Source organism: Eleginops maclovinus, chromosome 19 (genome assembly GCF_036324505.1).
Source record: "Eleginops maclovinus isolate JMC-PN-2008 ecotype Puerto Natales chromosome 19, JC_Emac_rtc_rv5, whole genome shotgun sequence".
NCBI classification, from domain to species: Eukaryota; Metazoa; Chordata; class Actinopteri; order Perciformes; family Eleginopidae; genus Eleginops; species Eleginops maclovinus.
The window spans coordinates 10,724,849-10,843,970 of record NC_086367.1 but is presented as its reverse complement, the minus strand read 5'-3'; the positions used below and the strand labels follow the sequence as shown (position 1 = coordinate 10,843,970).

Genomic DNA, 119,122 nt, shown 5'->3' with positions numbered 1-119,122 from the left:
CAACAACAATAAAGGCTAAACAGAGAAGTCCCTGTTTTGAGGTGGTGGGGCTCTTTGCATAAATGCCAGGGGGCCTACTGTCTCATTGTCTGCCCTTGTCCGTGATATATGACAGTTGAGTAGGCTGTAACTTCACTTTCTCCTCTAAATAGTGAAAGCTTGCTCAATAGGAGCCGATTTTTGTTTATCTAAACCTCACTGTGATGGCACCCTACAGATAAAACGCAGCTAAGTGTTTGAGACAAATGTTCCAGCAGCACACGGCGGCTCTGACTGTGTCTTGGCCGTGTTCTCTGCTCTGCAGGACTGCTCAGGTCCACGTCTGGGGCTCTGCAGCTGGTCTGAGATGGGAGAGAGGCTCCCCGCGGGGCCCGGGGCAGATGGTACAGTCTCTGGAGCAGATGTTGACAGCCAGAGCTCACAGTCTGTCTTTTGGCCAGCTGCAAAGCACAGCGCCACACAGTGAGACCGAGGCTTGGCCCAGTGTGGCGCTCACCTGACAACCATCCCTCACCTGACTCGAGGCTGCACTGCCCAGAAACACAGCGCAGAGCAGGGGCCGCGGCTCCGCCACAGGCCTCCCCTGGGTGATATAGTGTTGTGCTGTGTGAGGAAAGTGTCACTCACCCATGGAAGAGCTGCTCTTTTCTTTGTACCAAAAGACAAAACAAATGTCCTCGTATATGTCCAAATATAGGGGAGGTGGAGTCTGGCTTTGATATTCAATTTTGGCAATGGGATTTTTTATTAGGAAAACAGTCATAAAGTGAATCCAGGAGAAATACCCCATCCCATAATGATTTTTGCATAAAAATCTTCAAAAATGATGAATAAGAAATCGTAGTGAAGCAGGCGAATGTGAGGATTTGAAGATTTGAGACACATGAGCGATAAAAAGCAGTTGCAACTCAAAATCAAGAGGATGTCATTTTTTACTTATGATATAATAGCCTAAAGCATTTTGCCAATTTGTGCATACTTCACTTGGAAACAATTTAATAATTTATATAGAAATATTCTTTCTCTAACTTAATGTCTCAATCTGCATAATGGCAGGCTGAAAATGTCCTTCTCCTTACTGAATGCAATATGCCTCTACAAACAAAACACATAAAACACTGAAGGAGAAAGTGAAAGCAGGAGCAGATAGGACATTTGTTTATGTAGTCCAGTATCACATCACAAATTTGCATTAAGGGGTTTCTTTAGAATCTGTACTGCATAGTACACCCTCTATCCTTTGCATGAGGACAACAACGTTAATCGTTAATAGGGGAAAATTGAAGAGATATGTGGATGTGCAAAAGCAGAAGCAGCTATCATTCAGCCATCAGTAATTGTATCCTTTTAATGTGCTTTTCCTACAATGGAAATCAAAAGTCTTATTTCTGTTTCATGAGGCTTGGTGGAAGAGTGGAGAGTCAGGGTCTTTTCAAATGTGTGACAGAGGTCAGGGCCCTTTAGAAACCGGTTCAACCTGCTGACTTCAAGCCCCTTCAAAACTCTCGGGAGGGGAAAACACACCCAAACTAAGTAAACAGGCCTATTTTAAAGAATGTATTTTACTGCAGGTTATTGTTTTAAAGATATAAGACATAAAGAACATTGTGATTAATGAACATAAAGTCTATAAAATCCTTGTTATATGTAGAAAGATTAGTTTACCTCAAAGGAGAGATGTCTTTGTGACATGATCTTACTGACTTGATGTTAAAATTCACCCTTTTTAGTTACTACCAACATGCTGACAGCAATGTAATGATGGTTTATAAATTATATTAACACAGGGAAACATTCAGACTTTATGGCCCCAGAGGAATTCCAAAAACATCCTGAAACAATCTTCTAACAAAAGTTTTGCCAGAGATCACTACGCCAAAATTGGAATTATAGCGCCATCTAGCGGCTACTGGTTTTATGTAAAAAGCATTTCAGGTAGATTAATATTCCATATCCACACACACAACCACCAAATGTTTTTGTTTGATTTGAATTGAATCAAATTATTATATATACTGCGTAATGCATGTTGACTTTAATTTGGGCTATGATATTTTAATTTAATATTGGCATTACTGGTGCTCTAGGCTCTCACACAATTTTGAAGAACAATAAATAACCACTGTTTGAATAGAATCCAGCCTATTCCCTGATGATGCAATAGCAACAGCTGTTTTAGTTTGTTGCTACATAAAAGCATTAGATTTCTATATATTTTAGCTGGTATATTAACCGTCCTGTTGACGAGCCAGCGTGAGGCACAAGATAAACAAAGTCCTGTGTCCGTACACAGAGACAAAGATCGTCTATACACAAGATGACTCGATGTTTACAAATTCGAGCCCGCAATAATGATCCTTAATCCATACGCATTCGCTCTTCACTTGCAATTTTATTTTTCCAAGTAATTGCATACATTTCCATTTGAGCCCAAACAAGGAGGCTTTACTTGCAAATATTTAGAAGTTATTACTACATAAAAAGGTATGATGTTATAATGATTAATTTCGTCAGTTTAATTACATTTTTTGAAATGTCCTATTTAAAATAATAAATTATTTGAATACAGGACTTACGTGTAACATACTGTAATGTAGAATTGTGGGGTTTTGCTGATTTAACTTCAGTAAAGGTCAAGGATATAATATACTCATTCCATAGCCATAAACATAAACCACAAATGACCAAAACAAACTAAATTAAACTAAACAACTAAAGTTTGGATGTATTTCCATTGTCACACAGCAATTCATAAGATATTAAGTGATATGTTGTTCTGTTTTAATTATACTATATGAAATATAATTCAAACAACTGTAGTTCCAAACAATACTGATATCCAATGAATGCTATAATGCTACTAATGTTATGACTATGTTTTCTAACACGTTTTATAATATTTTCATAGTTTCTACATTTTATTTTTGCACCTGGAAAACCATCAGAGTGAGAGCTCTTACCTCTCTCACCTCTCAGCTCAAACTGGTAAAGCGTTTGATGGATTTGTCACGTGACGTCAGCCTGTGGGCAGGAGAGGCGTTGGAGAGTTTCGCCCGGTTGTCATTCCCAGAGCAAGAAGAGGGTGTGATCGACATTTACCTGTTCAGACTTACCTGGTGCTCTTGCTGTATATGTCGGTCGTCGAGTTTCCTCTGCTGTACGACTTTAAACACTGGCTTCACTTAGGAGTAAAACAGAGAAGGCATTAAAGGTACGTTGTTTGAACGAAATCATTGGAAAAACGCTTGTTTCGTTGTAGCGGACTCTTACTAACGTTAGCTTAACCGCCTCACTGTCACCGACAGCTTCAAACAATCTGCGGTGTAATTTGAAAGAAAATAGTGCTGCCATTACGAGACAATACATACCTTTTCACTTCAAATATGAATACCATGTTGGCTAATATTTCCCAGGCAGTAATGTTTAGTCAGCCAAGGTTACAGGAAGTAAAAACCTGAGCACTGTTAAGTTGTGAGCTACGTTTCCCACTGGCGCCACTTTGCAACAGGTTTCCCAGCATGCTTCATGAGACACACAACAGGAGTTTATAATGTCTGCTGTGTCTTTAATTTACTGCATTTGTGAGTTGTGTAAACGTGCTAAATACCCTCCATTGTCCCATTGAAACCTGCCTGTCTCTAATATGTCTCTGACTCACGAACGTACAAAATATGTTCAGAGTTGTTATTTAATTGCATTGTTTCAATAGTAATACAGCCAGACTGGAATTCAATGGATAAACAGGTCTTACTCAGGTGAGGTGTTCACTTCCCCTCAGTAATCCCTACACAAAAGCAGCAGTTATTTTGGTAGGACATTGTTCAGGGACACAGGTACTGAATTATAATCATGCTTTCTGAATGTCACTCCTTCAGTCCTCAGGTTGTCTTTTGAATAATTGTATTGCTGTCTTTTCCCAGGATGCTAAGAGGGTCCTGACGCGTGGCCCCAACATGAGTGTGACGTCATGGTTCCTGGTCAGCAGCTCTGGCACACGCCACCGGTTGCCACGGGAGATGATCTTCGTTGGCAGGGATGACTGCGAGCTAATGCTGCAGGTGGGTGAATTTGTATGTTTAAAAAAAGGTATCATGTTTGATCGCTTTAGTGATGACATTGTAGAGAAGTTAGGCAAACACCAGCAGAGTGTCACATAAACTATAACTGGTCTTCACTGTAGCCTGTCAGAAAGGATGTCTGACAGGACAGCTAGTCACAGAAACATGTGAAACACCACTGGGAGGCTCCCTACATGCTTCGTGTGTGTGCATGTGTAACCTGGTGACACCGCCTCCACACAAAGTTGCCCCTGACGGTCTTTCAAACAATGACTTAAAAACGCAGCTAAAGCATTCCACTGTGTTGTTTTTCCATGCAGCGTCTGTGATAAACACAATTTCTTTTGTGGGTTTCGTATAATACTCTCCCTCTCATTTTCTCCACTCTCTGCATTTAGCCCCGCGAAAGAGGAATGTTGCCTCAGAAACAGTTGTTTATACTTTACTTACTAAGAGCTTTATGCTCAGAAAAAAAACCTCCCAACCACAGATGTGGGTTGGATTGAGAAGTTGCTCATGTCAACAGTTAGGCGTCGCCGGATCCAAGAAAAAACCTCAGCTTCTCCCAGTCTGAGATGATGCAGACTTTTCTGTTGCTCCATTTAGCTGCTTAGGACTGCTCCCTGACTTGGCTCACAGTCAGTTTCTGCGCCACATTTTCTTTAACCCCTTCAATGTTTTTCTTCCCTTGGCTAATTGCATACCCCTTTTCAAACAACTGTTGAATATCTGTAACATGAGAATCCTGTTTGGCTTGAAAAGCAGAGATTGAGTTGAAGTCCTATCACATAGCATCGCCAAGGGCCTTGACTTGAATGTTTGGACTTTGCATGACAACTGGTCTCTGATCATTGTCTCCATAACCAGCAATCAGACCCTAAGCCTCCTAAAATGTGTAGTACACTTTATTGTTTCCCAGTGGCAGTGCACACATTTCCTCTGTGATAAGTAGGGCAAGATGAAGCTAAGGGTCACCAAATTAGGAATGTTGGACGAAGTCTTAGTGCTGCCGCACTTGGCAGTACAGTACTTCAGTTATTTGGAAGTCCTCTTAGTGAAAAGGCAAACACAGACATTACACTCTGTTTATCCCAGTTAGTAGATGCGTGGGAGAGTTTAGTGTCCTCTGCTACAAATGTTCCATTGAAGCCACTTTGCAGTCATCTCAATCTTTGATTTCTGTGACGAGGAGGCCCACGGTGCATAATGAGCAGAGAGGACAGCATGAGTCAGGCTGAGTCCCGGGTACAGTTTGTTGAAATGAGTACATTTCCGATCTGGTGAAAAGCAGGTAGACCATGGGCAGAGGGACTAGAGCTACTAGAGCTGGCAGAGTTTGGTAGGGGAGGGCTTTTTACAAGTGTAATCTACGGATCTTAGGATAGTTGGCGTGTATGAACGGGGTCTGACTGCTCAAATGTTAATTTTCATGCCCTCTCAAGTCTTAAATTCAGATCATAGAAAAGTAATGATGAATAGCATTGACTTTATTTAAGGTGAACCTAACAATTACTCTCTTGATAAATTGAGTTCATGGAAAGTAGAAAACATGCTAATACAGTTTCCAAGAACTCAAGCTGAGACCTTCAGGTAGTTGCTTCTTACGTTGGAGAAACAGAGATTGCTTGAAAAATGACTTAAATGATTAAACATTGATCAACCAATAGTTTGATCTCTGATGACCTTTCGCTTTACTTTCGTTCCAGTCCCGCAGTGTGGATAAACAGCACGCCGTAATCAATTACGACGAGAACTCGGACGAGCACATGGTGAAGGACCTGGGCAGCCTGAACGGGGTGAGTGAGTCCATCTTTAGTGTCAGAATACCTGTGACAGAGGAGCCAGCCACTGGGCTCCCAGGAGACTCCTAATCACGTCCACATCAGTATCCCACAGCACAGACTGCCTCTCTGTGTGCTCCAGAGACGGTCAGTGGTGGTAATCAGGAGACTGGGTTTTCCTGCTGGCCTGGAACCCCTTCTTTCTTTTCCTCCCATTCTTTCTATCTCACTCGCTAACCCCCACCTCTCTCCCTTCAGCGATTTGTTGCCACTTCACTGCACCATTATCCCTCTGAAATCCAGAGTTGAGCAGTGGGAGAAACCCTCCATTGTTCTCAGAGAGTGTTCCTTTTGGCCTGGGTGACTGCAGCCAGACTAATCAGAGCAGAACAGCACCAGGAGCAGAAATCCAGCATTGCTGAGTTTTCCTCCAGTTATCTGAGTCTAGTGACAGGATAACATTTACTCCCCCATTCTTCTGATGATCATTTCTAGAATCCCTGTCTCACCAGATAGCATAATTGATCAACACATTCAAGCACAGTTGCATTTATTTATCTCCACCTAGCCATTGAGCATCGTACAAAAGCCGAGACAGTCGTTGCATAACAGCATAATCTCTTCAGAGTTTTAACGTGCGTGTGGATTAAATTTCAATGGAAAAAAGGGCCGATTGCAAAGCACCTTACAGTATATCTAGGTGCACACCAGTAGTAGTTACCTGTGACTCAAAACATTCCCTTCATTAGCGACCAGGGAAAGAAAGTTGATGTTTTTCTTGTCTTTCTTTTGCAGACATTTGTGAATGACCTAAGAATCCCAGACCAGACGTACATCACTCTCAAGCTCTCTGATGTCATCCGTTTTGGCTATGATATCCTTTTTCTGTATTATTCATTATAATTATAGACAAATGTTCCGCGTAACTGTGTGATTTTATGTAATCCCGAGTACCAGCCGCTTCAGTTAGTGATTAGCAGCCCGCAGTGAAATAAGCCGAAGTTTGGCAGCTGTTGGAGGCACACATATTTTACATTTTATTTTCCCTCTGTGGTCCTTCGCTGCATTGGCATGTTAAGCCCCTGTGGTTTTTCAGTCAGGGGGTTTAGATTATGGTCAACTGTGCACCGAAAATCTCCTGCCCCCTTCTGACCCCAGGGCAAACAACTCATGAACGTTGAGTCTTAAATATCACGGGTGGGAACGCTGTGAAGAGAACAGAGACATCAAGCAATGTTCAACCCGTCATTTAAATTGCAACAGGTCTGTACTTCTTATCGGCTTTCTTCTTCTTGGAAGCAGCAGAAGAAAGTACTTTTGAACTCTTCAGGGGTAAATGTTAAAACCAAGCATTCTATCATACTCAGTAAAACTGCATGACAGTAGCTGTTCATTAACCATACTTTAGGTAACAGATTTGTACGTTTTTTTTCCTTTAAGTCGCTTTCCCAACAAACCTCTTACTGGTAAGACTCCAAACTGTGAACATATATTATTAGCAGACATATCCTCACATTGTTTTACAAAATTGTAGGTATGTTGCGTTCTTTAACTCTCCCTGCACATGCTCATGTATATATCCTGGAGAGGAGTCAACACAAGGTCCCAGAGGAAGCTCTTAAAGTAAGTAATACCAACAGCATGTTCCTGTTTTGAGTCAGCAGTGAAGCGCCCTTATATAGTTGTCAGTATGAATGATTCTGCCTTTCTCTAATTTCACAAGGATTACAAATAATTAGACTTAACCTATTACACAATGTGCAGCTTTTCCATTGGAGGTGTAAATGTGATGTAATGTGTCTGTGACCTTAGTTTTCTCACGTTCCCGTGCCAACAGTTGTCAGCCTCCTTGACAAGCTGTGTGGTTTGAAACAAATTGGATAACTGGTGTTTGGAAAGACTTAGTTAAATTCCAAATTACAAGAAAGATCAGCATTGTAGTTTAAAGTGTTACCACACATTTTTACCAGTTCAAAATGGCAATTTTTTCAAAATGTGATTGTATTATTCATTGTTAACAATCAGAAATATGAGCAGGGTTGATGGCGGATACTCTTCCTTATACCCTGGGTGTCTGAGGGCAGGAACATCTGGACTGATTGTTGGCAGAAGGCTTCTAACATCCTGTTTCCTCTCCTGTCTCTCTGTGCAGCACGAGAAGTACACCAGCCAGTTGCAGCTTAGTATTAAAGCCCTGCAGGCCAAAGCGAAGGAAAAGCAGCAGCTCCAGAGCTCGGAGAAGAGCAACAACTCTGTGTCCAAACTTCAAGACAGGGCCGAGAGAAAAGCCCAGTCTCTTACAGGTACACAAACCTCATCATATCAGATATGAGCAGGAAGTCGGCAGCTTTTATGGATACAGAAGCAGGGTAAACGATATTGTGGCCTGAGGGGAACATGTTCTAACTTAAGTGGATTTGAATACCATGTTCACGCACGCAAGGAAGAGGAAGTGTCTGCGCCTCCATGTGCCACAAGGCTTTGGCGGCGTATCACTCGGTGAGGCGGCTGTGGCATCTCTTATTAACAGCTTCCCTGCTGTGAGATTAGGCTGCCATGTGAGCGGCGAGGCTGCAATCCACTGGTGTCAGTAGAGGAGTAGATCTTGACATCCCAGAGTTGGCAGAATGAGATCTTTCCAGACTTGCACTGGGGTGAGGAGTTAAGGACAAGCAGTCTTATCTACGTCATCCCCTCCCGACTGCAGACGAGAGGCGGCAAACATGGCACTGAGGGTTCAAGGCGAGCAAGAATTAGAGATGTGTGAAGGTTCTTGGTGCCAAGTTGGCACTTCTGTCCAGGGATCTGGTGTTGGGTTTGTTGCTGCTTGCACTCCCAGTGGCTGCTATGGCCTTCTGCCCTGAGCCGTACAGAGTGAATCCTGCTGTACAGAACAGGCAGCAGCGTAACAGTCCAAGAATTGTTATTTCAAGCGAAGCACTTTGTGAATGAAGCTCATTCATCGAGACAAAACCTATTCAAGCTGCTGTTGATTGTGCAATTCTCGTGCTTTCTGCTCCATAATCGCCCCTGTGAGCTCAGAGGGAGGACTACAACTGCTGCTTAAAATAGGACTTTTCCAACATTAGGCTCAGAGTGCCGTACAAATAAATCTTTGACCTTGGAAAACATTCAGTAAGAGGGGAGAGCGGTTGTATCTCGTGCAGCTAAAGCTCACCACAGTGCTCCTGTAAACCTGTGACTGCAGACTCTTCGTTGAACACGCTGTGTTTACTAGGGTCCCTGCACTCACCCCTGCAGTGTGATAGGAGCCCTGCCCTTTGAGATAACACACTAGCATCCTCTGTCTCGCTCGATGTACAGTCACAAGAAGATAAGGATAGCATTTCATAGTAGGCTACAGAAAACAATGCTGCACTTGTGTAAACACGTACACATGTGGATAATTCGGCTGCTCTTTCCATCACTGTAATAAATTGAAAGTGTGGCGCACCAGAGTGAGCGTGTATATCTAATGACTTCATGCAAATACATTGCCTTGGGCTGGACTTGTTCGACTGGAAACCTTTTATAGAATGTTAAATTTCATTCGCTTACAGCATAAAGTGCTGCGAGAGCCGTGTTTGTCTCTTAGTTGTTTTCCCCTGCAGCTGTGCAGGATGTGGAGTGTGTCCAATCCCTGAGCTGTCTTCAGGGCAGGACGCTACAGTACAGTGTGTGACTCAGGCCTCCTTTACTCTGCCAGGTCCCAAGGCTACTTAGTATTTACAGGGCACAAAATGGATATTTCACATCTGATACTGTACACCTCAGCACTGCATGATCTAAACCGTCCTAATGCTTAAAGCCTTTTCAACAGGTCAATCATCTAGTGATTTACCATTTTGTTCATGTTTCCATACTAAGATGACCCTAAAAATTAGCTATCCTGACAAATCCTAAATCTAAATGTGACTAATATGAAAGTGTTCGACTAAAAAAAGTAATTGTATAAAAATTAAAACTTTTCATGAAGCCACATATTCAGGACACACACTAAAAAGGATTTTTGCAAATTTGCCTCACTCTTATCTTTTTATGTAAATCTGGATCTGCTTTCAAATCTTGTTCTGACTGTCCATAAAAGCTGAGCAGAGCTCAGTCTGTTTGAGTTGTGACACCCACTCATGCTTTCTTTGGCTAAAAAGGGAGTCTTGGATAAGGGGAAAGGAATGAGTAACATGCCCCTCTGCATCTCTCAGCGCTGTGTTGATGTCTTATTGTGAGTGTCCAAGGCAACAGTGAAGTGCTGTTGATGCTTAGAATTGTGAAACCTCCACATCAAAATCCAGAAATCGTGTTGAGTCTGTGTCGCAGGCCAACAAGCAGCTTGTAGATGATCTGATTAGTGCCGTATGGGCTCGCTGGCATGTTTGAGCCAAGCCAGCGGCTCAACTCCAGTTACGGAACAGCGTCAGAGAGAAGACCGGCGTAGGAAGCTGAGGTCAAAGTGCAATCAGTGTGTCGCTGTCTACAACCAGCCTCCCTTTGCACGCAGTTGTTCTGCTGTTTTATATTGATTCTTTCTTTAAAGATTAGGATTAGTTTTGTCCTGATTTTCACTAGATGGATTATGTTTTGGTGGTTTGTGTGATACAGTTTGTATCACAGTTAGACCCTCAATTCTCTGTGTAATGGCAAAGGGGGTTTATAAAGCCCAAAGGCTGCCCTATTTAATGTCCTGCTGAGCTCCAATGTGTCACAGAACCAAAATTAGACACAGTTTTTATATTCAACTAACATATTGCCCTGTAAATGCAATTTAAATGTAAAGTTGACTATGGTGGCCAAATTCCCATTTTATTTGGCTCGCCAAGAGGCTAAAGCAAGCTTCGTGCTGTGACGCGTCCTGTAAATAATGTCCATACAGTTTTGTTTGTTTGATCATGTTTAATATATAAGTCAAGTTAAACTGAAGCGGGAACAAAACGGTCAACAGAAAAAAAATCTTGGCACTAGCTGACCCTCTGTCATTTAGACCCAGCATGCAACAGGTGACCTATATACACACACCACACCCATGTGCAAATAACAGGAAGTGCTCAACAAATACAAATAAAAGTGATGCAAACAAATAATAATAAAAATGAACTCAGGCTAAATAGCATTTTGGTTCCTACGTCAGCTCTGTGTTTGACTCCAGTTTATCCACGGGCCTAATAGTGTGTTTTTGTCTGTTAGCTTCCACAGATTCTCCCATATCCAAGCCCACTCCTCTCTATGGCCAACCATCCTGGTGGGGGGAGGATGAGGAAGCAGCCAACAAATCCAAGAACAGAGGTGGGAAATCTCCAGAACAGGAGTATCCAGGTTAGTGTCTTGAAACGGTTCTAATGTGTACAAACCAGAGACGTAATCCTAGTATTTATACAGAAGCGTCATTAAAGCAGAATTTATACTAGAAAGTTCTCTGATTGGATCTTCCGACAGCTGTCAGTAAGACCCTGAATTGTAACGACATGTTTTTCTATCCTGCGATCCACTGCCCTTTGTGGGTCACTGAGAGATGGATGGTGTGAGGCGCAGAGCCGGTCCCTGGTTGCTAGTTGTGGAGTGTAAGCCAGGCTGCACGGTGCCAGGCCGGTGGGCAGTGCCTGTCAGCCTTGTGATGGATTATGACCCGCTAAGCCTCTGGAGGGGGGGGTAATTGTTTGCCTCATGGTGCCCAAGCTGAAACAGATTATTCCCGCTCAGCTACCCTCCGCTGGACTCTGAGCTCCTAAAGTGATATTTGGCCACATCGAACTGGCACCCAACACACACTGGCACATTTGTTTTCTCACTCTAACTGCTGGAGGATTGGGGCTTTTGTGGCTCCCACTTTCAGGGATTTTGTAACATTCCATCATCCCATCAGCTCAATTAGTTGCTTTGTGTACATCTGAAATTTAGATTTACTTAGCTTTCATTGTGAGCGAAAAGCGGAAATTGTAACAAAACACATACATATATTTCTATTATTAACACCCACATATTGTTTCTGTAGTCTTCTCACTTAGTGCATGGGAGTAACAATCACTTTTCCTCCTTCCGCACAGAGCCTGCTAAAGACGTGTCCAGATATGAGCTCAACGGTTCTCTGTCCGACAGTAACGCCAAGTCCATCCTGTCGTACCGCCGGGAGCCCAGCTACTTTGAGATCCCAACAAAAGAATTACAGCAGCGAGCTGCCAAGAAACCTGAGTCACAGGTCAACGAGGTTCCCACCAAAGACACTTCAGATCCCGCTGATGTGGTCTCCTCTACCCCCACGCCCCCCGTGGTCCAAAGCCACGCCTCCTTCACCATCGAATTTGATGAATGCACGCCAGGGAAAATGATGATCAAGGACCACGTGACAAAGTTCTCTTTCCGCCAGCAGCACAAGCCACCTTCCACAGAGCACGTCACCACGCCCTCTGAGGTGATCTCAGCAGAAAGCAAAGTTGCTGATTGGCTGGTCCAAAGCAATGCTAGCATGATGAGGCGGAAGTCCATGGCTGAAGACATGTATGGCACAAACGGTGACTCATCACTTCTGAGGATCACCAAAGGTAAGTCCAACATACAACGTTATTTTACCAATACTAACTTTAATTGCAGCAATGTGCTAACTTTTGTCTTCCATCATCAGCTAACTACGGAGAAGATGGTACTGATGTTGAATCAAGAGATCCTGCTATCAATGGGAGTGATTTCCTCCAATCAGATCCTGTGATTGGGTCCCATGTGTCCCCACAGCCCCTGAGAGCCTCCCCACCACAGCGCCTCGCCTCCCCTGACTCTGAGGAGGAGTTGTCCCGCTCTCCACCAGAGCTTCAGTCCCTATCCAGTCTCGGCAAGGCTGAGCCTCACCAGGCCTTCGTCATTGAATTCTTTGATGAAAGCCCCAGAAAGAAGCGCTCCCAGTCCTTCACCAACAACACCTCTCCCCCTGAGTCCTCCTGCCTCAGGGTCCCTTTGGATAAGGTGAAGAAAAGCACAAGCCCAGCGGTGGAGAGACGAGGCCAAACTCCAGCCTCCGCCACCCCCCCAACCAAACGATACACTGTCCCTCTAAAGGGCCCGGCTCCCACAGGCTTCCAGAGAGCAGGCTCTCTACGCAGGGAAAAGACAGAGGACCGGATGAGCATCGGCTATTCCTCTCGCTCTTCTTCCTCGGTTTCTGTAAGGCCCTTCAGCAGTGTGGGCCGGAGGTCTAAACTCGCCCAGGAATTTACTACTGAATTTCTCAAACAAGCCAAGCAATCCTCGTGTGCTAGCTGGGAGGAAAATGCATCTGGCCCCCCCACAGCAGCTAAAACAGAGACAGTGCCCATATCCCAGACCAGTCCTGCTCCTTCTAAAGCTCCATACCAGCCCCAGACTTCCTCTCCTATCGGCCAGCCTGTCGCCCTCAAAGCCCCTGTGAAGCCCCCGGTATCTCAGAGTGTGGAGGTCAAAAGCCCCGCTGTCGATCCCAGACCTGAGGAGGAGGACAGCTTGAGTGACGCAGGAACCTACACCATTGAAGCCGATGATAAAGATCTAGGAGAGGCCCGGACCAAGATTGACCAGGCAAGTTTATTTTGCATTTGATTTGTATAAATGTCTTAACAATAACAGCACGTTGCTTAAAGGAAACAATGTTTGCATTTCATCAGTGTCCTCCTAGTGTCTCTAGGGAGAAAGTTCCCCTCAGAAGGAGCCATGTACTTTGTCCGTCCCGCTTATCAACCTGCACTGCTTTGTTCCTGACAGGTGTTTGGTGTTTTTCAGAGCCCAGAGCGAACCAACCACACTGAAGCAGATTCCTCCTCAGAGTTTAGTCCTGTTCTAGTAGAGAGCAGGGAGCAGCATAGGCAGAGTAGCTGTGGGGAGGTGAGGCCAGCTGCAGAGCAGGGACAGAGTCTGGTGACGGTAAACCTTCCTGCTCAGGGTGTGATCCATGTTGGAGTGGAATAATCAATATGTTATCTCTAATCCAATGTCTGTATGTGCCTTCTTGGGGTTTCCTCAGTTATTTTGGTGTATCTCTTTATTGATTTCTAGATTTGCCTCATCTTTCCTCACAGGTTCTTGGTATTTCTTTGCTTTCTAACCTGATATAAGTGAAAAAAATCCATGTCTTTACAACATGTATACTTAGGGATGCACCAATAGTGAACATCTGGCCGATACTAACATTGAAATAGCTGGATCGGGTATTCAATTTAATAATCATATATCATATACTTGTATTTCAGGACCAATTTAAGCAATGTGTTGCTGAAATTAAAAGGTGTATGCTTACATTTAAATCCCTGTTAACTTTAAAGAAATAGAATGGAATGGATTCTTGGTATATACCCAAAGTCAAGGCTTGAAGAAGTCCTATCGGTGCATTCCTAATACTTACTCATGAAACAGATGACGTATGGAATTGTCTGTGTGTCATATTAACGTTGTGTTCTAAGGAAATCACATAAATAATTCTTGCTTTCTTTTAAGTGTTTAATCTACTATCTTTCCTGTATTGAATAAGTTGTGATCTGCTGCAGGTCCAGGCAGCAGGTGCAGTGTTGCAGGGGGCTCCTAAGTGGATGTCTTGCTGGGCCAGCCTGGCAGACAGCTACACAGACCCTGGCCCTTCGTCTGGCCTCTTTGACATCTCCTCCCAGATGGAGCTGTCAGCGGGGGGTAAGCAACCTGACGAGACACGAGACCATTTGAAATGATAATGAGACGCCCTGATGAATATGAATGATTCCGGGTTGGTACGTGTCGTTAATATGCATTTAAACCGTTTCTCTTCAGCTCGAGGGTCCATCACCAGCAAGCTACACAACGACAGCGGCGACTCCGACAGTTCAAGAACTCGCCGCATCCTGCCCCAGGTGCCGCAGTGGGAGAAGAGTGACATTACAACTCCCAGCATTCATGTTCATTATGACCCGCATTCCACATTTGATGTAGAGAGGGGCTCGGCGACCCCCAGGTTTCAGGAGGGCCTTCACAGGTTATCGGTGCAGGACGACGTAGAGCCCGACAGCCTGAGCGATGCCAGCAGGTCAGATGACGGATCCATCGTTGAGCAAAGGAGGAGACAGCCGGCTGACACAGAAGAGAAGAAGAATGAACTCTCAACCAAGGCTACGTCATTCTACATCGGGTCTGAGGAGTCACAACCTGATTGTGGGGGATCAAACTCAAGCACTGAAAAAAAACATGGTACCAAAACTTTCTCAACAGCTACCCTCACGAAACCCAAAGGAAGCCCGGACTCGGGAAAAGTCAAGCCCACTATGTCGGCTCCTGTCCTACGTCAGAGTCCAGAGTCCACTGAGGGCAGCGTCTCTCCGTTAATCAGACAAGAGAGCTACACTAAGGAGCGGCCGAGCAGCGCCAGATTACCCAACGTCCCGTCTTTTCAGAGAGACTCTGAATCTTTCCAGGGAGCCGTCAATCAGGACACACATTCCTTCCTCAAGGAGACGGAGGATGTCCTGGCTTCCCTGGAGGCCAAACTCCAAGCAGGACAATCAGAGAAAACTCCATCTCCTGTGATGGACTGTGTGTCTACGGAGTCTGACGTGGATACCTCCAGCACTGTGAGCCAGCATAGCAATAACACCAGGTCAAACATACAGACGAGTAGAAGCTCTGCCAGTGGCCTCAATAGGGAGCGCTCTTCAGCCAGTATAGCTAGTCAGGACTCAAATTACCAGTCCACTGCATCGGAGAAGCGGCGCAATCTGGGAGTGGATAGCAACAATCAGACCGGGTTTTTAAGGAGGCCAGTTGGACTCAGGCGTAGCGTCGGGAAACACGGCTCCACAGATCTGAGTGACGACCCGCAGAGCTTACCTTACTCTGATCAGGAGTCCAACAGCTACCAAACCCGCAAAAAATACACAGTGCCCCTTCAGAAGGAGGACTCCAAGAACTCCAGAGCGTCCATGGCCTTGAGTCGGGCAAACAGCTTGACAGCCCCGAGACCCACCAGGGCGTCCATGCTCCGCCGGGCTCGCCTGGGAGAGGCTTCAGACAACGAGGGCACCGAGACGGACAGGATGTCCCAGGAGGTCGGCAACGCCCCGGCTAAGCACCCCCAGGAAACCAAGAAGCTGTCCAGGCTGGATATGCTGGCGATGCCTCGTAAGCGGGCGGGCTCGTTCAACACCCCCAGCGACACCGAGTCCGCCTCAGCCCCACAGTGGACCGGCAGGGGCTCGGGATTCTCCAACCGCAGCACGGAGTCTGGCGGCAGCTCGGCCCGGAGGGCCTCCACTCCGGGGCCGAAGCCTGCAGAGAGGCAGCAGAAAGCCCCACCCAACAAGGCTCCTATCACCCGGGGACGCTCAAGCAGTGCCAAGTACACCGGCAGCACCACCAGTGAGTATAACAGAGGTTTCACTGGGGTTCAGATATTGTGACTGGTGTAACCACTTACTGCTGTCTGAGTCAGATCTAGTGTCGCTGAAAAAGAATTCAAAGGATTTCCTGATGGAAGTGGTGAGTTGGTTTGATGCGTCCATAGTCCTCTGTTCATATAGTGTCCTTCAGAAAATAACACCGGGTCTCTTTACTTCAGCTGCTTTTTTTTTCCTTATAAAAGAGGGTAACGAATCACACTAACATTACATTTTAAGAAGCGCTCTGACAGTTTGGTATTTTCCTGACCTTGAAATTCAGTTTGTTGGTCTTCATGGTATTTTGGAGCCAGCGCAGAGGTGTGAGGAGAGGAGCAAACGGGAGCATCAAAAGTTCCCTTCATAACTGATCTTCCTTCATCCGCACAACGCTCTCTGTGAGGATTATGGGACCTGAGGAATATTATAAATCTAGCCATACCAGAGTACCATCTACTTCATGGTACTCTGCTGGTACTCAGATGCTGTTCTGTGGAATTAAGAACACATTTCAGTTTGTAAATGAAATGAAATGAAACGATAATCTGAGAGATTTCAGATAAATCTCCCCTGCAGAAATGAGAACTTCCACAGCAGCCTGTCTGTCTCTTGTGCTGGGAGGATGTTGGTGTGATATGCTTGGTGGTGTTCTTCTTGCACATATTCTTTGATGGTATCTCTCCTTCTCTCCCGTTTTCCAAACTTCCTCTATCCTCTTCCTCTGTTACTCAAACCAATTCACGACACCAAGGCTCCAGGAGACGTCAGAAAGGCTCTGACTACGCCTCTACCTCAGATGAGGAGTATGACTCAAACCAGAGCACTCCCAAACACAAACGCTCCCAACCTTCCTCAGCTTCCACAGCCCTCGTCATCAGCCTCGGCCTCAGCCCGTGGTCGCGCTGCGTCCGAAACCCCGCAGCAGAGACTCCGAGGACGAGAACAATGAAGGAGAGGCCTATAGTAATTGGTCCAATCACAGTTCTGAGATTGCAAGGTAAGGTTTTTAAAGTGTAAGACTGATTACAGCCTTCAGCATTTATCTACTCCATTTTCCATTCAAGGGAGTAAAGAAATGAAGGAAAATTGAAATACAGTAGAAAAATGTTAACCATAAAGACACTTCCTTTTCAGCCATCTTTCTAACACATGATCCTTGCCTGATAGGTTGAGTCAGGACCTGGCTAAAGACCTAGCTATCTTGGCGAGAGAGATTCATGACGTGGCGGGTGATGGTGATCCAGCGAACCCCGGAGAAGAGATCAGTGCGCCTGTCTCCACAGTAACCACTCATGAACAGGTACGTCCGTTGTTTTCTTCAGGCTGTTGCTCCCCAATCTAACTTAACGAAGCATTAAACCTCTATTTGATTCGAGTGACCAAAACGAAAGATAATTCTATATATTTGTCGTCCTCTTTATCATAAACTACCCTAGCTAGATATTTTACTGTTATGTTAAAGGACATTTTAAGGTCTAAAACATTAAAACTAAAGTAAGATTGTGTTGCAGCTGGTTCATCTTATTCCTGAGGCTGGACTAAACTCCCAGAGAGTGCCACCAAATTCTAAACCTGCAAGGGAACCGGAGCAGAGTGACCATGAAGTGAGCTCCAGGCAGCGAGCCCGGAGCAGAGACGAGGTCGGACTGAATATTCTGCGTCGCCTTGTTTTTGAGCAAACCTCTGTGATGTCAAAACTTGGGGATAATTATTTTGTTTTTCTCCAGGTCATTGTGGACAATCTGATGCTGAATCCAGTGTCTCAGATCACCATGGCTATCAGAGAAAACACTGAGCAACTCGCTGACAAAATCAAGTAAGATGTTTGTCATACATGCTTTATTCCCATGCTCAGACTGCACTCAGTCAATAATCTTATTAAAGCAGTGTAAGTGAGTCAGTCAGCACAGAGATTTATAGCCTAACAGACAATATGGGGCTGAGAGGACTGGGCTGTAATCTGCTAAACAGATTAGAAGCAGATAAAACTGTTCCTGTTTAAACGTTACTCCCTGAGACATGTAGCCGCAAGTTTGAGTTTTTGTATTAAATATAAACCCACAGTCCATCAACAACATGTATTTTAGTATTTTTCCTTGAGTGGATTTAGTTGCACTTAGTCACCAGAATTGGGAAGCTATACGTGTTTTGAGCTTTCTTTCTTCTTGACAAATCAACAATATGTTGGACACTTATTAGGATGTCCCTTCTTAAAGACCGCAGTAAGAAGTCTGCTTTCTCTTAACTGAATCTCATTCTGCACACAGGGTACTGTTCCAGGACAGGATGGATATCTGGGAAGAAATTGATGCAAAGGTTAATTCTGACAATGAGGTTCCTGTGGTCCAAACGTCCAACAAGGTAAGGGACTCATTCTGTCAACATACAAGTTTAATGTAACCAATTGCTGCTAATTGAACGAGCTGAATTGGACATTTGTACTGCAGGAAATCACATCCATCTTGATAGAACTCAGGAGAGTACAGCGACAACTTGAGGGTGAGTCAACGACATTAATACAAACAATATCATTTTTATAATAATGTGAAGCAAAACATTCAGCTACAAACTACATGTTATCTTTCCCCCCCAGTCATAAACACAGTCATGGAGCCCAGTGGGCAGATTGAATCATCCAGGGCCTCGGCGTCTTCTTCATCCGGAGTTCGGCCCTCCAGACCCCCCGCCTCACGAGACTGGAGGACGGTCCACTCTGCCTCCAGACGTGGCGGCGGCCCGAGGCCCAGCGAGAGTGTGAGGAGAGCAGCTGTGACACCAGACGATGTCAGAGCGGGATATCTGGTGTGAGACCGACCCGCAGTTTCCACCAGATCTGCTGCTGTAACTCCACACACAGGTGTCGGACCGTTACACACAATATGAAACCGGGGGGGGAAGTGAGACTGTAAACACAGAAGTGTCTCCTCCTGTACCTCCACACTACTGCACTATAAGCACTACACACCCACACGGAGGTGTAATTGACCTAAACACCCTTGGAGTACACTCAGTGCGAGGCCTACTTATGAGCTGAAGGTTTGAGAAAGTACCAAATATTTTCATAACCCTCACCTCGACAAGGCCTTCAAACTATACTTGATTCTCTGGTAAAGGTCTTTATTTACCAGAGATATTATGAGCAACATTGCTGATTTTAAAGATTTTCTATTTATCGTCCTGAGCATAATCGTCTCAGGGAAATCTATGAGTATATAAGATGTCTATGTTTAGTGACAAATCGCATTTATGAGGAAATATTGATATTTCTTTCGGGTAGAGAGAACTGCAGAATTGAGCGTACTGTGTACTCCAAACCCTTTGATTCTCCTTTTTGTTTCCTTCCAATGTTTTTGTCTTTCTCTGCATCGTCTCTCTTTGTGGATCAGATTTATCAACAGATGTAAAAGGTATTTATTAGGGAGCTCTTTTGTGTGACATAGTATCTCAGACAACAAGATAATTAGTGCCAGGACAATTTATGTTATATAACACTGTTGCTACCAGACTGAGTCTTTATCCAGTGTAGCGACTCGGTCCTGGCCCTCCTCAGTGGACGGACACTATATTTTGTCCAGCTGGAGATTAAAAAGGAATGTGTGGTCCAGCTGGTAGGAGGGACTCGGTATTGTCACCTGGCAACCACACACTCAAGCGGCTATAAATCCAGGGTTTCCCAGCGTTCCTGGCCTCTTTACCTTCTTTAAAAGAGAGGGTTTTTTATTTGTGTTAAACACAGTTGGGGGATTAAAGCTAGTTTTTGTTTTCCATGCCTGAAGTGCTGAGTCGGCTCAGAGGTTTGGCCAAAGACAATCATAGAAAGACTGACAGGAATTAGTGTCCTTTATGTGTTTACACTGAGCTAATTACATCACAGCTACAGTAAATACTCTGTACTCCCAAGAGCTATCAGAGCCGGGGGTAAGATCTGTGGTTACAAGGTCACTTCTGATAGGTCCTCACATGACAGAAGTAATGTAAATGTAGCATTTAAGTGACAGTCAGCTTAAATCTGAAAGTATAAATCTAATGAGTAGTTTGTGACATTGTGTTCTATATGTAAATATCTAAAGATATATGTACGTTATAGAAATTACCTCTCAATCATGTCTTTTGCACATTATCCCCCTCGACTTTATAAAGCTGCAAACTGGATCCCTCTCTGTCCTGACTGAATGTAAACAGTTGATGCTGTGGGAGTCGAATCAGGTTATGACGATGAACCAGTGCACCAGCACAAGTCTGTCCCCCCCCCTCCCAGAGTCCAGATTGTACATGTGATTTTAATTGGGAAGTACCTTCAGTGCCACAGAGCTGTGGGACAGTGGTTGTTTACAAACTCAAGCTAGTGTTGAATGTTTGTCCTTTTGAGCTCACTTGCTCAAAGTGTTGCTGCTATTCTTATCTCCTTTGCTTTACTCCATCTTAGTCTAAGCTACAGCAGGTTTGAGAGCTGAAATGTAATTCTTGTTTGTCAAATTTGTAACTTCTTTTTTGATATTCAATTTATTTTTCCCCTCATTTTACCCAGAATGATTTTTGCTGTAATCTTGCTGTCTTGTAAACTGGTATTTATGTTTTGTGTAATCGGTTAGAGAATGATTGTAGGTTTTTCAAATAAAGTTAAACATTAAAGTTCTTTGTCGTGACTGTTTTCACTCACTAGATTTAATTTTAATGTTGTTATTAAGCAAAACCTGAAATGAAAGTGAAAACAGGAACTGCGCTGTTATATTCGGTAGCAGAGCTATCACTTCAGATTCATTTCTAGTGAAAGCACGAGGGGGAAGAAGCAAGGTTCCTCTGACATTTGCTACATCTGCTTTGTGTAAGTAACCGTTGCTTTCAATACTTTGCAAACCAAACTTTATCTCAGATTTAAACAGCTAAATGATGAGTTTAGTGGTTTGTAGTCTGTTTATTTTCTGTCTCTGAAATGTCTTCCTTTTAACAGACGAGGAGCACTTTAAAAGAAAATGACTTCTATGTATAGCAGCCTCCCTGACAGTTATGTTCCAAACAAAAGGGTAGGATGAAATCAAACACTCACCAAATTATTCACTCTGATTGAGTATGACTCATATTTCTCTTTTCCCGGACTTCATTTTCTATCCAACGTGTTGTTAGAGAACGACCAGCTGTGTGGTATTAGCTGTGATTCTGGGCTGTCTGACCGTCCTGGGGGTCCTGCTCGCCATCGCTGTGCTGGAAAGACCACCCGCCCCAAAAGATCACAAGACACTTCCTCACGAAGCAGCTGGTAGTGTTTTATCTACGGACCAGTGCAGGTAAAAATCCCACTGAGATAGTTATATATAGTACATCATCTACTCAGTTGACTCAACTTTATGACAACATAATGGTATGCTGATGTACTGTACAGCCTTTCCTTTTAATTCAGATCTATTGTACATATTTGTATATATTTATTTTCTTATTTTCTTCTATTTTTTATTAATGCTCGTTGGCTTTCCCAATACTTGCTTTTATTAAACACCATATGCTCCAATGTTTTATTATCATCTCCAAGAAATTTGAAACTTAACTAAACACTGACTTTACTAATAGTTATTATTCAAATGTCTAGACCTATTGTATGTAACATATTACAAATAGATTGCTACTATACGTCTGTTTTTAATGCTAAATAAAGTGTATTCAGTGTTCTAAAATATTAAATGACCTATTTCTTTTTAACTTTATCTTTATTACCAAACAACTCTCTTCAAGTCTTTCTCTGAATTATATTTGTCTCCAGTTCTGTTTCCATAAAATCCCTTCAGCAGATCTCTGTGTATCTCTTAGCATGGCCCTAGTGGAGAGCATCCCTCAGCACATGAAGTACAAACCCAATGTAACGTTTGGCATCCCTCTGGAAAAAGTGTGGAAAGATCTTATCTCCATGGCAACGGACCAAGTGGACATAGCCTCTTTCTACTGGACTCTAACGGGGGAAGACATCAACGTTAACTCTTCCTCTGACGCACCTGTGAGTTATCAACTAAGACACAAAGAAACACCAAGCCTCCATATTACATCTGTGTTAAATATGTTGGTGGGAAAGGTCTACACTACCGTGTGTCTGTCCTCTGCAGGGGAGAGACATCCTGAAAGAACTGGAAGAGTTGCCCTCCAGGAACGTATCTGTCCGAGTGGTGACCAGTGTTCCCACTGTTAGAACAAACTCCACAGATTTAGAGATCTTAAAACAGAGTGGTAAGGAAAAGGTACTGCTGTTGTTGTACCCTCACTGTGGTGGGATTTGTTCTTCATTATGTGTAGCTTAACTGCAGCCTCCTCTTCTGTGGTCTGCAGGGGTTCAGGTGAGGAAGGTGAACTTTGGGCGCCTGACAGGAGGCGTCCTCCACAGCAAGCTCTGGATCGTTGACAGAAAACATGTGTTTATTGGAAGTGCCAACATGGACTGGAGGGCCCTGACACAGGTAACACCGAACATCTACAACTACACATGTTTAGTTCATGACTTCATGACTGTCTTCTGTCTGTAGGTGAAGGAACTGGGAGTGGTGGTCTATAACTGCTCCAGTCTAGCAAATGACCTCCATAAAATCTTCAAGTCCTACTGGGAGATGGGACATTCCCACAGCTCTATACCACAGCCCTGGCCTGCAGAGTATGACACTGCCTTCAACAAACAGCACCCCCTACTGGTGAAAAGCGATAATATATCCAGCAGGCTGTACCTCACTGTGAGTTCCCCATAGCTTTCACTTCCTTTTTACAGGACACTGATACTCAGTTGGACAAAGGGCTGATTGTGTGTGGGGTTTTTTTTTGGGGGGGGGGCGTCTTACACATATTTAACACTTATATATATAAAGACCCCCTAACCCTAAGATCTATCCCTTTTAAAATGGCCTTGTATAAATACTAAAGGTACTAAAAGTAAATGGCTTAAAAGTAAATAAATATAAATTAATAAAGAGTAAACTGCAGTCAATAATGAGAGGGTCAAAAAGAAATAAAGAAAAGAAACATAAAAAAGAAACATAATATCACATTATGTTTTAAATGCAAAAACATGATATGACATTTTTACTCAAAATGTTCTTTTGTTCCCTCTCCTAGACAGTGTAAAATGGTCTGGAAAAACATGCATGAAAATGTGAATGTATTACAATATCAGCCCTCTGACAATCTCAAAATGCTTCCACTTTGGTCAGGTTTTATGAATAAAAGGTTTTGGTAGCATTTGTTGGGGATATTATTAAATATTTGTTTTTCACCCAAGGGCTCTCCACCATCCTTCTGCCCTCCTTCGAGGACTCAGGACCTGGAGGCTATTCTGTCCATCATCTCAGAGGCCCAACACTATGTGGATGTAGCCGTCATGGAGTATTTCCCCACCACACGATTTGAAAGGCCTCATAGGTGACCCACAAACCATTTGTTTCTGTCGATCTATATGCCGCTTTTTATTAATTTTCTTACAGTGTATTGTTTATTTTGACAGATACTGGCCTTTCATTGATGATGCCATCAAAACGGCTGCATTTGAGAGGAGGGTTAGTATCCGGATGCTAATCAGCTGCGGACGGGACTCTGATCCAGCCATGCTGCCATTCCTCCAGTCTCTGGCATCGATGGACAGCCCTCAACACAATATCAGCATCCAAATAGTCAGTTACTTAACCTGATATATGCATCTGCTAGGAGTTACCAGATCTTAGCCTCTGAATTGTCTTCTTCTTTTTCAGAAACTGTACATTGTGCCTGTGGGAAACCAGTCTGATATTCCGTATACCCGAGTCAACCACAATAAATACATGGTGACTGATAAAGGAGCCTATATTGGTAAGTTCTTGTGCATTACCTTTGGATAAGCTGCATGTGAATTGGTTAATAATTGACCAGATAACGTTGTTCTTCCTCAGGTACCTCCAATTGGTCAGCAGACTACTTTCTGACCACAGCTGGACTGGGACTGGCGATTTCCCAGCATTGTCCTCACGATGTATGGAAGACCAAGGCCCTCCAGTGCCAGCTGAAGTCGGTTTTTGCAAGAGACTGGCACTCTGAGTTTGCTGTGCACCTCGCAGACCTAGGCCACCATCCAGACTGTGCACTTTCAAGAAAATAACCCCCTTTATAAAAGTTGCCCATAAGTATATTTCTTTAATGTGCGCTGAAAGTGAGTTGACGTTTTTGTAAATAGAGCGCTGACATTAATATGCAAGCTTTAATGTAACACAATGTAATGCAATGAAATAGACCTCTAACTATAAGCTGTCATTGTTTTGAGCTATCATTTGTATGTTTTGTTTTAACCTGAGTGTTGAATGTATGATTAATAAACATATTGTATAATGATTAATTATACATTGTTGATACACTTTATAAAGAATAAATGTAAGTGGACAGCTATGAGATTTTGTAAACAACCAAAATTATGTCTATGTCCAGAGCCACAGCCTCCACAAAAATAATGACAGAAGGGCATATGGTGCCAACGTCAGAATGAATTCCCAGGCGGTCTCCCAGCCAAGTATATACTGTATATGCTGTACTGTATAGTATAACCAAAAGGAGATCATTAAAGTATTAAGTATTTTGGTAGCACTTCACTATATTACAGTGGAGTTATTGAATATTTGCAAAAATAAAAACCACCTAAATGATCATTTATAAGGATGTATACCTTGAAAATAATTGTAATATTGTCGACAGAAGGAGAACATTTTTTAATGAAGTGATTTGGTTAAACTTTTCTTCATGACAGGGAAGTGATTGAATATTTTTGTATTATGTCTTTTCAGCATGGCACTTTGTAGAAGATCCAGCTGCAGATAGAGAGTTGTCCAGCCAGAGGACAGCACATATTGGACTGTTTAAATATAAATGTAGTAGTTTGTTGTCTGTTTCAATTTTAAAAAACACCAACAAATCACTCCTACAACCACATCCCTCTGACACACATGACCCAGCATTGTCAGGTTACATGATCATTTAATTTAATTTAACCAAATCATTGGAAAACATCGTTGTAGCCTTTAAACTAAATGTTCCGTGTGTGTTTGACCCAGAATGACCGAATGGCGGGAGACATGTGTTATTCCCCTCCCTGCCAGTACGTGGCGCTGTCATTAAGCGCGTTTCCCCGGAGTGGGGGCGCAGGGCGGGGCTCCGGCTGTGTAGTACGTGTGCTTCACTCACAGCAGCTAGCTTCAGTAAGCCGACGCTAAAGCTGAAGTCAGAGACATGGTGCTGCTTGAGAATGATTCGGTAAGAAAACAAACCATTTTATGATCATTTCATCCCTCGACGTTTTTGATTGTAAACTAGAAACGTACAATGTTTGCTCCTACTGTCTTACAGATACTCAACGTTAGAGAAGCTAGTCGTGAAACTGACTTATTAGCCAACATGCTAACCTTTGGTTGAAGCTAACACTGGTTAAACGTTAACCTGGCAAATGTGTATATCAGCTAAGGTGCCTTCAAACATGTTTGTCAAAACTCTTAAACTATCTTTTGTAACAGTTCTGTAGAACTGGTTATCATTTCATACAAAGTCATCCATATCGTCCAACAGCCTGTAAGTTAGCCCTCAGTAACGAATGATCTCAAGACACTATCGGCAAACAACGAACATTTTCCTACATACTTACCATAATCATAACCATAATGTAAACATTTAACAACCAGGTACTTATTGGCAAGCAATGCTCACCTTCCAGATTATTAGACGGTGTTAAAGTACATTTAGCAAGTCGAAACTAATGCAGTTTAATCAAATAGGCCGAATGAATGCAGGCAAAGATTGGTAAACCCTTACAGTGCGACGCAGTATAATTTCAGACCACCACAAACGTGTTTTTAACTTTCAAACACTTCTTGCAGAAAACCTGTTAGCATAACGATTAAAGTAGTTATAAGTTTCAGCTATCCTGAAAATAAAACGTTATTATATCAATAATAACCTTTCATTGTGCAGGGGTTTCTTATGAGACTGCTAAACTGACAATGTATGGTCAGCCCATATCCGACGGGAGCATTTTTGACGGGTCCAGTCCTCTGGCTGTGATCAATTAGAACTCTTCTCATCTGAAATGAATGTTACTCATATTTGTTTTTGCCTCATTATCCAGTTTCTCACAGAGCTCACACGACTGTTCCAGAAGTGCAGGTCATCTGGCAGTGTTGTCATCACACTAAAGAAATGTAAGCTGACATGTAGCTTTACATTTTTATCAGGAGGTCAAACTGTGTATTTCCCATTTCAACATCTAAGCATTTGAAATTGATTTGTTTCTGGTTTCCAGATGACGGGAGGACCAAGCCAACACCCAGAAAAGGCAACCCTGAGACATTTGAACCAGCAGACAACAAATGTCTCATCAGAGCATCAGAGGGCAAGAAAAAAATTAGCACAGTGGTGAGCTCACGGTGTTACTTGTACTTGATTTATTGGATCCCTGATATTATGCTTTTAATAATTTCTACAGGCTATTAATGCTCAATTGTCATTTCTTGCCATTTCAGGTCAGCACCAAAGAAGTAATCAAGTTTCAAATGGTAGGTTTAGTTTATCATTTTTGTGTCTCTGTTGGTTAGATCTTGTTGATGTTACAATTATCTTTAGTCTAATAGTGGTTTATGTTTTATAAATGAGCTATGAGAGCTTAGTGATTTGCTTAGCTTAGCGACTAAAGATTTTGCTCTTGGTTGATTTGACAAAAAGCACTTTTGGTGGCAAAACAAACTTTTCTGTATTTAATGAAAAGGTCAAGTAAAAGGTGCCTTTTGCTGTCAGTCTGTGAGAAACTGGGATCCGATTTAATGCAGATTCACATGTGAAGTCGTTTCATCCCTCGCTGAGAAGTGCAGAATATTACACTCGTCAGACATCATTTTAAAAGGGAATACTCTAATCGTATTTCATTCTTTACAGGCATACTCCAACCTCCTAAGAGCTCACATGGATGGACTTAAGAAGAAAGATAAGAAGAGCAAAAGCAAGAAAACTAAAGCCACCTAATGAGCAACAGACTCTTTAACAAAACCATAAACTGGCCTGTTCGGTCTGAGGGAACGGGAGAGGCCTCCACCCGGTCTGTCGCCCCACACGGCCTCTTCCCATTCACCCAATGCCTCAGCATCACTATTCATCCACCAAGTGACCGCCTTGATATGATGCCATTGTTTGCATGGTAATGTCTCATCCCCGGCTGCTGAGGACAGAAACCCTGAGGATTCCTCATAACTCACGCAGGACGTCAAGCTTTTTGAATCTCCACCCTTACTGCTTCAGAACCAGGTCATCATCAACAGCTGTGTCACATCTGGAGCCAAATCCATGGAGCCCAACACATACCTGCCTTTCATACTAATTGAATTGTTTAGAGTCCATATTTATGTCCTATTTTCAGCTGACCTGTGAGCTCTGCTGCCATGTTTCAATTTGATTGCATCTCAAGAAGAATTAATTTGAACCATTTTGTTTAGTTTTGAAATAATGATGGAACACAGAAGTCAATCAGATCAGATTTGATATATTTGATATTCAGTTTTGCAGCATTAAGCTCGATATTGGAGATGGGAATGTTTTTATTTTACCCCCTTAAGTATAATGAATATTATTTCCAGAGGCTGTGGCTCTGGCGGTCTCAAATTGTTTAACACCAATAAAATGTGTAGCTTATGTTAATGTAGGTATTTGAACAGTGAATCGGATTTCTGAATGATGACGTGACAGGAAAAATGTTAAAAGTTATATTTTACTGAAAGGCATTTTTGAGTTATGAATACAGAGACAAAGTATTGGCTGGTTATTTTCATAATGTCATTTCAGTTAATCAAAATTACAAGGCAGGTGTAAACTATGGCTGTTATATTTTCTCAGTCATTTGTATTGTCTCTCTGTGCTCCAGGTCCTCATTGGAGAGGGCAGCAGCAGAATCTAAGTTCAGAAATAAAGTGCGTTGTTGAAAGCCACTGCAAGTTCCTTTTCTTTTGTCCAGTGATAAAATAGCAAACAACGATCACGGTTAACATGAGCGTTGTAGAAAAGACACCGTAAATACACTATATACATGAAGACAGCTCTGTATGGGTGTAAAGTCTCATATGGCCGTGTTCCTCTTGTCTGGTCGTTCCTTCGGAGAGGCTGCTAGCTCGCGCTGCCGGTTACTCTCCTCCTCGTACCCCCGCTTCATAAGGCCAGTCACAAACTGGAACAAAGTCTGGAGAACAACACATTGAACAGGGTCTCCATAGGGGACATTCATCGTAACAGTTTTGAATGCAGACATAGTGTTCTATCACCATGCTGTATATTTGTTTTTATTCAGCCAGTGCTTTACAAAACACATTTTGTCCGTGCCAAACAGTGGAGGATACTGCTGGAGCGGAGGTTGAATAATAGCGGTCTGCTGGAAGGTATATGGAGCTCAGTTATGTGTTATTTATCAAAAGGAGGTGGCTGTTCACATGTGAATTTTTTACGTTAAGCTATTAATTGAACAAAGTGTGGCGGGAGGAAGAGGAGGGAAAAAAACGTAAAGAAATGTATCATGTAAACAGAAAAACACATCATTTTATTCGGTTAGTTGAAAGCAACAATATGAAGTTTAAATAAAAAACAATAGGATAAACTTAATACTATTGCTTTCAACTTACCTAATGCAATTATGTGGAACCTGTTGACATACATTTAATTTAAGTCCCTGTTTAATCAGTGTAATGATTATTTGGAAGTTCTCCTACATACAACTTTTTAGAAATTGTCCCTCAGAATGTAATTTTAAAGTATACAGAACTTAACATCATGCTATAAATTGGTGATTTGCATATGCAATATGTTTTTTAAATATTTGCTAAATATTGGTATTTTTAATCCTTAATGGGATGAGCCATGAGCCGTTTGGCGTGACAGAAATAACTAACTGCAACCACTAGAGGGAAGTAGAGGTCATTAATTAGAGAAGAACTATTTACAGAATTATAAACTTAACGGATGTCAAATGTAATTATTTTAGTATAACTTTAGGCTTCAAACAGAACGTTTTTCTTGAAAGTGCACCTAATTGCACATACATAGTTTTTATTTTATTTTTCCAAGGCTTTTTTTCATGGCAACATCTCTGTATTAATTACACAAGGAATGTTGAAGTGACATAACATGATGTGACAGGGCCATGTCCCATTTTCTCAATATGCTCATGTATGGTTCAGTAGTGACATGTAAAGTCCTCATCAGTCAGGCTTGTGTTGCACTGGTTTCCATCTTGACATGTTACATGGTGCATTAAAGAGAAACCTGAAGCTTATGGGAGCGGGACACAAGCTGTCAGGGTGGCTGACATGCTGATTGCACACATGACGCCTTTTTCACGAAGCATTTACCCAGAATTGGTCTCTGCAAATGGCCTCACCTTCCATGACTCTTCCAGCTCAGATGTCCACTTCTCCTTCAGGATGGGCTGCACGGCACAGATAAATTCAGCTCCGACGTACTGAAAAATAATTATGGCAGATACTTACAAACGTGCTTAGGGTTTGGTAACGATACCCATTTAGCGTGTTACTCCAAGAGTGGTGTTTCCATTAAGCACTTGTCTGATTAACATCTACATTATCAGTTAAAATAAAAATATGTGAAGCCCTCTTAAAAAATCAGCATCACTGTGTTAGGTAATCACTGTTTGGGGTCTCTTACACTGTAGTACTTGGGTGGGGCGTTGTAGTGATAATGGCTTTTTCCCAGCTCCAGAGCCAGAGCTTCCAGTCTCTCCAGCTGGTCCAGTCTCGCCACACTTTTCTCGATAAAAGACATCACTCTGAAAGAGATGGAGAAAAGAAAAGAGCCTGATCGATCCACCAGTAAGTGGTGAATTAGTAACTATCTCTGGATACCTCTCCACTGTGGATATGTGTCACACTCTTTTCTTCAAAAGCTGCATAGTGACATACTGTTTCACAAAATCAAAATACTCAAAAAGATGAACACAATTGAATTTATATCTTATCAGTCTAACTCACACTGATGAAGCATTGCATACTTTTTTATTCCCAAAAAATCCTCCCCATAGAAAAAACCCCACAGAATCGATTCCCTTTGTTGCTCTTCAGGTGGGTATGACATACAGTTTGTGTGCGTGACAGTTTTGAAAATGAATATGGAACAAAGGTTTGGAGTTGTTATCGCTCTCTCTTCCCTCCGCATTTGTTTTGTAATCTGTATTCCCCTCTAATTTGTTCTAATGTCCCTGTGTTCGGTTGAAGAGCCATTCGGCCTTATCCCCGAATTAGAGAGCTGCCGGTTCAAACAGGGATGCGTAACACATTGTGCTATATTGCCGCGCTCGCCTCTGTACCTTCAGGTCCTCAGGCAGTAATTGGCTGCTTTGACCTCGTGCATAAAGGAACACAGAGAGGCCTGATGCACCCTGGAAACAGCAGAGTGGTTACAAACTGTGTCTGCAGCAGAGGAAAGCTCTGTGATAATGATACGACTACCTGAGGCGTGTTGCTTTGCTGCTTATATTACTGCACTTTGCCGTTTGCAACATGGTTTTATTATCATGTATCACTAAAAACATGAGTATTGTGAAATTCTATGTTTTTCCTATAAAAGACTAAAACAACTACTGTGTGTTCCATTAACCTGTACTTCCTGCAGTCAAAGCCTGCATTTCCTTGGTGCGATGTAGCCGCATTGTTGTCCAATCACTATTTGACACATCCATGAGACACACTGCTCTTGCTGTTGTAGTTTTACATTTGGGTCAGTGGCACAAGTGATACCCAACCAGGGGAACTTGTTTTCAGGGGTTTCTAACATATTCAGGAATGTGTGTGTTTGGGAAAAAAATATCCATGTGTTTGTATCTAGGAGGAAAACACAATTAGTATACTTTGATTTATGATGACTATGGCCTTATACCTTGATGTTTTTATGACGGGTTGATTCTGACATGTTTTTCTTCTTCTAATAACATACTGTAATTCAACGTTTTTTATGGCATATGGTATTCATTGTATAGTATACAGTAATGTTTAACATGACATCTTATTGTAAATTTGTATGGCAAATGTGTAGGCCATACGCTTTATTATTACTATAGTGTAGCATGCAATGCTAAGGGACGATGATTATGATAATTCATATTATAATTCATAAATCGAGATAACTAAATAGATAATCATAAGAAAACGCTTACCCAAAATCTGTTATATTTGTCAGGGAATATCCTTTAAAGATTGCAGTTTAGGCTTTAGATCACTCGTCTGAGATTGAAAACCTAAAACGGGCTTATTTAATAACCAGAAAACTTGCTGGATCCTGATTATTATTAATATTTAGGAATATGAAATGCTCCAGGAGATTTTGGTCAGATCACCCTGACCTTGTGCTTTCCTCTGGATCGGCTGGAGTGTTCAGTTCTGCCCTGCTGATGTGTTTCAGAGTTGGTCACTAACCTCAGGCCGTGAGCCCTCAGCTCTCGGCTGGTCCGCAGCCTCTCCAGGTCCTCCACGTCTCGGAACAGGAAGAAGACATCCTTGCATTCGGGATGGGTCTCAAACAACCTGTTGCCAAGACAACAACTGTGCACTGTCATAATCATTTCCAAACCTCCCTGTTGTGTTTCCCAGCTAATGTGACATAACCACAAGAGTCTCACAACTGTGAAGTCCAGCTCATCAACGACTAGAGGCGTCTCTCCCATCCTTCAGCCATCCTGTCACTCTGAATTCATGTCTAACTGGGCCTTTCTGTTACTATTCTGCTTCTTCTTATTATCACTGCCCTACACTTCAGTGCTTTATCATCCAACAAATGCAATCAGCGACAGGCTATGGTGGATCTTTAAACCAGGTAATGCATACTGTCATTTCCACATGAAGCTCAGTGATGAGCCCCCCTGCCCTTTCAGAGCTGGGGCGTGGTACCGGTTAAATTAAGACACTGATCCTGATAGAGTTCTGTTCTTCTGATTAACCCTCAATCATTTTCTTTAACCAGACAGTTTAATCATGCTGCGTCCAATCAGAGCGACTTCTAGTCTCCAGCTGAGCTACCTGCGATTAGTCATGCTGCCAGAATACACAGTTCCCTCGTCTCCTTGTAAGGTCGTGTTGTGCTTGCGATGAGAAGCAGGGAGATATGTAACTTCTCTCTCAGTATGACGGAGGTGCAAAGAACTGGAAGAATAGAAAAAATACATTTCTGTTGGATTATGGTACACATTTTCTATTAATATTCGTTTATAAAAATGTGCCTGTATTTAATATACAATATTACTGTTTTTTTAATAACCATTATGTTATGTGACCAGGTGACCCAAAATCCATACAACTTTGTATACTACACTAGAAAAGTGGGAAACAACTCCTTATATAGAATTGTTGTGTTTGTTATTTAGTCTTTTGTCTTTGTCTATACAGTGCTGCATTGATGTGGACTCATTAGGTCACATGACTTAGAAGCTATTGAAAATAAATGAGACTTTTTTTATAAATACACTTTGATATTCATGCCAATATTCATATAAAATACATATAAATCTTATGCAAAGATTGTACTACGTGTCCAGAGTGGAGTCATAATGTCACAAAAAGCTATGGATTAATTTCAAGGGTTTTCAATTTAATAAATGTTGACTTTTTTGCGAAGATATTCGTATGATTAGAAGAAGAAACATTAAAAAAAGTGTATCCTTCTTGTCTCGTGTAGTTATACTGAACAATGCAGCATTAAGTTAGAGTCCCTGAGTCATAGGACATGGAAACTTGTCCTATGCTTATTCTGTGTTCTGTTAACCCATGGCCATCAAGCACGGCTACAGGGGGAAAATAACATGTTTCTAAACCTGGCAAACAGAATACAGTCCTCATGAATAAATACATTAGATGTCTGAATCATCACTCCTTTGATCATTTGATTGATGAATAGAGTGAGAGGGAGATGTGCTGAAAGGTGACGGTCTCTCTAATGGCTGCTGTGGAAAGCAGGAGTTTTTATTTTTTATTTATACAGACAGGTCGATTGAAATGCAATACAAGACAAGACAAAACAGCATATGATGGATTGTCCAGGCCCTCTTGACATCTTTACGTTTTTTTCTACGCACTGCCATGTTCTCATGTCTGCCTGTTTTCATTTTGAGTCATCCCATAGCTTAACTCAATATAATAATGCAGCTCTGGAAAAAACATGAGTTGATAAGTTGAGAAATGTTCCTAAGTTAAAATATTTATATTGGGTTTAAAATGATCTTATTTTCTTGCCTTATTTTGAGGTTTGAAAACGCTGCATCTGTTTTTTGTTATTTCGCCCAGTTATCATTTTCCATTGTCAATGAATACTTGTAAATAAATCAGCCATTTTGAATTTGTAAGACATGTTGTCATCATGAAGCAAACATTTTTATGTAATCAATAAAACACCAGAGAAATTCTACATTTTTGCAGTAGTCTCTTCATTTCTTCCAGAGCTGTATACAAATGATAGTGCAGACAATTTAGGTTTTTTAATTTTTTTAAACGAGAAATGCTCAGTTTTTATTGTTATTTTGAGTGATTGTGAATGTACACTTTATTGAATCCATGTGATACAATGTTTGCACTCTGGTGAAAGAGGCTGTGAATTTATTTGGAAAGAAAGCAGAAATTGGCTCTCCTTTATAATCACTGTTAGCAATGTGTTTTGTCTGGAGGCAAACATGCAGTGAACACACAGACAATGTAGCCCTATAAAGCTCAAGTGGAATGTTAATTGCCACTCTTTGAGGTTGTATAACTATTCATGAATAGATCTAGGCCTTTAGAGTATCTTATTTTGTATACATTGGACATCCAATTGCCATATAATAAGGTCAGTTAAATGACAGCAAGAGCAGAATGAAAAACAGGTTGATATACAAGCCCTGATAACCCTGGGTAGGGCCCGACCCACGAAAGGCCCCTGAATTTCCCAGCTTTTACATGCTAAGGTCAAGCTATTCAACGGTTGAGGTCGCTCAGGGGACACAGGGCATTCATTGGGCTTCCAGCATTTGCCTGCTAGTCTCTTAGATGCTACTGCCTGAATGTCCGGCACTCTTTATCGCCATACACTTTCATTAATTTTGCTTCCCTGCCAAAGGCCAAATATGTTTTTCCGGGATGCTAGTCATCATCCTAATTGATAAAATGCATTTTCCTGATGGCTAATACCTTTAATTGTATAGCACTATTGCAGGCTGTTGGCGGGGTATTATGATGTAATGTTGTTAAGATGTGATAGGAAGTGATAAGGGTTGGAGGAGGAGTATTCTGCTCTGAGCTCTAAATGAAAAGCTGTGTGGGTCAGAGGGCAGAGGGGTGGGATGTTGGATGTTGGATGTTTACTTTACAGCTTTTATAAAAGGTCAGGCATCGTGTCATCATCACAGCAGATCAGTAAACCCTTTGCACACCTCCTTTTTTTTCTTGAGTCAGAACACAGTCTGGAGGTTTCACTGAGCTGTCTAATAATAGGGTCACATTGAAAAGTGTGTTATTTAAACACACATATTATGGGAACATGCAAAATCCATAATTTTCAGGCCGCATTTAACAAACTATTATAATCCCATCTTGTAAAATTAAAGGAATTTAACCGCATTATAACCAAATACTACTGATCTACTGATACTGAATGGCACAAATTTACTTTCCTCTGAAATACATTTATATGTACCATATTTTCCCTATATAATGTGTCTGTGTTTATTATTTGACCTATTTTCAACAACTGTTTGGACAGAGGAAATAAATATTTCAGACCATATAGATAGGCCATAGGTTAGAGCATTTTACAGGGTTTCTGGTTATTGTGGGGTATGTGTTTTGGTCGTAATGTTTCTGAATAATAAATTATCTCCCTCAATTCCAGATGTATTAATATTATGTAATGTAAAGGTAATGGGTCATTCTCTTGAATGCAGCTCAAGGCCTGACCCCCGTCATCAGAGCAGAATATAAAACGCACCTGGTGGCCCTTTGTTCTTTCCTTTGGCTCTGTTGTCATGGTCGGTGGTACAGGTAGGCTGCATAACTTATTATATGGAAACATTTGTCTCAGTTATCCTACAATCGATGCTAAACGCTGCTTCCTTACATATTCTCCTGATGCTCAGTAGTGCTCCAAAACCCGTTCCTGTGGTGAGTAGGGCAGAACCTGAATTGTTTGTATGCCACATGGTGAGCCATTTTTTACTTTCATTTAACCATTGCTTTTAGGTTCACTTGCAACTGTTTTCAGTGGTTTCTTTGGACTTTTAGTAGAGCTGAGTGCCGGTCATTGGGGGGGCTTGCCACCCTCATCCTACTCTTTGTTGTGGTGAAGAGCACCGGGGAGCACGAGTGACTGTGACTGCACCTGATGAGTATTTGGTTGCACCCCAGTGTCACATGAAGAAGCCTGCCACCCCATGAACTGGCCTCAGCCCGCCTTAGTTTTGGTTTATTTTCTTATACAGACTTTTAACGTTACATTTTAGATAGAGATTTTTAACACATTCTTTAATAACTGATTTTTTTTCTTTTTTTCTAACCAACGATTTTATCTTACAGCAACATTTCCTGAGTTTCCTTTTCTTTTGTTTACATTTAATTGTTTTACTTTGAAACGCGTCTCTGCCGCTCAGTTATTTCCTGTGTCCTGATCACTTTGTCTTTGTGTGTCTAGTTCCTCGTGTGCAAGTCCCCAAGTGGCGTTGTCAGTCCTTTATCCGCTTTTAAACCCCCAATGTTAGTATAATGAACACTTAAACAACCACCCCGCCACATAAACATTGTCCCATTTCATGACCCCCATGTCTCCATTATGTCTTATGATTGTAGCTACTTGTAATTTTATTTATTTATTAAATGTATGAGTAAATCCAATGAAATGAAAAAAAGGAAATACGCAGCCAATTGAACCAATCATAATATATATATTTTAAATAGTTAGACATGGAAAAGAACCAACGAAGCTAAAGCATCTTACCTGACGAACATGATAATCCCAACTTTGGCTATATCGTCCTGGATCACTTTCCACGACTCCTTGATGATCTGAATCTGATGCTCGCTTGGAGACGCAGCACCAGCAGCACCAGCAGCAGCATCCTCTGTAGTCCTCTCTCCAAACTCTCCTTTAGCTGCCAGACCCGATATTGCGCAGCCCATTCTTCATAAAAAAATGTATGTTTAATGATTTTACGCCAACCAGTAATACAAAAACTAAAGTTAATATTTATTGCCAGAGGAAGTCTGATAATGATGGCACCGGGTTTATACGCGCAACTCAAGACTCTTCTTTAACTATACGCCTTTTGTATGTATCGCGGATTGGTAGCAAGTCAGTAAACAGACACAGTGCACGTTCAACTGAATGGTGCAAAATAAAACACCCGTTAATGGGAACACATTGCTGTGAGTACTGAGCAGTACTTGCGCTTTTATTTTGAAGGATGGCGGTGTTAATTTCCGGTGAAAGTCCGTCTTTTAGTGGTGGACTTGATGCAGCTTTTGAACGCACATATGATTCAACCATAACCGAGGCGCAAAGGCTGGACTTAAAGTAATTAACCATTTTAGGCCATGTCATGTCATTGGCATCACCTCTTCATTTTAAAATTCCTGTAGGGTTAGATTATAACGATAAAATTAAGAGACATAAGGTTAAAAATCATATTTAAAAAGCAGATATAAACGATGTTCCTTTTTTATTAGGACACACAAACTCAAAGCATTGGTTAAATCTTATTTTGGTCACAAATGCAAGAAAGCTTTTTAAACCTTCAAGTGAGTTCAGTTTAGTTTTGCGGCTTGGAATGTAATTCAAAATACAAAATCTTGTCAATAAGACACATAAGTTACACTTGTTGTCCACACAGTACACTGGCCTTTCCTCTCTTTCAATCCTGTATTTTAAAAAAGGAGTTCTGTCTGAGTCTTATACGAGTATGAAAGCACTCTTCATCTCTTTTAACCAGTTGATTAGGGATGTTGTAGATTTAACAAGGCTCGGCAAAGCATTTCAAAATAAATGAATAAAACGGCAACATTTGTGGACACTTACCATTTCTGTTTTTATTGAAAATATGGGAAACTTCAAGTATGAAACAATATATTTTCTGGAATGGAAAAGTAAAAAGGGTTGCTACAGGTCAGTATTTACATACAGCTAATCTCTCAAAAATGTACAGTTTCATAAATAATATTAAAGAGGAAATATACAAGTTATTGAGAAAAATAAAAGCTCCAGTGATACATTAAGTGAAAACGGTTTAAGAAGCAGCTTCAGTTAACGTAGAAGCAAGTTAACGAGTCAACAAGTGTTTAAAAAAAAAATAACCTCTTTGGTGTGCGCTCAAACTCTTTTGCTTCCCCTCAAACTCCAGCTTTATGTTATCTGAAAATAATGCTATGGTGCTTTAATCAACAATCACCAACAGTGGGAGGTATCCAAATAGATGCATATCATAATAATAAGAGTAAAGTAGAACCTAATCTTCAATTGATAATAGGGACTATATACACATTTTACATAAACGTGTGTTGTACAGTGCAAACATATCCAATGTACAAATATTGCAATACTCCTTTTTAAACACAATTTGCATGCACCTTATTGCCTTCACCAAAGACCAATTACATCCCTTTGAGCTTCACTGGTGCAAACATCATCACCGTGTCCTATAGTGAAAACAATGTGCAGACAAGTTGCATTCTTTTGGGGCTAAAAAAAAGAAACAGGGATGTTGACAAGCAAGTGTCAGGCAGATAATGTTTTCACATGATATTCCCTGATAATAAAAATGTTCATAAATCATATCTCATATCTCATGAGCTTGTGGTCAAGCTCTGGAACTTCTCTCGTAAGCTTTTCACCAGATTACTTTCTGTATTTTTCCCTGAACCAGTTGCAGCAGACTTAATGGTACAGTCCAGCTCCTCGTGGAGAACGTTGTCCCCATCTTTGCCTGTTTCTCTTTTTGTCAGAGACACCTGACTGACTGACAGGCAGGTCCTCACAGGTTCATTAAGGTTATGTACTTCATTGAGTGGAAGAGACCCTAACATGTGGTCTAAGGAGCTCCACCTGCACAGCAGGGGCTGGGCCCAATCCTCCGCCATGGCACAGCTTTCTTTGTTCCCCGATTCAGACTGTGAGCTGGGAGAGTCTGTCAGAGCTCTGTGAAGGTCAGAGGAGCTATTGTACTTGTGTGAGCAGCCATTACATCCGCCAGTACTGCACTCTAGCAGCCCGTTTGGGGCAGAGCAGCTATGGGTTACTTTTGAGGTGAGTGAGGGGTCTGTGTATTTGGTGCGCAGCTCCTGTACGTGAGGCCAATGGAAGGCCTTGGTCTCCAGGGTCGGGCTCTGTGGGCTGGCTGCAGAGTTGGGGGTCTTCACCGGACTTGGAGAATGCTCCTCAGTGATGACCGCTTGATTGCAAATGTTCAAGGGCAATCTCAGGTTGGGGTTACCTGCACAAAAAACAGACACAAAATGCTGTTCAGTTTTCTCCATACATGGGCTAAAGAAGTAGGTTACTGCGAAAGGGAGCAACATGGCAATCATTTGCATCAAATTTACCCTTTTTCTTCAATTGCATTATTTCTTCTTCAACTGCAGGCAAAGTCTTGAAGGCCTGTTGGTGCACTTTCTCTCGGTTCCTCTGCCAGACCAATGGTCTGTTGTTTTTGATGCGCTGACTGTACTGACGTGCGAGCTGGAACACCTTGTTTTTCATCTTTCCCATGTCCTGTAGGATCTGGTCCTCGTCCAGACTTGCCCGTAAGCTAGTGATCCTGGGTTGTTGGGCATGGTCGGCATGGCATGACGTAGAGTCCTGACTGGATCCACCCTCCACTGCTGGAAAGGTTGTTGTAGGAGATGAGATGGGGGAGCGGTCTGAGGTGCTGCTTATTTCATACTCTTCTAAAATCAGAGATGGTTGCCTATTGATTTTAACTTCTGAAAGGTCTGCGCTGGTATCCTGCGCCACATCTAAGCTTGAGTCGTTAGGCGTCTCCTCTGCACTCTGCAGGACGCGCTCATTCTCCTCCGCCATCTCCATTTCTTGCCAAACCTTGTGCATTTCTGATGAAGGTCGGAACTCTTCTTCTGTGGTTGAGGCATCAGAGATGCTCTGAGATCTAGCCTTGGCTCCCACTGCCCTCTGTGTTTCAGTCTTTTGAGGAATGCCAGCGCTCTGATTTTTTTCCAAGCCAGGAAGGTCAAACACTGACCAGGAAGTAGGGCGGTTGCGAGAGAGGCCTTTCCTCTGGACCGGGGTGGCTTGCTCCTGAGGAACGCTGTTGAGCTGTCGGCTCAGATGCCGGACCAGACCTGCTGGTATATACGAGAGACTCTCTCTGCGCTTGATGCTGAAGTTAGCGTCTTGGTGCTCAGCGTGCTCGTAGTATTTTCTGATCTTGCGGATGAGGAGGCGGTCTCGATTGGAGAGAGTGGACCGGAGTTCCTCTTCAACCAGATTGTTCAGTTCAGGATCGTTTGTAGGCGTTGACAGACCAACCTCTGAGGTCACCTGTTGCTCTGGGGACGCCTGAGCGAACATCTGGGCGTGTTGCTCTAAGTCCATGCAAGCTGAGGGGCTTTTGAAGACTTCATTTTCTACCGGGGGCGAGGGGCAGGCGATGGAACCCAAGTCCTCTGAAACCAGGCTGCTCCTCCTGGACAGGCTGCTGATGAAGCGCTCTGCTATCACGCTTGCCTGGTCCAACACAGAGGAAGGTAGGATGCTTTTATCGTCTGAGAGCACCTCCTCTTCCTCCTCAGAAAGCTCCCCATTCGTCAGTACGCTCGTTTCCTCCACTTGGAGAAAGGAGGAGTCACTCTCTCCTTCTTCTTCTACAGTTTCTCTTGAGGTATCCTGAGGTTCTTGGGTGTCGTCATCTTGTTGTAGAAGGGAGCTGGGAGATTCTGGGCGCTGGGGGTAATGTACCTCTTGTTGATCACTCTTCCTCACTTGAGGGACACGATCTGAAGGGCACAGCTTCTCCACATTGGCCTGAAACATGATAGGAGTGTTTACAATGGGTAAATGAGACATTATGATGGCAAGCACTCTGTTAGCCATTAATGTAATGGAGTGAGGCAATTTAATCTAAAGCATCCACAATTTATGATGCATGTATTTAATCTTTTGAGGCCCACTTGAGCTTAATAACAATGTTTTATGTATAATATGAAACTGTGGCTGAAAATTAAGCCAACATTGGGAATGTATTTACGGCTTGGTTAGTAATGCCCTTCTTTTGGACCATTTCTGTTTCCTGTTGCAAGTTTAGTGGGGAATATTTCTGTCTCTGTGGCTTCAACCGTGTCTATATTGCTGATGTCGCCTCTGTCGGCCATTTATCTAAATTACTTTGCAGGTGTTGTGTGGCTCTTTTGGAGTGTGGGCAATTGCAAGGAAGTGCAGCTTGGAGCTGTGTGGTGGAGATAAGGTTAGGAAGAGTAATGAGCAACACTTTCCTCAGACACAGGGGCTGTTTAGTAAAGTAACCTTGAAAGTCAGGTGGTAACTGCCCCAAAATATAATGTTGCCTTTCTCAGTGATCACAGAATAGCAATGTGTGTGTGTGCCATTTAAATTTTGCAGACTACAGGTAAGCATCAGCACTAATATAACATGAGGATGGACAGGAAAATTGAATGAATGTCACACCTGGCCTGAGAGACACCTGTGGAAATGAATGGCTTTAAAATCTCTAAAGGATTTAGTAAGTACCTGAGGGGCCGGCGTTTCTTTGGCAGCCACATGCACATGTTTTTCCTCCTGGCTTTGAGTTTCTACAACCTCTGTCCGTGTGGTTTTCAGTTCAGCCAGATCTTCTGATCTATTCTGATCCTCCTGAAGAGCAAAATACAAGACATTAAACTGCCAATTTGTATTCTAAATCATCCTAGAGATCACACAACGACGCACCACAAATTTGTCACAGTGGAAACATTTCCTAGAGATTCATGTGTTTATTCTTCAAGGTTAGTCTTGATAACCTTTGCAAAAGTATTTTACTTCACATTGCAAGTCTTTTTTTAATGTTCAGAAACAAACTGGTGGTGTAACAATTATCCTAAACAAAGACTTTCGAGGAATTAATATTCAGAGGGGAAATGGGGGGATGAAATATCAAAGAGCAAAGCTTTTATAGTGATAATTCAATTAGATTTCTACAATAATCCTTGAAGTATAACAACATTTAACAGGTTGCATTAATCCACTGGATGGAATGGAAATGCAGGCAATAGCATTAGCTTCAACATCAATCACGAAGCACAGCACATTGTAACGACACGCATGAGAAGACAACACAGGAGAACAGAGCATGCACAGCGGGATGACCTCCAACCCCAAAACAAAGCAATAAAATCAAAAGGCATGCACCAAGTCTGACTTTAAAGTTGCCCCCGTCTGTTTTAGAGTTAACACTCAGTGGTGTTGGAGAACTTCAGTACATGCACTTCAACAGGAGGAATTCAACCCGAAGCATTCAATGTGCACAGTGCAAATGGTAGCAGGCGTTAGTTGGTTTCTATTTATGAAAGAGGCAAAAAAAAGAGGGAGAGAGCTAGCGTGGGAGAAAGAGTGGCGCTGAGTATTGGTTAGCCAGTGGAAGGGAGCAGGAAATAGGAAACCCGTGGGTGGCAGAAACCCTCACCGTTGTGAAGTGAGTAGAAAGCAAAGCCCTCGCCCTATAGTGCCAGCAGGAGATGGCCGCCAGCACTGAGCTGGCAAAGTCGGCTACCTGGTCGTCTCCCATCAGTATATCCTCCTTGTAACTCTCCTCCTCCTCCTGCTCCTCTGCCTTCTCCAGCTCCAGATCACTGTTAGTAGGACTTAGCGGTTCCAGAGAGTGCCTTCTGGGAATTAGACTCTCCACACATGACCTCTCCTCGCCTACACTGGGGGCCAGTGAACTGACACTAGTGTCGGGCTGAAGGGAGCCCCTCTCACCCAGCAGTGTACCCTCACTGTCTGCATGCTGTAGCGTGAAGTCATAGAGATGTGGTTTGTTACTGCAAGGACAGTGCTAAGTCGTGGTGTGATTGCAAAGACTGTAAAATGGGATGGAATCTTCACAAAGCTGCTTAAAGATTAGGTGAGATATGATTTTTGTAATCCAGGCCAAGTCCAAGTATGTTCTGTGAAGACAGGGTTTGTTCTTTCTCATTTTTAGTTTTGAGATATTTAGCAATTAGGAAATAAAAATGGGACTGCAGAGTCTAACATGGATAAATCATATCTCACCGCAGCAGACTGACATTTAGAAAGTCAAGAATGAAAAAAATGTATCAATTTGGATTTCAGCACTTACCTTTAAAACGGCTGCACGAACAACAGAGAAAAAGAAGAGATAGATGTAAGAGGATGGTCAATAGCTTTGGGGTTACAATCTCAACATGACAAAATAACCTGAGTATCATTGAATCTTTATAATTATGGTCATGACACATTGTGTGCCTCCGCTAGCAGAGACTGAGCGAGGCCCAGACTTTAGGGAGGCCTTGTGATTAGATAAATACAAATTAGAAAACATGTTCCTCTCAGAGGCTCAAACTGGACATGATGCAATTAGCCAGGAAGTGATGACTTACTCCTTCACAAGGATACGTGGGGGTGGGTGAGGGGTGACATGAAAATTGCTTCTTCATTACATTGGTTTGAAAACTGGATGTGGACTGAGAGCAAAGGGAGCGCTGAGGGCAAAAACACTGAGGTTTCCTCTTCTATAACGGCCAATTAGAATAGATGCGAGTGGGGAGATGAAGTCTAAGATTGACTATTGAAAAGAGCTTGTGTATGACAAAGCCTTCCATATGGCATATTCAGTAATTGACTTCATTAGGGGTGAGGCGAGTGGAGTGGGAGTGTGTCTTTTGATCTGTTTTCCAGGCGTCTTTGAGGGAGAACAAAGCAAAAGGGATATGGACAATTCCTATTAGACACACAAATAACATTAGGCGGAGCGGAGCGGCATCCAGAATGTGGAGCAAACTTCCCCCCTTTAAAGGCTAAAAAACTAAACAGGTACAAACCTTCTGTGTTTCTCATGATTTGTTTTGCAGGCTCTAAAAAGACAGAACATGTTGTGTAAGGGACATTCAAAAAAAATCGCAAAATCAATTCTATTTATATAATGCACAAATAGACGGATGAAGAAGTGTATTTATACCCGATCTCCGTCTCCCATTTCTCCCTCCATCATTGAAGTCATCAGAATTGCAGGACTCTGTTTTCTTCATCCTCTCAGGACTATAGTGGTACTTCCCGGGATCTGAGCAGCGAGGGGGGGATGAAATGTCACACTCAGAGTCGCAATTACAAAAACAATTTTCTCTACATTGATAGACTGTTTATGGGATACGCCTTCCTGTTCAGATTCAGTGGCTCATTTTCCATTGATAATAAAACACCCTGGTCTTCAGTGAGACGCATCTTTGGTTGCTATGGAAACAGTTGAATTGTCGTAAGCCTATCAAAAGTTGTGACACTTACAGTTGGAGTTGTCCAGGATGGCTTCTTTTGCCTTTAAGAGAAACAGACGGCGTGTTTAAATGCAAGGCGTACCCTTCAGTTATAGCTAAGCAGAATATAATTGTTTGTGTTGCTGTTGTTGTTGTTGTTATTTACCTTCTGTGGGATGATGGTGTTGTGGTTCTCCAGAATAAGCCTCTTAATGTGATGGGCCCAGACACGCTTCTCTTCTACAGACTTGGCCTTTAACAACAAGCACTTATCATTTAGAAAAGAGACTGCAGTGGGAAATCACTTGCGCTCAGAAAAAGGTTTGGTCAACACAGATGTTAATATTATATACGTTCAAGTATTTAAAATTGCTATTTCTATAGTGCTGCAGAAGGAAAAAGGCTTTACCTGTACAGTATGGGGTTGCTTGGGATGCTTGAAATGGATGACACTGAAGAGCAGGGGATCCTTCGCACTGTCGAGGAGCATCAGGGTGGCGCACTGCAACCATAATCAATGTAGAGATGTTTCTACCAACAGAAGATATGACCTTTCTCCTACATCTATAGAACTGTTAAATCAATGAAAATAATGTCAAAAATCCTACTGAGATGTGGATCTTGTAGACATAGTGTTCCCCTCTTTTCTTGGTAATGAGGAGCATCCTTTCGAAGAGGAAGAGCGTACGGGTGTTCTTCGCCCGCAGGACATGAAAGGTTCCCTCCAGCACCAGCTCTCCGTAGGTGGTCAGGTCGGGACCCTTCCAGTTTATCAGAAGAGACTGTATCTCCTGCACATGAAAGCACACACACCCCCGCACACTGTCAGCCGTGTTCCTCCGGCATGAAAGGAAACGCATGCAAGCCTTTTATTTGTGTTCCTTATAACACAAAGAAAGGAAGGTGACGCAGACACTGTCAATGACTCAAACCAAAGAAATAATTTAAAAGCTCTGGCACTCGGAAATGTGTCTAGGTCAATAACAAACTGTGAAGACAATTTGTGCTCAGCAATACTTAATGATTTGGAGGTTAAAACTACACCTGAATGCAGGAAATGAAAGCTAAGAAGGTGAAATAAACCGCAAAAGAGGAGAGAGTGACAGTAGTACTGGATAACAGAGGAACATCGACAAAATCAGGGTGTGAAAAAAGACAGCAGGGCGTGACAGAGCGGCTTGCAAATGCACCTTGACAGAGCACATCTTGTACTGTGTGAGAGTGCTGCATGGCATTGACATGAAAACACATTTTCCAGAGGATGTTGGTATGCATGCATGTGTGGTGTTTCCGTCTGACCTGCACTCTGACAGCATGTTCGTGTTTCCTCTTCATGTCGTTGATGTACCAGGCCACTCCTGTCATGGTGTCTATGGCTTCCTGAATAACCTCATAGCCCTCCTCGACTGGGTCAAAGTGCCTCGCTATTTCCTTTGAAAAGAGAGCAGGGACCATTACAATCTCTGACAAGATAATTCAACAGGGAACTAGTCAAATCTTTCCTCAAACAAAGAGATGCGTGTCCAAATAAGTAACACTAAATGCCTTTAATATCTAGGCACATCAAAGAACCAGAATAGAAGAATATCACTCTTTGAACTGGTAACCAGTCACAGGCAAGTCCATGTGAAACTTGCAGTCTGCAGTTTGACCGCTGTGGACATTGTGTACCTGAAGCAGCAGGTGGTACTTCAGGATCCTCTGGACCGGCTTCAGCAGATAGGAGCCCAGAGGGAGGGAGCGCCTCAGAGCAGCCTGTCGCTCCCTGAAGAACTTGGCCAAAGTTGTACTACTCATGCAGTCGGTCAGTGCTGCCACTGAGCTGAGGGACAGCAGAGAATAACATTATATTTGACTGCAATCAAAGAAAATACCTCAGAAAAAACTGAATTAACAGAAATGTTCTCTAGCTACTTACTTGGGATAGTTGGTGCAATACTGAGTGTATATTTCAAAGTATTCACTCTGAGGAAACACAAGTCAGTTTTTCAAATTAGTATTTATTTCCGTGAAGATACCAATGTAAATCAGCATGAGCAAAACGGTTCCTCTCACCTTATCTACAAAGCAGCGGGCGATAGCCACAGGGTCGTTCTCACACATGTCTAAGGACTGCAGCAGTTCACTGAAAACAAAACAGCAGTGAGAAAGTTAAAGTGTTGATGTTTCTAACTGAATTGATATTTCTAGAAAGGGTTACAAAAACAGGGACTTATGATGAGTGTCAAAGTAAACCCATGCTGGTTCTCAGAGATTTGACCTTTGTTGAAAATCTCCACTAGATGGCGGCGTTCACTGTTAAACATTAACCTTACTGCATGATCAGACTGATAAGAAAAAGCCTTTGATTTAATTCTCTATGCCCTCAGTCGCATGAAAAACACTCTTTATTCAGAGCATGGGAAACCACAACATGAGAGCTGTACAGCATTTGAAAGCTTTGTAAGGTGTGACATCACTTCAATAATAACATGTGCATGACTGAAGGAGGAGGATACATGAGGGGAGGGTCAGTGTGGAAAAAACCAGCCGCACAGAAAACCTGAACATGATCATGAGGGCTCTGCACGAAAGCTGCTCCATTAACATAGCACTTGAAAATATGTGAATCAAACACAATTCATCACACAGCGCTCCGTAACTCGGATCAAAGAGTGCGTGGCTTTACTGGAACTGAATAATGTCAACATATTCACGGTACAATGAGAAAAATCTCTCGAACACAATGTCAATATTTGCTCATACCGCATGATTACTCTGTCAATATTTGGAGGTGGGAAAAGGGTTTAGAGTAGGGATGAAAATAAATTGGATTTTGTTGGTTTTTTATGGCAAAATGGACTGGTGCAACCTCGCAGGAGAAGGCCTGCCATGCAAATGATATTTAATTTGTACAGATCTCTGAAAATACATATTTTTCAATGTAAAGGAAAATAAACATATGCAATAATGATCATTCCCTCCACTCCCAATTATATGCAGATCAAAAAAAACTAAACACAGCTTCCCAGAGCAGTGGGACAAGAAAAATATGCCACTTTAGATCCTAAATCTGACTTGTACAGCTGGTTAGAATTTCATCACAAAGTAATAAGAAATCAAATCATCCCCGGTGTGGTTCAGAGCTGTACGATAACCTTGACATTACCGGGGAGGCTCCTTGCTGTGAGAGGAGAGAGGAATGTTAATGTGTGTTTTGGCAAGCAGTGTGGTCAGCAATGAGTACGCGCTGACATAAATGTGAAGCATGCACTCTGTGATATCTGCAGGAGTGCGTTTGGTGCAAAGTGTGTCGTTCCTTCCATCCGTTTCGTGTCAGTGTAAGAAATAGCAGCGACAAGTCAAATAAAGGCATTCCTAACATTCTTTCATTATCTTACGATAGAATATCATATTACATACATACAGTATGTGCGACTGAGCGGACTTTGAGAGCTTTGCCTGGCTCCCATGAAAGTCAAACTTAATCATTAAACAAATTAGATGGAGATGTGGTATGGTTAGAATGCTCTTTGTGTTTGTATTCGTGTGTGTGACTTACCTGTTGAACTCATAGATGTCCTCTATGTTTCCAAACAGGCCACACACTTGATCTGGCCGTATAGGGAGGTTACTCATATCGATAATGTGAGCCAAGTAGTCCTGGAAACACAGCAGAAATGAAGTTATATATTATCTGTTGACATATTTAGTAATGCAGGAATTCCTAATTCTTACCAGTAGAGGGAGCATGCATGTTGAAAAACAGTACTCTTCTTGTGTTCCTGTTATATCCTCTCTGATGTTTTCCTCTGACATCTGGTCTGATCAAGTGACTCCTACATGTGTAGGGCTGAATGACATGTGATCTAACGTAAACTAAATAGGGAAGGATCACATCAGGCTTTTCGGTTTAAGAAAAGCAGGACCATTTCAGATTTTCACATACAACTCACTATGTGATCTTTAAAGGATCCTTTTAAGGATTTGTTCCGTTGGCTAGAAGCCAGTGTGACTGTCTGGAAGAGGCTCAGTGGTACCCAGACCGTATACATCAGAACAGCCTGTCCTCCCCCCCCCCCCCCCCCCCCGGATCCCAGGAGCATTCAGAAGTAGATAAAAATATCTAAATAAAAACACAGGAAATAGATTTGCCGGCATCTGGATGATTATCCTCCCCTGTGGGTCAATTACACGCTCATGTGGCATACAAACAACTCCAAACAAGACAGAGGAGTAAGTTGACGATAGACAAACGCACACACACGCAGCGCTATATAAAGAGCATACCAGTAAACAGCCTCTACACACACAGCCTCCCAGACGATGTGGTGCAAATTCACACGCAAACACACACTGACACACACTTAAAAGGCATGCCGGTCAGCCCAGATTAGGGGTAGAGTCATCACTGAATGAACTGCTGTCCGTCATGGATGGAGAATTCCGGTGCAGTGAGAGCAATGCTGACTTGCAGTCAGCAGGGCGTCTCATAGTCTCCTATAGAAAGCTCGCCGCCAGTGTTAATACCATAAACATGTGACCTTTAGCGTAGCGTCACAGGTTTGATGCTATGTATGTAGCTCACAGTGCTGTTGAGCTCTTTAAAGAATAAGAAAGGCTGTTTTTGTCCTTTGTTAATGCAGTTATGTCAAATAAAAAAAGCACTGACCACATTCTTGATCAACAATGTTGATTTTTCAGGGTGTGTTTGGCCAGGTGTTGGGATGTATTTGGACATGCAAGACCAGCTGGGATAAACAGCTGTTCTTAAAACTTTCTTTCATGGATAGACAGATGAAAGTGAGATTTAAAATTTGTTAGTGACAAGATCTAAAGGCAAAGAAGACAACAGCTGCCGAGAGCTCAGTGTCAATATCAAGTGGAAGCTTTTGATTAGTTTGCTAAAGGGACAATGCCAAAATGAGGGAAAAATTTCACATGTCTCCGTCAGATTCAAGACTCAGTGTGAAATTAAATTGAGCTGCATGGGATCATTTTGAATGAAGCCATACCGTAATCATAAAAGGATAAAGGATACATTTGTACTAGACTGTGTTCCCACACTGTAGACTATAGAAAAAAGAGTTTCTCTCCTTTCATCTGTCTTATTTCTCCAGTTGGCGTATAGATGGAGGTGTTTGTGTTGGCTTGGAGGGTCTGAGAGTCTGAAGCTCTGTGCAGGCTGCGGCCTGAGTGACCAGGGCCAACGCAGGCTGCTTGATGGGCTGCTGCTCCTGTCAATTGAAATACTTAGAAGTCCTGGAAGTGTTTGTCAGGAGCAAGTCGTTACTCAAGCTGTGACGGGGGCAGCCATCCCTCCCACGGCAACTGCCAGACGCCAGCACGGACAAAGTGAGGAGAGGTGCTCGTTGGCTTACTGCCAGTCACTCTGAGAAATACCTCACATGTTAAAGACATTACCCATAGTGCAGGGGAGATTGTTTAACAGCAGGGCGCTCCTGTTTCTATCCAGGAAAGATTGAGAGCTACAGAGGCCTCTCGGTCTGGAAGTTGTTCCCAGATTACACCAGGTTGAAGATGTGATAAAAATGTAAGTGGTCTGTTGAGTGGGGGAATCTTCCCTGGCATTTCTGAGGTGAAGTTTCTGCTATCTTTGGCTGAGATCACAAAGCCCATGGTTTCTGTCATGAAAGACCTGCACTGTGTCCCAGTTCTGACTCTGTGATTGAACTCCAGATATGAGCGCAGTCCATAATCCCAGGCTACAAGCTGTACACTTTCCCTGCACTGTAAATATACAGAATGGTTTATATACAACACCATGAACAGATCATAAAGTGCTCTGCAGCCTTCGTCTACATGAACTAGGAATCTATAAACAAAGAACACAATTGCCAGATGTGTCAGGCATGCATTTTTCTCAACTGAGCGATTTGTTTACAAAGCAGAGGAAATCTGAAGGGATCATGGTAATGAAAATGAAAGAAAAAAATCCACTGGTTGTTGTGGCCACAAACGGTTGCTTGGAACACAGCAGACATTAATGGTGCTCAACAGCCATTGAGCCCCTTTCCCCTATTTTGGCTCCTAGCTGGCATAATTCAGTAATCACCTCCAAAGAGTGCTGCAGACGTGAAGTCATAGCAGCGCAACAATCCAAGTCAAACATGTGCTTTAAATACACAGAACCCTGATGATTTACTCTCTCTAACTCAGATGGTTGGCTCACGCTGAATACTCGGCTGAAAACGCCAACTTTGACGGAAAATTAAAATACAGTAGTCAGCACAACCCTGACATCCCCTCACCTCCACGATGCTCCGCAGGTCCTGGACGTACATGCGCTCTGTCTCAATGATCTCCATGACAACACGGTCCACATAGGTCAGCTTTGGGTTGGGCGCCATGGCGTGGGTGACGACAGGCGAGGCGTGGATGTGAGGTACGTCGCCGCTTGTCTTCCTGTTGGAGGTGGCGTTGTTGTTGTTCCACTGATTGCTGATCACCCGTGGCTCCAGCCGCTCCTGCCAGCGGCCCCTGGAGCTTCTGAGGGTCGGAGTCCGGTCTCTTGTCTGCTCTCCGGTGCTTTCTGCGGGGCTCAGCTCCAAGTCTATGTCCTCCTCGCTCTGTATGGGTGGGGTGGTGGAGGAAGGAATAGCTACAGTGCTCCCGAAAGTGCTGCGACTGTCGTGGGATGAACCAGAGGACAGGGTGGACACGAGGCTCACTGGACGGTCACCCTCTCCGTCCAGTGGCTCCACACAAAGCCGGCGGAAGCATTCTGGGCCCAAGTCAATGTTTGCCTGGACATGTTCACCGGTGGAGAGGGGCGAGGACAGCTGAGGAGATTCTGGGAGAGGTAAGAGGAAGACAGAAGAAAGGTGTCAGGGTTTGAGAGGCAGATCTTAAAACTGTATTTCAAAGACGTAATGGTCAGCAATCTTGGCAATGTCACCATAAAATGCTGAGGGTCTTAAATATCGGAAAAACACATTTTGCTTTGAGTAGCACTTTGGAACACCTGCTGTTTTATGGGTTTTATTTCAGCTTTAGTTTATGGTAGGAAACTCACTTCGCCTGCTTTTTTGCAGAGATGTAATTAATCAAATATCTACCTTTTCATACCGGGCAGCCGCCCTGTAAGAGAGCTTCTGTGCAGCTGCTCTTCAAGTTAAGGGACTGACTTAACTTGAAGAGCCAAGACGACAAGGCCATTAGTAAACCGTGCAGATAGACATTTACATTGCTCATTTAGTATCTTGTAAAAAAACACAATGCCTCTAAAATACAATCAGTTTTTATTTTTTATGTATTCCATCCTTGGTATTATAATTCTATGGATAAAAAATATATAATAATGGTCTTTAGTGATGATGTACCTGATTGATAAATAACAGCAAGGCTAAAACTGCATTAAAACACTGTCTGGATACAACTCGAGATAAATAGTGTTCAAGTTACATTGAGCAGACTACTAACTACAAATCAATAAGAGACAGCTCAGAGCTCTGTGTGTTCACTCTCACGCTGTGACCCAGAGGACTGCTTTACAGTAAAGGGACTCGCTCAAATCATTACTGACATGTTCTAACTTAAACACTGCATATTCTCTGGAAAACCGAGTCATTTCCTCTTGTTCTCTCGACTGCTGAAGGCTGAGCCTTGGAAAAATAGAGGGAGGGAAAACTGACGGGACAAAAAGGAAAAAAAAGGGAAGGGTACCAGCAGGTTTGTTTATGTGTCCTTAATGCCCTAGGTTTGAATTTAAGAGAAATGGAATCCATATTCAATTTCACATCCTTCCTGGCTGAGTTGGGAATTTTCCTCACAGCGTTTCCTATATGAAGTCATGAGGGGAGAATGGAGCACTGATTGGCCACTATGGCAAAGAGCTCCATTTCCTTAAATATTTGCAGTGCCAAGGGGTCAAAACCATTTTGCGAAGCTAAAGAAATAAAGCTTTGTCGCATAATTTGATTTTAGGCTAATAAATGGAAATCTATGAGGAGCAAACATTAACATTAACAGGTAACGCCAAGTGGGGATGGAGAGCATTATTTGGTTTTTAATAGCTCACAGATGTCAGGAGTCTGAAATACACTCTCATTCACCAGTGTTCACAAGCTTGTAACATGTTCATCATTACATGTGCATCGTTGGACACGGCCCACAGATGATAACACAAACCTGATGTGGCAGCAGATCTGTATTTCACCAATCTGTAAGAAGCTGCAAGTAAACGGATTCACGATTTATAAGCGTACTAACTTGAATAATCTCCAATATGCAGTTTGAAGAGAGGAAATGCAACCTTTTACAGCTCTCAATGGAATGGATTATTTTAAACAAGACAAATATTTAACATGAGAGCATGGGAACTGAAAGTGCTCAAAGTAAGTGATTTAAGAAGTCTTGAAAAGGGTATCTGATATGCAGCTGGATGAACAGCTTCACATGAGGAATTAAAACAGCTTTTCAGTTCATTCACACACACAAGCACACACACACCTTCTGGCAGCCTCAAACTTTCCATGAGTCAGTCCTGAGCTCATGAGAGTCTTGTTCACGCCGCACAACTTGCTCCACACCGAGCCCTCCCAAAAACTCAGTTCCCATGCACAACCTCTCTGGGAGAAAAGGATGAGCTGGCAAGCAGTAGCCGACCACTAGAGAAAATCTGTTTACGCTCCATGACAAATCACAGGCTTGATGGTGCAAAGGGAGCGTAGAAGTGGTGAGCCATTACACTCACTAAGCCACTACGAATTAGAGTAAGGCATCTGCTTCCTTTGCAGCCTCAGCCTTTCTACATTCTGTTTGAGCTTTGCAGAGTCTGCTGTGTGAAACACCCTTCCTCCTTTTCCACACATCAAATCTCCTCCTATAATAACGCCGTTGTACTGCAGTCAATGTCAAGTTAAAAGGGAGGGGAAAGAACAGAACATCAGCACCGTGTTTGCATAGAATCAACACGAGAATAGATAGTATTTCAAAAGTGCCTAAACAAGACAGGTCGTACTGAACCGTAAAAAGTAGACCGTGGTTTGTGACATATCCTCAGACTTTAACACTTGACTCCAGCACTAGACACAAAATATACATGCAGGCATTATCTGTGTGGGTGCTACCGCACACCACAAGTTGACCACTCTTTGACTCTGTAGAAACAGGCTGTGTGAAGGAATGCAAATGATCTGGACAGCATACAGGTCTATGATAAGTGGAGTGTGTGTTCCCGGGCCTCCATTCGGCCTGGACAGAGGAGACTCATATCTGCAATGCGGTCCGCAGCCTACCTCTGAAATATATCATGTGTATGGACCGAGAAGTATATGCATCTATGTTGTTTTTCCCTAGTTAAGATACAGTTATTCTCAATATACAAAAAAACAATCAACTATTGTACAGACGGTGTAAAGAGTTTGATCTTGCTTGGCGAGTCTCTTCAGCATCTGGAGACATTTCTTACACATTTCTGATGGATCTGTTTCCACGTTTTGCCACCCTGTTGTCAGATTCTGAGGAATTTTTAGCTGTTAAGTATCACATTTAGCTGCTTAAAAACATACACGTTTTCACTTAAAGATGGCATGATCAGGCTGGGTTACATTTTTATATTGCTAGTGGGTGTTTTGTGTGTCAGCTTTGTCACATGTGTTCGCATTTGTTGACTGAACAATTATGGATGCCTTTGCAGTGCTAATGAACATTGCCTTGATGGGAAACCATGGTTACATTTGAATAAACTGTTCTTACTGAACTAAACGTCCTGTCACATTTAAGCTATTTTCCCATCAGCAACCGAGAGTGATTGAAGATAAGCACAGCTCTCTGACTGATTTAGGACCCCATTTTTTAACATTAACTTTAATAGTAGGAAAAATAGTTCTTGGAATGCGTCCTTAAAAGCCGGAATGCCAAAGATGTTTTGGCAATAACTGTAGTGAAAGGTCTATAAAAAAGTAACCACCGTAACAAGGGCAGCGATCAGCGCACACTGCTTCAAACCATCTGTTTCCTACAGAACTACCACTTCGATGAGGCAGTAAAATAAAACATCTGCACACAAACATACATATTCAAACACACTTTGACTATTCACCTGTCAGTGTTGAATTATTATGCTGTTCCTTCTAGGTGAAAATTGTTTAAATACACAGCAGCAGCAATATTAAAATAAGGACACAGGGAATTATAGAGATGTAACAGCTCAGTGGACAGACCTGTTAAATCGTTACTTAAACATAATGGTTGCATACTTAAGTAAATGATCCAGCACCAAATTTCCATTTCAGTCAAGCCATATATTTCACATTCACACACCACAATTTCACAAAATGCACCACCTCAACGGAACAAAACACTCTCCTTTGTTTCAGTGCTGCATCAACACTCTCACAGACATAACCATTAACCAAGCCAAGGCTAGAGATAGTGTAGTATTTGGCTTACATTTCAGGCAGCCTGTTAACCTGATAACTCACAGCACAGTTTCAAGCCCATTTGTTCCCAACAACACAAAGACTGTTAACTAAGTGTTTTGAGACTGTTATCCTTAAGGGGTTACAGTATATCAGCGGCCCGTGTGTGAACATAGCTAAAAAGGGAAAATGGTTGGAATTCCAGATAAAAAAAACCCTCCCAACCCCTCATTGTAATTCTTTGAATTCCAGTTTCCTGTCTGTTAAGCCGAGGTTAACACCTACAGACAAAGGTGTGTTGAGGCTACAAGCATGACCTTGCCTTCTCTTTTGTTGCTTCCCTCAATCCCCTGGACAGGACAGTGGCTCGTTTTGATGCCGTGCTGGCGTATACTAATAAAACATGTAACCTTAAAGAGTAGTGGTGAATGTTTCTGGATGTTATAAAAGGGTCAAATAAAAAAGCTTACCAGTCCGGGGCGCCTTGGTTGATGTTAAAACCATTCAGTGCGAGGGATGCAAATGATAAAGAAATGTGCGTTTGGGATGGGACATGGATTTAGGGTAAATACTTCGGTTTCGTTGCTGAAAGCAGACATTTACTCAGAGGGGCTCGATGACTAATCAGTCTAGAACAAAAAAATGCAAAGTCTACGTTTCAGTCTGAGCTTATCAAGCAGCTAACAAAGCACACAATTCATAGACTTGTCCGCCTCTGACATCACGGCAAAATGAATGACATGCAGAGCCAAATAAGGTGGTGAAGAAGGTGAATGGAAACTCTGAATTAAACCCCCGCACCTGGTCGTTAACATTTCTGAAAGTCAACATGTAAGGCGGAGATGATCTGTATCTGTCTGAAATGCTGGTGTATGGGACACAAAGCATTTCTTTATAGCAGAAGCTCTCTGGTTTGTGTAGAAACAATCCAAGCATGTTTGGATAATGGCAGACATATCCAAGAAACAGACCTCTAATGTTCCTACGTAGACACATTTTCCAGATGAATGTTACCTCCTCTAGGAACATGATAAGCCACGGCATGCAGCGGTGTTGTTAGTGGTTGTTTGCAGAATCATGTGATGATGTGACTCAGTTTCAAGAGTCCATGCAAACTAGCGTCCATGCAAATACTACCCGGAAAAGTTTTTGTTTCCTTCAAAGCCTAAAACTGCCCATGAAGTTGCATTATTCAACTTCTTTTCTGCACTCAAAACAGGATGGAAGTCAAAATATGTTCCATACAGTACATTGCATAATACAATGACTACTTGGTTCATAGTATAAGGAAACAAACTAGAGACAAACAAGTTAATAACAAGTTCAGTCTGAAGATTATAGTGTACAATGGAACATGTAAAACTTCAACAACAGATAACAAGAATTCCTGTCAAGTTGAATTATTATGCATCTAAATATTTCTACATCACACATCTATAAATAAAGACACTCACTATTCTTCCTGGAGTGTTGGTATTCACTCACCAAGGAGGGACACCTGAAAGACCAAGGCGTTAAAAGTCCTGGAAGCTTTCTGATTTGCCTCTTCAGTCCCTCACACTCCTGTGACCAGACTCAAAATATGATGAACGATGAGTGTGCACTGCATAGTTAAAGAGGATCTCATGGAAGACACACCTTTATGACTATTTCCGATTAAACGTACTGGGACGCCGAGTCAAAACTTTGAATGAAACCAGAAATGACCTACAGTTGTTGTTAATGTTCTTCCTTAGCTATTCTGACTGGCTCGCGTCATTTTGTTTTTTAACCAAATCAGGGGCAAAGAAACAGGAACAACAATGACTATATCTAATCAGCATGCAAATGCTTATCCTCAAGCTGCAGGAGCACTTTCAGTTAAGGACTTTCTCTCACTCTCTCTCCTCTGGAAAACTGTTGGCAGATTACACTAGCCATGCGTTGATTGCCTCAGTGTTACGCTGAGCTGTGTGTTCCCGGACCGTGGCAATAAGAGAGTGAGATCACTGTGAACAGAGACAAGCCCCTGCCTGCTCTGTGAGTAATACCTCTCACAGCCCCTCCTGCTTGATTCACTTTGAATCATGTATCAATACGTGATGAATTTAAACCCAGCGGACATTGATTCACTTTTTGATACATCTTGCATAATTCCTCCAGACACTAGCCTGATCGTACCTGCCGCTGCCTGATCAGTGCTGATAGAACTGTGAAATATTGGTTCAGTTTCATCACATTGAGTCATTCAGGAAAAGCATTCCCTGTTTCCTGGGTGCCTGGCACTGTCTTGACAGCTTCATACATTACTTCAATACCCATAGGAAAAACAGTTTTTGATGACTGCTGGTAATGTACCTCACTTACTTAACAACCTTTCTTGCAACATACCCTCATCATCCTTGAGAAAAACATAGTTTAAAGATGCTGTCTTTTCACTTACTTTATTTTTAATGTGCTAGCATAGAGTAGATCCTTTCTTGATATTCCCACTGGCTGAAAGAGATCGTTCACCCCCCCCCCCCCCCCCCCACATTACAGCCTGTAACAAGGTGGACAATCCTAGTTCCTAATTGGCTGATGAGTGTGTTCACTAACAAGTGAAGAAAAAAAAACAACAACTTCAAAACGGCTCTTGAGGTGACCGCTAATCTGCAAACTCCTTCAGAGCCAAGTGCACAGTGTGTGTGACCCTGATTCTCCTCGGGGGGGATGAAGGGGGTCATGTTTTGAAATACATCTTAATACAAAATAAAATACTTCCGCCCCTCAAGATCCACTCTGAACTTCCTTCTTCAACACCCCCCCAAATCCTCCGGCACTCCCCCGGTGGCTGTAGGGAGATGGGGAGGTAGTCTTCACTGATCCCCTAGGGAAAAACTCCTCCCCACCTGGCAACGTTGAATGGCGGCCCCTCAGGAGGGCAGGAGGCACACTGGGTTCCTCTGAGGATTAGGCCCCTAGTCTTCACAGACAATTATCAAACAGCATGAGTCAGAACGCTTGTGATTACACATCGAGACTGCGGGGAAGGACTGATTTCTTATCCCTTCATGGAGTGGAAGAATTTGAGTCACTTCAGGGGCTTTCTGTAGGGATTATACGTACAGCAGGGTTTGATTTACACCTGCCTTTGACCTCAGAAGGAGCTTTAATGCTCAGTTAATAATTAGCCTGAAGGTTGGTAAATAAACGGCAGTGGACAACAGAGCCTGAGCACACACACGCAAACTGAACCTGCATTCCACTAAGACAGTCAAGGTCGGAGCCTTATGCTGGGAAGTTTTGGGGAATTCTGGTGTGTAAAAGTGAAACTAACTAGGATTTTTAATCTAAAATGCTTGTTTTTTAAGACAGTACTCTTGGATCAGACAATCAAAAGTGAACTTCAGCATAATAGTCAGAAAGGTTGATACAAAATGAAAGAATCAACTACTATTTGTTTGTGTATTTAACCTTATAACATACACTTAAATAAAGCAGGATGGTATGAACAGGAACATTAACTTCCCCAGCATTAGAGAGCAACATGTTTCAGAGGCTGGATTCTCAAAGAACCGAAAGGACAAAAGCTAAACTGTAATCCTATAAAGCTGGCATGCGCTGGACCCTGGCTCTTAAAGCATCCAGCTGTGCCAGCTACCCTCAGTGCATAGGCATGTGATCATCCACTTAGGAGACTCCTCCATCAACAAACCCCCCCTTTAAGAGCCCTTCAGGTATTAGGACACAGCCAGCTTTGGATCCATTCAAAAACTTGCATCTCATCTGGACGACATACACCATCTGGGCCCTGAGGTGTGAGTCCTTTGTTAACTTTACCACCACAATCTACTACAACCGGACTGCTGTCATGTCAGCGGCACTATGCAGAATCCACACAGGCTGGTGGCGGGACATCTGTGCGAAGTGCGTGTGTGTGTGTGTGTGTGTGTGTGTGTGTGTGTGTGTGTGTGTGTGTGTGTGTGTGTGTGTGTGTGTGTGTGTGTGTGTGTAGGGGCAGGGATGGACACTTAATTGACTTCCCATCAGTCCATTTTATCACATGCAGGGTAATAAAGAGTGTGATGCTGTTTGTCCTCTAGCTTAGAGCTTGACTGACACAGCGATATTAGGAACTGTTACTTCCTTGTCTGTCGTGTGCGTTACCTAACAGATATTTGTTATGCTTTAATTCATATCAAGAGAATTACCAAAAACATCACTGAACTATTTTTTTTTGTCTACTTCTGCGGTGTAACTCAAATATTCTAACGCACTGTATGCCTTACAAATCGAACTGAATGTAAAGTGACCTAAAGGAAGGTGATGGAGAATTTCATTGATAAACACCCGAGGCAGAGAGCCAGTCACTAATGTGGGTAATCTACCAGAATAAACTCTATAGGAGGAATGCCATTGTAGGAGGCTGTAAAATCATTTAGATTGAATTACATTCCTTTGATAGGACTACGGGAGTCTGTGCCAAACAAGATTGGATGTGGAAGTGTATTACAATAGTAGCTGTATTACATAATGATTAACTTGCGCAACAGTTTTTGTGGACGTAGAGTATAAGGGGGAGTTTCAGCGAGTGTCGGTGCATGACTTCAAAACTCAGCAGGAGTTGCTTCTGGCTAACCTGAGCCCGCCTGAGATTGAAGCTACAGGCAGTTAAACAGAGCTCGAGTTCCAGTCCAGGAGCTCCATTGATAATCCCACTCAGACGCAGCCATCCCTGCCATCATACATCTATATCCACCACCCTATGCCCACTGGTCTGGAAAAGCTGCAGTGAATGGAGATGATCCGCCCGTCCCCCAGAATCCCTTTAAAGCAGTACATTCTGCACACACAGCTACATTCCTGCCAGAGGTTAAGTAGGTCAGAGGGAACCCTTATCTTTGAAAGAGATGCTTCTTGCTGCCTCAGGTCTCTTGATGCCTGGCTGAGCCACTTTCATTAGACTGACAGGGTGAGACTTTAAGTAGTAAAAGTTTAGCCTAGGTGGGAAGTAAGCGTGGTGAAGTAGGCTCCATCCAAAGCCTGCTGCTAGTGCGGAATATGATAAACAGCTTCTTTTATCATCAAAACTCTTTGACCATGGGGAGGAATTGAAGATTGATAGGCACCACAACCTTTTTATTGTTTACCTTGACCAGACGGGGGGGGGGCATCCTTTAACCTTGTGCATTCCTCCTGCCTGTTAACCACATCCATGTCAGCCCACAGAGATTACCAGCAGCCTCGCCCCTCAATTACCATCCATCCATCCACGGCGGGGGCCGGTAGATCAGTCACACTTCAACTCGCACAAAATCTGAAAATGTCTCACCTGCAAGTGGGTGTTCTCTGTGATGCCAAAGTGATTTCGCACAGGATATCTGAGCTGCACAATGAGCTATGAAAACGTGTAGTCGGTGTAGAGTGGTCTTTTGCTGGAAATACAGACACTAATTTCCATGAGGGCGGCACACGTCTCCACCAGCCAAAAGCCTTCTCTGGCAAAAAGCAGAACCAAAGGGACAAGCGCCGAGGAAAAAGGGAACCATTGACACAGTGCTATTATTCAGCCAAAGTAGAAGTCCAGCACCAAATGTGTTCAGTAGAAAAGAGCGGAGGCGGGGGGGGGAGACACAGCAGACAAACAGATACAAAGAGGCCCTGTGTCAATGCCGTAGCTCTCTGAGACTGCTGATAAAGAACGCTAAAATAATATGCAATTTGAGATGTCCCCAGCATACAAGGTCAGCACGGCTGGCCAGACCAACTTCTTGGCTGTCAGTGTTTCTGACACGTTCTGGTTTGATGTGCGAGTGTTCGGGGGTTTCAGCTGTAAGGAGAGGTTGGCTGAGCTCCACAGGCCAACAAAGAGCCTCTCTGCCAGTCCCTACTGTAGGAGGGGATTCATTGCTCTCCCAGTTTATGCCTCTACATTTCCTCTTTTCCAGTATTTATTTCCATTTACCTCTGCTGTATTTCTGTTATGTTAGTACACTGTCCTGGGTAACAAGATACACCATTAGGAATAACTCGACTTATAAAAACTCCATGCTATAAGGCTGGCTGATTCATGGGCAGCAATTAACAGAGCATGGGTCTCACTCTTATTTTGTTTGCATTGATCTTACCTTCCCCCATTGGGCCCTGGTGGAGAGCAGAATGGGACCCCTCTGGCATGGCACTCAGGCCTCTGGAGCTGGCAAAACAAAACGTGAAGGGTCAAACCAAACAGGCACTTCATATGAGGATGTAGAAGTGTATTGCCATGTCTTACATGGCAATGCGTATCATACTTGGTGGGTTCTCACAAAAAACAGGTAATGGTTCTTTACTTTATGTCAAAATATTTTATTCTTTTGTCAGTCAGTCATGGTTTCTCCCTGAATGCAAACCAGCCACAGTCTATTCAGGGGTTATATAAGAAGAAATTCTTCCCATTCCCGGGTCCCTGCTCTGCAGTTGCTCATGCAAGCCAATTGCTAATATATAGTGAAGCTGGGGCTGAGGTATGCACAGCGGGGGCTAGCAACTGTGACATGAGCTCATGCTGATCAGTCGGGAAAAGCCAGGAGGTTAGACAGTCTTATTTAACATGAAATCAAGAGACTTAGCACTACAAAATAAATGTTATTCATTAAAGTACCTCTGTTACTGCTACTTGAGTATGATTAATATTACGTATGCATCTTTAATTGAGGTTTAACTCCGAAAAAGCATTTGAACTAAATGTTAATATGATTATTAGTCAATATAAACCTGAAGTATTTGTAAACAACTGTTACAAATGAAGCTGTTGCATCAAAACAGGTCTCTCATTATTCCTGTAACTGTCCAGGGAGATTACAGGTTCACCCTGGTGGCGTGTACTTCTCTAATCCCTCATGCCAGGCTGAGGCAGCGGTGGTTCTCCTCAGAAACACTGCGCTGCCAGTTTTTCACATCACTGCCTCTCCGGCTCCTTACGACAAATGAACATGGAAGACTGTGCATGAGAACTCGTCTCCCTGTGATTCCTGGTGAGCCTCCGGCCTTTCAAACATCACATTCTTGGGCCAGCTAGATCAGAGGAGCAGGAATTCTTCAGGGATTAGGATGAGCATTGTTCATAGTGCGTTTGCTGGCCACTGTGCCGAGCTGACAGCCTGGCCAGCCGAGGCCAAACCGAGACCACATCCAGGAGCTGCGCCAATTAAGATGTGCAGGAATGCATGGAGGAAAGTCACAGAGCTGGATCCACACATTAAGATCACTGCTTCACTGTAGGCTCCCTGCAGCTACAGCACGCCCTCAAGTAGAGCTTGTTTACTGGACAATAAAGAAAGCAACGTGTAAACTAGCATGATTTTATGTTTGGTTCATCCTACAGCAAAGCAAAGGTTTATATTTTAAAAAATCCTTATCCACCCTATCTAAATGAAAGGTGGTTTCTTTTTGAGTTTTGGGTTAGTTTCCAGTTAGTAGCACTATCAAGCACTGTTCCAGTGCGTCCCCATTTGTCTGCATGTCATGCAATTGGATGGGGTGCTCACGGGATGACAATTCATTTTGATGGTTTCATGATGTCCCACTCCCACAGTTTTGAAAAAATATTGTCCAATCCCGCTCACATTACCATTTGCATTTATTGTGCCTTCAGCAAGGATCTGACTGTCAATAATCTTATCTGGGGAAGTGGAAAGATTGTAGAGAAGTTCAACTAATATGAAAGAAAAAGAAAAAAGAATTTGATTAAAGGAATATCTAATTTGCACGTTTTGATACCTGCCCATCATCAGTAACAATCTGGGATAGCTAGCTAAAATCACAGATTAAACATTCAAATAAGTAGCTCAAAGTAATGTGGAAAATTCAAAAAATAGACCTAGTCATGCGAAAGTAATAGGTAAACATTTGGAATATTAAGCTGAGTAGTAGGAGTACGATTACTGATCCCTGACCTTAATTTTGACAGCTCAATTGCATTAAAGAAAATTCCTATTTAATATAAGATTTATTTTTCATTGAGACATATATTGGAAATCCAAAAAGTTGTATATGTCATGTTTCGCCTTTGAGTTCCTCGGACTTAACAGTTTGGGATTTGAGGCTGCAAAACACGCCGAGTTTCGCTCAGTCAAAGCAGTGCAGCTACAATCACGTTCTTCAAGAATAGAGCGCCCTCAAACAGCCTTTGAGCAATTGATTTTCAAGAGGAAGGTTAGTTTGTGTAACCTGCAGGAGTAGTATTCATGTCAAGGGTCAGGCTTTGCACTTGTCTTAGTTATTAGTGAACTAATAAAATCCTGTTAATCCGGTCTACTATGACCTCTGATCCAACCCGCTCGATGACCAGAGCAAAACTATGCTAATCTGTCTTTGGTCAATGAGAGGCTAGACTAAGGCTCAAACCTAGGCTGTAGACGTCTGGGTCTTAAATGTGTTTTTCTAACGTGTTAACAAAGACTGTTGGTAGATGTAGAAAAATGGTTTGGGTGGACAAAGTAAAAATGTCTAACAGGAAATGTTACCACCCATCTGAACACATCTGGACAGAATCCAAAAATCGTAACTCATTATCTTTCACCTCCTGTTTGCTGACATATGGCAATTCCAAATCCTTGTTTTCCTAGGGAGGGGGCACGTCCACATTTCAAATCCTAAAGAAAACACTACCTACAGGCTAACATTCATGCCAAGCTGGCCACCTGTGCTTGAACTAGATGCCATTTCAACCAAATGGAGAGCATTTGGTTCCCACAGCTGATGGCTGCATTACCCGCAGCATGAACCTCCCACATAGGAATCTGCAAGTTGCCCCTTAATTGAAGACAGATGCTAAAGGAGCCAATCTGATGGTTATTAAAAGAAGGACCTTCAATGGATCACTTTTTCAGACGTGCTTGTTCCTTTAATCGTCAGGCTTGACATTGATCCCTACATTCAAAGCCTGAATTCCTCTCTTCAAAAACACAGCAAACAGATAATAAGGACGACAGATGCTGGCCAAGATTCAGCACCCATGCAAATAAAGAGAAAACATAGTCAAAAACATGCACCTTGAACCAAGACCTTAGTCCTGACATGTTAAAGGAAAAGGGTCCCCGGGGTGTGATGACTATCTGGAGCATTTCTCACAATTGACAGCCTGCCAAGGTTAGGAGAGAAGTGAAACCCCTGAACGTGTCTACAGCGGAAGCCAAAGGAAAACTAGACTTCTGCTCTAGGGAGACATGCCACTTTCTCTGTCTCTTCAGGAAGAAATATAGGGGGCACAGACATGTCAGTGAGGAAGTGACATCTTATTTAACTGAAGAAAAAGCTTTAATAGTTGCCAAGATTGCTGCCAATTATTGGACTGTTTGAATCTCCAAAGAAAACTCCCATCCACCAGCTGCTCTCTTTCCAACTAATGATACTCACAACTGATTAAAGCATCCAGCATCTGAATCCAAAAAGACTAATCAGCTATTTGTGCAACAATTAACAGCTCAAATTGATTTCTCTTCATGCGGAGCAAATGGATGGCAGGAAAAGCTAAAAATAGTACCAGAGAATTCTGGCTGCACTTCTCTTTCCCAGTCGGAGACCTGCTGGATCATGTTACACCGTCTGCCTCAACTAGGCCCACGAGAATTTGGACGTATGACATAAGCCCCCCTGGGATGTGTCCAGTCAGACAAGGTGGTGCGGGTTTCATTAAGACACCATCAGTCATGACAGATGTTTATGCTCAGAACAAATGGAACTGGAACCCGGCATGGCAGGCAAGGTCCAGGGTCCTATACGGGCTAACTGAGACAGAGAGTCTTTATTATTTCAGTATTGGTGCCATGTTTATCTTACAAGACCTTTTTCTCACCCTCTAACCCCGTCTACCCCGGCAGAAAATATCCCCTGACAAACAGCCTTTCTGTTGGTGCCCTCTTTCCCACATTACTCCAGCACGTTGTCCCCCGACACACAGGCCTTAAGAGACGAACAGCTATGCATTCACAGCGGGAAACAATAAAACCCTCATGGTCTCTCTTCACCTCAATCAAATCCACAGCTTCAACAAAAGCGCTGCCCTAACGCGTGACTTCCCACAGACACACAGCACATGAGCCTCCTATTTTAGAGCGCTGCATTTTTGAGCATGCTGCTAAGATGTGTTTCTAAGTGATCCATCCAAATGAACACCCACAGGGCACAAGTTGTGAGGAGTTTCGCCCATATGGTGCACGTACAAACCGGCTGAAATAGCTCTTAATGGGAGAATAATCATTCCCTGCTGTGCTGAAGAAGGAGTACAACAATTTTCACCTCCCCATCGATGACCTATTACCGCAGAATGCATACCTGGCAAGTGATGCTGGCAAGTGCCATCTTATTGACTTCCAGTTCTTTAAAGTTATAAATGTTGGACAAGTACAGGGTAAGTAGTCCTCCATAACGTCCTGCAGTTTGGAGGGGAGACTCGGAGACTGCAGGGTAAAATAGGATGGCAAGTCTTCAAATAGAATTAGAGTGTACCCATTTAAAGGTGCATTACACCATATGTGCAGGCAAACAGCTCCCTTGTGCCTTCGTGCAGACTTGTCCACTTAGTAATAACAAAAACAGTGTCCGGTCTCCCTGGGGTGTCTGGAATGCTAAATCACTTATGGCACACACTTTCAAACAAAAACAAAGTTGTCAAGTCTTGTTTAAAGTCGACCTTTAACGCATGCAATGTAATCCTAGCTTTAACTTGCAAAAGCTAGAACTTTATGGTCTCCTAAGATCAAGGTCTTTGCTAAACAGCATCAAAGAAGTGCTAATCCACTAAATAACAAAAGAAAGGGACATATAAAAAGTTACCAAGCAGGTTTTTTAAAGTTAAAAGGCCAACATATATGAAACCACCCCGACATTCTGTAGATTTTGTGATTTTATCACAGCTGCAGCATACCAAGAATAGCGAAGAAGGAATAATGTGCCAGCTCTGAGATCCAAGATACACTTGGGCCGTTTCCTGTTCAGACCACCTAGAAGAGAGCACTGTTCATCGCATAGAGGAAACATTAATCTGAAATAATGATAAGACGTTATTGTCTGAAAGGTCAAGTGAGGTCAAAAAGAGGTGGAAGATGGAACTTTTCACTGGCAACTGATTGATTTTGTCCCATTCTTCTCTAACAGCTGGTGAGGAAAGTCATTGACCTATGGAAAGCCTGCATTTGAAACCTCACTCAGGTCCTCATTAGAAAACACAATTAGGATTGCAGGGCCCAAGTATGGGCACCACAGGGGGGAATGGAATGCATGGAAAGAGGAAATGACAAATGATTCAACTGCAGTGAGGATGTTAGTTTGTCGCAGTTAAATATGAAGTGGAAAAAGATCAACCTCCATAAAAAGTACATACAAAAAAAAAAGAAGAGAGAATACAGTCTCCAGCAGCTGAACAAAGTTCACTCAATTGAAAGTATTTTTTTCCCAAAGACAAACACAACTTATCTGACCGAAACTCAAGCTCCTCTCCAGAGCTTACAGTATATCATGCAAGTTGTGACATTTTATAAAGCAAAACAACACCTAAAGCTGTATGCAATCTGCAAATAATGGACTACAAATGCGTAGGAGTTAATCACCAGGAATTTGTTGAATTTGTTAAGTTACATAACCCCAAAACGGTATCTAGGCTGAATACTCTATGCACAAATACACTCGTGCAGCTCTTTGGTCATTTCCACACTAACTTTGTTTCCCTAAAATGTATCTATGTTAAACTGGTTAACTCAATTCCTTGGTCCTGACTTAAAACAAACAACTTGAGACTCGCCTGAAAAAACTAAAATGTCCTGTTTTTTAAAATCCCGCACAAACACACTGTCAGTATCGACAGAATCCCCTCAGAAGAAGAATCCTCTTGACATGTGAACTAGCCTCACTGGCATCTTAGGTAAAACTGAGTTTACGTCAGCTAAGATTTGGTAAAGTGGTCAAAAGCAGTTCACTTACCGAATTATCTAACGTCTTTCCTCGCGACGACTTCTGTCCTCAGTAAAACTTTTCTCTGAACTTTCTTGATAAAAACCTTGAAGTTACTCCGGTGTTTTGTTTTTTTTCCACATGTTAAAAGCCCCTCAGACATGCACGTCCCAGCAGCACGCGTCAGCCGCCTGCACTGCATCAAACTAACTTAGCAAACACTGCTGCATCTCTGAAGAACAGCTTAGCACTGACGCTGCGTTCAGGAGCCCTGGGAAATATATCAAACCCCTGATTGGATAGTACCACAAAAACATTGTAAGTCTCATCTGGTTCTAGCTCATTCCAACGACTGGAGATGGTAAGATATATTTTATACTGCTCCTTGTTACAGCTTGACCCTCTAAATGAATGAATAATATTAGTCACGGAATTACTGCTGTTGCTACAGGACGTATTTTGTTGTTTAGTTTACAATTGTCACTTCCCAGGACAAATACATGAACACGTACATAAAATAAATCAACATTAAGTACTTTAAAGTTTTTTTGTTAACGTTTATTTTTTTGAGAAAATCACAACAAAAAAGTCCACGGGGTTTAAAAACTTCTAATACTCGACGAGTCCTTGAATGTGACAACGGACCGCCTGTTTTTGACATGCCAGTGTCTGCTGGGTGAGAGTCAGATGTGTTTCTACATCTAAACATCTGGACTGCATAGTTTAGTTATTCATTTCAGTGTGAGAGAATGCTAAAAAAAAAAAAATGTATCTTTACTGCCATTCCTAGAAGAAAATGTGTCCAACCCAAAAACAAGCTTGTGAAAACACATGATAAATTGTAACCCTGCCACATTACATTTATGACGCTCAGGTCAGTGGACTGGGGGCTCACAAAGCAGGCAAGCTTCAGTGAATCACTTGGGTGAATGCTAATTTAAGTGTTGCTGATTAAATAGAGAGGGGCACTTGCACTACCCCCTCTCTGCCCCCGTATAGGCTGTGAAGAAAACAATATGCGGGATGTCTTTATTTAAAGAGTCAACTCAATGTGAAAATGTACCTGCTCCCGAGCATGTGTAGCTTTGGTGCATTTGTACAATTGTACTAGTCTAATGATTCCAAATAAGACAGAAATGTCCAAACAAAATATTTAAAAAATTGAGTTTGTGAAGCCCATTTTATTCTTTATTTAGCTATGCTGCTGAGTTGAACATATTTTGAACCAATGTCGCCATCTTCTGGTAAGAAAGAGTAACTTCTCTGTCCAATGTTTGGTAATACTGCATTATAAATCTCGAGGACAATGTTATTACATTTATCGGAAACATATTTGGAAAATTTAACTTCCTCGTCAAAACTCTAAAAAAGCATTGTTGTATTTCTAATTAAGATATAAGGAATCTATATAAAAGGTATAGGCTTATTATTTAGTATTGTTAAAAAAAAATCAAACCTGATTTGTATATTGTGTTGATTATTGAGATGGCCGCACCTTGTACAAAAAAGCTTTTTATTGTAGCGACAAAAAATGATGTACATTTGATGTAAATTAACTAAAGTATATAGACTCACAAGATCTGAGCAAATAAACCACAATAGAACATGCAGAGTCTACTGTTCCTATAAACTGGCTCAGTCGTATTTATAAATTATTCTCTAACATGTCGTGATTTGGTGATTTGATACCTAAACAGAACCTTTTTTTATTGGTTATTCACACCATTATACGTTTGTATTGGGTTAGTCAGAAAAAAATTATATTACAAAAGCCACACCTGAAATTCCGGGAATATAGCCTAAAGTTAAACAACAACCTGTTTTATATGGCGTATGAGGAGCTTGGACAGTATGCGTTGCTTTTTAAAAGTGAATCATACGTCAAAGGGAGGTTTCCAGAAAGTCAAGACAAAGAACACTCACCAACCACATTTTGAGTTAAAACATTTATTTAGTATAAACATCATGTTACTGCTAAAGTTACAGAAAGATCATATGTACAAAGAATTGAAGTTCAATATGCTGAATATTCAACAGCAAGGCAACTTTATGGAAAGTATCAATAAAGCATTTTTAAATGTATACATTATGCTTGTTCTAAACATTTCAAAAACATAAGTGAAAAATAAGTTTTCTCTGGTAAAATGTTATTCTCAAAATGATTAGTCTATATACAACATTACGCAAGTATGTGTAATCCGATGTAACAATGGGTTTTTAAACAGAATAAAATAAGTCTATGTTACGAAGCTGGAGGTGCAGGAAGCTGAAGGGATCACCATATAACATTTCGTTTATCCTAACATGTTCAAGAGCTCAGTTTTGAGAACACAATCCAAACTCTTCCGTTTAAGTAGTGGCTCAAAAAAGGCCAGGTGATGTCTCCTCCTTTTCTTATGACTTTATTTTTGAAAGCTGTACAGTAAGAGTTATGAGATAGTTAATTGAATCAAATACAACAGAAGAAAATATGTCAGTACAAACTGACATACAACAATTCCTTTAAAAAAGCCACTGCATTAAAACAAGCTAAAAGTTCAAATATAACACATCACATTTTATCCTTTAAGAGGTTCCTTCCTTCCTTGTGTATCCCCCTTACAAACCAAATCCATATATGAACGAAATACAAACAGATCACCTCCAGTATTCTAAATTAATCAGTGGACACCGTCTATTCTTTCATCAATCTGGGTCAAAGGTCAGGACTGAGGGGTCACATGGGCTTTGTGGTGCTGTTGTAGACGAAACGGTCTCTGTCCTTCGAGGTGGCTGGGACGGTGTTGACGGGCACCCGGTGGTGTTGTGCTGTCTTCTTCCTTCCCTTACAGAGGCAGTACAGCAGGACGCATAGTAAGACGAAGATCGCTACACCCAGGAGGGCAGCTATCGCTATAATACCTGTTGAATATATAAAAATAAACTTTAAAAAGGTGGTTGAAAGAGCATAGGAAAGGCTGAGAACCTGAAAAGGCATATCCCAAAATCAAATGCTCTCTCTATATAACAAGAAATTAGTGAACGGTAAGAAACAGGAAGTAAAAGCTGATGGAGCTGCATAGTTTTTTTAAAGATAAGTATAATTTGAACTTCCTTTTCTGGTCAAGATGGAAAAAAATAAGGGGAACACACCTGTTTGGCTTTCAGAAATCCTCCTTTCAAATGCAGTATTTCTTGCAAAAAGGTCCTTCTCTGAAATAATGAAAAACACAGGATATTGTATTAGACTGAACAAACACAGTGATCTGCTATGAGAAGGAATGAAACCAGCAACAAAAGACTTCTTTGGCAACTTGAGCGCGGCACATATAATCTATTAACACAACACTGGAATGACCTTCAAGAGAACTCCAATGATTTAGCATTACTTAAGAATTCAAGACAGAGTTTAAAAAAAAGAAAAAGGATCTCCAATACTTTTTTTTACTACACATATTAACCACTAACTAGTTTCTTATTAGCATGCTTACTAGTAGCTTGTTAGCTCATTATAAAAAACGTATTAATGCCTTATTTGCGTAACCCTTTCTGCAACACTTTCTATTCCAATGCAACAAATGCAAAACTACCAATGATAATTTTGTCCAAGTTATTCAAAATGATGTCTTTCAGCCTCAGAATTTGTTTCCCCAACTAAAGTGAATTCTGGGATGGCAAACATAGTTGCTCACTATACTATACTCATGCAATACCCACAATGTTTGTTTTTTCAGCTAAATGTGTCAATATTTTTAAAAGCTAAAATGCTTGCCTCAGAGCTCACATGTTTCCCTGTTCCCTTTTTTTTGTTTTAAAGATGTCAAATGTTTATAGGGCCTAGGCCACTGTATTTAAAAACACATTGGAGAAAAAAGGCTGAGGAAGTTGAAATTGCTGCAGTGGAAGAGAATGACACCCAAAGAAAAAACATCGACTTGTAAGAGAATGAGTGTCGGGAGAATTATACCATCTTATGTGCCTTTACATAGCATGGTAATTTACATGTGGGCAAATAACAAATTACCTGTTACTCCTTTGCAAATTCTCTTACAGGTCTCCTTAGTGTCAAATCTGTTGTCATTTCCTTGGCAGCCACCGTAGTTAAAGCGGAAGCACTCCTGGTGGATGGGGTTGTAGTACCACTTGGTGAGACTGTCTCTGCAGTTCCCTGTGTCGGGAAGCTCTGTGCAGCGCACTGTGAACAACATAACGGAGCAAGTAAGGTTAGAGTGAAGGTAATTGAATATTCATAGATGGCCAAACCCAAAGCTTTTTAAAGCACCAAAAACGACCCAGAAATATAAGACTTTAACAAATAACCAACCTTTGCGTTCATTCACTGGGATGGCCAGCAGAATCTTAAAGTTTTTGTTGTCTAATAAGCACACAGAACATAATTCAAGTTAGCAAGTCTTTAATAGGAAGCATCAGTATCAGTGGTATTTAGATTTCCATTAGCTTTATGAAAATGAGAAGTGGTTTGCATAGCAACTTCTCACATTCTGCGCAATGTTGCTCATCTGAGTTGTCGGTACATTGTTTGGTTAAGTCACACTCCAGACCCTTATCCAAACAGCAGCCGTTTGCACATGTGAACTCCTCTGCTGAACACGGAGCACCACATCTTTCTCCTGCGGCACACAAACACAGGGGGAATTGTCACTTTAAATATCAACTGCTTATAGGAGTAGAGGAAATGGTTTCAGAAGGGAAAATGCAGAGCAGGATTCACTTACCTCTAGGTGTGGGAATTGGCAAAAGTCTACCAGATTTTCCACCTCCACCTGGAAAGAAAATGCAAAAAAGTTGGATTAAAATAATAATAATAATAATAATAACAATAATAATAATAATAATAATAACAATAATAATAATGTTAACTGGGCATTTTATAGAGACTCCATGAAGTTATTGGTTCATATGTGAACTATTTACATGATTTAAAGGTCTCCTATTATGGCATATATTATAGGTCTCAAATATATAAAAAAACATGTCTCTGATGTGTTTTGCTCAAAATACCAAACCCGTTTTCGAAAGTGCTGATTCTGTGACTGTTGCTTTAAATTTGAGCTGACCTGAAGCTGGCCACGCCCCGTTGGAGTCATGATCTCTCTGTCTGAGGAGAGAAGTTTCCAAAGGAGAAACTCAGCTAAATGCTGCCGTGATTAAACGCCATATTATGTTCAAAACTACATCAACCATTATTTCTGAAACACTTCTCTGCAGACTTCCTGCACAGAGACACAGGACGTGCTGCAGAGATTCAGCTCGCGACTGTAAATTGCGGACGATAGGTTGAGGACGTTGCCAAGGGTTCAATGTAAAGCCAGCCCACATTTCTGATATGACGTCATATCGGCAGCAAATCTAGATAGCCTCGTTTGTATCCCCATTTTTAGAGATGTGGGTAAGGAGGAAAAGAGAGAGGGTTGTGTTTTCTGACACTTTGTGAGACTCCTGTCACACCGGGGACACATTTATGTATAAAAGAAGACAGAAAAAAGTGCATTTTGCATAATAGGGGACCTTTAAATATTTAAATGTTTAAATATTATAGTAAATCTCAATACCAATATATCATGACACCATTAGTTTGAAATGTTCTGTCATTAGCAACCCACAGTAGTCAAACAAATAAAGTCCTGCACAAATATTTACCATGATTGTATGACTTCCTACATATAAAACCCTAGACAATTTAAAGGGGCCCTATCATGCTTTAGGGGTTTTCCCTTTCCTGTAGTGTGTTATCTAGGTTTTTGTGCATGTAAATGGTCTGCAAAGGCTAAAATCCCTGTGCTCCCTCCAGAGGGAGTTTCTCTCCCACAGACCCATGCCTGAAACACCTCCATTGGACTCTTTGTTTACTTGCTTAATATGATTAAATCACTATGTAACACTTGCGATTCTTTTAGCAAGTGCTCCAGCACATGGTATATGATATGCCAATGGCGGGACATCTCTAAGCGATTATCAAATCACAACAGAGCCAGTCAGCTATCCAATCAGAACAGACTGGGCTCTGGTTTCAGACAGGGTGAAAAGAGGTGCTGTAGCACAGGCACTATGAGAAAAATAAAGACCTTTGTGAACATTAAAGCAAGGAAACGCAGTAGAGGCACAACATACAAATATGAACCTGAAAATGAGCAGAATAAGAAGTGTAGAAAGCAGAGCACATAATACCTGAGCCGGTACAGGCGTTCGTGCACTCCTCCTTGGAGAGATAATTGTTACGATTTTCCCTGCAGCCCCCAAAGTTGAATTCCTCACACTGCTCTGAGGCAGCGTTGTAATGCCAGCGAGGGAAGGACCCGCGACAAGGCCCCGTCTTCTTTGGAGCCATGCAGTGGTCTGGTGAGAAACAATATTAGGGTTAGGTTTTTCAGTTTTACATATGGTTAGTACAACGTGCATTCAAGAATATCTAAGGTTGCAGGTTAATGATTTAAATGTGCCCCAGTGTGTGGCATGTTCATGATTTAGGTAGCAACAAATAGTGTTAAATGAAGTTAGAAAAGCACTCTCACCAAGGTTTGGTAAAATAGGGTTATTAATGATTAAAGTTGTCTTACTTACTCATCAGTCCAAAGGCTGGAGAATACTGACTTATTGGGTATAAGATGGCTTCACTTAACAATGTAACACTTGTCAATGTAGTTTCAAAACCATAAACCAGTTGGACAAATCATTAAAAGTTGTGTGTCAACATTTTGTGAGATTGTTTTTTGTGGTCTCATCTAACTTCCTGCTTTCGTGTCTGGCCCAGAAGTAGACACATAATTACACATGAAACTGAGTAAATGCAACTCGGACAAAAGAGGTGATGTATTTCCAGTCACAGTGAGGTTAAAGAACGTGAGGTAGATAGTCTGCATGTGGTCAATGATACATGTTCTAAATGGCAGCTTATGAACAGTCACTTCAATACATTACATGCTGACAAAGGACAGTAAGGTACGCTTTCATTACCAAGTTCTTATGTTAACAAGTCTGATTTACTTTCATGAATGGTTTAAGTTTCTTTTCAATGCATTTATTGTTATGTAAATGTAGCGACGTTGAAATGTAGTCGCTGCCATGCCCAAGCATTTTCCACTAAAGCACATTCCTCTCACTATCCAGGACACAAGCAGTTAATCAGTAACTGAGCCACTCAACGGTTAAACATATTTTCTTGTCCTCCAGTCAACAATCTACCAACAACCTGCTTATCTAGCCCTGGGTTTAAAGTATGTTTAAATGATAGAAATTTTAATCAATACATGAGAGGATTACGGTAGTGGCTGTAACCGAAGCTGAAACCAGACTGACAGGTTTCTTTGAGTCGGGGGTGGAGAGAGTGTGATAGTACCAGGGAAAAGGCTGCATTTCCGTTTTCTGGAGAAACAAATGTGCCAAGAGATTGACTGCGGGAACGACACTGATACACCACATGACAAAAAAAGGACTAACAATTCTCCAAACTGCTGCCTTTTTTCTAACAGTATTGCCATGACAAGAGCCAAATCTGGTTTAATCTCACCTAAAACATGAGCTTTTATCTATTGCTGTTTCGTCATTCAGTCCGCAGGAAATAGCGAGCGTGTCATGACATGTTTGATAAGCAAATACCACAGAGGAGCTCATGCTTGTGAGAAACAATGGATTGAGTTACTTAGAAAAAATGTAATGAAAGAAAATGCAGAAATGAAATACCGGTCACAAGCTGTTCAGAAATTGAGAATAATGTGGGTAAAAAAATATCACCATATCAGTGATTTAATTGAAAGGGAAGGAATTATAGATTTTTGTAAAGTAGTTAAGGAGACCCGAAGGGCATTATCCTCCTGTTCCCAACCTTAAACACAGGCAGGGTGAATCCAAAGGAACAGTAAACAAATACAGGGGAAACGCATGATTCATGTTTACAGGTGAAGCCAAACGTAAAGTCCTTGAATCTATATTTGCAGAGAAATGAACAAACTGAAAGCAGCCAAATCTGATATTAGATTTGATTTACAAGATCAGACTTGATCTTAATGGTTAAGCAAGTTTTCTTCTATGCACTCTAAGAAAACAAAATGAATTAGATATGAATGAATATGTTCAGATGATGCTGAAGCAGAATCTCACGCTCAGACTGCTCTTCAGTGAGGACCAGGACAGTGACCTTGGTGGAGTCTGATTGGCCAATGGTATCTGTGACGGTCAGCTGGAATTGGTACACCCCAGATGTCAGATTGGACACAATAAGCTGGTCCTCAAAGTTGGTTTTCTATAAGACACAGAAAGGCAAAAAAGGGGACAGAATAGTTTTCAATTAAGTGATGGTCATAAAATAACATTGTAGTAGACATTTAAAAGGAATAGTTTCCTTTTTTATGGTTGTTTTTTGTATTTCCCTTTATCTCTGCCTAGGTGGTCTGCTCTGTGGACCTGCTGTAGCTATGTTTCTAACAAAAGTTGTTTTAAACGTGCTACAGAAATCTATTTGAATTGAATGTAAGACACACAGACCCAGGATTAATAATAGTTCAAGAATATTTTAAATTCCAAGAAAGAACCAATCAGGTTTGCATTGCATTCTCTTTACTCACCATAAAGACAGCATAAGGATATACGGTGAGCATTTGCCAATGGTAGGTCAAAGTCCCCTGGTCGTCTTTGCTCTGCATGCCATTCAGTGTCACACTTTCCTGAGGCTGGACCACAAGGTCCTGACCTCCGTTGGCTGTCGGTGGCTGATCACCGGTATCTGGAGAGAAACCATGGGATAGATATAGATGAGCAGAAACAACAGATCCAAATACAGTTGGAGTCACACCTGAAGAGACAGCAGAGGAATCCTGAATATGTAATAGGGGTCATAACAACCTGGCGTGCGTGAACATGCAAATGTAATGTAAGGTTTCTGCCCTAAACCTGTTGTAGCCTCAGATCTTTTTAACATTTTTTACAAACTAGTGTTTTCAAATAAAACCATTTTAAAATAATCTGCTTTTCCAGAGTAACAACCATAGATATTTATCTAACTTTCACAGACATCATTGGGTTTCAACTTGAGCTTTACATTTATTAATAGGCTACTGGTATATGTAGGCACAAAGGAATAATGTAGGTTATTTTAACACAACATAACCATTACAAAAGTATAACTACATGGGTCCTAAAAATAATAAATGGACTCCAGTGATACTCTTATCAAAAAAATGTGATATGTATTTCTACATAGGGTGTTTTGATCTATAGAAAACTGCCAATTTACGCAATTATACGGTGAGTATGTGTTTTATAAGATTGTGGACTTACTGGTGGGGACATCCAATTCCAGGTAACTATCATAAACGGAGTCCAGGATGTAACTGCTGTATCCTTTCTCCCTGACAAAGCGGCAGGCGTATTTCTTCTTGTACACACAGTTAAAGAGAAAGCAGGAGTCGATCAAACCTTCCTCGGCTCCTCTCTTCATGAAGGCGACATTGCACTCCGATTCTTTGCAGCACGCGCTCACGCAGTCCCTTTTTCGAGTTAACTGGGGCGACGAAATGAATATGGCTCCGTCTTTCACAGAATCGTCGACATCGAGGACAAAATCCTCCTTGCCTTTCTTGAATTGGGCTACACATTGCTCGCCGGTCCCCTGGCCAGAAGTGGAGTCCAGGTGAAACACAAGCAGCAGTAGCGCACACACTGCCAGGTGTCCTTTAATGAGGGAATTCATTTTAGTCCTTTAAGGACTCCCAAACGAATTATCCACTTGTCGCCTGTTACGAAAGTAAAAACACCGCCTATTATTAAAGTAGACGATTCCTCCAAGGTGTGTATAGGCCTCAATGGGGCGAAACACTTCTAATAAACCTTCAGCTTCTGCTTTGCACCCAGAACTAGTCCAGGACTTCTCCGAACGCTCTCGAGGGGAATCTTTACAACACTGAAACTCTCACCAGAGAATAGCCCACTTGATGTCGACATAAAACCGAGCGATCGACGACATTTGCCCAGATGACTCACCTGAGACACAGGAAGTGAAATTCCACTCCTGTGATGCCACTCCCTTCTGACTGTGAGCTCCAAACACAACAGGGATAGAGCTGTGTGTTTGTGTTTGTGTGTGTGTGTGTGTGTGTGTGTGTGTGTGTGTGTGTGTGTGCGTGTGCGTGTGTGTGTGCGTGTGTGTGTGGCATTATTGTTAATACATGTAATCAAAGTATTGAATATTTTTCATATTGTAAGAGTGAACATGGCCCTGAAATAGAGAAAATTACACCCGTTTTGTTATTATACTTTGATTTTTGTCCTTTTTTGCACTGACAAGAATTCAGAAAATGTAAGACATAGCATGCATGCTTTTTTAAAATTCTGGTTTCTTTCTGGTATGCACTTACATTACTTTCATGTGTAACTGTGAAGAACTTAGGTTCACTGGTTTCAGTGCAATGTAAATAATTCTTATAATAATTCTTACTCTTTGTTGGTGGGGGTTTAATTTGTGCAAACTTTGTATATGCGTGTCCCTTAAATTTGGTCACCTTCAACTGTTTTTGTTTATTTAAACTGAGGTTATTTACAAACTTAAACAATGAGTCTTATTTCTGATTTGGTCATACTGGATTTAAAAGTAATCCTTCAAAGTTCTAAGGAAATAGGATTTTAAAAGACAATGAGCAGGACAATAAAACATTTGACTCACTACTAAGCAATAAAAACACTTAAATACAATGTAACAATCATAGTGGCACAATACAGTGTAAATTACATGTATAGCACACTTTAGTATTCTTGGTTATTCAGAATAAATGTTAAAATATCATCACCCCATTTTTAATATTTAAGAATCAGCGCAAAATGCTTTTGTGTAAAATGTTACAGTTAAAAAATGTATATAAAGCCTTAAACTAACAAAAAGGTTAAAAAATATCAAATACTAATGAACAGAAATCAAGCACATACGCAAAACAAAAGTAAAAAGAGTAAAAACACTAGTAAGTGTCTGGTTAAGTGTTTTAGATTTATTTTGTCTTCTTTCAAATTCAAAAGCTTTAATCCAGAAGGTGGCAGTACAATCATATCTACAGCTGAATGAGCAACTGAGGGGGAACACTTTTTAATTCTCTTAAAGTAGTTTAAACACAATTTATGGTAAATTTTCTCACATCTAGTATAATCCTAACAACAATTTATCTGTTGATCTCACAGATCCCCCCCCCCCCTCCCAATCGTCTTCTTGCAAATATAGTGATAATGATGATTTCTCTATGGAGTCAGCCTACTACAGTAAGCAATGAGTCATCAAGTCACCCTTGAACTTATCAACAACTTAGAGTATAGAGGAAGCAGGAGGTGGTTTCTTAAATTATAAAATCGAAATGAGATTGTTTACAGGTTTAGTGGGAATCATATTTCAGGACAGATTTTCTTGAAAAAAAAAGGTTGAATCCATAAAATAGATGTTATAGCTTCATCCAGTGGTAAAGATAAAACAGAATAGGTTGAGCTCATTTTCTCCCCCCCGCCTTCGTTTTGTCCCTAGAATGCTTCGCCTTGCCGGGTCCGAGGTGGGAAGGCCTTACACAGGTCTTCGCTTCCCGTCCCCCCTTTTTTTTTTAGACAACCCAGTGGTGCAGAACCAAGTACCAAAAGACAAGATGAATGAATTTATTTGCGCAGAAAGGTGAGCTGCTAGAGGCCCTCAATAATTCAGTGTTTGTAACAGACGGTGCATCAGTGGGTGAACACACGCAGGCAGCTATGGCTGATTGATAGTTCCTGCCAAAACAAAAAACTGAACCCCATTATTCATATCGTAATAGGATCTGTGGAAACTCTGCAGCCCGTTGTCTCTGTTGTCTCAACTGCAATAATTTGGCACCACAAGGTACAACTGTGAATGTTTGACCTTGGGTTTGTGTGCTGCTGTTGGTGTCTGACTTTATATTGATGGTTTCCAGACTTTTATTTGACATTTGACTTCTAAATATCCATAAATAGTGCTCTGCTGGTCATCCATTATTCACACGTGCGTAACTGAGGATGCCAATTTGACTTCAAGGCTTATTAAACGTACACCTGATAATGCCTCTTATAAAGAGCAAGGCAGCTATCACACTAGAGGAACCCTGGCTCACCTGTCAGGGGGACCCGGCTATTGTTGGCCTTTGTGGGCAGACAACTACTGCACTCTTATAAATGAATATTAGAAGATATGTTGTGTGTTGGTATGATGTTTCTGATTATAGGCATGTCTACAAATAAAATGATCAGAGATTAAAATGCTTACTTTTGATAGAAATCCTTGGTATATGTTGGCACACTTGTTGATTCATAATGTGTTGGTTATGAGAAAAGTATTTGTGTGCCATTTTTTACACTACAAAACAATACTAAGGACTTCCCTCAAAGGAACATTCATTGTATTTTTTTACACATTTCTATATTTTGTTATTCTACTAACACAGTTTTTGAGCGAGTGCTATTTCTAACTGAACCATAGTTGCTCTCTCACCCTTTCTCCGCTTTTATAGCTGCAATTGACCTATGCTCTTACACCTGATATAAAACAGAGAAAGAAGCAGAGCAAAAAGCAAACACACACCCTTTGAGCTGCATGTGCACACACACAAATGCATGCACAGACTCACACACACATATCTCATTACCATCCTCCTGATAGTGCAGCCAGTGGGTGTTGCAAAAGGAGGAGCAAGGGAGAGCAAGAGAGGGGAAGAGAGGGAGGACAGGCAGGGAACCAGCATTATAGAGAGGGAGAGCACGAACAAGACAACAGGAGATACGCTTGGGAACAGCAGCCCACTAAATAGAGACAGAGCAGTGTTTGCAAAACGACATAACCTGTGTGTCTGTCTTTCTGTGTGTGTGTGTGTGAGTGTGTGAGCTGAGTTTGTTTCCACGGTTCTCCTGAGGCCGTGGCAGCCATGGCATCAGAGCCTAACACCCAGTCCAGGGTGATGTTCCAGGCGGCGGACAAAACCGAGGAGCCGGCGCACCGCAAGCTGGGCAAGTTGACAGTTAAATACAACCGTAAGGACCTGCAGAGGAGGCTGGATATCGAGGAGTGGATCGATGGTCAGCTGCACCTGCTGTTTGACTGCGAGGTAGGGCAGGGCTGGCTCACACAGACACACACACACAGGGCTGGGTGAGGACGAGGTGAGGGAAAAGAGCGAAGGAGGTGGTGAGTTGCTCATAAGTGTCTGTGCTATCAATCACATATGAGAGATTACAGCGACATAAAAGAGGAGTGGGAGGCAAGTAGCTTTGCTTCATGGCTGCAATTATTGGCACATGAGCCCTTATGTGTCATCAACCTGACTGCAGTATCATAGTGATAAGATGATTTCTTTAAGATATAATGACTGATTCCAGTCAGGAAGAAGCAATTGGAAGCAGGGTGTAAACCTGACAACCCTTAAAAAATGGTTGTGATTCAATGTTACTGTAGGTTGAATAGATTCTAGGATCAGTATCATTAGATAATAACATTAGAGCATTCAATACACAACAACAATATCCCTGTAACTCTGGTAAAGTAGTGAAAAAGTGCCAGAGAAAGTTATAAAAATGCCATGAAAGAGAGGGTATTTTATTTTGAAATGCACTGCTGTTATGGTGGCATCCAGGACATTATGTCATCTTTATAGTGTCTGTGTGTTTGCAGACACATTCTCGTGGACACAGTCAATCAATATCTATGCCAGATAGAGACTGAATAGGTTGTTCCTATATGAATGATGATTCATCATAACAGTGGTTAGACATTAGAGAAACCTGTTCTTTCCCAAAACCATTCAAGTTGTACAAACTATGACATTTTAGACTTATTTCAAAAAGATGTAATGTGGAACTTAGTGCCCATTTTTCTGCATTCCTAATTAATAGCCTCAGTACATAGATTGTGCTGTTTAATGTGTGCAGGGGATTATGTTGATACAGTTTACATGAGCAGCAACACAACCCCCATAACTCGGCTCTTGTATGGTGGGATAAAATCCAATTATGTCAGAGGCTCCATATTGATTCGCTTGGCGTTCTCTGAGGGGAAACCATGGCAACAGATGTCTCAGCGCCCACATGAGGCAGCATGGCACGGTGGAATTAGGGGAGTCTGTTAAGTAGCATGAGCTTCCCAATGACGGTGCAAGATCGGATGACAACACCGCCTCCGTTTCATGCTGGAGACGACAGAGACAACTGTTCCTCATTTCATTCTTGAACGACACAGAGACTCTTTTGGCTGCAGACGGCATACAGCCACCTCTCTGTCTGGTTTCCCTGTACTCTGCACATCCATCTGTGGCTAGTTGACATGAAAGTTTACCACTAGCCGAGTAGATTATACAGGTTTAGCCTGCTTGGGTTAATTTGAACACACTTTAGTGGCAGCTGAGTGCTGGGAATTTTTAATACAGTGCTACTATATTCCTCATGTCAGTAGTTTAACATCCAAAGCCTTCTTCCCTATGGTAATATAAGATAATATGCTTGCAAAGCTAGCTGAAGGCGGAATAAATTACATTAGGGAAACCAGGACATGTGGAAACAGATCTGAAGTCTTTTTTTTGTTTATCCTTTTGATGTTGTCCCAGAAACAGACTTTAATAATTTGCAGGACTTGGACTGAAGCAGAACGGGTCTCGGTATGATTGAGATGATGGAATAAAAGTAGAAATGCAGTTGATTCAATCATGAGAGCATATGACGTAATTAATTCAAGTCAACAGGAGTGTCCTGTAAGAGCCAATTAAGCACACAGTCATATTTGGGGAAAATGTTTATGTTGGCTTGACATATTACATGGTGCTAAATTTCATTTATACTATTATTTTTTGTATAGTTTTGTATATAGTGATATAGGTGGATTATGCTAAGGTTATGTTTCTGTTTACTACTTTTTGATGTAAAATGCTAGGTTTGAATTTTGCATGGGCTCAGGGGAAGGTTACTCTGTTGGTTCTCAGAGTCTTCCGCGTGGAAGCATTTACCATCAGTCCCCTGTGTCACCACCTGAATTATTTAGCATCATCTCTAATTCATACAAGTGCTGCCTTGGTCTGGAGGGGCCGCCTCCGTTGCAAACTTCACACCTTTTTAAGAATGTTAAAAAAAAGTTAGGACAAACATCTCTCGGACAGACTGTTGAATGTTGAGCAATGTTTATGCCAGTGTGTGTATGTGTATTAACCCAGGTCAGTGTTTTCCCTACTCATACTAGACTATAAAAAAGACGCCAGGACAATCGAAAGTATTTTAGAACACACCTATTGTAGACTTGGAGTAACTACATGTTTTTATTATTTTGAAATTGTCCCGCTCTTATACAACTGAACAACAGGATTTGTCCCTCTTCGCTAAAGTTAAAAACTATTTTGATCTCAATGCAGCTCGTGCTTTCAGCAGGAAATGGGAAGGGTCTGATAAGTAAAAACACACACTGGCATCTTCTCCAAACAGCTATATTTCCTGGGCATGGCTTCCTCTACATTATCATATAAACACATAGTGTCTGTGTGTGTGTGTGTGTGTGTGTGTGTGTGTGTGTGTGTGTGTGTGTGTGTGTAATGGACCCACAAATGTTTTGTTGTTCTATTCACAGTTCAGTGAAAACTATTATTTAACACAAACATACAGATAACTACAGGATTCTAGCTGTAAAAAAAAAACATTTAACAGTTACACATTTCGGGAAGTTCACTAATCTATGGATGAGCTAGATGAGGAAAATGACTTTTCTCTCAGTTCAATATAAGGCTACAACCAGAAGCTGCTGAGCTTACGTTAGCAACAAAACAGGGGGAACAGTGAGCCTGGATCATTGATTGTTGAGCTTGGGTGTAGCTTCATCTTAAGTGTCCGGATACATCCAAATGTCATAATTTTGCCTTAAATACTAAACTAGCCTTACACATCGGGGCTAGAGGAAAAAGTTATACAATTAGTACTGTAAATGGAGCATGAGCTGTTCAGTAAACTCCCTGATTATCTGTCCGTTATCAGTTTTAAATATGATATGAACTATACAAGGAAACTGAGGACTGCTGGAGAGGATATAATGAAGGTCAATGTGTCTGCACAATCACTACAGGCTAGCAGTTTAATCATGCTGAGTAAATATTATGATTACCTGCTCGATAGAATTTGTTCTGAAATTCGCACTCCACATTTTCCTGGTGTTGGTCATCAACCAGTATTTCATCAAATCTCATGGAAATTCTGGCTTTTAAAGTTATAACAACCATTCACTGGGGCTGTGAATATCAATACTCATCAATATCATGACAGTCGTGCTGGTGCTGGTCCATTGCTTTTAAACTTCAAAATGTGCTGCTGAGACATTTCTGCCAGGAGGCCTCATACAAATACGTTTTTCCTCTGACAATGAAAGCAACTCTCAACATAAGTGCGTCGCGTACATTATAAAATACTAGGGTATTATATAACATATATTAAAGGGTCATCCTAGTTCTACAATGTTCCTCTCATTGAACAAATATTGACTATTTTCTATACACTAAACAGTTTTTAGCTAACATGATGGTGCTTTACTTCAATACATTTGTATTATTCAATATTACTTCGATGTATTTACTTTTGAAGGATTCTTATTTTAGTTTTTTATTTCTCTTGAGTATAATTGATGATAATCTAATAAAGAAAGTGTAAAAATGTGTATTCGGTGTAACCAATTGAATAACAAAACACAGACCCAAGCATCCACAGCCCGAGAAAGTAGAACTGGAACCGAAACGTACAGCATGGATTAACAAAGAAGGAAAACAAGCGCTCCCTGCATGTGTCTTGCAGGCATCAGCAGAATCTCACAGGCTCCAGCCGGCAGCATGTATCAATTAGAGAGAGGGGCACAGGGGATGCTGAAGGTGGGCCCATCTATTCTACCACTCAGCACTTCCACATTGATTGGCTCTTCTCATCCAGAAAGCTATGCAAGTCCCATCCTCACCAGCCATGAAAACTCCCCAACCGGAAAAAATCCTCTTAAAAATCAGCCCCACTTGTCAAAAATTAGAGTTCACCTGCTGACTCTCGATATCAGCGCCGTTCATCCCTCTGAAGGATGTAGTTAAAAGGTTATTTCTTTGCTATATTTGCTTTTTATAGCAGGAGATTGTGTCGTTTGTGTACAATAACCTTTGGCATTTTGATAATGGCATTAATCTTCAGTGTGCTGCCAGCCAATGTTTTAGTTGAGGCTAACGTGTTTTATAAAGTAAGACATGCTCTTCATATACTACAGTTGCTGCTGCCCTTGGGATTGTATCTTAAGTCACAATGTAGGACAACCAAGCAGAGATGAATATTCTTTTGAGAACATTCAAACTGGAAATAATCTCTCAGTAATGGCTGAACTGCATGCTAGCTGGGTAAATCATCCATGAAATCTGATTGTGTCATGTGGCAGGGCTGGCCCCCAAGAGCATTTTTGCCTTTATGCCTCAGTGCTCTTACTTATTTAGCTAGCACTTCATCCATCATATGATTGTTATGAGAGATTATAAAAGAAGAATAGAAGGGTTTACACTTTTAACTACATTACAGCAAAGACTATTTACTCGGGTGATCACTTATAGATAAAAGCAGGGTGCCAACTCTTTCTAACGTCACGATCAAACTGCTTATATAGAACTCTGCTGCAGTGAAATCCTTGTCATGTTGCATCACCATCTTACACTTTCTCTTCCTTTCCAATGCTCAGTAGAGTTAAAAGTCTAACCCCTGTTAGTGAAAGGAGGGCAGGAAGCCCACATTATTCAGCATTTGCAAGAGCTTTTGTAGCATGCAGAAGTGCAAGTGAGTGAAATACAAAATAAGAATTTTGTGGTTATGTTTGTTTCTTGTTGCTTTTACAGGAGGAGGAGATTCCAGAGTTAGAGATTGACATAGATGAGCTCCTGGAGCTGACAGACGAAGGGCAGAGAACCCGTCTGCAGGTAAGTGTGCAAATAAACTTAGAAACAATAACTTATTAAGCCAATACTGTCGTTGAACTTTAGGCCTTTATATTTGTTCAGTAGAGGTTTTGCTTCGTGAAACTGGAACCAAGGACTTTAAGTCTCTAACCAAAGACAGAAACATTTCAACCTCTTGAAAGCTGGGTACATAACTTACTACGAGCAATGCTGGTTAATAACTTAACAAGCACTTGACCCTTGCTGGAATCCAATGTTGCAATGTTTGCACTGAAAAAAGCAATGCCCAATGTTGTTAGTGAGCCCTTTCGTGTTCTTCTTTGTTAGGAGCTGTTGCAGGAATGTGGAAAGCCAAAAGAGGTGAGAAACATATATGACACCATTTCCATATTTAACAGAGAAAAAAATACAACTTGTTTGGAGTTGTTATGGCTAGTCTGCTGAAGTTATTTGCAGGAATATATCTATTTATTCTGTGTCTCCTTTAGGACTTTATCAACGGGCTGCTCTACAGGATAAAGGGTCTACGCAAAATGTCAGGTCCCTTGAAGAAATAATTATAGGTCAACTAAAGAATTGAGACAATGTGGAGCCTCCGATCTTCCCCTCTCCCACATGTCAACTGCAACATGTCAGTGGGACTCTCTTCCTGCCCTTCGCCCCCCCTCCTGGGTCAGCATCAATCTTAACACCAGAGGAGTTTTGAATGGATTTTTTTTATTCTTTCACTTAAATTCATGGGCTGCTATAACATTTTTTCTCCCATAAACAAACCAATTATGCACATGTGATCAAAGATGTACTGACTTTTTTTTTTTTTGCGTAAGACTGTACATTTTTCGTTTGCATATTTATGTACATAAATATTTTTTGTTCTAATAACAGTGTTGTATGTGGAAATAAAATTGAACATTTTCAAGACAAGGCTGTTGATATTGACATGTCCATTACACCCATCAATTTAAAGTACAACTAAAACTATGCACAGTTGCTCTTTATTACTGCTCTAAAAACACTCATTTGCCTTTAAGTTCACAGAATACAAGCTTCTGTTTTCTGGCACAAATCTTTCAACAGACCGATGGAAACAAAAGAGACGTTGACATGTCAAGTCTAGGAGTAAACACAGTGGAATCAGCAGCAGGGAATTGCCATTAAGTATGCATCCATTATCTTCATCCATTTCCTGTCTGTGGTGCGTGTATGACATGGCCAGATGAGGCCAACACAGTAACGGCCTCCATGCAAACCTTAATGGAACAGGCCCCCCAGAGGAAAAGTGTAATTATGGTTTCTCTAGCTTGACAGTAATGCACACAGATGAAACTACACTCTGGCCTTCTCTCTGTCCTACACACAGGGTCTCTCTCCATTTTAGTAATTCGCTCAGCTCCCCCACCCCCAAACTTCCACTCTCTGACACAGAGGCCATCCATACTGTAAGCATACACTTCCGACAAAGGCCTGGCAGCGGGACGTTTTGTGTCAAGTGATGATATCAGTGATTGCTTCAGTGTTATAAAATAAAACTGAAAAGATGTGACATGCTGTAGCACCTCACTCTCCTGCATTCTTTATAACGGAATTACACACAAGGACAAGGAAGGCAAGGCTCATGTCACACTTGCAGCCAAACATAGATTACAAGAGTGACTGCAGTGCCTGCCAAAATAAAACAAAGCCCTCAGTAATCCCTTTATACTGACTCCTCCGTGTACAGCATCCCGTATGAGCTTGTAATGTGACTGCTTTCTGTCTGTGCTGTTGTTTTTTTTTTTTCTTCTCAATAATCAATGGTGCAAAGTGCTTCTTAGGATGAGCCTTTGGGAAGAAGAACAAGTGTCATAAGTTAAAAAATCGAAGCTTCTTTTTAATGTTTGTATTTTCTTGTGTGCAGTCGCCTGTGCAGCTTTGCTAAAGTACTATTACAGAAAAATAAGAGCTATGTTTTCTATATTATACACAACTTTATTGTGTTTTTCATATATCTAGGACTTGCTTTGCCATGTCTGTTTCGTATTGTTTTTGATTTGCTCATTTAGATCCCTGCTAGCAGTTACAGAATGAAGATGCTGCTCTTTCCGTGGTCAATACAGACGCATGTTTACAGCCATTACAAACAGATTGGATGAGATATGTTGGGGTTAAATTAAGGGGTTTTGGCTTCTTTTAGTAAATAGGTAGTGTTTAAATATTCTTAGTTTTACAAACAAGAATAGGTCACTTAAATCTAAAGCACAAGTCTAACAGTAATGACTGACCAGAGCCTGACAGGGCCAACATCTACAGAACAGTCTCACTATCATGTCTTCCTCTTCCTCTTTGGCCCAGTGTAGTTAGTGGTGCGATGCTCCATCCTGTCATATTTATCATGGCCTTCCCTGGGGAGATAATGGAGAGTGGATTGATTATTCATCACAATAAATACTTTATATTCATGCTGCTTAACAGTATGGCAACAGCCTGGCTACAATCTATCTGGGTCATGGTATGCATTCCAAATCACAACCTTCTTTCTTTGGCATCAGAGCAAAGATTTCCATGCAAAACTCGACTAAGATATTTATTATTACGCTTATTATTATTATTGATGTACAGTATGTTGTGTTACCTAAAGCAGCGGTTGCAGTATAGGTCTCCATCACAGGTGTGACAGCGAACACTGGCGTCATGGTTACAGATGCAGCACCATGGCAGCTCCTCCTCATCACTGTCTGATGGCTGATGTGCAACAGCAGCCGGAGAAATCCTGCTCTTGGGTGCTGGTGTCTGTGTGTAAAAAAACAACATATCAGATTAAAAAGGAATGAAATCAAGAATTCCTTTTCATAAACTAACTGTAGCATGATTCATTAAATCAGGATATTTTATAAAACAACACTAGCTTTATGGACCTTACCTAGACTGATTTAGGATAATAAATAAATGAAGAAATCCGATTTCTAACTCTTCAAATGTTATTCTCTCTAAGAGCTTGAAAATTGTAATGGATTTGTATTGTGTTTGTTGTGTAGTACCAGTTTCTTAGCCGTGGTTTTATTCTCCGTGTTCTTTGGTCCACTGTGTTCTAAAGGTATGTTGTAGCCACTGGCCTCGTCTAACGCAGCCTCTTCAGACAGCTGGAAAAAAATACAGGAATTTAAAAAACGAGTCTAATTTCCGTTATAAATTCTTTAAATTGCAAAATAGCAGCCCCTTGTGGCCATGCAAACCGGTCCCCTTTAGTTTCATCTTTAAGGGTGTGATATGCACCCAGTAGTAACAGGTTAATCATCAGAATCAGAAATACTTTATTTATCCCAGACTGGGAAATGTTTTCCGTGGCAGCAGCGAAATACGAAAAGAAGCAAAACAAATAACAAATAATTACGACTAAAAAAAAAGTCATGTTAATGTAATGCAAACCACCTTACATTGAACTTTGTTTCAAAAAAAGGTCCCAAACCTGTTTTAAAACTCTCCTCACGGCTTCTTCCTCAGTCTCATCCTCACTGTCAGGATGCTGAAAGTCCTCCATAGTAACTAGAGATGACATGAAAAATACAAAAATGACATTAACAATTTTGTTTACAGCACAATGTTTACAGTTAAAAGTCTTCATATTATCTGACATTTTGGTGTGGAAGTAAGGACCGTCAGTAAGGTAAAGAAAGTGATAAACCAAGAGCTTTATATGTGATTTCGTACCTTTGTCTGGGTCCTGCCCCTTCAGCTGCGCCATCCTCTTGGCCATGTTGAGGATCTGATCCTGGGAGTGGCGCTCTTTCCTGAGCTCCTCCATGGCCTCCTCCAGGACACGGGCTTTCTCAGTCTCCAGCTGCTTGTCCGACTCCTGGTTCTCCTCCAAATTCTCATCCAACGTCCCTCCCTCCCCCTTGTTGAGATCGTTCATACGGCCATCTAAACCTGCAGAGAGATTGATGAGCATATTTGCAGCTGAAGTCAGCTCTAGGTGGCAGAATGCAGTTGATATAATTGGTATAACCTCTAAAAGACTGTGATTATGGCTGCATCTTTAAATATTAATTAAATATTGGAGTAATTACTGCATTCAGGATTTGATTGCTGGTCATCAATGGCAGCTTCCTCTGTCATCTGATTAATCAGATCATTGGCTTGTTCAGTTTGAGTCCTTTTATCTGGAGGGCGATGCACCTGTAAAGATCAGCACAACAGGACATATAATACAAGTGAGCAATTATAGCAAAATTGGAATGCAGGTCCTTCTAAAAAGCCTTAACTACGTGAGCTTATCATACTATGAGGGCCAATTTGTTAGAAATAAGTGGGTAGAGTTTCAGCTTACAGGTGGAGGAGCTTGAGAGGGTGGAGTCTGACCACGTAGAGTAGCCAGGCGGTCCTCCATTTCTACTGTAGAAGGCACTGGCCGGCTGGGAGCTTTCAGAGCAGCAAGGCGGGCCTCAAGTTCTTTCTCAGAGGGGATGGACTCTGAAGAAGAGATAAAAAACTTTAAATGGCTTTTGCCAAAGAGAAAATATACTATTTCTATAATCCTTAATTTATTGATAAAGATCTATCTAGTTTCATTACTTGGTGCAGTGTCTTCTTTCAGTTTTTGAAGCCTTTCAGCAATAGCTTGGTCTTCTTTACTCAGGCCTTTGGTTGGTAGATGCCCAGTTTTATTGTTTCTATTGCCACCTTGTGTAAGAGCATGTGTCGACTGTGCCTGCTGTTTGGCCTCAAGTGCAGCGACCCGCCTATGGAAGAAACAGGAACTTTAGATATCAGGCAACTGCAGTGTTGACAAAGTGCCATTTTCTCAATTTAATTATATACTGACTTCTTGTAATTTTCAGGAGGAGACCATTTTGCAGCACTTTTTGGAGATTCTCCACTTAAAAGGAAAGAAATAGGTATGAGCAACAATGCTTAATTAATACTAATTAATCATCACATCATATTGTCTTGCATGCTTTGACATTTACCTTGTCAGATTCCCATTGCACTGTTTGCAGACTTTCTGCTGGGTGTTGCCACAGCGAGGCACCACAGCACTGAAAGTCAAACAGCCAGAGCAGAAGGAGCGGCCACAGCTCTTACAGCCCAGCTGTGAGGATATTCAACGCAATTTACTGAGATGATGTTCCCCCAGAACGGTAAATGCGTATAGCTATGTCATTAATATTAGCCAGCAAGGTCTTACCTCCTTCTTGAAGAGACTGAACTTGGATGCACAACAATAACAACGGTTGTCCATGCCGACACGTGTAGAGAGTCATGAAACATCCAATTAATACTTGACTGATATGGCTCGAGCGGGTAAATATATGAATTCAACTGACTCAATGAAATGTTATTTCGCAGCTAGCTATCCATTTTCAACCTTTCATCGCTGCTGGAATCAAAACAGGAAGCATTCCGGAAAATGTGACCTGACGTCATTCTTTTTCCTGTTTGTGGTTCCTCCAATCACTTCTCTCCAAATTCTCTCGCGGTCCTTGTTCAAAAGACAGAGGCGACCGCTGGACTGAGTTTCTGTAACAACGGCAAAGCTGTAATAATCTGCAAAAGAGACAAACGAGTCATATAGACGGTATGATATCACAAAAATGTGCAGATTATCACTTTTGTTTTTGTATGTGACTTGTACATTTCGCTCATATTGCGAACAACATCAATAACATTCAAGCTAAAGCTAATGTTAGCTAGCGTGTTAGCCTATGGTTAGCTCCCCACGTCAGTTAGTAGATATTGGAAACACTAGTTGTCCTTCAGACCTGGATGTAAGCATGCATGCAATATGATAGATACTGCAAATGTGTTTTACTGTTGGATGATTCATAAGATAATACAATCTGTACTCATAGTTTAGTTGATCTCGCTCATTTGCAACTATTACAACACAGATACACAAGTGTTGTGGTTTAATAATATTGGAATGACAAATCACAATACCTAAAAGATGGAGGCTTAGCTTATTACACCTACACTTCATGAAGTTGTTTAATTTTACTGTTTTTCGATGTCACTTGTGATTGCCATTATTAAATGTTCTTGATCTTGAAAATGAAATCTCTTGTTCATAGCTTGATATGATTATGCGACATTATTACATAGCCTATGTCATTGCATGATCCCTATGATTGAACTTGTTTTCATTTTGAAGATTCAAGCCCCAAGCCTTAATGGAAATAATAGTTATTATTTGAGAGTAATAATCTATTTTTATATTGGACAGTTGTCAAGTAATCCAAAATCTATCTTTTATATTAAAATGAAAAGTAATTATTGCTATAATATTTCTCACACTCAAACATTTTCAAAATTTCGAGTGTCAGATGGTGTAAAATTATTTTTTTAAAGAAAGGAACAAGAGCACTCACAAAATGTTCTCCTGTACTTTACTGATATGATAGTGTGTATCTGTGTGTGTCTGTTGGTTTCTAGGTATTGGTTTTAATTTCTACAATGGCAGAAGGAGGAGATGTTGAATGGGAGCTCAGCAAAGAAAACATCCAGCCACTGAGGCGGGGCAGAGCCATATCAGCCTTAAATCAGGCGCTCAGTCAACAACAGGATGGACTCAGCTCTACCATCAACCAGCAGAGGCAGTATGGATGATATTTTAAACATTGCACCAAGATTGGGTGACAGAAACCTTTCTTAAACACTCTTTTCAGAATTTTTGAACTTGATGACAGAAGTTTTGTGGCTTTTTGTTCCTCCAGGGCCTTTGAGTCTGAACTGCGAATGTATGACGGAGATGATCCACTTGATGTTTGGGACCGGTACGTTTCAAATGTGTATTCATAACCGCTGCTTTTAAACCTGGGACTTTTAATGTCTAACCACACATGGTTCTGTCTTTTAAAGGTATGTCAAGTGGACAGAGCAAACCTTCCCTCAGGGAGGAAAGGAGAGCAACCTCGCAACAATATTGGAGCGAGCCGTGACCAGATTCACAGAAGAAAATAGATATTTTGACAACCCTCGCTATGTTGAACTCTGGATCAAATTTGTATGTGTAATATTTTAAACTTGGTAGATTTTGCAACTTTGAGAAACAAATGTAGCTTTAATAACTTCATATGTGTGTTTTATGTGTCATTAGGCAGAGAACTGTACGGAACCCTTGGACATTTACAGGTACATCCAAGCACAGGGAATAGGAGTGAAACAGGCATCCTTCTACATCGCTTGGTCTGAAGAATATGAGAATCAGGGCAACTGTCGCAAAGCAGACCAGGTCTACCAAGAAGGATTCAAGATGGGTGCAGAGCCACATGATAAACTCCAGCAGTTTCACAAGTAAGGATTGATCCCGCCAAGTTTGAGATAATGTTTGAAAATACTAAATATTGACATAATCTAAAACTTCTATACTGTTATTTGTAGGGCTTTGCAGGCACGTGTTTCCCGACAAGTGTTGATGAATCTGGAGGAGGACGATAGTGATGATGAGCATAAACAATCCGATAGAGTTTCTCTAGCTGAACTCAAATCCAGAGGGAAGAAAAGGGCCATCACCCCTATTAATAGAGTAGGGTCTGCCATCAGAAGTAAGCACGTTTTTATAAAGACCAAATTTGTTACGAATATTTAAGCTGTTATTACCAAAACCTACATTTCAGAATCATCAATAAAAAGGTGCTTATTTTTGTGAACAGGTGTTCCTGGAGGCATGCAGTCACATGCCGCCCCTGTACTCGGCAGTGCCTCAAACAGTAAGCTGGTTGTCTTTGATGAGAACAAGGCTCATGCTGGCCCTTCAGAGCCTAAGCTGGAGGCTTGGATGGCCCCACCCAATTCCAGGGCAAAGGAAAACGAGCAGAAGCCTGGAGTATGGTGTGACGTCAAGGTATAGACATGCAGGTCTTGACTTGGTTGATTTAAATGTTAAAAGTGTGGCCAAGTTATGTCAATATAATGTTTATGTATCGCAGATACCCCAGAAGTCTAAATTTGGACATACTGTTATGGCCCCACCACCTCCAAAACCTGCTTTCCAACCATTTGTAGAGGAATCGGACCAGCCTCCAACAATGTAAGTGACTACTACAAGACCATGACCTACAGTTTTGACACACACCAGGTTAATTATAATAAGAAGCCATGTACTAAATAATAAACTAAAATGAATGAATCAATTTGAACAATTAAGTAAAGTTGTTTCTGTTACAACCTCTAAGTTTTGATAGTTTGCGTCTTTTTCTTTAAAAGTTAAATGAAAATCATTTTTCTATTATAATCGGCCAATACTTATTCTTACTTAAAAGAGCCGCTTCAGGGAGCATGAGACATCATTTTCACACATGGATTGGCCACCACAGAGTCCAGACCTGAACCCGATTGAGAATCTTTGGGATGTGCTGGAGAAGACAGTGCGCAGTGGTCCGAATCTCCCGTCATCAATACAAGATCTTGGTGAAAAATCATTGCAAGACAGAAATAAATGTTGTGACATTGCAGAAGCTTGTGGAAACGATGCCACTGCGAATGCATGGCGTAATCAAAGCTAAAGGCGGTCCAACGAATATTAAGAGTGTGTGACCTTCTTTTTGGGCCGTGCAGGACTGTGTCGCCTCATATCTGCTAACGTTAATTAGCTCTCAAGATTTCAAAATGCACTTGTTGTCCACGGGGAAGCATTCTCAGGCAGAGAATTGTAACCTCCGGTTATGTTTGTAAGATTTCTACGATTTAATTTTTCATCGTTGTGCTTCCACTTCAGGACTCCTTGTAAGATCAACCCGGCAGTGAACACTGTGTTATCAGCCCGTAAGCCCTGCAGGGAGGAGACACCTCTAAAAAGACTACAGGATCACCATCAGCAACATAATGAATCGGTATCGGGAAAATCACAGGAGCAGAGCATGTACTGTAAAGAGCTGCTGCTCAGTGGCGCTACTGAATTCTGCTTTGAGGAACTGCGTGCAGAACGCTACTTCAAAAGGATGAAACAGGAGGTCGGAGATCAAAAGGAGGAAGATAATGCCAGTGCTTCAAACTGATGCATTTTCTAAGACTGACAATTTGATTGCCATTCTCTCATGAGAAGTTTTACCTTCATTTATTTTAAATGTTATCTACACATATCGTGTAGTGACTGCTACGTTTTGTTGTTTTTATCCAGCTGCTCAGAAAGATAAAACCCAAAGGGGCAACGTTCTTTTCACACACAGTATTCCATGTTGTGATTTATTACAAAATGACAGCGGTATTCTATACAATGTAATTTAATCCAGTACAAATTACCACATAATGTAGTGTAGGAAGGAATACAAATCAACACAATTTTTGCAAGCAAAACAAATAACGCAGGAGTCCGAGTAGTACATAACAGCCTACTGGATTATGTTATATTGTGTCTTCTGCTTGTTACTACTAAACCCATTTGTTCACCACAGCATCTACCACAGAAATACTTCTCACTTTTTCCTACTTTGTTTATCTCTTGTTTATATGTGCTACCTTTTTAGGTTAGTCTGTCTTTTTCAGTATTTCTTTGGAAAATGTTTTCGGCGACAGCTGTAACAGGGTTTTAGTGGGGTTATTTTACTGGGTTCAAGACCATGTGTTTCATTGGTGTTCAATAAATAAGTGAAATTCTTATTTTTTGTATTTTTTTCAAAGCTTAGGAGAGCAGGGGTCATGTGAGGGAAAGCATGAATTGTATTCTTAGTAACGACATTTTAATTATTAATGGTGCACAAGAAAAGTTTAGTGCTGACTGTAATCTGTTTTGCAATTTATAGTCAACACTGGTGGGCACAAGTTAGAGCAAACAATTGCATTTAAACAGTCATAAATGTCATCATGACTGCTACTTATTCTAATGAATTGACTAAACGTAACCTGCTCACTGCAGCAGATCCTTGTGCTTTTTCTAGGCGTATGACATTTATGAGCATATCATGCATTTGGTGGGTTAAATGTTAATCATTGTCCAGGAGAGGTTACCCAGAAGCCCGCTGACTAAAGTGGTGGGAGTAAACCTAATCTATTGTGATGATGGGATGTAGTTCACACACAGGCAGCTCACAGCAAAGACTTTGATGAATGGCTGGAAGATAGGTGGTTGGCTCATTAGCAAGTGAAATCCAGCCTTTGCAGTTGTGGGCAGAGCAGGCCTCAGTTATTCCCGAGAGGTCACTACACTGATGTGCTGTGGCATAGAGTGTTGCTGCTTTTACATGCACACGGAGCACTGTGGAAACACACTTTAATCTCATTCTGGAAATATGACACTGCCAGCCAAGATCCTCTCAACTGGTGAGTTCCCAAACTGTCTACTTAAAATTTTGGCTTAGCACTGAGAGCAGCTGAAATTCAGTGATAAACGATAGGCAACACGATGCAGTCTCATCATAATAACACAGCATAACCACATCATAATGCATCCTCCATGGCTCGCTATTTGGCGGGACTTATTAAAAGCTCATCCCCGAGAAAAGCAAGCAGCCAGTGACTTCGATAGCGTCTCAGACAGAAAATCCATAGCTCCCCTTACAGCAGTGGACAGATGGTACAAGCAAGCTACCTTTGCTTAATGCGCTTTGGATAGGCCCTCAGAGAAGAGCTTTTGTCCAGCATTGTTACTTTGATAGACAACACTCAGGCTCCATGGGCCATGTTTTTGCAGTCAGAGCTCTTAACCTATTTTTATGATTTGTCTTTGCATGCACCAGTTCACATAAAGTTTGCACAAGCCTCTACAGCACCTCACTTTTGAATTTTGCATCAAGGTGAACTGCACTTGGCCAACCGTGCATTTAGAGGGACCCCCTTGCAGCCATGCAAAGAAAAAAAAGATGAAGTTAGTCATGATGAGAATGACTTCACTTGTAGGAGCAAGTGAGGAGTTTTTGACTGACTATCCCATTATCTTGATCTATTGTTTTCGTCATTTCGATTTAGTATGTCATAATTGTGACTTCTGTCTCATAGTTGTGGCTTCCAGTACCTTGTAAGTCATAGCTTTGTTTTCATTTCTGCAGTACGGTAGTTGCCTCACTCTTACAGAATAAGAAAGGATTTAAAGGTCATCTGGAAATGTCACTGGATTATGACAATAAATTACATTTGCTATAGCTATATAGGTTGAACCCTGATAACCCCTGGTGTAATCCTTAACAGTTTCATCCAAAACAATAGAATGAATTGATATGCAAACCATTAAGGCAGTATCACTTATACAGCCCCTGGGCTTTCGTTTTAATGACACTGGTGGTTTAAGACGGCTCTCGTCACTGTAAGCCCTTTTTTACATCACAAGCCGGTTTCTACTATTTATCCAAATGGGGGGTTAAGTGTTTTCAGGAGGTGCTTCAGCAAGGTCATGGAGTCTGACAGGGAAGCTGACAAATACATTTAAATAAACCTCTTGAATCCCAAAAGATCTTAGTTAACATAACAATGTCTCTCTCTATGGATGCATGCTAAAAAAGATTGATCAAATAACACTGAGTTAAGACAATACATATAACTCACATAAACAGCACAAGGCAAACTAAATAATTACAGAAAATAATAGAAAGATAAAAAAATACACTTAAAATAAACACACCTTTCCACTTAAAATAACTGTTCCTTTTTTGTGAGTTCAAATAAAAAGTATTTAGGTTAAAAAGAAGAAAGAAAAAGCATTTATTTTTAGCATACATTTATTGATGTTTTAAACCATGTAGTTTCCCTTCACATTGTCCATGCAGATAACAGCCGATAGCAGAAAGCAAACACGACTGTTTTTGTGATAACTGCAAATGTTTGCCTATAAAGACATACATTACAAGACCTTTTAATGGTGCTCGCAGCTCTGAACTCAAAAGATACCAGAGAAGCAAGGCATGCGAGGCAGTAGAAATACAGCCAAGCAAATAAATATCTGTGACAATAATGCTCACGAGAAAGAGTGGAAGAGAGGGAGGGGTCGTGTCTGCTATACCCCCAACAGGCAAATGTGTCATTGTTATGCAGATTGGTTCAGTGGAGCCTTTTTTCCTTGAGTTTATTTGATGTGTACGGAGGAAAATCATTCTTACAGCTTGTTATAGTGCCTCTGCAAGCGTCTCATCATATCCAAGCGCCGTGTAGAACATGTATGCCCCAATTCTGGCTCAGACTGCGAACCATTTCTGCACGACTTGACCCTAATACATTTTCCTGCTTTGTGTCTGCTCTTATGCTGATGTATAAATTATTCAGGAAATGATTGTGGTAAAAAAAGAGTGAGAGGAATGCTTCAGTTAAATAATGAGCATGCTACTCTGTGGCAGTGTTGTAACTTCTTCACCCACAAAGATTTTTGGGTCACAGTGAACTCCAAAAATTGGGAGAACGAGGATTGCACCCTCTACAGAAATAGCCCTGCTCTCTGCCCCCCCCCCCCACCCTCCTCCTCTTCAATGCTTTACAGCTACAACAACCCCTCCTGCCATCTGCCACCCCTAACCCTGTCATTTCATGGATAATGCATTTGACTGAACAGCAGCACACTGGGCGAACGCAGCGCACTCGTGTTCGCATATCACCCATATTACGTGCAAAGGAGACAGATAGATGGAAGGCAGTGAGGGAGGGGGAGAGGAAGGGTGAAAGGTATCCCAGGTGATGAGGTGAGTCGAAGCTCTCCTCTCCTTACAGTCACTGGAAACCGGCACACATGCACACGCTGCTATCAATTCTTTTGCTGCCCAATGAGGGAGTGGGAGGAGGCAGAGAAGGAGGGAAGTGATAAGAGAGAGAGGAAGGTGGGAGGGAGAGCGTGTGTGTGTGTGTGTGTGTGTGTGTGTGTGTGTGTGTGTGTGTGTGAGAGAGAGAGATAGAGAGACAGCAAACCAGAGCAGGAGAGGGAGTGGGGGGGGATGGAAGGAACTGTATGGGGCCGTGGTATTTTCTCCTCCTGGATGCTGCCTTTCCTCTTCATGGCTTTGTCCCCCTTTTGTACGGACAGCCTGTGTGTCCAGGATCAGGCACCGGCACACGGAACAGCACTCAGCCTCGGAGCCCGGGATGAATCAGTCCCAACAAAGAGCCTTTGAGATGTGTGCTTCTGCCTGGAGGGAGGAACGCATCAGGCTTTCCCAGGCAAGCGGCAGCCTGCAGTGTGCGTTGGCTTGAGAGCTCCTCGTCGTCGTATGAGAGAGAAGGAGAGCAACGTGTATGTCCGTGTGTGTGTGAGTGTGTGTGTGAATGTGAGTGTACAATAGTGTATGTGCTCAGTCTTGCTCCAAATCCTTCCTGGTGGAGAGAGGCTCCCTTCTTCACTACGCGGCAAGGTAAGGGGGATGGCACATTTTATATATTTTATCCCTCTTCTAACAATGATTTATCCCTCCAGAGATTCAGCTTCCACGGTAAGGAGAGTTGGGTAATGAGGGGGAGGTGGTTGGGAGGAAAAGGGAAAATAGGCTTAATGTCATCGATAAGGAGTGGGGTAGTCGGTAGGCATCAGCCGTGGTGGAGGACGAGAAGAAGGAGGTGGAGAGGAGCAGAATGCAATGCAGCCAGGTGCTGGTGGCAGGGTGAAAAGGAGAAAAAAAGGGAAGACAGAGAGAATGTATTCATTGAAGGACTGCATCTCAAAAGAGCCTTCACCTTATGCTCACCCCTCCTCTTCAAAAACCCCACATACCCTCTCTCCCTCTGTGCCTCTGTCGCTTCTCTCCTCAACCTCTATTTCAAAGAAAAAGGTTACAACAATCCCAAAAATATTGTCTCCCTCAACATGGATCACCCTTTACAAACACAGACATTGGCACTGCCACACTGAAAACAGGAGCTTCCTGTTTTTACCATTGTGTGTGGGTTCAAGTGTGTGTGTGAACGCTAAGGTGATCTTTCAGGTCCTACCAGAGGAATTAAGTATATATACACACTCAGCAGTAGATGCGTGCTTTGACATGTGACTGTATTTTGTTAACATAATAGACTTTCATCCATAAATGTAATAATTGGAAACCTGTTGTGTTAGAGCTTGCTTGAAAGTGGGAGGCGATGTTTGAACTGTGCTCTGTTTGAATTTAAGACATTAAGGAAGCCGCTCCATGCTGTTGAAAACAGACTTGCAGAGTCTCTCTTTTAGTCTTTCTATTAGATGCTACATTGAACCACCCAGTGAAAATCAATTTGAGGCTAAGGTGTTTTAAAGAGGTGTATAGATTTTAGTTTCTTCCAATGCTTCAGCGTCACCATTGCACTCATTCTTATTGACAGAGTTGTGACATTCACGCACTTGCTTAAGAGTTGTGACTCAGACAAAGACTTAAAGTAATCAACGCAAGGAATTAGATAAGATCCGCAGCTGTAGGTTTTCTGAATTAGTGTCTTTGGTAGTGCAATACTTCAGTCGGATGATGTAACTGACCATGTGTTAGTGTCTCAGGTTACTCATTGATATTCAAGAAGACGGAGGATGAGAAAAAGGGTAGAGGATGTGACAGAGAAGGTCTCTTTGGTGATTGCACACACACAAACAGACACACACAGCTGGACCTCTGCTTCACTTAGTGAGATGTTTTGGCTCCGCTTAGGAATTGTGTCGAAGTTCTTTTGGGGCCATCTTTTTTCGACCCTTTCCTATTGGCGCAACACAAACCCTCAGCACAGACTCTAGTCCATGTAGTGAGAAACAGGACAGGACAGGCAGTGATCGTGTCTTGATACATGACAGCATGCAGGTGTAGGTGTTACATCATTGTCAGAAGCCCTACTGTTTTCACAATTGTTTTCAGTGCTTGTGTCATGTCTGCCTATGTAGGGTGCGGCGTGCATTAGCAGCTTAGCGTCATCAACGACCATAAGACGCCAAGCACTAAGGATTAAAACGGCATCTAAATTAGAGCAGCGTGCCATGATTCCCCTCTGTGGGCTGAAACAGCGCCCACGCTGGGTGACATGGGACGGCAGCAGAGCCGGCACAGATTGATACTGTAAAGGAGTCTGATGTTAAAAATGGTTACAGCTTTGTCCCTGGGAGAGACACTGAGGCCCGGGCAAAAAATATATAAATCAAAGCTTTCATAAGGACATGCGCGTACAGTAAAGCTTGCGCTGAGGCCTGGCGCATCAATAAATTAGACCCAAGAGGGAAGAGTTGGGCTCGTACTATTGGTCCAGGCTGATCATACGTCTCTATCAGCACAGCGTCAAATTGTTCAAAGCACTTGTGAGAGCCAAGAGGATCTTTAATTAAACAGAGTGTTGGTCAGTGCTGCATTTCTGTACTCTCCTGAATAGCCCTTAGCTACTATATATATATATATATATATATATATATATATATATATTGTTTGACTGCATGGAAAAGCATACTTCCCGAGTTAGGAGTGTGTTTTTTAGTGTTGTGTCAGCATCAATCCAACATCCCATAAAGGCCCCAGGATGCTAGAAGTGCTGCTTTTACAATGTCATTATGTTAAGGTGTTTGGAGAATGTGATTATAGCTTTTACTGTACCTTTATGGCCATGCTCTTAGCTGAGGGGCACAACAAACTAGTTTTCTTGTCCATTATCTCATCTGGGAGAATCAGTCCCAATATGTCAGGTGACAGAATGATATACGCCCTCTGTTGATGCAAGTGTCCTGTCCTCAAATCCCCTTCAGTGGCTTGTTTACTGCAGACAAAGCTGCCTAAGATGACAGAGAAAAGCGGTTACATCCTAAGAAGATTCCTGCTATTCTTGCCATTAAGTAAGAAATAAAAATGTGTGAAGATTAACTTTCAAGGCTCTGACATTTAAATCTATGATCACCTATTTAACATCTTCATTCATTTAATTTGTCCTTTTCTTCCCTTCCACCTCTTTTTAAGTCTCACCGTGTCCACACTCTCCTTTCCTCCAACACTTTCTCTCCTCCCTCTCATTTCTTGTTTCCTCCTGTCAATATTAACACAAGACTGATGCTCACTCCTGCGCAGATCTCTGCCCTTGAAGAGCTGACAGCTCACATTGTTGGCAACGGACATCACAAATGTCCTATACACACCCAATCCTGAGGCCTTTTCTTACTCATTCAGTGCACAAGAAAGTGACAGACAGGCTATTTGATTGTTTACTTTCTCAGAATTGTAATGCTCTAGGACTTCAAACCATTTCAGACTTGAACTTCTTAATAAAGAGGTTTGAGTGAAAGCCTACACATGACGCATCGCTGCGAGTTATGTGACATTTAAAATACTGAAGATATGTCACTATCCATGAACTCTCTGTGTGAATATAGGTCATTGCTGCTTAATACCCAATTTAAAAGAAACTGAAATGTAAATGCAGAATGTAATATAATTTCAATGAATATTGTTGCCTCTGACTATTTTTTATTGTACTGAGAAAGGTGTTGTTTGACTGCTTTAGCAAAAATGGCACACATCCTCACTTGTAGTTTCTATTTTTTGCTAAAGCTTTTGTAGTTCCAAGTAGCTGCTTCAATGTCAAGCATATCGCAGACAAATAGACTCAAGTCATGTTATCTTTGTGAGGGTTTAACTATGAATAGTGTTGCTTTGATGTAAATGCTAACATGCTCACAATGAGAGTGCTAACGTTCAGTTGTCATGTGCCGTTTAGGCTGATGGGAATGTGCTCATTACCTCCATTGTAAGGATGTGTTGTTTTTGGTGCTGAGTCACAGGGCAGATACAAAAAATAGTTTTCCCCTAGCGTTAGCATTGTGAGATAGGGCATGGCTTTGGAAGCGCTCAATGATCTCCAACTGCCACTGTTTTTGCATATATTTCAGACCAAAGTTTAGTAGATTTGGGCATTAGGAAAGGTCTGGGAATTACCCAAACTATTACAAAACTATAGATTTACGTGTACATTTAGGTACTTGTGTATACTTGTATTTTGTCATGATTTTACTGTATTTTCTGTCTTTTTGAGGGCTCCGTTGAAAACAGAATGGTTAATCTCAAGGGGTTTATTGACAAACGGATTCACCCTCCTGAAAACGCATGACAATCCATCACGTTGTTGCTGAAACGTTTCAGTCTGGAGCAATGTAGAGTTCAAACTGAGCGACAAACCAACCAACTAAACAACCGACATGACCACCACTAGCTGCTAGCATGGCTACAAAAAAAAGCTCACAAGCTATGCCAAATTTACCCAATGACCAACTTTGCAGAGGCAGGAGATGTGTGCCATACTGAAACATTCCTTTTATTCAAAGCACTTTTCGAAGCATGATGTTTCAGATCAATAACATAAAATATGCATGACAGTAACGTGTTATTCCGTGTCATTGAACACATCTTATTATATCAATTGTTGTCTCCTATTGGCAATCCTCCCATGTCTGCAGAGGTGACTTCAAAGAGAAAACAGACATCCACCTAAATCATAAACACTGCTATTGTACCGTCCGGTCACGTCCAGCTCTTGTATTTTTTTATGCCCTCAGATGGTGCGTGTATGTGTGTGTGTTTTACAAAGCTGAAGGAAAAGGGAGAGATGACCAACCCCTTCTTCCCTCTTGAGAACCAGTCTCATTACACTCAAAGGGCAGAACGGTCATCATAATGAAGCTGATATAAGGGCAATCTCTAAGCCCCCCACGCTGCACCGCAGAGTCCAAAAACAGCAGCTGATTGCTATCTATGCCACTATAAAATAGATGAAGCCCCCTGTAATTCAGCGTAGCGCTCTTATGCAATACATGCATCGACAAACACAAAGAGGGGATTACCTTATCTCCATCTTCTCCCACCCTCACCTCACTATTTGACATGAATCCTGTATAAAATAAACACGCGTCTGGAGCCAGAGAGGAGAGGGGGTTGCATGATGTGTCCTAAAATTAGATCAGTGAAGGACTGAACACCATACTAATCCTCCTGCGTGCACAGTCACCTGCACACTCGCTACATTTCTGCATGCATGCCAACAGAAAGGTTGAAGCAGAAATCAGGGCAAATGGGAAAAAAAAAAAATCATTCAACAGAGCTTGGAGCACTAACATCGTGCAAATCCAATATCTCTCTTATCTGTCGATCCCCTCCCACTCATCTGCAACGCAACCTGCTCGGGGTGATTTGAACATGAGAGAAATGTGAGCATGCCCTTTCCTCATCAGTCATGTTGTGTGTGGGAAACGTATGGATTGCCTGCTTGCATTTCTGCATGGCATGAAGGGGCCCGCATGCGCCGTCAGGTGAAGTGGTTAGTTTTGGGTTAAGAATATGATTCATTTCTGCCGGGAAGAGGGATGTAAAGCTGTGGCGGTTATGATGGGAAAATGTGATGTCAAAACCTGCATGCTTCATCATCTTTTTTTATTAAGCGGTTTGTGGTAAGTCAGACAAGCAGATACGAACAGCTTTAGACCTTTGTAATTTTTCTGTCTGTGAGATATTAGTTTCCACTGATTTGTGGATTTTCAAGTGTATTTATTATCATTTGCTCCTACACACAGTTGTATGAAGAGAAATACCTAATATACACAATTTTGAAGTGACCTCATCCTCTTTGGCTCTTCATTTCCCTGACAGCCGCCTGCTGAGTTTTGCCTCAGCACTTTGATAGATCCAAGACAAGCCACTGAGGCATAGGGTCAAGTCCCTGCAGTTTAGAGGGATGTGACCAGAAAGCGTGATCAGGCGCTGTGCAAGTTCAGCTCTCTGCATACTTATTTATACTACTGGCTCAGAAATCAATGGCATATGGTTATCAAGACAGTCATAAGCTTGGCAGAGTGAGAGGGGTCAATATAGGGCCAGTTGCTTGTGATTAAAGCTTGTAAATCAATAATTGCATCAACGTTTTAATTCATTTTGCCTGAGCATGAATCAACAAAGTGTATGCGTGTTTCTACTTGCCTCTTATATCACATTGGTTCGAAAAACGAGGGTGAATAATGTGATATGTTCTCTTCTCTGCAGCTTTAAATGGATAAATCTTGATGCTTTACAAAGAAGCCTTTCTATTTGCTCTGTTATCACCCCATTATTGCTGGCACTTGAGGACTTTAGCAGTTTGGATTTGACTCATGAGTAAATATTGATTGATCTGCTTGTAAAAGGATACATGAGCGCAATGTGTAAATATTTGTTCAGGCAATGCCAACATCTTTTAAATAGCTATCTAAGCAGATATAAAAGACGGGAAAAGCAGAGATGGCAATCTTCTGTTTCTCAGCTTGTTTTCTCAAGCGTTCGTTAAACAAAAAGCAGCCGCAATTGATGCTTAAAAGCCTTTCTGTGTCTGTAGGATTGAACTTGGTCCCTGTCTCATGCAGGTGTGACTATAATCTCAGCCCTGAGTCTTCTCTCCGCACCTCCTGAGAGCCTGCAAACCATAATGTCCCTGTCATATGGAATTAAAGTCCTTCCGAGCACCACATTATGTACATAGGGAGAGCACAGAGGGATACGCTTACGCAACACTTAGCATATTAGCCTTGGGATTAAATTATCCTTGGAGGAAGACACCCCCCATCAACACTCACCCCGCCTTCCTATAATGAGGCAGGTTTAGTTGATTTGACCAGTGGGCCTGACCTCCTTTTACCCTCTAGTGATGCAGTAGGGCAAGTGGTGTGGGGTAGTCACCGATACAGCTCATAACAGGCAGCATTGATGCCGATTAGAGACGTAGTGGTCTGGGGGTGGAGGAGAGAGAGGTTGCAAGCGTGATCTCTTGCTGAGCCCTGGATGACTGAAACACATTTCCTCAACTCCCACTATTTTACAGAGCATGATGGGAGATTGTATCTGATATTGTAGGGGCACCTTGTAGGCTCTGCATTGGCCATACAAATCAGGGCATTTCAGTGCTACATTCTGCTCACATAGACATTCAATACAAACAAGAGTCTATGGTCACAAGGTGCGTTGAGCTTAATGGTCACATCAGCATGCTTACTAGCTCAAAGTGAAAATGCTTCTATGTTCATGTTAAGCAGGAATCACTTTTGTTCACCAACTTAGTTTAGTGTGTTAGGGTACTAATGTGCTAATTAGTAGGACACCTGACTATAAGCAGACACTCCTGCTGGTTATTAACAACTCAACCATGAAACTGAGGTAACATTACAAAAGCTTGGTGTAGTTTGTGACTTTGTAGATTACCACAAACAACCTAATGAATCAAAGTCAGGGGTAGGAAGCAACTCTTGTGTTGTCCGACGTAAAATTCCTCCTTTTTTTTAATCAAAGGTGTCTCGTGGCTTTGACAAGATCATAGGTTGCGACTTCAGTTACCCATAGGGATGTCAGGCGACAAAGTAGAGTTGTGAAAAATCTTCTAAATATATACTATTCACCATTGCAGAGGGCTAACATTAAATGTGGGGCTGACCTTATCCACATCAGCACATCGCTTAGCTAACTTACGGTAACTCCTGTTTCTCCAAACTGAGAGCATACCAACCAACATCTACTGTTGGTAATACATTGATTATGGATAAGTCCCTTAAGCAAAACTCCTTCAAACATTCAAAGCATCCCTTTAATATGACATAGCCCAATTATCTGTTTTCTCGCTGTGTTTTCTTTTTACACTAAAAATGTAATTGATTTGCTATGTAAACCCATTTGGTACTCCTCGGAGAAAGGAGGGATTGTCATTTTGACAACACACATCGCTTCTTTCTCCTTTTCCCTTTAGTTGAATTCAATGTTTGACTTTTCTTCTCATCAATAATTTGCAGTAACAATGTGTAATTGGTTATATATGGTGACAAACCAAAATCTCACCGGAGGATGGTCCAAGAAAGATTAGGAGGATTAGGAGGAAGTCATCAGTGTTCATCCTCTGGAGACCACGAGTGTCTCTCCCAACTTCCATGGCAATGCATCCAATAGTTGTCGAGATCTTTTGGTTACAAATGACCAACAGACCAGCATTGCCACCCTAGAGCCACAGAGCTAGCCTGCACGTCCTCCATACTGAGGGCTATGAAACAGTATTAATACTAATCATGATACTTACATTTGAGTGATTATCTCTCAGTACAGCTGTGCAGCTGAGGAAATGAGATGTAATGTATTTTCTCCCCCCCTACACTTGAATGGAAAATAAAGCTTAACATACTGTAAAAACCCAGTTAGTGCCTCGCCAAACCCATGGCCATCCATCCAAGGATAAGTGGTTACGCTCACCACAATCATAGGCACACGAGGTACTAATTAGGATGGGATATGAAAGAGTAATAAAGGGTTTATGAAGGATAGCCTGCCATAGGATATTTGTGTGTGTTTGCATGAGCTTGTGTTTGTGTCTGTGTGTCGTCCTGCTAAAGCACTGAAAGCCTGTGGGCCCTGGCCAACCCAGCCGCATGCTCATCAGTAAAATGGCACAGTGAATGAATAAGCCTTGATTGACCAGATATCCTTCATTACACATGTGCTTACAAATCCGTCCTCTCTCCTTGGAGCCATTGTCAGAGGCACAAGCTTGTTACAGCCAGCAAGGCAGTGACATTCATATCCCAAAAATGGAACAGCTTAGAAGAGCCGTTTGAATATTTTCTCCAAGTTGTCATGCCTAATTTCAATGTTGTTACATAGATAATAAAGGGGAAAGTCAGGGGCTACATTGATTTGATCACTGGGAAAGAAAAGGCTTGCTTCAATAGAAATGTAAAAATTACAATTCTGTGATCATGTTTCATCTGACATTTTTACTGAAGGCTGAATCTTTCTGTTACAGGGGCATTTTGAAACGTTCACGCTGTCGTCCTTGTGGATCTGACGATGTTTCGCAAGAAGAAAAAGAAGAGGCCCGAGATATCAGCGCCTAAGAACTTTGAGCACCGTGTCCACACCTCATTTGACAACAAGCGTGGCTGCTTTGTGGGCCTACCGACACAATGGCAGAGCCTGATAGAGAACCTGCGCAGGCCCAAACCCATGGTGGACCCTTCGAGGATCACAGAGGTGGAGCTGAGGCCAAGGAAGGTAAACCACACCTTCCATTCAACTCTTTATTGATCCACTAACCTTACCTTGAACTGATTATTAATGACTAGTGTATCATTCGACTAGCAAAATCATTAAGCTGTCGTTAGTTGTGTACATAAAATAATCTCAGAGAGACTGATGCATAAATCTTGTATGGATGCAGAAGTATCCTTCTGAGCTGCAGAGTGATCTTGCTGTCTCAGAACATGCCATTATCCTCTGATGACAACTTGGAAGGAAGGCCTGCTCCCTTTCCTATCTTTTTGCTTTCTTATCTATCATGGGGCTGGGATAATGACCCTGCTGTGTACACTGACTGTACAATGTTGAATACTCAGAGGGGCTGCAAGATTTATTACTCCATGCAGGCAATTAATAACAGTCCATGGTACCTTTCCACAGATGTCAAGCCGGAGGGATAAAAAAAAGTGCAGGTACAGCAGTGGAAATGCTAGTTAGTGATAAAGCCTGCAAATCTCAGGATTTCTATGCTCATACGGTCGATTCTGTTTGTGATCCTCCCAAAAATAAAACACCAACTTTTTATTAGTTCCCTAGTGCGATTAATGCAGTTCAATATGAGTTGCATATTTCCAGCTCTTAGGTCAGATTTATGGTTTTAATAGCGTCATCAAGATGAGTGCAGTGCTACCTACAATAACCTCATAATGCACTTCAGACTCAGATTTCACTGATAAAGAGAAAAATGCTGTGTGAAATCTGATAAAATATCTATTACATCATCTTCAAGTACAGGATATATCACCATTATCACCTGCCACTCTCTCTTCTCAGAGAGGTGCTATACCTAGGTGAGATGTCATCTGACTTCTACCCCCTGTGCAGATGTAATGGCACCGAACCAGAGAAACAGGAGAGGCTGTTGACTGGCTGTGAACTGAAGATGACTCTAGCCTGAGAGACACTAATGAGCCACCACGCACCCTCTCTTATAGTTGCAATAGTATCACTGCTTTGGCAAAAGATCTTAAGTTTGTCTAATAATTTCTGTCAGGACAGGTTTGCCTTTGCATGCCTGCTTTCTTTGCATACCATCTGAAAGGCTGTGGTATCATTTATCTGTGATGTCAAGATGTTGCAACGTAGAAGCAGTTGTACAGACTCTGACGTGTCTCCTGATAGATTAATTTGGTATATTTGTCAATGTATTGTCAGAATAAGCCACCGGGGAAATCATTTAAGTTGCTGTCTTTGAAGAATGACAAAGACGCCCTTTACAGATTCTCAAGTCTAAATTTAACTCGCCTCTGAGCAATGATTATGTCACCCTCATTATTCCTTTCAGTCCAAAACCTTACTATAATGTGTTCATGGCAAGTGCAATGTGATAAGATAAACGCCTCTCTTCTTTCAGACAATTGTGCGGGGGAGCATGATCGGTCACGGAGACTACATTGCGGCCATGATCAACGATATGAACCGACTGTCTGTGACCAGTTCAAACTCTCTGAGGAAGAGCAGCCCCTCTGCCAGGAAGAGGGCCCAGTCACTAGGAAGGCTTGGGGAGGTGAACGAGGGAGACTGTTACCAGTACGAGGGCCTTACCCAGGATGATGACGACGACGAGGATGTGGGTCAGTGGAGGGACAGGGCAAGGAACATCCACAGTGAGACCAATACCCCCTACTTGGGAATGAAGAAGAGCATCACTCTGCAGCCCAATGGGATATTGCCAAAAGCCAGGTCCACATATGAAGTCAGCGTCAGCTCCCTGGAGGGACCCTCGCAACCGCTGCAGTCCCAGAACATCCCAGTGTTAAGTCACGGGGCTTATATGAGCGGTGAGGTGGGCAGCGCTCATGAGAGGGTTATATGGAAGAGAGATTTCCAGATGCCCAGGGGAATGCCACAAAACCAGAGACCTATAGCTTGTTTTTACAGCCCAGCTATGACTGTACAGCAACCCCAAGGCGATCAAGCTGCAGTCACTGCAGAGTTCCGGCCCAACGTACCAATGTACATGCACCCCCAGAACAGCCCCGGGAGGCCGTACTCTTCCTATGACCTGAAAGTAAGCCTGTCGTTGCAGCAGTTACTTTGCACAATTTTTGTGGCGAAGTGCACTGGTAATACATTATTCATAGAATTCACAATATATGCTTATTTAAGCTAACGTTATGTGCATCATATTAATACTCAACATGTTTTCGCATGAGCTCTGAATGAATCAAATACAAGTTTTTGGTCACAAAATCATTTCATGCTTAGGTTGTGGAAATTTTAGTGAGGCGTATTGATTGGCTTTACACTAAAGGGGATTAAAGCTCTGGGGTTGACTATGTAAATTAATGGTTAGGGTTCAAATATGAAATGTGGGTTTAAAGTGCCAGAGGGGTTGTAAAAGTTTAGAGGTGGTGTGTTTGGCAAGATCAGAACGGGACACTTGGGTCCGCAACGCAACATCTTTACATGGGTCAAATCAGGTGAAGTGAATGCAGAATAAGTTTCACTTATTGAAATACCTTCACTTTTAAAAGCAGGTCTTGAACCCCAGGCAAGCGGCCAACTCTCTTTCAGCTCCCTCCCTTAATGTTCATCACCCTTTTCTTTTTTACTATACAGGCAGACTCGGCAGTAAGGTACCACTCGGGCTTCTTGCCCACTGGCAACAGCAGTCCTCTTGTGGGCGGCATCAGACCCCAGCGAACAGTGCGCTCCTCGGCTAGTTACACACTTGGCCTGTCGCCTAACATGGGGCTGAGGCCAAATGGGCCCGACCCCTTCCTCAGACACTCTGGATGTCCCAATCCTCCCTACCCCCGGCAAGACAGCCCTTCCCAGCCTCGACCCTCCCCAACAGGCTCACTAGCCACCAGCCCTCCAGGCACTTGCTCCCCTGCTTTTAGACCACCACTACATCCTTCACCCAGACCACCGCCGGACCCACCAAAGGTTACCCATGAACAGTTTAAAGCGGCTCTGCAGATGGTGGTGGACAAGGGTGATCCACGGTCTTATCTGGAGAACTTTGTGAAGATTGGGGAGGGCTCGACGGGGGTAGTGTGTATCGCTACAGAGAAGCACAGCGGCAGGCAGGTGGCCGTGAAGATGATGGACTTGCGGCGGCAGCAAAGGAGAGAGTTGCTCTTCAATGAGGTATAATGTTCAATTTGTGAGTCGCACAAAAGCGAGACACAAATTGCCAACACACAATGCTTTTAAGATTACGGAAACAGATGAGGTCCAGCATATAAAGAACTGTTCCCCTTTTTAAACCTCCAGTTCATTTCACAGGAATGTGGCTACATGGGCTGTACTAACTTTGCATTCCCCTCCTCTGTTGTAGAGGTATGGGCAAGAAAGGGCTTGCACTAGACAGCCTGTACAGGTGGAGGCCGCAAGAGCCTTCTACAGCACTTCAACTAAGCATGATTTTTACATTCAACATTTCTAATGCTTATCTTTGCCAAGAGCATCCATTATTTTTCAACAGAGGTGCTAAGTGCCAAGTTAGCATAGTCCTAAAAGCCTCTAAAATGGGCATAGGGCAAGTTTAATTTAAGCAAAATGTTCATTTAATGCTTACTTAAAGAGGTACTCTGATGATTGCACACAAGAAGTTGAGTTTGCTAAAAACTGTTGCATATTATCACATTGAAGAAACCAAAAGTGGCCCAATCATTTTGTATCTCTAAATATTTAGATTTGTACGTAAATGTTGTATTGCAGGTTGTCATCATGAGAGACTATCAACACAGGAATGTGGTGGAGATGTTTAAGTCAGCCCTGGTGGAGGAGGAGCTGTGGGTTATCATGGAGTATCTACAGGGTGGAGCACTGACCAACATTGTATCTGAAACCAGGTATGAGCCCCCCTAGGGGATTATTTTAAGCTTCATTGGTGCATTTCTGTTCGGGTTATGATATCATTTTTAATAACTAAATCAACCACAAGGGGGTAGTATAGTATCGGCTGTGTAGGGAACAGTGATGGTTACCAACAGAAAAAATACTCACAAAGACTGTCATTCAGCCTTCTGTCTCACTCCAATAAATAATTTGATTACGTAATCAAATCTGTGCATGTTTAGATGCCAGGTGGAAAGTCAGTTTTCAGTGAGGATTTTATTTCCCGATGCTTTTGTCCAGTAGCGCATACATCAACATTAATGAAAATATATCGACCTGTAGAAGGGAGTAGACTTTTGACAGGGCATAATTGTTTTGAGATGTCAATGTATTTTGCTTGAATCAAAGGGCTGAAAAGATTTCTGTCAAGCCAGATGACACATAAAATGAGCCAACTGTTTGACAAACACTGTTTGTCAAACACTGAGGTCATCACTGAATTGAAAGAACAATGAATTATTAGGGTCCTTTTCCTTTTCTATTTTCCTTGGCTGCAGTGTAGTGTGAAATATTTTTGCCTATGTTAATGCATGAAGTGATTTCCTGCTTTTCTTTTAAATATGACAATAATCATGATTAGGACAATACAGCACTCTGTTTTGTGACCCACTTTCAGTCAACACATGACCTTGCTTGCTGTTTGAAATGGACTTTTGTCTCCTGTTTATATTTTACTTTGGTTTTTTCACTTAAATATCAAAGTCACATTAACACTGTGGAGTAATGACGATGTTTTGTTGGTCTTCAGCTGTGTGGGAGTTGCTGTTTTGAACCTTCCACTCTATCGCTGCTTTTAATGTGCTGTGACTCATTGATTTCAACTTTGTCGGCTGTTGATTTGTCGTAACTAGTATTGGAAAAATGTGAAATGTTAATGTAATATCTGTTTGTGTATGTGTGTGTAAACTTGTATGCGTGTCATTGTGTAGGCTGAGTGAAGAGCAGATTGCCACGGTGTGTGAAGCTGTTCTGCAAGCCCTGGCCTATCTCCATTCGCAGGGAGTCATCCACAGAGACATCAAGAGCGACTCTATACTGCTCACTTTAGATGGACGGGTATGACATGTTGTTACACATCCTTTATTCCTTACTTTCGTGAGTGTCTTGATAGTAAGGCCTTTCTCTTTTTCCCCACAGGTAAAGCTTTCAGACTTTGGCTTCTGTGCTCAAATCAGCAAGGACATCCCTAAGAGGAAATCTTTGGTGGGGACACCCTATTGGATGGCTCCCGAAGTCATCTCCAAATCACCATATGGCACAGAGGTGAGGAGGCAAACATTCAAAGGCATCCAGACTGAATAACAGTGGTGATCTTGGTCATGTAGCATACATGCCAAAAGTGGCAATCTGTTCTGTAAGCACTGTTACATCATTCAAACGTGTGATTTTTCACCAGGTGGATATTTGGTCAATGGGTATCATGGTGGTGGAGATGGTGGATGGAGAGCCCCCGTACTTCAGTGAGACCCCTGTAGCAGCTATGAAGAGACTAAGGGATGAACTGGCTCCTACTGTCCGAAATGTCACCCAGGTACGGAAACAGCCAGAAATGAAGGTCACAACACAGTCTCTTTCCATGTCCATGCGATGACAGTGTTTAAAATGTCCTGACCAACTACTGAAAGGATTAACTGATTTTTTGGTAAACATTCATGCCACCGCCTGGATGATTTTTAATAATTGTTCATATATATGCATATGTGTCGATATAAACCAACAATGTACAGTAAGTGATAGGAAAAAAAAGGCCATCTTCATAGTTCAAATTGCAAAAAAGCAAAAGGGACATCTTTTTTTAAATGTCGATGGATAGAAAAATATCTTCCCTGCTAAAAGTGAGTTTGGCATCAGTCGGATATAAGCCATACTAGATTTCAATATATTGACCCATGGGAACATATATGTTGAACATTTGACGTAGGGAAAAACATTGTTGAGAACATCGAAGCTCCGCTGTCAATATATATAATTGACGAAATGTAGCAACTACTGCAATAACAATATATTGATGTTAAAATAAATGAATCCATTGCTTTGTGCTCCAGGTCTCTCCAGTTTTAAAAGACTTCCTGGACCGTATGCTGACCCGGGACCCATTAGAACGGGCCAGTGCCACTGACCTGCTGGAGCACCCCTTCCTGCTGCAGAGCGGGTCACCTCAGTGCCTGGTCCCGCTGGTAGAGCAGTACCGCAAGCGCATGTCCCGTTGCTGACCAAGTGGGGCTCCCGCTCCCCCAACATTCACCTTCAGTCTGATATGTCCAGGCGTGGACCAGCATCGAGGTCCAACTCCTCTAGCACCCAGGCCAAAAGGAGATCAGCTCCAGAGAAGCAGACCCAGACAGCATGTTGCTGCAAGAGTGATTGTGGCAGGACGGCAAGTTTGGCTGACGGACACCGCATGGTCTCAGGCATGAGAGAAGCACTTTAGGAGCGAGTATAAGGCAGCATGCAATTCCTCACCACTGGACTCGGGTTCGATCCGAATATTGATCGGCTTCCTGTAACATTCAGTAGGATTCAACACAACCAAACATGGTGCATATCAGCAAAAATCAATATTTCACGTAACTATATGTAATGAACATGTGCTACTCTAAGATCCTTTATAGTGTTCGTGGTGGGCATTATAGCTAGCAGTTTAAAGCTTATAAAGCTGGTGTTAGGCTCAAAACACTGTAGCTCATTGTGACATTATTAGGAAGTATAAAGATACCTCTGCACATTCACTGTCTTTGTTATGGAAACTGGACAACAACCTGGTCCGTACACTCTTTGCATGGCCAAATGGAGGCACACCTGGCCCAATGCGAATGCTTGAATATGTACTAAACTGGGATTTGAAAGACAATTCTCCTTTATTAGCATTACACAAGGGTAGATGAAAGCCCAGCTGCTACTATTGGAAAATCACTAGTTCTATATTCCTCTTTTTCATATTTATTTCCAAATGGTGTTGTGGGTTGTTTGTATGACGTGAAGTTGCAAATAAGGTTTCATTATTTAATGGACTTGAAACAAAAGCAGATAAATTAATAATGTAAATAAATACTGAATATTAGGTCCTTGTACCTTGCTGATCTACTGCAGTAAATTATATATAGAGATGAATTCTACATTTTACTTTTACTGAAATGTGAGTGTATAGTTGTATGTGCGTATGTCTGTATGTGTGCATGTGTGTGTAAGCACATAGGCACACAGATGTGTTTGAGGTGACATTTCAGTGTTTGCTTCTGATACAGCCCTATTTGTATTGTGACAGACTTTTTAAAACCACAAGATGTGTGTGTTGCTCCTCCAGAAGATGTGTATGACTGTAATTTGCATTTGTTTGCCTAGATAAAGCACACAGGCCTGGCATGTGATGCTGCAGGATGTCCACCTGCTGCTGAGAAACACTTTGCACATAGTCTTTGTATTCAGACACGGATACATGTTGACGCGTTTCATGTATTTCTATTTCTGTGTGGGTCATTCGTGAAAAGAGAATTACACATTTTTATTTTGTATAAATCAATAAACGATGCATATGAAATTGGAACAAATTGAATCCAGCATTTCTCTCGTTTACTCACACAAACATACACATGAGTACTGGTATTTGAAAGTATTTATTAGGTATTCAGCATAATTCATACATTGCAAAGTGAATTTCTTCAAGCTTAATACATACAATATTTCTTATAAACACAGAAGCAATATCAAATCCATTTAATTCCATACAATATAAATGTTATTTATGTGTGTGAAACAAAAATAATTTCCATTGACTGATTATTTAAAATATATTTTAGCAAAAATGTAAGCAGCTGTATGCAACTGAACAGATAACTTTAAAAGCTTGTTATTCATTAACATAGAAACACATAAACTGCATCACAAGCAAAGGTTATTATTTCTCTCAATAAATAGAATATACGACCCAGAAATGGAATTGCATTGACCCCACCTGCTATTGCTTGACTCTGTTCTTATTCTAATCGAGGGCGGACTGAGAGGAGCAGCTTTCAAACTCACATTTCACTCCGCTGATGCTGTCGACGCTCGGCTGGCTGTTGACCTGCTGGTGTGTGTGCGAGAAAGGGAAGGTTTCTGAGCGCGAAATCCTCCCTCGGCCATTTGAGGAGCCAGATGAACAGTCTATCACCATCCTCATGAACTCTGGAGCGGTGAACCGACGCAGCAATCTGGTCCCCAGGCCCATGAACCCCGGGGTGCGGATTGGGACCTCCCCTGTGGCAAAAAGCAGCTTGTTGTGTCTGTCGGTCTGGCCCAAGCTTCCCCTCTTCTGCTGCTCTCTTCTACCTGATGGAGCCAAGTCATTAGCTTCTTCTCTCAGTGATTTGACATTCTCCTCGAGTGCCATCACTGGCTGACTCTTGCCGTTTGAAAGAGGTTTTGGCACGGAGACAGTTTTGTCAGAATCATTTGTCAGGCCCCGGGTGTTCCCTTGACATTCAATCTTATCTATCAGGCATCTCTCATCCTGTAGTGAGGCTCTCTTTAATTTGCTGGCTGACAGGCTCATGTCGTGCACATCACCCTGATAAGACTGCTTTCTGCTGCTCAGAAGGTCCAGGTTAAATGACTTTGCTTTTCCCCAGAGAGGAAAACTAACTGGGGTTGGCTCTTGGAGTCCAGTGTCTCTCTGGCTTGGCTCAGGTAGAGAGTTCAGTGTTTTAGCTCTTAGCTCTCTAAACTGGCAGTTCTGCTGTTGTTTAGTGGTGAAGAGTTCTTTGTGATCCCCCTCAGTCTTGCTTTTCTCTATCTGAGGAGGCAGAGCCCAGCTTTGGCGACAGTTGTCGTCTTGAGACTGACTCCTCGGACATCTGAAGCGGCTCCACAGCCCACTGCTGTCTCCAATCTTCTGTCTCTGAAATACTTCGGGCAGTTTGTCTTCGTTTTTATTCAGCTGCTTGGAAAACCTCTCCAGAACGTGCCGGGGAAGCCTTTTGGGCAGCTGGCACTCTCCTTCACTGATGGTCCTTGAATCAGCAAGAGGATCATCTGTGCTGACGCCTCTCCTGCAGGGAAAGTTCAGAATCTGCACACACTGTTTGTGTCCAAAGAACCTGGCTACCTCTATGGCCGAATGACCAGCGTTATTGGGTCTGTCCAGTCTCAGTCCAAGTCTTTTGAAAGCCCGGACAAGAAACTCCAGGACCTGGCTGTGCCCAGAAAAAGCACCATACATTAGAGCGCTGTTACCCCAGGCGTCAAAGACTTCTGGGTCAGCATTGAACTGCACAAGAAGCTTGACAACATCCAGATGACCCACCTCACAGGCATGGCTCAGGGCAGTGCGACCCTCCTCATCCTGGCAGTTGACATCGGCCCCTTTATCCAGCAGCAGGCGGGTGAACTTGGCCCTGGTCCCGGGGTCTTGCAGGCAGACAGCATACATGAGCGGGGTGCGGCTGTTTTCTGTCTTAGAATTGATGATGCGTCCGTCCAAGGCGTCCAGGATAAAGCGTGCGAGGTGAACTTTACCGCCGTGCATAGCATCTAAAAAGGTCTTAGTGCCAGAGCCTTGGCGTAAATCTTTAGGGCGCATCATTCTTGAACAGATACTTGTGGAGCCGAGACTTCAAGTGATTTGAGACAAAAAGTGAAAAATCAGGAGAGAAAATGTGACAGTGAGTGCATTTACTTCAGAGTAAGACTCATAGAGGAGCTGCCGGTGTTTTTATACCTCCCTCCCCACATGCTCTCCACACGTTGCCTAGGAAACAAATGTCTGAGGACCATTATGCAGTGGCAGCATCCATTCAGCCCAAGCACTTGCTGCCTGGAGAGACATATATGCTATTTGAACAGAATAATTACTCATGGAGAAAAAAGATTCCAATGTGTTTCATTTGAGGTTAAATGAACTTAAATGCACCATTTTCATTTATGTTTAGTATAAATGTACCTAATTAACACATACCTCTTTTTTTATACAGCTTTGTGTTATGTCCCATTTAAATAAAAGGCAACCCTTTTATTAGTAAGCTTACCAAACGTTTGAGGAAATCTTCAAAAACAGCATGCCTTTTAAATGCTGCATCCATCAATCCACCCAGTGGTTCTGGTTGTAGTTTGCTTCATCCGCAAATCATAACATAGTGCAAGTTCGAATTATTCTACTCTATTATGCCTGTCTCAAGGTTTTATAATAATGACTCTGCCTGAAGGTCTTTCTGTGTCATGGAAAATAGCAAACCTCCAAAAGAAAATACTCTTTTATTGGTTTATGGATGTTATGGAGGACATCAGCATGAGTATATTTGCTTTTTATGAAAAAAATGACATCATTATGATTTTCTTTGTTGTGGTATAAGACTATGTTTATCATGTGTCATTTAAGCACACTGCCAAGCTGCTCTTTTCTGCATAAATTAAATAATAATATTTCTCCAATTTACAGCTTTTAAAGGTCTCCTATTATGCTATATTTTAACAACATATTCTAGGGCAATATCTATACAAAACTTGTCTGTGAAGTGTTTTGCTCAAAATACAAAACAGATCACCCATTGTAGCATACTTCATACCCCTCTATTTCAGCCCTGTTCCTGAAGTGCTGATTCTGTGACTGTCGCTTTAAATTTGAGCTGACCTGAAGTTGGCCACGCCTCTTTGGAGCGTCATTCAGCTCTCTGTCTGAAGAGAGAAGTTTCTAACGGAGATACTCAGCCCACATTTCCGATATGACGTCATAACCGAAGCAAATCTGGATCAGCTTGTTTGTACCGCCGTTTTTAGATATGTGGGTAAGAAGGAAAAGAGAGAGGGTTGTATTTTCTGACACTTTGTGAGTCTCCTTACACACCGGGGACACATTTATGTATAAAAGACATTGAAAAGTGCATTTTGCATAATAGGGGACCTTTAAACTTACTGAATGGTCTACTATTACCCTCAAAAGCACCACATTCAAACACTTGTCTCCTGCATTTTTTCTCAAGGCTTGCATAAAAAAAGTGACATGGACCCCTTGTAAGCAGCTGTTCTCCCCCACAAGATCAACATTTCATTATAATTGCTAATATAAATCTCAGCAGGGCCATAGCTGTGCCAAACACTAGAGGACTTTCCACCTTCTTCACTGTTCACCATCCGGCTTCATTAAACCCTCAGCGGGTCATTCATCCAGCACTGAGAGCCATTCACTCATCTGAACATGGCTGAAATTCATCAACAGCCATGGAAGTCTTTCAGTGAATGGAAGCTTCTGTTGCAAAAATATATTTGCCACATAGTTTTAAAGAAGGTCATATCATGGCAAGATCTATAAAGGTTTAAATACTTTAAATGCCACTTAAGATTTAGCTTTAAAATGCCCAGATCGACAGGTGTTATGTCCTTAGTATTGATGCTTTCAATGCGGATATTCCATAGAAAAGTGGATAGTTGAAGGTCTATCCAGATAATAAAACAGCAAACTTGAGTCGTCGGACAGTGTTGCTTTGAGCTCAATGTTAACATAAGGCAATAACATTGCTAACATATTGGCCATTAAGTGTGTTAGCATGCTAAAGGCACATTTACTCCTGTTCCAAATGTAATGGCAATTTATTGGCTGGTAGGCTGAGGGTGTATGTACTGCACTGTTTCTGGTAACAGCTGACTCACTAACATGTTTCATGGAGTGATGAGCACATGGTGCTTTAAACTGCTAGATAAAACAATTTTGCAGTGAATTAATATACACTGTCAATGTCAGCAATCATCAAATCCTCACCTTGTTTGCATGCTTTATTGATAAAAAATGTAATCCTGCAGACCATTCAGTGATTCTTTATTTAACTCTTTAGTCTCTAGACTTACATTACATTAAAATTACAGCCGAGCAGATGCTGTCCTTTTAAACATTGATGTTGATCAATTAGCACATCTAAGGACCTTGACTATGAAAACATCTCAGATTACCTCAAAATGTAACATATAGCCCCAAAACACAGCTGTTTGTTTTCTACAGAAAATCCATATTTGTTCATTATTTTGCCAAATTCGGAAAAAACTTGAATCTAGTATAGTACTGAGCTGATGCAGAATATATACAGTGGGGCAAAAAAGTATTTAGTCAGCCACCAATTGTGCAAGTTCTCCCATTTAAAAAGATGAGAGAGGCCTGTAATTTTTATCATAGGTATACCTCAACTATGAGAGACAGAATGAGAAAGAAAATCCAGGAAATCACATTGTAGGATTTTTAAAGAATTTATTTTCAAATTGTTGTGGAAAATAAGTATTTGGTCAATAACAAAAGTTCATCTCAATACTTTGTTATATACCCTTTGTTGGCAATGACAGAGGTCAAACGTTTTCTGTAAGTCTTCACAAGGTTTCCACACACTGTTGCTGGTATTTTGGCCCATTCCTCCATGCAGATCTCCTCTAAAGCAGTGATGTTTTGGGGCTGTCGCTGGGCAACACGGACTTTCAACTCCCTCCAAAGATTTTCTATGGGGTTGAGATCTGGAGACTGGCTAGGCCACTCCAGGACCTTGAAATGCTTCTTACGAAGCCACTCCTTCGTTGCCCTGGCGGTGTGTTTGGGATCATTGTCATGCTGAAAGGCCCAGCCACGCTTCATCTTCAGTGCCCTTGCTGATGGAAGGAGGTTTTCACTCAAAATCTCACGATACATGGCCCCATTCATTCTTTCCTTTACACGGATCAGTCGTCCTGGTCCCTTTGCAGAAAAACAGCCCCAAAGCATGATGTTTCCACCCCCATGCTTCACAGTAGGTATGGTGTTCTTTGGATGCAACTCTGCATTCTTTCTCCTCCAAACACGACGAGTTGAGTTTTTACCAAAATGTTCTATTTTGGTTTCATCTGACCATATGACATTCTCCCAATCCTCTTCTGGATCATCCAAATGCCCTCTAGCAAACTTCAGACGGGCCTGGACATGTACTGGCTTAAGCAGGGGGACACGTCTGGAACTGCAGGATTTAAGTCCCTGGCGGCGTAGTGTGTTACTGATGGTAGCTTCTGTTACTTTGGTCCCAGCTCTCTGCAGGTCATTCACTAGGTCCCCCCGTGTGGTTCTGGGATTTTTGCTCACCGTTCTTGTGATCATTTTGACCCCACGGGGTGAGATCTTGCGTGGAGCCCCAGATCGAGGGAGATTAGCTGGGGTCTTGTACAGTGGGCGTGCTCCCACAGTTGATTTCTTCACACCAAGCTGCTTACCTATTGCAGATTCAGTTTTCCCAGCCTGGTGCAGGTCTACAATTTTGTCTCTGGTCTCCTTTGACAGCTCTTTGGTCTTGGCCATAGTGGAGTTTGGAGTATGACTGTTTGAGGTTGTGGACAGGTGTCTTTTATACTGATAACGAGGTCAAAAAGGTGCCATTAATACAGGTAACGAGTGGAGGACAGAGGAGCCTCTTAAAGAAGAAGTTACAGGTCTGTGAGAGCCAGAAATCTTGCTTGTTTGTAGGTGACCAAATACTTATTTTACAGAGGAATTTACCAATTAATTCATTAAAAATCCTACAATGTGATTTCCTGGATTTTATTTTCTCATTCTGTCTCTCATAGTTGAGTGTACCTATGATAAAATTACAGGCCTCTCT

At 41.8% G+C, this 119,122-nt stretch overlaps 11 protein-coding genes across 12 annotated transcripts; 6 read left to right on the top strand and 5 right to left on the bottom strand.

Annotated features, from left to right (window-relative positions):
* The first annotated feature begins 3,005 nt into the window (after positions 1–3,005).
* Positions 3,006–20,824, top strand: cep170ba (centrosomal protein 170Ba). The gene is given in 20 exon segments (XM_063908340.1): positions 3,006–3,211; positions 3,921–4,058; positions 5,765–5,854; positions 6,635–6,715; positions 7,406–7,462; positions 7,992–8,142; positions 11,021–11,149; positions 11,878–12,372; positions 12,453–13,375; positions 13,577–13,717; positions 14,338–14,476; positions 14,594–16,171; positions 16,940–17,044; positions 17,047–17,185; positions 17,356–17,488; positions 17,700–17,828; positions 17,916–18,004; positions 18,456–18,549; positions 18,636–18,687; positions 18,782–20,824. Coding segments are annotated over 19 exon segments (4,845 nt in total). The 5' UTR covers positions 3,006–3,211; positions 3,921–3,953; the 3' UTR covers positions 18,997–20,824.
* A 16-nt stretch (positions 20,825–20,840) lies between these two features.
* On the top strand, positions 20,841–24,520 carry LOC134881181 (5'-3' exonuclease PLD4). The gene is made up of 11 exons (XM_063908341.1): positions 20,841–21,013; positions 21,140–21,212; positions 21,313–21,473; positions 21,991–22,174; positions 22,281–22,401; positions 22,501–22,628; positions 22,695–22,895; positions 23,438–23,577; positions 23,660–23,825; positions 23,904–24,000; positions 24,081–24,520. The coding sequence occupies exons 2-11, from the start codon at positions 21,162–21,164 to the stop codon at positions 24,284–24,286; spliced, it is 1,455 nt and encodes a 484-aa protein (XP_063764411.1). The 5' UTR covers positions 20,841–21,013; positions 21,140–21,161; the 3' UTR covers positions 24,287–24,520.
* A 701-nt stretch (positions 24,521–25,221) lies between these two features.
* On the top strand, positions 25,222–28,139 carry srp14 (signal recognition particle 14). The gene is made up of 5 exons (XM_063908343.1): positions 25,222–25,428; positions 26,294–26,366; positions 26,468–26,580; positions 26,688–26,720; positions 27,097–28,139. The coding sequence occupies exons 1-5, from the start codon at positions 25,405–25,407 to the stop codon at positions 27,181–27,183; spliced, it is 330 nt and encodes a 109-aa protein (XP_063764413.1). The 5' UTR covers positions 25,222–25,404; the 3' UTR covers positions 27,184–28,139.
* On the bottom strand, positions 27,877–36,439 carry xgb (x globin). The gene is made up of 5 exons (XM_063908342.1): positions 36,160–36,439; positions 31,626–31,733; positions 29,863–29,983; positions 29,579–29,659; positions 27,877–28,387 (listed from the first exon to the last, which is right to left on the bottom strand). The coding sequence occupies exons 1-5, from the start codon at positions 36,339–36,341 to the stop codon at positions 28,268–28,270; spliced, it is 612 nt and encodes a 203-aa protein (XP_063764412.1). The 5' UTR covers positions 36,342–36,439; the 3' UTR covers positions 27,877–28,267.
* Positions 36,440–37,221: 782 nt separating this feature from the next.
* LOC134881904 (pleckstrin homology domain-containing family G member 3) lies at positions 37,222–66,107 on the bottom strand. Of its 2 annotated transcripts, none has more exons than XM_063909499.1 (19): positions 65,942–66,107; positions 60,109–60,176; positions 49,907–50,448; positions 47,197–47,297; positions 45,711–45,780; positions 45,574–45,620; positions 45,327–45,477; positions 44,955–45,086; positions 44,264–44,446; positions 44,065–44,157; positions 43,822–43,908; positions 43,687–43,717; positions 43,364–43,465; positions 43,227–43,259; positions 42,506–42,516; positions 41,849–42,172; positions 40,918–41,040; positions 38,757–40,194; positions 37,222–38,647 (listed from the first exon to the last, which is right to left on the bottom strand). In XM_063909499.1, exons 2-19 carry the CDS (start codon positions 60,155–60,157, stop codon positions 38,001–38,003), a joined length of 4,164 nt encoding a protein of 1,387 aa, XP_063765569.1. In that variant the 5' UTR covers positions 60,158–60,176; positions 65,942–66,107; the 3' UTR covers positions 37,222–38,000. The 2 variants fall into 2 exon arrangements, with proteins under 2 accessions (XP_063765569.1, XP_063765570.1); XM_063909500.1 differs by having other exon boundaries at positions 41,936–42,172.
* Positions 66,108–67,842: 1,735 nt separating this feature from the next.
* spint1a (serine peptidase inhibitor, Kunitz type 1 a) lies at positions 67,843–75,901 on the bottom strand. Its single transcript, XM_063908765.1, has 10 exons — positions 75,185–75,901; positions 74,473–74,630; positions 74,009–74,150; positions 72,080–72,247; positions 70,627–70,674; positions 70,390–70,521; positions 70,215–70,265; positions 69,915–70,085; positions 69,044–69,103; positions 67,843–68,812 (listed from the first exon to the last, which is right to left on the bottom strand). The coding sequence occupies exons 1-10, from the start codon at positions 75,594–75,596 to the stop codon at positions 68,628–68,630; spliced, it is 1,527 nt and encodes a 508-aa protein (XP_063764835.1). The 5' UTR covers positions 75,597–75,901; the 3' UTR covers positions 67,843–68,627.
* A 2,700-nt stretch (positions 75,902–78,601) lies between these two features.
* ppp1r14d (protein phosphatase 1 regulatory inhibitor subunit 14D) lies at positions 78,602–85,544 on the top strand. Its single transcript, XM_063908969.1, has 4 exons — positions 78,602–78,987; positions 83,758–83,838; positions 84,145–84,177; positions 84,306–85,544. Exons 1-4 carry the CDS (start codon positions 78,808–78,810, stop codon positions 84,372–84,374), a joined length of 363 nt encoding a protein of 120 aa, XP_063765039.1. The 5' UTR covers positions 78,602–78,807; the 3' UTR covers positions 84,375–85,544.
* Positions 84,515–89,298, bottom strand: zfyve19 (zinc finger, FYVE domain containing 19). Its single transcript, XM_063908967.1, has 11 exons — positions 88,982–89,298; positions 88,764–88,885; positions 88,619–88,672; positions 88,369–88,535; positions 88,124–88,266; positions 87,864–87,972; positions 87,505–87,723; positions 87,263–87,339; positions 86,835–86,936; positions 86,429–86,586; positions 84,515–86,198 (listed from the first exon to the last, which is right to left on the bottom strand). Exons 1-11 carry the CDS (start codon positions 89,033–89,035, stop codon positions 86,120–86,122), a joined length of 1,284 nt encoding a protein of 427 aa, XP_063765037.1. The 5' UTR covers positions 89,036–89,298; the 3' UTR covers positions 84,515–86,119.
* bub1bb (BUB1 mitotic checkpoint serine/threonine kinase Bb) lies at positions 89,223–93,390 on the top strand. The gene is made up of 9 exons (XM_063908968.1): positions 89,223–89,371; positions 90,226–90,389; positions 90,507–90,566; positions 90,652–90,796; positions 90,890–91,086; positions 91,174–91,337; positions 91,446–91,636; positions 91,722–91,822; positions 92,510–93,390. The coding sequence occupies exons 2-9, from the start codon at positions 90,247–90,249 to the stop codon at positions 92,787–92,789; spliced, it is 1,281 nt and encodes a 426-aa protein (XP_063765038.1). The 5' UTR covers positions 89,223–89,371; positions 90,226–90,246; the 3' UTR covers positions 92,790–93,390.
* Positions 93,391–96,607: 3,217 nt separating this feature from the next.
* LOC134881003 (serine/threonine-protein kinase PAK 4) lies at positions 96,608–113,100 on the top strand. The gene is made up of 9 exons (XM_063908084.1): positions 96,608–97,055; positions 105,427–105,674; positions 107,053–107,709; positions 108,261–108,794; positions 109,368–109,501; positions 110,477–110,603; positions 110,685–110,810; positions 110,944–111,078; positions 111,593–113,100. Exons 2-9 carry the CDS (start codon positions 105,471–105,473, stop codon positions 111,758–111,760), a joined length of 2,085 nt encoding a protein of 694 aa, XP_063764154.1. The 5' UTR covers positions 96,608–97,055; positions 105,427–105,470; the 3' UTR covers positions 111,761–113,100.
* Positions 113,101–113,301: 201 nt separating this feature from the next.
* On the bottom strand, positions 113,302–115,189 carry LOC134881926 (inversin-A). Its single transcript, XM_063909536.1, has one exon. It carries the CDS (start codon positions 115,105–115,107, stop codon positions 113,527–113,529), a length of 1,581 nt encoding a protein of 526 aa, XP_063765606.1. The 5' UTR covers positions 115,108–115,189; the 3' UTR covers positions 113,302–113,526.
* Between the last annotated feature and the right edge of the window lie 3,933 nt (positions 115,190–119,122).

What these genes read in the sequence shown, in the direction of transcription:
- zfyve19 (XM_063908967.1), bottom strand. Translation starts at nt 89,035, where the DNA reads ATGGACAACCGTTGTTATTGTTGTGCATCCAAGTTCAGTCTCTTCAAG. An exon ending in GAAAGAAGACACTGCACCAA is followed by an intron (nt 88,267 to 88,368) that starts GTAATGAAACTA and finishes TCTCTTCTTCAG; the next exon opens with AGTCCATCCCCTCTGAGAAA. An exon ending in CCTCTCAAGCTCCTCCACCT is followed by an intron (nt 87,973 to 88,123) that starts GTAAGCTGAAAC and finishes TGATCTTTACAG; the next exon opens with GTGCATCGCCCTCCAGATAA.
- LOC134881904 (XM_063909499.1), bottom strand. Translation starts at nt 60,157, where the DNA reads ATGCCAGAGGGGTCCCATTCTGCTCTCCACCAGGGCCCAATGGGGGAA. An exon ending in CCCGCTGCTTTGTAGATAAG is followed by an intron (nt 45,621 to 45,710) that starts GTGAGAGGAACC and finishes GTGTTTCCTCAG; the next exon opens with AGTGAATACTTTGAAATATA. An exon ending in ACACCATCATCCCACAGAAG is followed by an intron (nt 43,718 to 43,821) that starts GTAAATAACAAC and finishes TTTCTCTTAAAG; the next exon opens with GCAAAAGAAGCCATCCTGGA.
- LOC134881926 (XM_063909536.1), bottom strand. Translation starts at nt 115,107, where the DNA reads ATGATGCGCCCTAAAGATTTACGCCAAGGCTCTGGCACTAAGACCTTT.
- LOC134881003 (XM_063908084.1), top strand. Translation starts at nt 105,471, where the DNA reads ATGTTTCGCAAGAAGAAAAAGAAGAGGCCCGAGATATCAGCGCCTAAG. An exon ending in ACTCTTCCTATGACCTGAAA is followed by an intron (nt 107,710 to 108,260) that starts GTAAGCCTGTCG and finishes TTTACTATACAG; the next exon opens with GCAGACTCGGCAGTAAGGTA. An exon ending in CTGTCCGAAATGTCACCCAG is followed by an intron (nt 111,079 to 111,592) that starts GTACGGAAACAG and finishes TTTGTGCTCCAG; the next exon opens with GTCTCTCCAGTTTTAAAAGA.
- LOC134881181 (XM_063908341.1), top strand. Translation starts at nt 21,162, where the DNA reads ATGACTTCTATGTATAGCAGCCTCCCTGACAGTTATGTTCCAAACAAA. An exon ending in AGAGATCTTAAAACAGAGTG is followed by an intron (nt 22,402 to 22,500) that starts GTAAGGAAAAGG and finishes TGTGGTCTGCAG; the next exon opens with GGGTTCAGGTGAGGAAGGTG. An exon ending in CGATTTGAAAGGCCTCATAG is followed by an intron (nt 23,578 to 23,659) that starts GTGACCCACAAA and finishes TTATTTTGACAG; the next exon opens with ATACTGGCCTTTCATTGATG.
- bub1bb (XM_063908968.1), top strand. Translation starts at nt 90,247, where the DNA reads ATGGCAGAAGGAGGAGATGTTGAATGGGAGCTCAGCAAAGAAAACATC. An exon ending in CCACTTGATGTTTGGGACCG is followed by an intron (nt 90,567 to 90,651) that starts GTACGTTTCAAA and finishes TGTCTTTTAAAG; the next exon opens with GTATGTCAAGTGGACAGAGC. An exon ending in GAGTATGGTGTGACGTCAAG is followed by an intron (nt 91,637 to 91,721) that starts GTATAGACATGC and finishes TATGTATCGCAG; the next exon opens with ATACCCCAGAAGTCTAAATT.
- spint1a (XM_063908765.1), bottom strand. Translation starts at nt 75,596, where the DNA reads ATGAATTCCCTCATTAAAGGACACCTGGCAGTGTGTGCGCTACTGCTG. An exon ending in CACTGAAGAGCAGTCTGAGC is followed by an intron (nt 72,248 to 74,008) that starts GTGAGATTCTGC and finishes GTTTCTCACCAG; the next exon opens with ACCACTGCATGGCTCCAAAG. An exon ending in TGAGCAACATTGCGCAGAAT is followed by an intron (nt 70,266 to 70,389) that starts GTGAGAAGTTGC and finishes TGTGCTTATTAG; the next exon opens with ACAACAAAAACTTTAAGATT.
- ppp1r14d (XM_063908969.1), top strand. Translation starts at nt 78,808, where the DNA reads ATGGCATCAGAGCCTAACACCCAGTCCAGGGTGATGTTCCAGGCGGCG. An exon ending in GGCAGAGAACCCGTCTGCAG is followed by an intron (nt 83,839 to 84,144) that starts GTAAGTGTGCAA and finishes CTTCTTTGTTAG; the next exon opens with GAGCTGTTGCAGGAATGTGG. An exon ending in AATGTGGAAAGCCAAAAGAG is followed by an intron (nt 84,178 to 84,305) that starts GTGAGAAACATA and finishes TGTCTCCTTTAG; the next exon opens with GACTTTATCAACGGGCTGCT.
- xgb (XM_063908342.1), bottom strand. Translation starts at nt 36,341, where the DNA reads ATGGGCTGCGCAATATCGGGTCTGGCAGCTAAAGGAGAGTTTGGAGAG. An exon ending in CCCCACCCAAGTACTACAGT is followed by an intron (nt 29,660 to 29,862) that starts GTAAGAGACCCC and finishes ATTATTTTTCAG; the next exon opens with TACGTCGGAGCTGAATTTAT. An exon ending in AGCTGGAAGAGTCATGGAAG is followed by an intron (nt 28,388 to 29,578) that starts GTGAGGCCATTT and finishes GTTGTTCTCCAG; the next exon opens with ACTTTGTTCCAGTTTGTGAC.
- srp14 (XM_063908343.1), top strand. Translation starts at nt 25,405, where the DNA reads ATGGTGCTGCTTGAGAATGATTCG. An exon ending in TGTCATCACACTAAAGAAAT is followed by an intron (nt 26,367 to 26,467) that starts GTAAGCTGACAT and finishes TCTGGTTTCCAG; the next exon opens with ATGACGGGAGGACCAAGCCA. An exon ending in AAGTAATCAAGTTTCAAATG is followed by an intron (nt 26,721 to 27,096) that starts GTAGGTTTAGTT and finishes CATTCTTTACAG; the next exon opens with GCATACTCCAACCTCCTAAG.